We start from the raw sequence: 122,544 nt of genomic DNA, 5'->3' as shown, positions 1-122,544 counted from the left end.
ATAGGATAATCAATTATCTCATGTTGTGTTTTAGTTGTAGTTGCTGTTCAGTTAGCTCATCTGAGAGTCTCATAAATTCTCAGTCATTTCATTTCCTTTGCCTGCAACAAAAACATGATCCTTATCAAGTGTCAGAAGCTAATTTTAGGGGATTCGTCACAAAGTCTCACTATAGATCAGTGTTCTCTCTGTTCTTTGCTTGTGTAAGTGATTTAAAACAAAAAGACTTCATTATTCTCAGCTCCTGCCAGGGTCCACCATCACAGTTTCCAAGTTCACCATTGTGGCAAATCCAAGGCATTATCATAACTGCTCTTCATGTTGCACGCACATCTCATGCCTGCCGTTGGCCTGCTGCAGAGCTTGGCAGTATTTCTGATAAATGATCTGCCCTGCCCTCTGCTCGAGTTTTCCCAACAACGCCTTGTGCTTACGTCCGTCTTTCCTGTATCCGAGCCAGGAAAAGCCAGATAAGTGATGAATTAGAGGAGGAAGTGCCGGAAGTTGAGGGAGATTATGGAGAAAAGCCTATTCTCTTTAGTTATGGGGTGCCTCCAAAATGACAGTGATGAAACAATAGCCGAGATAACAGGGCTTTTGTGTGTTGTGCTGCTTTTAATGTCAAAGGCAGGTCACAGGGGTCTCTATTTTGTTTGGGAATTTCCAGAAGATATTTACAAGAAGAGCATGTCCCAAGTGATCCCAAAACTCCCATGATCCTCTGTGAATTGCAGAGGGAAGATCCCGGACAGTAACGAGGAGAAGAGGGAGTTGGCTGTAATGTGTTTTGAAATACTTGTAGAACTACACTTTGCTTCCAAATCAACTATCGTCTTCATTTTTGTTGCACTTGTCGTTGCTTTGTTGATATTTGATGTAGGCCAACACTGTTTTAGCACTTTCCATCATTTGCCAAGGTGACCCATGCAATTGAACCTCGCAGAGTGTGTTTTGTGCATTACCTCTGCACTTCATATGGGAAATGATTTCAAAGTTGTTGTAAATTGTGCATGACTCAAAACGTTCAGTGCGATTTGCTACTCAAGCAGTCATTCGTTGATTTAAACCGGAGCTTTCTCTTGAAGCTCTATGTATTCAGGGACAAAAGTCAAGAAGAAGCACATTTTGAAAAATAGACTTATCTTACAACAGCATCTGGCAAGTGGAGACAGGTGAATTGGTAAGACTAAGGGTAAGTTGTCCGTTCAGTCCAATTAGCTTTGATTCTATTAAATTCTACAAGATGAAAAGTGAATGCAGAGAATTGAAGTACCTTCAAAACATGGCTGCACAAATTAACAGTGAGCTTTATCTTACAGTTTCCAAAACTGTGTGCCCAAAGTAGGGGGCAGCAGAGAGGGGAAATGGGAGGATTCAGCGTCCTGACAGCCTGGTGGATGAAGCTGTCCTTCAGTCAGTTTGACTTGGCACAAGGTGAGACTTTGTGGGTGTTTGGGCACTCTCTCCGGTTGCTCTCTGAGATAACCCTAGTCCTCTCAGCTGCAGGGAAGTCAGTAGAACAGGCACTGTCCAGATCTCCAACCAGTTTGCCTGGCCTGCCAGACACCCCACCTTTCTGTTCAAAAGAAGAACTGTCTGGGCTGGTCCTTGCGGCCAATCATTTCACAATTTTACCTACATCGGTCCAATCACGCACCAAGAGACGGAAACCGTCACCTGTCACCACCACACACTCTTCCAAAACATTAAAAATGGCGACCGATACATTGTTTTCTTCTGGTCTTTTGTCTATTTTAAATCATTTGGAAAATATTAAATCCCTAAAACCAGAGCAAGAAACAGCATTCGAAGCGTTCCTCGTAAAAAAGGACGTTTTTGAAAAGACTTCCTGCTGCTTGTTACTGCGACGTATGTAGCGTTGCTCTAATTGGTTGATGCCGTCTGTCAATCACGCCCACCGGGATATCGTTGAAATCATGCTTGCTCCCAGACTAAATGTCTTTGAAATATCTATGAAAAAGCATGTAGTTTGGTAGACCAGGCAACCAACCAGTAGCTCTCCAGCCATTTATTGGCAGCTCGCCAAAGACTGTCTTCATTTTCTGCATGCGCTTGATGGGTCACATTTTAGAGGAATTTTCTTGTTTCTGAACATGTTGAACAGAATCTGCAAACATTTAGGTAAATAAAGTCAAGTATAAGGACAGCATTCAATTAACTTTCTTCCACCATGTTTGAATACAGTATCATCTTGACTTCTACCTCTCCAGGGTGAACTAATCCTACATTGCCAGTATTAAAAAAAGACACCTGGTCCAGATTTTTGTTGTTGTTTGTCCATAAATAAACACAACAACAAACCCACTCCACCTGTAGTCTTTGTCAATAAAGTATACAGGCTACAACAATATTAGTGTGTGTCTAATATTGTCTGTTTTATCTCTGCAATTTTCTCTCCTGTGTTTCCTGTTTGCGGATCACAATCCCTCAGAGGTATATAACATCTAACTACACAATAGGCCACATAACACACACGCTTTCTCTTATTAGTTCCGAAACACTTGCTCATACGTTCAAAGACTCCTCCACGGTCACATTTCTTATCTCCTTTGTTTCCCAGATGAACATCTCCCTCATAGCTTGAACAGATTACCACCTGACACGCATTATTATGAATCATCATGTGTTAATACCCACAAAACCAAAACAAATAGTGCTTTTATAGAGAACAGCTTTAAGAGGTTACAAATATAACTTAATTTATGTGAATATCTGCAAAGAACTTTAGCAACCGGCTATGCTTCAAGACAGGATTCTGAAACACAATATCTGTTGCTGTTTATAACAAAGGCCAAATGAAAAGGATTAAGCCATCAGAGAGAAGAAACCTGACTGGACTGGGTTGAAAAAAGACTTGACAACCAATCCCATTCACTTTTGCAGGAAAGTATGTGGAGCCTTTTGCATTTATAACATGTAGCTTGATCCTACAGACTGAAAAAAGAAAATGTGCTTCCATTACGAGATATATTCCCTGTTAACCTCTGCAGTGCAGCTGTCTCCACAAATGGCTTTGCGCTAATCCCAGGATCTCTGCGTCTTCCTCTGAAGGTTTCGACTCTATAACAACAATTACCGGTAAAAAGGAAGTGTTACATGTTCGGATCAAATAGTGCTATAAATGCAAATAATTCACCGGAAAAACTGGTCTATGAAGAAGTGCCCAATGTGCCCGGATAATTTGTATTTCTGTTTTGGAAATTGTTGAGTAAGACGATGAGCAAAACAATGAAGAACTAATGAAACTGTTTTGGCGTCGTTAACTAGGTCTGATGCTGCCAGGTCGATTTCTGGGAAACGCTTTTCTGATGAGAAGTAAATGTCTAGACAAACGGCATCAGTGTTGGGAGGTGTCTACAGTTGTGCAAACATGTTTTCCACTGATGTTTTCTGGAAGTCACGTCCGTGTCTCCAGACGTCTGTCCAAGAAGGAGTGAAAAATACTCAAAATACAGTCCCTTCGTTCAGTGCAGCAGAAAGCTGGAGGGTCTAAGTCTCTGCCTTAAAGTCATATGGCAAAAATATTTCACCCAAACAATAGAATAAAACTCCTTAGATCTGCAGTTCGTCTCCATTGGGTTATCGGTTTGCCTATATGACATAGAGGTTTTGCTAATCGAAAACCACACAAAAAATGTGCTTAGTCTTTCAAATCTTTTCGATAACCGATTGCAAAAATAGGATTGTCAGCATCTGGCTTAAAACAGTTCAGTTGATCTGGTCATGCAGCAACATATGACTGGAATGCAATGTGGCCTATGACCATTTGTCACATTAGAAAGAAGGCACATTAATGAAGCACTGTTCTCATGCCGGCCCCAGAGCCAAACAAATGAAGTGAAATGCATATGAAATAGCATAAGGTTGAAGGGATATTTCAGGATTTTTGACATAAGGCCTCATTTCCTTGCTATCCAGAGTGTGCTTGATTTCTAGAGATTTCTTTTTTGCAGTCCTTATATTTGAAGAGTTTAGTGGTGCTAGGCTAGTGCTAGGCTAGTGCATGTCTATGGTAACTAGTAGCCTGCATTAAAAACAGTCTGACCCTAGCACAGTGCACCTGAGGCAAATCACTCATAACATCAGCTTCACAAACATTATAAACAATTTTGGACCCAAAATAGAGCCTTGTGGGACCCCATGTGCGATTTCCCCCCCCCCCCCCAGAATTGACATTGTGTATATATGTTTTTTTGTTTTAATATGACCATTTTGCATTAAAATAACTTATATTTGAGCAGCATCAGCTTCCTGGTTTAAGCTATGCAGCGGTGGAGTGATCTGTTAGGTTACCGGATCTACAGTAGTTTCTTTACCTGCGGCCGGCATTACTACAAGTGGAATTCACAAAGGAGCTTTCTATCAAATTTGAAGAAGTTTTTAATGCAGGCTACTAGTTACCATAGACATGTGCTAGCCTAGCACTAGCCTAGCACCACTAAACTCTTCAAATAATGACTGCATGAATTAAAAAAGATAAGACTCTCCATAAATCAACAACACTCTGGATAACTAGGAAATGAAGCCCTATGTCAAAAATCCTGAAATAACAATTTTCTGTAATATTTTTGAACGATTAGAGTGATCTCCCACAGTCTAGACATACAGTAATTCTCCTTAAAAGTGTTTATTTTCTAGACATTCAATAGACGGTATGCTGCAAACAGGAAGGGCAGAACGTTTCAGACAAAGTTACAGAAGCCTCCAGACAGAGCAAACCTATTACCAAACATTTCTCGGAACAGTGACCAACAATGACCTGAATTTGAACTTGGGAACTTAAGTTCATGTGACAAACAATTCTTTGAAAGGTAGGTCACAAAGGTCATTGCTTTTGGAGAAATTAAGATTGATCAAAGGATAAAGTATTTTCCACCATCTAGTATGATGTCTCTCTGATAGCATAGACTTTTTCTTGTCCTTTGTGACTTCCGACCATCTATCATCCATACCCGGTGACGGCGACGCTGCAGCGCCACATACCGCTCTATGTCTGGGGAGTCTTCACTCTTCCCTGCCTCCCTCCTTTTGGAAGTCCATGTGAGGATGTCAGGAGGCCCACTGTCTGTCTGATAAGTTATGTGCACAGATGAGGCAACAGAAGCAAAGCCACAGAAAACAGACAATGTCAAGTCTTTGATCTGGTTTATCTGAAGAGAAAGATAAAGCTATTTGCGATGTTTTTTCTTCTTAAAAAGGGTTGGAAAATACTAGCTTTTTTGAACTCTTTAATGACAGTGTGTTGTTTCAAATATGTGGATTTGTTGAATAGGTTTTAAATTATATGCCTCAAAGTCAAAGTACAAGCCTTGCTTCTGTAAAAACTAAACTAAGTTGGTATAGTATCAGCTTGTACAATTCTTAAAGGTCACTTTCTCACTGTAATAATATCTTTTTACATCAGAAGCATTTTGGTTTGCCATGAATCCCTGCCGCAGTTCTTAGTATGGCAGCAGTAAACACAATTGAAGTAGAAAATAACTTTTGTCTCCAGTTTGACTATACCCAAATGCCTCATTTGAAAGAAAACTGATTGTAACTGTCATGTTGTTAGCACGGTTTTGTTACATTTTTGAAGCGTTTTTGTCGCTTTTTCATTGTGTTTTTGTAGTTTTTTTGTTCCTTTTATCTCATGTTTTTGCCACTTTTTTGTAAATTTTTCTCTTCGCTCTTTTGCTGCTTTTTTGTTTTCATTACCTGTTTTTGGCGGACTTTTTTCATTGCATTGTATTCATGCTTTCATGGCTATTTTGACGCTTGTCCTAGCAGCTTTTAGAATAGGGTAGTGCCAAATTTTACTTTGACCAACCTCAATAACCATCTTTCCAAGAAATTCATGCTCATCTCTGCAGACCCAAACCCTCATAAGACCCACAGATCAATCAGTTCTGAGTTCTAGAAAATGAATGACTTGCTTTATAGTTGTCAGATTATGTCATCCTTATCACAAATTGATTAAGTCCCATAACATACTTTGACTTGACAACGCTTCTTTAGACGAGGTCCTGCTCACAGTATCAGCCGAGCAACAATGCTTGCTCCAGAGCTGGGTGGAGGACAGCAGATCTGGGCGGGGGGGATGGACAGGGGTGTGGGGTACTTCCCGGAGCATTAAGAAGTGCTGAGTGAGGGCATGATGAAATAGGCCTATGTGCAGTGAATGGACTCACTATTCACACAGAGAACAGCGGCCCTCTGGACACAAGCTTCTTCTTCAACAACAGACACACATTTCACACACAAGTCGCAGCACAATAGAGCGAGGACGGACCGATGGTAAATGTCAGCTGACAGAAATGAATGTCTGCTTTAAGAGGCTGTAATGGCCATTTATTGTCAAAATGTCAGAGTGTTTATCAATTTGCATTCTTTCCATTGCAGGGATGGGAGACTGGTTTTCAGTGCTGTCTTACAAGTTCGTAAATGAATCAAGAACTATGGCTTAGACGGCGCTAAGTTGGAAGTACTACCTAAAATGTGTAAATTAGTGTTGCTCCTGATTTATCATTTAACGATATTTATGTTATTAGTGGCCCAAATCTGACGAGTTTAAAAGAGACTGCTGCTTTTTGCACCACTTTAGCATGCAATATCTATTTCCACATGTGCAAATGCTCAGCAAATCAGGCCCTATGTGTACTACTACTGAACTGAGTTTGTTTAAAATCACAACTTAAGGAAAAGCAAAACCCAATTTTTGCAATTTTCAAGTTTTGAGCGAAATTGGTCTCTTAAAGGAATAGGCCACCGTTTTTACATACTGAGATATGTTCTTACCTTAGCTTTGACAAGTTCTTTAGGACCTGTCTGATCTTCACCCGTGCCTTCAGTCACGTAAATACAGCGCAGACGGCGTTAGCATTTAGCCTCTCCTCCTCTCCTCTATAACTCCAAAACGAGATAGAAGCTCTTCCACGTTTTCCCTATTTAAATATGGTTACGTGAAGTGTTACACTCCAAAGTATAATACACAAAATTAAACAATGTGGATTTTCTAAGCGGATAAAAGGGGGAACTATATTGTAAGCCGTAATAATACCAGGAGTAGTTCAAAATATGAGCAGTAATATCTTCACTTTACTGTGCGGATGCCAAAGACCAGACAGGTCCTGAAGAACTCATCAAAGCTAAGGTAAGAACATATCTCAGTATGTAAAAACGGCAGCCTGTTCCTTTAACATGTAAACTTTCATCTGGAAACAACAATAAAACATAATCTTCACAATAACATGTTTAATTAATTCACTGATTCAATCTTTCTTCATAGATTTATTTGGGAAATTGTAATTTCAAGGACCATTTTGTCTCATTGGTGCAACGACATCTCCACATCAGTAGCTTTCCAGTCTTAGACCTTTTTTTTCAGAGGGATTTTTCATTTCTAATTCCAAGCCTGATTGAAAACAAACCTATTTTAGAACAAAATCCCCTCTGACAAGTCTTTGTAACAAGTGTGTCAACAACATGACTCAATCCAGCATTTACATTTTGTAATAGGACATTTTGGGCATTTTTAGGCATAAAACACCTTACTTTTATATGGAAACTTATGGAAGCTTGCCATGCATTTTTTCCTCATATTCATGCCAGTAATCTCCAGCAGAAGTTTCAAATAGATTTATCTAAATTTAAAAAGTTTCTCTATTCACCTGTAATGTCTCACCTTAAGCTAGGAAATATTTTGTGTTTTTTTGGGGAATTGAAACAAAAAATTTTGAGCTGATGACTTGTGCAAAGATTGTAGCAAGCTTTCTGATTGGTTGAGGACATACAGTACAAATATCCAGCTGTATTTAAAGAGTAGCATGATTACATTGCCTGGATGTTGCTACAAGGACATTTAGATATTTGGCTGATATTACATTTGTAGATTTGTTTTTTTTTCAATATTGGTGTACAGACCAAAATGTCATTTCAAGATGCTTTAATAAGGTGTTAAGGTGTCAAAGCAGGTGTGTGAGGACATGTGCTATAGTCAGTTATGAGTCCTTATCATATCTAAATTATATACTCGGATAACATACTTATTATAAAACCATTGCTTTGCCGGTCATCTGTCGGCAGCTACTCATTAATCTATTCTTCACAAAAACACAAGCCTCCATCTTTCCCTCCGTGAATCCTTTGTAATTGCAGATTTCAGCTCAGAGCCACAGTGCTCCATTATCTCCCACTCACTCCTCGACACAACAGGTGGATGAACTGCTCACGTATTTCAACACCGAGCCAGCAGCAGCTTTCAATTAGCCCTGTGAAAATGAGTGTGCGTGTGGGGGGTTGAGGGGGGGACACACCACCCGCCCACATCACCCTAATCCTGAGTGTCCCGGGACTAATGTCATCAGGATGTGTCCATAACAGACAGTCACGCTTATGTTTGCGTGGGCTTGGGATGTTTAACCTAAGAGCTTGAAAGTTTGACGTCATATACCACAACAAATTCTCACTTTGTAACGGCACGCCAATGGAGATTATGTGACACACAAACGCATACTGACACTGCAGACATATTCACTAATAATGGATTCTCTATCTTGTTTTTTGGAGAAATGGATTTATGGATCATTCGGCCAGAAACATGGTCCATTATATGATGTATGTTCACAATTCTCCCTGGGCAAGCCACCTCTCTTAAACTGTAGCCCACCACCACCAAGTGAGACTGAGGAACAAACAATGAGCTAATGTTTCAGTCCCGCACAGACCCCACAGCTTTTCGACTCCTCTCCAAACAGGAACCGACGGCTTTGCCCCCGGAAAACTCGGAGCATGTTTGGACACGTCCCCGAAAAGACAAAAGAGCAGCTCCAGGAGCCAACTTGAGTCCAGAGGCTGTATGGTAAAGTCACGGTTATATGATTATAAGAGAACTGTTTGCGGCGGTTTTGGAAATGACCAAGAAAAACATCTTACATTGAGAATATCCTTGAATATTACAACACGTCATACACCAAGATTTTGCCCATTTCAAGACTTGTTTTTCCCTTCCAAAGTGCACACCTTTATTTATGACTGTGTATTAAATTGTCACTTATATGAGCTGTTATGTACAGATGCCTGCTTGTCTTCAGGGTAAATATTTGTCATTGCAGTCTCATATCAAATTCAGAGTGATGCAACACCAGGCTTTAAAACCAAGGGAGTCGTTTATCACGACAGGTGTTAAATAGCGAGTGCAGGCTGTAAAACAGCATATTGCCGACTCCAAATCTGATATGTAAATGAGAGAACCATGCTCATTCAAACGTTTAGTGAAAGACCCTGTCTCCAGGTTTAAATGTGTTACCATCCCATCCAACCTTCTTTCTTTGATTTGTTTACTTGATTGGGGCTTGAAAATATTAGACAAGCCTGGAACCAAGGAGGGAAGTGTCTTGCCAAAGGACACAACAGCAGCATTGACTGAATCAGTAGAACAGAAGTGGGCAAATACTCTACACTGGATGTGCCGTTGCCCCCGATATACTTTAGATTTTTGTGTTCGATCTTTTGAAATTCCCCGATTGGAATTGCTTCAACCCTATTGAATTTTGCAAGTTGTTCTTTTCTTTGGCAGACACTATTTGAAATTCCAGCATTTATGAGCAGTGCAGTTTTCTAATTACCAAATTCCAGTGCTTATCACTTTCAAAATCACATTCCACCAGAATATTCATCTTTCCAGAACCTGCCACTTGACGCAAAGACAGATCGGTTGTCTGCACATTAATACAGTTTCGTTGAGCAGCTCTTAGACAGTTGCATGTTGCAGCATCCTTGCTGTTCAACTTCCGTTTTAATTACAGCATACATTGTATCTGACACGCTTAATCATAACGTATTCCTCACTTCAAACCACAATCAATCAAACCATTTTGGAACGTACATTGTTTAGTCTACAAAGCACAGTATTGGCTTCGTGAGCTTCACATCTGCACTTGCTATTTCCATTGGACATGAGATGGTGCTCACTTTTGTTTTCACATATTACTTTAGAAAGCGACAGTATTTATATGATAAGATTGTCTCATGTTATGCTTTCGAAGTGGTGCATATTTCAGCTGGTATTTTAATTGCATAACTTAAATTGTGTCTACTCACAACAGATAGGAAAGGGACAGCCTGAAATTGATATACTAGGACGAATGAGAGTAAGATTAACAGCACAATTGCTAGTACACTAAAAGTAAAGAATTTTGATCTGTTTAGAAGTAAAACGTTTCACAACACAAACCAGCCGCCCGATTTCCCCATCACAACTTGTTCACCGCTTTCAGAGCAGGTTAATGTTATTGTTTCTGAGGACAGCCTCCTCGTGTGAACAGGCCAGACCTTCCCTGGCTTTTCCGTGCGTATCGGAGAGCGTGGATCTGCTCTGGGCTTAAGTTTCTGTGTGAATTCCTTCAGTCATGTCCACAGCTGTTCTCTACATTCCTCTCTGGAGTCTGCTGGACCTCAGGACTCACACAACGCACGGCTGAAGCCACTTCTACACATTCACAGACACCCGACTATATTTTACCTATACAGCCCTCAAGAGGTGCAGCTACTGTTGAAGCAATTGAAGATCGTTTTAACTTTCAGTTCAATACTGAGCTGGATTCAAAAGCAAGAAAATGGTTGCATGCGCCTTTTTTGGAACCTGGAATGAAGATTAAGGTCTGTTAAATGTGCAGTTTGTGAAGTGTAGTTTAGCCACTGCACTCATTAACAGCCATGGAGTTCCTCAGGGATCTGTATTTGGACGACTTTTATATTATTCAGCAATATAATCTAACTCACATCCTTCTTTAACAAAGAAAAGAGGAAATTGCCCACTTAAAAAACACACCTTTCATATCTACAATCATCCACAAAACTATTTCCAAATTATTTCAAACTGCCAGTAAACAAAAAAGACATTTCAGGGTTTCTGTTCCCCTTTCTTGTCAATAGAATTCATCATTTATTTTACAGTAAATGGCAATGCAAGCACTGCACAACAGCTCTATCCATGTATTATTCATTTATGTATTTATAATTTTTAATAGTTAGAGAAACTGATTGTAATTTTGGTAATGCTTCATATTAAGGTGTGCTCATTAAGTATTAATAAGGTATTAGTAAGAATTAGTAATTAATAAAGGTATTATTAAGATATGATCTATTAACATGCTAGAAGGCTATTAATAATATGCTTTTAGAGATATCAATAAGTTCATCATTATACTATTATCAACTACCATGCTAATAGGCCATACATATTATGCTTATTGATAGCCTACCCTACCCTTACCCCGCCAGACATAGTGGCTAGTGCAAGGCTAGCGCATTTCTACGATATCAGATAGCCTGCATTAAAAAACAGTCTGACCCGCTCCACAGAGCACCTGAGGCAAATCAACTCCAGACTAACCATATAAATGTCTGTGTCCATATAGTAATTTTAACCATTTTGCATTTAAAATACCTTATATTTGAGCAGCATCAGCTTCGTGGTTGTATAAGCTACAGAGCGGCAGAGTGATCTGCTAGAAAATAGTCGCTCAAAATGCGATCATTCATGTGATGCAAGGTCAGTTATATTCCAAAAGTTATTCTATCGACACAGACATTTATATGGTTAGTCTGGCGTTATAAGTGATTTGCCTCAGGTGCTCTGTGGAGCGGGTCAGACTGTTTTTAATGCAGGCTCGCTGATATCGTAGAAATGCGCTAGTCTTGCACATCTCCAAATATAAGAACTGCATAAATTACAAACAAAAATATCTTCAGAAATCAGCAACACTCTAGATAACTAGGAAATGAGGCCCTATGTCAAAAATCCTGAAATACGAAATAAAGCACGACTTAATATGAAGCAATACGATCTTTTCTTTATCCAAATAATGAGATTAGAAAACATTCACATACAGCACTATGTCACCCAAATATGAAAATATAATTCTTAATCCTACTTTTACTGCAACGTTAAACATAGTTATAATCCTTATTTTTCTGAAGTTGGGTAAAACACAGTCCAAGCCAAATACTTTCAATTTCTTGTATAAACTGCCAACTGTGGTTAATTTATTTTGTGGCATTTTTGCAATTCTTTCCCTTCTCCTCATCATTAAAACGCCGCTTTACCACAACCGTGCCCCTCTCTCAACTTCCCTGCAGAAACTCAACAGTCACTTAACCGTCCACTGGGGCCTGCGGTAATCAAACGCTGAATGATAACTGATAAAATGAGTGGTTGAGTCTTAATTGTCCGATTAGAGGGAGGTTCTGAGCCCGGCTATTATCTCGCCTCAGTCGCCTGCACTGGGAAACCCCTTTGGCCGCAGCGACTCGGTCTCATTCAGCAGCTGAGCAAACAGCATCCTGCTATGATGTCATCCATGAGGAACTTCAACGGGAAAAAAAACAACAAAAACTAGTTGTGGACAGTAACTTTTCATGCAGCATTTAAATCACTAAAGGAGGGAAACTTAACGAAAATCTCAAATGTCCAGATGATGTGTTGCCAGTATTTTAGAGATAGGTTGATCGGTGGTATAGTGTTAGTAGTACTTACTTACCATTAGTTAACAACAGTAAATGTAGTCACACAATTGTTTTTTGGGTTGCACCATATTTCGCCATTGCAGGCCACTTTACTTAAAATGGGTACTCAAGTAAGAATAAGTTGCAGTGGTGGTATTATAGGAAGCTTATTTCATAAACTTTGTATGTCTACCAGATACAGTACTACGTTTGACCTCTAACTGTACTCCTGTAGTTCTTATAATTGCAGTGTTTTTATTTGCCCTTTATCTAACTGGGAAAGAAGTGAGGATTGTAGGTGAGTCCCGGGCCCAAAGGGAAACTATTGAACATGTTTTTAGCAGGTTCAACCGGTAAACTCGGAAGGATCGGAGCCTTGCCGCTGCGCCACCGTGCCGTCCAACCTCTTCTGCTTCTGATGAAAGGTGGGTTTGAGAACTGTTGACATTTGGCCCGAATTGATACACACTCCCACCGTTTTTTGAGGCTACTCCCATGTTGCATAATCAGATGACTTTAGAGGGAGTCAGTCACTTTTACAAGAATTACTTTAATGTCGAAAATCCTCCCTGGGTAATAGTATGTGTTGAAATAAGTTGAAATATGTGGATCGGAAAGAGATTTTGTTTGGAAATACACACATCTGTAACACAGGCTTAGTTAAATAACACAAAGTGTTTTGGAGTCAAACAAAGAAAACAAAATGAAGATTAAAGAGAGAAGATTGATCTGGAAAGACATTGCAGTTCATTTGGACCAAATGTGGCCCTCAATGTGACATTTATTAGCTTAGATTAGGAAGAGAAACCACAGCAAAAAGCAGAGAAACCAAGAACAAACAATCAAAGTTATATGGGGTTATTCTATGAGGTCACATCCTCCTTGGCAGTCGGAATGAGTTATTGCAAAAAACGGAAAGCTCTAGCAAAGGAAAGACTGAATGTTGTTTGATGAAACATGGTGTTTGCTACAAACTGTCCTTTGAGTAGCAGTCGCCATGAGCATTCAAAGCACAAGGAGGTCGATACTATCCCTCCACTCCTTTCTCCCCAAAATCACGAAGACCCGTACAAATCAAGGAAGTTTATTAGCCCAGGAGAAACAAAACAACAATTATCTCACGATAAAATGCATAGTCCACAGTGATCCCACAAGAAAACACATGACATGCAGAATGATTGATAAACAGGAAGTGAACTATGTGGTGATAATAAAACACATCCATGTCCTGAGGCAGAGTAACAAACATGAACCAATCACGGCCCGTCATTCTGCTCCTCCGTTCACAGCTAAATCAACTCTTTCTTATTGAGAAATACTCTGGCAAAGACTCTCGCACAATCAACCGCAGAACCTTGTGTGTGTTAACCTTGTCACAAGAACAAATCATGAAAATCCGGATCTCTAATCCAAGTCAAACAACCGTTTGGCCACCGGGTCATGAACCAGATTTTGTACATTTTTACAAAAAAAAAGTTATACAAGTTTTTAGACGTAGAAAAAGCTTTCCAATTGTTGCATACACTTTCAAAACAAACAGATGGGATACTTGAAAAAGTCTAAATCATCTCTACTGCAGATAACCCACAATAAAATAGCCTAATGCAAATAAAATATTATATACAAGCAGCTGCAGTTGTCACCATACTGGGCTTATCATACGATTTATCATATCTCCCAAGACTCTAAAATGTGACCATTTTAAATCAAATCGTATGCCTTGAATCTTGGCATGCAACAGATTGGAGATATTGTTTCAGTTATCATGGCGTCCGTTTGTTTAAACACACATTTAAGAAACCCTCATGTTTTTATTGAAAACAAGGAATGAAAAATATCAAATCTAAACCAGAGAAATATTCAAGCATTTTAAGGCAAATGAATCAATACACAAACAATAGTCATCACCATCATTACAACATGCTCGCATCTTCATTCTCACGTCATCTTAATGATCTTTCTGATTGCTGAGTCGCACAAAGGGAAACTAATATGTTATTTTGATCCCACAATGGGCCTTTAATCCTTGAAATGCTCTGTGCTTAAAAAGGGTCTCGCTGTTTGAACACGGTGCCAAGTTGAGTTTATTTGTAGTTGTCGTCAGTTACGCCGAACACAGCAATGTGACCAGAAACATAAAAGGGTTTCAGGTTATTGAAAATAGCAGGTCATAACTACCATGGTCAAGACAATGTCCCCTCTATCCCATGACCTGTTTGGACCTGTTTGATCATGTGACTCCCAAACTTCGCTCACTCACTCTCCAACTCTGTCACTCACCGCTCACCCCTCGGAAGTGATACAAGCTGAAACAAGAGTCAGGGAACCAGTGTGTCACCTCTGCACTGACAAAGAGCGGATTAAATATGGTATAGCCAAGGCCGTGGAAACCCAGGGTGCTGAGGGGCTGCAGCACCCCTTGGTAGATACAGTTAGTTAATTGGAGGCAATATTAATGAATAGGAAATAAATAAACCCAGCAATTTTGTCCTTGAGCACCAATTAACTAAAATATGTTCCCATAGCTCTCGGTATAGCACAGAAAACAAAACAAAAGACGATAGAAATGTCAAACACAAAACTGTTTGGAGTATGGTGGAGCAGTAAACAAACAGAAGAAACTATCATTTTCTAGTCAACTGCCACAGTGTCACAATTCATTTATAAAGGAATTACTGTGGATGCAGCAAAATTCTCAAACAAACAAAAACTTCCAAATCATGTACAACACGAGTAACTTTGGTGTCTGTAGGTGCTACTTTAAGTGCCAATGTCATTGACACGATGTGAGAAAAATGCATTTTGAGGAAACTGTATCACGGAGCAATAATTACACGCATTATTGTGAACTTTAGGCAATTATTTATTTCTGAGTGAAAGGATGTTAAAGGTACACCGCGTAGTATTTTGGACAATGCTGTTGCTATCAGTGCAAAACCTTCTCCCAATGACCAGCTCCACACAGAAAATGCTATTACTGCAGTGGGTAATCAAAGAATGGATTTTGGATAAGAACTCAACTTGTTCTGCTGACTTTACTCGACATCTCCATAGCAACGAGCTGGAGACGTACCCACTCCCGGTAAAGTTATAGTCACGTCGTAGGACTGCTGAGCTGCTTACAGCAAAAGCACATGTTTGTTTGTACATTTGTGAGGCCTTTTTTCATTGATGAAAATATCTGTCATAAAACAAATGCTTGTATTTCAATTTTATTTTTTGGGTAAAATTCTACACGGTGTGTCTTTAAGGGAGCCCCGGATCTGAGTTTCGTCTGCAGGGTCTCCCCTTAATCTACTACCTCTGCACCGGTGTTGTTGCACAAACCTTCAAATCAACCTTTGCGCTGATCCTGTGGGTCATTACACCACATGACTGTGAAAGGAGGCATGTTGGCCGGCTCCATCACACTGGCTGTTTGTCCGTTTATCCAAGTCTCCTCTTTATGAAAGTGTAAAAGCATCGCTGCAGCCCAGATCTGGCAGCGGCAGCAGCCTTGATGTTTGCGCAAGCACTGAGCTGTTTACTGTGGAGAATTACTGTATTTGGAGAAGTAATTGCTCACACACGGCCATGTCTCTGCATATTTCGGATTTGCATTTGGGGGTGGCAATAATAGGAGTAAGGGTGCTAGTCCCTGTTATCTGGCAGTGATTAGTTTATATGGCATGAAGGCTGTAGCACGTTTTTCCCAGACCTTTGGGCAATAGATTCCCAACTCGAATCTCTTCTGGCTCTCACCTCCTTTCACACTGCAATGTCCATAATAAAAGAATAGTAATGGTGTTAGACAGAGTTGTATAGGCTAGCAGAGATGGTAGAGCAGAGATGATCCAGCATTTCTTTTTCTATTACATCTTTAAGCATGTGTCTCCTGTCTGTCAAAATAAAAGGTTTTAAGGCAATTCCTGAAAAAAATCTACTTTCGAAATGACCTTATTTCTGTGGTGAAATACTATTTTGTTCTTACAGCTTTTCAAAGAACCTACAAGCTGGTGGTGTTTCCATGCTTTAAGGGAACCTCTCATTGACTAACACAAATTTCCTGGAGGCTAACCCAAAACCACAACATAATGCTGCAGACCAACTCCACTCAGGACTCTGACTCCACTTAAGACACAGAGAGGCGGTTGTAGCTCCAGTTATTCAAGCGCATTACACTTTGTGCCATTGCATTACCGTTTGTTTTCTTGTAGAGATGTCCATTTATCCTAATCTTTTTTGGTTGTGTGTTTTACCACTTATCACAAGCAGGGATTATGAAATGCATTAAGTGTTTTTGCAATGGGACACAATGGGGTGACAGTGGCGCCGTTGGTAGAGCGGGTCGTCTCATGATCAGAATGTCAGGGGTTGAATCCCGCCTCCTGAAGATGCACGCTGTCGTTGTGTCCTTGGGCAGGACGCTTCACCCGCCTTGCCTACAAGGTACATTGATGTGTGGATGAGAGTGTGAATGTGGATCCTTGCTGTGAAGCGCTTTGAGTGCCTAATGTAGGTGGAAAAACGCAAATAAGTTGAGAACATTTTACCATTTACAATGCATTTGTGACCTTTTTGCTAATTTTAATACAATCAAATCTTTTCGATGGCTAAAAGTAGATTATATCACACAACATAGGTTATATAAACGCAGCATATGTAGACCTGTTAAAGGTGTAAAGGTGGAGCATGTCAATTTCTTTCAATCAAGTACAAACTCAACTGGTCAAAGTTAGAGAGAATAAAAGACTTACAAGCCAAACATCGTGGCCACACCGCCTTTGCTTTGCCCAATCCCGTTAGACCTGGGAAGTTAAGCAGGAAGGGCCTGGATGGGAGACCGTTTGGTAACACCAGGAAGCCTAGCGAATGTAGTGAATGAGTGAGTGGTTGGTGGTGGTCGGAGGGGCCGATGGCGCAGACTGGTTGCCTCGCTTTCGTCAGTCTACCCCAGGACAGCTGTGGCTACAGTAGTAGCTTACCACCACCGAGTATGGAGTGTACGAACAGTGCAATGTAAAGCGTCTTTGAGCGTCCAGAAAAGAGAAAAGATAAAACCAATGCATTATGATTATTATTATTATTAAATAGAATTTCACCAGTGTTGAGCTGTGATTGGCTATTATGTCATGTACTGAATGTAGTAAGTATTAAAGGGACTATACAGAGTTTTAAAAAAATGGTAAAATTATCTCATTTCCTCCCCCAAAATGTTCCAACAATGTCCTAAGGTGTAGAATGAGCCCAGACCTGTTCACCACAACTTGCATCTAGCCCCTTTAATAACATGATACTGCCCTGTTTTGCCTGATAGTGTTGTGAGCTGCATACCACTTAATGTGCTGGATAAAAAAGGCCCAAACCATAGTCCTTAATCAATGTTTTCCAATGTTGTGGTGCATACAAACAAACAAAAACAAAAAACTTATCTAGGCTTTACGTTACACCAGCACATGCCATAAGGATTCTGCCAGCTGGTGCCATGTTATTAGTTTTATTTTTCTGACAAATGACATTAATGACAATATCATATTCCACTTAATGGATATTTGAACAATACCCTAATAGCCTGCCACTAGGCCTATTTTGTATTAGATTTTACTTTTTCTTGTACAATTCCACCACAACAAAGTGATAGAACTTTACCGCATTTGACATCTTAAATATTAACTTTCAGACTCTGTCCTTCTCCCACACGAGAGCTGCCAAGTCTCTTGAAGTTGGTGCGTAAAAACACACGCCCCCACAGCGTCACGAAGACACACACACACCAAACCAGCCCACTGAGAGCGCGCGAGCTCCCGGGTCCTCCTCCCTCCTCCGGTTTCCTGTCACTGTATATACAACGGTCTGTGTCTATGGATGTCTCCGCAGTGCCTGTCCAGCTGCTGAGCGGTGTGGAGCGGAGACCGGAGCGCACGCCAGGGGACAACAACAACAACAACAACAACAACAACAACAACACATCTTCCCTTTGGACTTTACGAGCTGAGAAAACTTCACCAACACAGCAGCTGAATGCGAAGATTTGTGCGAAGGATTGAGAAATATGGAGCCACAGCGCTGTTCGCTCTCCGTGCGAGGAGCTATGTCTTTCCTCTTGCTGACCTCGCTGCTGGAGCATGGGAGCGCCGGTAAGACCTCCGAAACTTTAGCAGACCTTCATCTTCGCCGAGTCACACTTCTTGCTACCTTCGCGCGGCGCTAGCTTGATTGAGAATCAAAGGCGACGTCCGCCGTGCGTAAAAAATGCGTTGGAAACTTTGCCCTCGCAGCGTTACGCACGGATCTGTGGAGCAGCAAGGCGCAACAGGTGACTCACTCAGGCGCTGATGCAGAGTTCAAGTATGTGCGCGCCTCCGAGAGTACACACACTGTAGTGGTCTGTCGGAAGTCTGTGCAGCACAGGTGAATGGCCAGGGGATAGCAGAGGGTTTTCTAGGTCTTACTGCGTGTCACAACAACACCTGGAAACGTGCTCCAGACCAAAAGTGTCAGCCTTTGGAGTCCTTCTTTAGTGGCTGTACCGTATGGTCATTTGTTGTATGGTCTTCTTTCTGAGTGATGGTCTGTCCAATAGGCTAACTGTTTGGATTTTGCACAAGCATAAATAGTTTATGTTGCCTCGATTACTTCAAGAGCTTTATTAGGCTGTACTGCACCACTATAATGATACTGAGATACACAATGATACTGAGGGATGATAATATTAAGAATTTATTTATGTTCAAATCACAGCTCTAATGCTTTCAACCCATTTATCACGGATCTAATTGACATTCCATCGTGAAGCACTTGGATGTTTCATGGTGTTGCACATTTTCAATATTGAATAGTAATAATCCATCCATCCCCTCCTCTTAAAAATGATCGTATATGTATAACAAACTATTATGAACATCTAATTACTTCATTAGCTTTATTGGCTAATCCTCCGCACACTGCACTCTTTAGGCGTAACTTTACACCTCCCTTGTTTTAGCTCATGCCGATACCCAGCCTCCCCCCCCCCCCCCCTCCTCTTGCCCTCTTGCCCCTGTGCCGGCGGCCTGTTCCTGCCCTGCCAGCTCCCACTACTCGGCAAAAGCTATTTTCAACCTGGAAACCCCACATACCAGCAGGACTGTGTGGTCCCACTACATTGTACCAATCACAAATAGACATCGGACAGCACATGCACGGACATGCTCTTGACTTCACATACGAACCTCCACCCACTGGCCCACATGCCCCCCCTGCCGCCGCCCTCAAAAACCCAAGCTCTCCACTCTCTCCTCACACTTGTTTCAAAAGTGCTGATAGTAAACAAGTGCTGACTTTTTGGTTTCAGTACTTCTACTTAAGCGCGCTGTTTTTTATTCCGACTGTTATGATAGCACTGGCTCGCTTGCTTCTCACATGCAGCCCCCGGAGCAGCTTGACATCAGGCTTATCCAAACAGCACGTCTTTTCTCTCTTTGTTTGCTTTGAATTGAAGTCGATAACCATCCGCTCGGTGGGACGTCCCAGGAAGGCTCCCTCTTCCTTCCTCTTCTAGGGAATCTCGTTGTGGAGAGGGGTGCTGAAGTGACTGAGCGTATCTCAAGTCGGGTGGACCGTGTGTGTCGGGGGGGGTTTGATGACTGCTCGAAAGTTAAAATCCACACAATATTGCTCTGCATTTTGAACGGTTCTTTTACTTCTCTTACAATGCATCCATAAATCTCCTGTCCTCCTATCCTTGATTTCCTTTAAGCATAACTTCTACAATTATTCTCCTATCTTCTCTAAAAATGATCTTCATCTCTCTAAATCTGTAACAAAATTCCTTACTCATCAATAACATCTTCAGCTTCCTCCAGAGTGATCTCATAACTTTCCCCACATTTTAGATTATTATATAAAAATTTTACATCAATAACTTATTTGCAATGTTGATGAAAGTGAGCTTGAAATGTGTTTACTAAATTTAGCAGATTCACTGGTACAATGACATTTATGGTAAACTTGTAGAACACTATTGCCACTGTTGGTTTTCTTTCCACAGTGCAACTCCCAATGTTCATTATGTATTTTTGGAATCTTTTTCCAAACACTGGTTCTGATCTAAATACTGTCATCATGTGGGTAAATGAACAGGAAGTGGTTTACAGAACGTGCGTACATTTACACTGTTCGATCACTGATCATTTTTTGTGTGACACCAAACCTTTTACGTTGAAGACCCTCCCTGGCAAAACTCCCTTAAATGTTTCAGCACAAAAATGCCGCGCTTCAGGGTTCTTGGCGGTTGTTCATTTGCAACGATTTGGCCTTCTAGCGGTTCTGTAGCTTATGTTGTGGAGTAAATAAATTGGATACATCGATTTCAATGACGAATGCAAGCCTGTATTTTGAAATTGTCCTTGATAGTCGACTGTTTAGTTTTCAGAATCGCAGTTCTCTAAAGCGAACCACTTAGTACTTCTCTAAGTGCCTATATTACCATGACTGGATTCTTGACCATATTAGTCCTTTTCTCTTGGCCTGACTCCATCTCCTCTCGTTTGCTTTGAATTGCTCACTTGAAGCGTTCAGGAGGCGGGATGAAGGCGGAGGTGCCGGAGGGAACTTGAGAAAGCTAGTGGGAATGTAGCAAGAGACGCAGATAAACACAGAGGAATGAAGGGATTATGTCCAAGTCGAATTAGGACGGAGTTTGGGAAGAGACTGGAGGTGCAGGATAACTTTCAGGAGCAGAGGGGAGAGGCCAGTGTCCTGCTGGGCCAGTTATGTGCTGCTGAACTGTCTTTTGCCAGTTGTCTTCCCTCATTAGGGTGATGTGTTTGTGCTATGGGTATGGTGGGGTAGGTGGGCGAGTTAAAAAAAACATAAGAACTTTCATTATTCTAACTGTATAGCCTACCTGAAGAGAAAACTGCGATGGTGCACTGAGAAAGAGGATGAAAAGCTTCAAATGGTCAGAGTAGAGTATGTCAGCATCATGGCATCAGAGCAACATGATCTATACGCCTTTAAATTTTTCGACATGTGTGGCTAGAAAAGAATCATAACAAGTCCAGTTTGCTGTTTGCCAGAAGCCACATGGGGGATTCAGCAAACATGTGCAAACAGGACTTCTTATGGTTTACTTTTAAAAATGGCTAATAGTTGTCCTGTGTACAGTTTCCCCCGCCTGAGCTGTAGCTCTCTGCAGTTCATCCAGGGTCATCATAGGCTTCGTCTTCTCTTCAGATTTTACTCATAAAAAAAGTTCAAAATCATTTTCACTTTCACTCCCTTTCACGTAAAATTTCCACTAAAAATATTTATGTGTGGACCAAAATGTCAAAGTTAAAAGGGTACGGATACTATTTCCACCCACTTTACCTCTATTACTAATAGCAATAATAGCTTGAGTGAGTCTTATTCTCTGCCCATATTTGACAATTAGAAAAAACAATGTAGAAATTTCTTTGTTGTGTTAGCAAAAGTAAAAGTACTTTGAAAACCCATCCACGATCCTGTCAAAAGCCTCATGAACCAAGTTTGACAAAATATTGAAAGAATGAGGTGTGTCATGTTTTCAAAGTCACACATCGCATGCACGGTGTTATGGCCTGGAAACGTAAAACCTCTGTACCCCCTGGGAGGCACAGGAAATGTCGAAATGTAGCAGCGGTTCTCAGCGAAACTTGTGTTGAAACTCATTTTCCCATGATGCTCGGCACACCTGAAACTACACCATGAAACCCTAGCTACTGTTTCGCTGACCCTGACCCCAGCCTCACTCTGCGTGGCGCACATATTTGCAGTTCTTTTTTGAGACATTTGAACACCTCAGAGCTGTCTTTCCAGTGTAGCCGTGATAAATGGTCTCGAAGTTCCTGTGTGAGTTTTTCATAGATGAGAAAAAGTGGTGAGAAGGTATTTCAGAAGATGGGTTGTCAGCAGCTTTCAAGACGGTATGCATCAGTCTTCTTGACAAGAGCCCCACGATGTATTTGCATTGGAGCTAAATAAACAGGCAGAGTGCGCTTTAGATTTCTGTCTCTGCTAATGATCACCTAAGCATCATCGAACGCATAGGTTTGTACTTTTATGTTGATCATTAGTGATTTTGATATTGAAGAAAATGAAAGTTTTTTTTTTGGGTAGACTGTGCAGAGTATTCGAAATAATAAGCAACATCTATCATCAATTCAAAATGTTTCTTCAGCATGTTGTATGTAAATTTGTTTCCGTTTGTCCAAAAAGGGGGAATTATTGGTAACACAAGGCTGAGGAACAATAAACAGGTTTTGTTTTTTTATGTGAGGTTGGTTGGGTTTGCCAAAATCAATCATGGGGTCAGTAAAGGAAAAGAGTTTGGATGATTCGGGCTCTTTCTTGAAACAGATGGACCTGAATCTGAAGCTAGTCTAAGGGGGAATACTGCATTTTCTCTTCATCGTAAGGAAAATGTGTCCCGTCAGTGGGAGCAGCCTGTTCTGTTGTACTTGCACTATGGTGTTCATCCAATCTTGAACCTGCCGTCTTTACCATTTGCATTTGTAAATAGTTGGAAAATGAGCTTTTTGTAGGAATGACGCATCGGATTTACCTTTTTGAAATTGCATGTACTACAGTGTTAGGGCCCCCAAACTGATAGATCAATGAGAGAATGCTGTGTGGGGGGAAAAAAATGCCTAAACGAGTCTGCTTCTGACTTCCATGCTTGTTTTGCATTGGAGCAAACGCTTTGTAAACTTAGAGTTTTATCATGCCATATCTTGTTCAGTTTTATTGTCTTAGTTAATTCTTTATTTAGCTAGATTACTAATATTAATCTGAGGAGCATAGTACCTACCTGGAGGATTAGCTTATTGCACATGTTTAAAAGTTGACTAGAGAAATCTGGAGAGAAACCTGGAAAAAAGACTGAAGTAGAACTTGCAAAATCCACACACCTTCTTCTTGTGAGGCCACTGTGCAAACCACTGTCACCCTGGTTACAGTTACAGTTTATGTCTTTGATTTTTTTTTTTTTCCTCCAGACCTGAATGTATAGGAAACCCTCTGCCTCCTGCTGCCCCACTCACACATGCACGATTGTGGTAGAATTTCTGACTCTGTCCAGACACTCAACACTTGCCGTGGAGCTAAAAGGTTAAAACTCAGATATTTATCAAGCGTCTTTATGAGCCGCCGCACCAGATGGGAGATGGCCAGTCACGGTAGCAGCACGTTTTCCTCAACAAGAGCAGCACACAGCTCTCAGCTTACGTTATGGCCCCTTCAGGAATCATCCCAAGCCTGGTTAATGACACTTCCCTCCTCCGCGCTTTCTGTGACGTACTTGGACCTCTCGTGTTTTGGTTTGTCTGTGGCTCCTACACATGAAATAACATTACAAAATGGCCCAAATGAAACATTTTAGCAGCTGTTCCAGATGTAGAAAAACACTTTTAACATTTAGTTTGTTTTAGTGTGGATGTAAATAAGGTGTTCCTAAACAGCGAGGCATGAAGTATTTGTGATAATGGGTAAAAAGAGCTTAAAGATAAAAAAAATAATAATAATATTAATTTCAGCACACAACCTTTTGACTCAAGTAAGTGCAAAAGTTGCTGCAAAAAATATAGAAGTCCACTTTAGCTCATTACTACTCCGAATAACCTTCAAACATACAGTAGTCAGCTTTTAACTCAGCACATTTTGCCCTTAACAGCGAACCGAGAAAGTTAATGTTTAAAACGGCTCTTTTCATTCAATCAAAAGGCTTCAGAAAATTGACGAGTGCCCTCTCTTCTTATCTAGGAAGACCGTTGCGTTTTTATCTGCAACAGGATTGATTTTATGGATGCTCTAGCCTCAGTCTGCTGTCAATACAATCTTTGTTAGTTAATGAGAACATGTAGGGCCAGTTAAAAAACAAGATAAAGCTGCCACAGGGTAGTACCTTCAGCAAATAGATTGTGGTTTTGGCCAGAGAACTACAGTCTTTCTGTGAAGAACCTAAATGCTCAATAGCCATGATTGGACACGCATCAGAATGAATGCTGTTTGTGAAGGATGCATCTTTCTGTATACCACAGTCGCCACTCAACATTAAGGATTTGAAGGGTTCATTCTGTCATTTGTACGGAGTTGTCTTAGCCCATCATTGATTGGCATATTCAGCTTCTAAAAAAATAATCCCCATCCTTAATGCCAAAACAAACCAGTACAGATTACGGATAACCTTTTTTTCCCTACAATGAAAACTCCAGTACGACTGAGAGCTTAAGCAAAACATGTCGCCACATTTGGTTATTCAAAAACCAAGACAACGACAACCCTCAAAACGGAAGAGTGACTAACATTTTGTTACTACTAGGCTGATAATTTACAGCGCCATGTGCACATTCTTTTCCTGTGTAGTAAGGTCAAAGCTTACAAATTACCTAACCTGGTCTTAATTTAAACACACTGGCTCAGACCCAGGTCAAAAGGTTGTGTTGTGCTCCATTACTGATGAATCACTTCTTTTAAAGACTTATCAGCGTCGCACTATTAGCGCAATAAAGATGAATTGGGCTTCTTAGCCTGGGTAACCTTATAGCCCTGTTAGTCTCGTAGATTTATCCCGTTTGTGGCTCTGCTGCCCTAAAACAGCACGGTTTACGAGGCCGTGTGGGTGTAAACGCTCGAGCTAGTTCATGCTAAACTCAACTAGACTCTGACGGTATAGAACATGTCTATGGACCGTATTTCCTGCTTCTGAGATGGAACGTAATGGGAACTTTTGCTCAAGTGCATTTTGATAATGATTTCTTTCTTAATGTGTTGGATGAAGAACTATTGTTTGTGAACTTTGCAGCTAAATGGGCATCGGTACATGTAGCAGCAGCACAATACATAAACACAGTAATAGTTCTAGTAATACAGGTAGGAGGTAGTAGTTAACAATGCTAATGGTTGTCTATGTAGGCTCTCGGTTGTACAGGAGTTGTCCATCTTCAATGAAGGTTCTTGAGTCATCTTCTGTACTCTAGTTGAAGTGTAGAACGTTTCGCCTCTCATCCAGACGGCTTCGTCAGCGGCACTAACGTTAAGCTCAGCCCGCAGACCAGATATAGACCACTGGGAGGAGTTTAGCTTTGCTAAGTACCTCCTCTCTATTAACGGCTACTCTCACTTGTGGGTAAACAACTTTGCAGTTCTCAGTCTTTAATTAGCAGTGATCAGCTGAGAGTAGGGCCATTCAGACTGAAACTCAGGTGTGAGTTAGGTCGTTAGGACTTAGAATTACCAACTCCTCCCAGTGGTCTATATCTAACTTTAGTGCCACTGATGAAGCCTTTTGGATGAGGCGACACACTTCAACCACAGAGTACAGAAGACGATTCAAGAGCCTTCATTGAAAATACTAATGGTTATAACTGTCACCGACCTACACCTGTGGCCACAGCTGCCCAAGGGGCTGGATGATGAAAAACATGCTACTAATCTGTGCCAACTGCCTGTCCCAGCACCACCAATCACTCACTCATTTAAGCAGCTCAAGGCGGGAGAAGTGTCTTGCAAGAACCGAAAGAGAGTCACTGGTCAGAGCAGGAATAGAAAAAACAACCTTACTTCTGTTAATAATTTTACCTCATATTTCAATCTCCCACCTCTGGCCCATTAAATGTCCAACTGACTTTACCAGACTATGATAGGGTTTCACATTAGCACACTGTTAAGCTCTAGTTTCTCAAAACAGAAATGGCTGGTCGTGAAAACTAATCTCCTTAGCAAAGTTTTGCAGACATGAAGCGGTGCCCATTGGCTTTTTACAAGCTCAGACGTCTGTTGTTTTGTCTATGCTGTTGGATTGGAGACTTTTTCGGAGTGTTTTCAAAGTTAGAGGGCTGCTTTCTTTATCACTGCAAATCGTTGTATCAGAGCATCTTAAAGTCCTGCGAAAGGAGTCTCTCAGTCGTCAGAGAGACATACTTAACCTTCAGTCTGTGATTTTATCTGAAAGTGGGGCGCTGATGATAGTGCAGGCTTATGGAATTAACAGGTACGGTACAGTTTGGTTTGGACCGTTGAAACAGCCTCAAGAAGGATGATGTTTATTATTAACACTCTGATGCAGTTTCCAAACAAGACTACATTATTAAAAATCACTCTTTCATTGATTCTCCTATAGTGTGTTTGTATCGTGGAAGAGATAGGGCCAAAGAACCCCCAAATGTACCTTTTCTACATCCTTGGGTGGTCAGTGAGAACCCACAGCATAACCTACTACTGTATGCCTGTCCTCCTGGGAAGTCAGTGGTTAAAAGATTCAATTTCTTATAAAGTCTCTAATTGTTGTTCTTGGACTCCCAATGCAACGAGCCCCATGTTTTCTGGAAGATGGAGTCGGTCATTATGCGCCTTAAATTGTTATCCTAGTTAGCTTATATTATGCTCTGCCCTGGTGTTACTCCATGGCTTGTACATATATCTCAAGACTTTTACAAATGTTGCTTTTTGTAAGACTTCTTCGAAAGATCACAGCGTTCATGGTAATTGTGTGATTTTTTTTGGTGTGTTTTCTCGTCAGATGTTTTGGTGAGTGGGCCCATGTTTGTCTGTGTTGCGCAGCACAAGGGGGGCCCACACACAGGGATCTGACTGCAAGCAAAAGACATTTCATTTGACATCGCCAACCAAAACACGAGCGCAAAAAAACGCTCTGAACAGAAGAAATCTATAGACGGTAAGATGGTTGTGATATGGCCTCCCCAGTCATTCGTATTGAAGTGTGTAGGAGCATTGAAACAGGACGCAGTTCAGCTCAGTCATTCAGGCTGAACCAGGGCAGCAGCTACATGACATGAAGACCTCCCACTGTCGGCTTGAACCCACATTGAGTTGATTTCACAAGCCCAGTTGACGAGGAGCATAATTTTCATGAGTCCCTCGACTTATTGTGGGTTCAAATAGGCCCATTTTGCTTTGTACATTCTATTTTAGGGCAAATGCATGTACTTTTGGGGATGATTTAACATCACACTATTCTTCCACATGCTTATTATGATATCTGAGCTGGGTAGTGGTGGTTCATTGGTAAACATGATTTTGATGTGGGAGGCAGTGTTTGCATACAGCACATAGTTTACATGGTGAAGTTAGCAGTTTTAGTCAGGCAGAAGAAAAGGAAGTGGTTTTGTTTGAGAAAGACTGAGCACGTTCTGGTTAACATGAGTCAGCGTTATAACACATAACACATTTCATACAAATATCCTACAATATTTTAAGAACTAACCTTGTCTCTAGGATTTGTCTGATTGAAAATGGGTATGGTGTGGCTTTTGAATAGAAAACAGTGGTTCTAAACTGGTGAAAAAACTTGCAGAGTTGCAGGCCTTTGCAAAAATGAATTATTGTTTAGATTTAGCCTTAGGATCAATACATCAACAGTTCTCTGCAAAGAAATACCGATATTGTGGTATGTCATGCTAAAACAGGGTCTCTGGCCAGAAAACTACCCTTGCAACTTCCCTGCCGGGTTGGAGGTGCAATACACACTAATGGAATCATAAAGAAGAAGCTAACAAGCTAACGGGCAAAGCTAGCTGCGGGCTAGCGCTACTTTAGCTGTATTTACAGCCAAGTTTGAGTGAAAAAAATCATCTCCATTGTGTCAGAGTTGTGGCAAAATGTACAATATCCCTCTCTCCCTTTGTCTTTTCTGTCAGCGTAGTATTTACTCTCATGGACAATTAATGAGAAGAAAAAAAACGCAACATGCTACGACAACTGCTGTGCCGCTTATGGCCTCTAGGGGCATGAGTTATTAGATTAATAGTATTTTTACCAACACATTTAGTGATCAATATGTGTTTGAAATGATTACACACCACTGTAAATCATTACTTTTAATTTTAATTTTTTGTGTCAATTTTCATAGTGCCGATTAGACGCATAACCCTGTAGGCCGGTGCAGTATCCACCGAAGTGTTTGAAGGGGACTGGGTTCAGAGGGACGTGTCTGGACTGGTCGGACAGCGCAGATCTGAGGACACAGATCTGAGTACGACTCCAGGAGGAGATTTTGCAGATTAAGTGTGGCTGCACGCGACACATTCAAACACATGCAATAGCTGCAAGCCATTAGTGTAACCAGATAGTATGACACTGGCGACATTTCATTCAATAACATGCACTCCAAACTGGATTGTTGTTGATTTTATTGATTTTCTTATCAAACTGTTACTGTTTATTAGAAATGCAGCAAAAATCCAAATGAACTGAATACTGATTTTCAAACATAAAGTGCAAATCTATTTCATACATCGTTGCTTTGTGAAATTGCAATCCTCCTTTTTAGGTTTGCACCATTGGTATCCAGATCTGAACCAGCGATGGCAGTATTTGTGAGCATATTTTTTAAATACAAATCTTGAAACACTAATTGATGGCAATAAACACAAGATGCTTTTTGTACATATTTATGAAAACTACCAAAAAGATGCATTATTACAAAAAAATAGAAGTCTGTGCCTGCTTAAAATATGTCACTAGCTACTCGCCAATCTGTAGATGTTGACTCACTCTCAAATGCTTTTCGTTTTTCAGTTTATAATTTTGCTTGCCATAAAATCCCAAATAAGAAATCCCTTTTTTTTTCTCTTTCTCTCTGTGATGCATGGTCCATTTTTAAAAAGAATATTTCAGGAATTTCCTTGGGAGCACTTAGCTTGAGTGGGTTTCAAAGTGTTTCAAAGTGTTTTGAAGTACAATTTTGCCGCACGCTGGCACTCTCTCCGTATTGATTTAGCTGTGGTTGTCTGGATCCGCTGTGGTTTGCGGCCTATTTTTGTGCAGCCCTCGAATTGCCTTAAGGCTCCTCTAAAGCCCATATGAGGTGGTTCGTCATACGCCCGAGCTTGAAAAAGTGTGGTGGTAGTGCTGACAGCTGTTTACTGTCGAGAGATAGCTAACGTTTTCTCAGATTCCCAACATAGTTCTCTACTCTTTGCTTTTGTCAACAGCTTCACAATAACATAGTAATGAATTGAGATGGTTTCTTTGCTATGTTTTTGCAACAAAGGGTTATTGCTCATCTAATTTCATTCATTTTCTGCAATTGTTTTCGTGTCTTCTCTTAAATTTTCCTTTCTACACCGTGCCAACCACTTGTAGCACTTTTCGTTGGTCTATACTCTTAAGAAATTCAAGTTAAATCCTAAAGAACATTCAGGGAATATACTGTATTAAGACATAGATTTACCTCGCTATTTTCAAGTTAGCATCTATTAACATATTTGTATTTTGGGCCCCAAATGTAGGTAGGAAGGCGAAGCATTTCTAAAAATCTTTTTTTTCCTTTTCTCGTAGGGATCCCACAGCTGTACCCCCTCAATGCCCTGTGTAAGTTCTGCGACACCGAGCTGTCATCGTGCAGTGGGACTGGCACATGCATGACCAACTGCTCCATCACCTCCATCTGTTCGCTCAACTCGGAGGTCTGCGTCTCTATATGGTACGTGTATAAATGATATGACTTTGATTTATTTGATATATTTTGGGGTATAAAAGATATAATTAATTTATCTCAATTCAAGAAGGCAGAATCTGAAATTGCAGAGAGACCTATAAAGTCGCATTAAAGTGAATGGGACAATTCCTTCAAGAAAACTGTTGGAGCAGAATTGAGAACTGGATGGAGGGGCTTCTATTGTTATCTTACATGTTGTCACAATCATTTGGCAGGAGGAAGAATGAGACGGGTTACTCCATCGAGACCTTGTGCCATGACCCGGCCAGGCCTCTCTATGGCGTGATGCTGGACGACTACAACAGCTCCACGTGTGTGATGAAGGAGAAAAACAGCACCAGCGGACTGGCGTATTTCTGCTCCTGCTCTGAGGATGAGGAGTGCAACGACGAGCTCCAGTTCCCGCCTGGTAAGGACAGAATCCATTTCAATTGTCAGATTTTCTTTACTGTTCAGCTGGTTTGACTGATCCGTTCAATTTGACAGAAATGAGAACTGGATGAGTTTAGAGTTATGACAAATACAGAGGGGGCAATGGTTATGGCGCCGACCAGCTCACTTAGACACTCCAGGCACAACAAGTTACAAATACTGTTGATCCACAAGAGAAATTGTGCTTTGATTATTTGTATTTGACTCTGGGTCCAAAGATGAACGTATATGCAATGTTTTAAAGTATTGCCCAATTTCTTTTCTTGAGGTAGAGTACATTTATTTGGCCACTTTAGGCATACTGTGTATTGTACACGCAAAATAAATAAATGATAACAATCTGCATCTAAATTAGAGATGCACTGATCCAACTTTTTTGCTTCCTTATAGCGATGCCGATACTGGAGGTTTGAGTATCTGCCGATATCCGATATTAACCAATACTAAGAGACTTTTGTAAAAGTAGTTACTTTGAATGAAAAAAAAAGTCATCTTTTCTCCATTGTGAGATCAATAAAGTCTCATTTTCTCTTGCAAACAAGATGTTATCAATTATAGACCCCACTATTAATTAACTGTAATGTAAAAACAATTACCATAACTGGACTTTCTACATTAAAGCTATGAGTGGCTATATAGATTACATAATATGAACAACTCACATAAATTGATCTGATCATTACAACTTGTGCATAACAAATATGTTCGAGCAGTTATTCCTTAAGAGCATTTCAGAAACTAAAATACAAACACTGATTTGATTTTATTAGGTTACTTTAGGTGATCAAGTCATAGTTTCTGTCCCAGTCTTCATTAGTTGACGTTAGCATTAGCATGTTGCCGCTAGCTTTAGCATGCTGTTGCCAGTCATGGCATTTTGCACAGCAATCGAAATTGCGTCTGCGGAGAATAAAGCTAACACAGTGATTGGATTCTCCACATCCTGCCCTTCAGAATGATATACAGCATGTATGTTTATAAAGCAGTACTAAGTAACTTGTTTACTTTAATAAATCCTTTCCGTAGTCCCTCTGGGGGTAATACAAGTGTTAATGGGATGATTGGGGGTCTTTCATCTCCCCCGGCCAGAAAACCACAATTGCAACTTCGCTGCCACCGGGAAGGAGGCACCAATACACACTAATGGAATCACAAAGAAGAAGCTAAACGGGCAGAGGTAGCTGTGGGCTAGCGCCACTTAAACATTATTTACAGCCAAGTTTGAGTGAAAAAGATGATCTCCATTGTGTAATTGGATGTACAATATCCCTCTCTCCCTTTGTTTTTTCTGTCAGCGTAGTATTTACTCTCACGGACAATTAATGAATAAAAAATTGCAACATGCTACGACACCTGCAGTGGCGCTTATGGCCTCTAGGGGCACGAGTTACTTGGTACTGTTTTAAAGTGGTTAGAGCCATAACTATTGGTTCATTATCGGATATTTTTAGCCTGATATCATATTTTTTCTGGTATCGGCCGCGATATCCTGTACCAGTATCGGATCGGTGCATTCCTGATCTAAATATAGCAGATTTTTATTGAATGCTCACATTGAAATAAGAGTGTATATCAACTAATTTCAATAGTGGTCTGCCCTGCTGCACATCCTCTGACGAAGCCGATTTGTCTGATTAATTTACATGAACATTTGGGTTGTGAGGAAGTTATTACTAAGAAAGCTAGAAACAAGTTGGTGTTCATACACACCGACTTCATCAGGTACCTCAGCTTTAAGCCATTATTCCTACTCAAGCTCTCTATCAATCATCCACCCACTTAGAGCACGTTTGGAAAGAACTGAGATGCTAGACATAAGGACGGATATTATAGAATGGTCTAATGGCACCGATATGTAACAAATGACAATGAGAGCAAGTGAAAGTGTTTCTTGTAAATGAGACGTGGCGATAAAGACGGGTTTTCCGAAGCTAATGCCGCTGAACTTTGTGTGACATCCGATCAGTTAGAGACACTATGTTGATGAACTGGTATTGTATGTGCAACTGTAATTCCCTGCTTTCCGCATGTCATTCAAGAATTACATTTCATCGAATTCCATCAGTGACAGACTAATAAGTTCCGTCTCATCCGCCCTTCAATACATTCACAGCATTTAGAAACCATGCTGTGGTTCAATACGGAAGAAAACATTTTACCATATCTCAAAGCTGACGGTTGGATTCTCGAGTATGGACAGTATTTAGCTCGTGTTTATTGTAAAATTCTAACCACATCCTTCCGCTGCACTCTTCATTGTGTTACTTTCCCCTTTTGCTCCAACCACGCAATAGAAAACTACTGTGTGCATATTTTTGGGGTCGTCAGAGGTGGAGTGGTTTTCCTTTTTAATCTAATGCTAAACGCTGTGAGTGCATTAACGTGATCGAAAACCTGTTGCATTGTCATTGAGGGGCGCCTTTTTGTGCTTACTGTCAAAGTCTTTCACTTCACAGAGAAAAGCTATTGTAATAGTGATTGTAGTAACGCCACTTCCATTCTATGCTTTAAAAGTTGCACATTTAACTTGATAGAAAGCGCTGCAACTGTAATAATCAGTATTTTTCACACAATTTTACTTTAGGACTTCTTCCACCTCTGTGCGCCTTTTCGGGTCATTTCCAAAGTTGTGGGGATTTCTGTCTGGCCACGTTTCTGTCAAAGCGGTTTTGCCGAATGCTGTCATCAAAACAGGAAGTGCATGCATCACTTAAAAAGCTCGTCAGTCCGGGGAATCCTCAGCAGGGTCACGTTCAAGCAGCTGGTTTTGAATAACTGTAGAGTAAAAGAGAGAGAGAGGAAAAAAAAAAAAGCTCTCTCTGTCTGGTGTGTAGGCCTTATTGCAGTGTTCAGACATATGGTTTCCTGTCTGTGTTTAGCTCGAATCAGAAACATCTCCAGCACGTGGTGGTGAGGCCTCAGGACACAGGGGAGAGTCTGCTGCTGCTGCTGCTGCTGCTGCTGCTATAACATTAGCCTTTCCAATGGTACAATGATTACAGTGAACACCGTCTTATTTGACCAATGCAGCCGCTGTGTATTTTAGGCGACATCCACACTAATGGGGTTTTAATGTTATGACAACAATTCTAACCCAAAGTGGTGGAAACAGACATTGTTAAAAAGTGTAATGCACAATGTATAGCAGTTCACTTGGTCCTCATTGCCTCATTTGAAAGCTAAGACATACAAAACTGATCTAAACGGGTTTTTCTTGTGTTGTTGTCACTTTTGAGTTTTTTTTATCATGCTTTTTTTCCACTTCATCACATTTTCGTCACTTTTTCATCACATTTTTGTCCCTTTTCCATCACATTTTCGTCACTTTTTCATCACATTTTTGTCCCTTTTCCATCACATTTTTGTGACTTTTTCATCACATTTTCGTCCCTTTTTCATCACATTTTTGTCACTTTTCCATCACATTTTTGTCCCTTTTCCATCACATTTTTGTCACTTTTCCATCACATTTTTGTCCCTTTTCCATCACATTTTTTTCCCTTTTCCATCACATTTTTGTGACTTTTTCATCACATTTTCGTCCCTTTTTCATCACATTTTTGTCACTTTTCCATCACATTTTTGTCCCTTTTCCATCACATTTTTGTGACTTTTTCATCACATTTTTGTCCCTTTTCCATCACATTTTTGTCCCTTTTCCATCACATTTTTGTCACTTTTCCATCACATTTTTGTCCCTTTTCCATCACATTTTTATCACTTTTCCATCACATTTTTGTCCCTTTTCCATCACATTTTTGTCCCTTTTCCATCACATTTTTGTAACTTTTCCATCACATTTTTGTCCCTTTTCCATCACATTTTTGTCACTTTTCCATCACATTTTTGTCACTTTTTCGTCACATTTTTGTCACTTTTTTCATCACATTTTTGTCACTTTTCTATCACATTTTTGTCACTTTTTTCATCACTTTTTATCTTTTTTTTAATCACATTTTTGTCACTTTTCCATCACATTTTTGTCACTTTTTCATCACATTTTTGTCACTTTTTTCATCACATTTTTGTCACTTTTTTCATCACATTTTTGTCACTTTTTTCATCACATTTTTGTCACTTTTCTATCACATTTTCGTCACTTTTTCATCACTTTTTATCCTTTTTTTAATCACATTTCTGTCACTTTTTTGTTGCTTTTTTGTCACTTTGTCAACGCATTGACTTTTTTCCCCGTGCTTTTATATTTCGGTAACGCCAAACAGGAGAAAATGTGCTCAGTTAAGGCGGGGGTTAAGAGGTTAAATGACGTTGCAGAGTTTGTATTGTAAGAAACATGAGCACGGGTTTGATTCATGCATGTCACTTTTCTAAACGCACAAAGCTCTTGATAATTCCATTATTAAAATGACAGTACGGTAAAACAGTAGTAGGAACAGAGAAGTGGTAGCCGATCTGCAGCTCTGACTTACCCCAATCCTCAAACTCGCATTATACGACCAGCGTCAGGAGAACTTGAGGTCAATGGATGAGCGAAATATAAACTGTAATAGTCTTATTTTAGTAGAAGTTGTTGTGGCTTCAGTCGTATATAATCATTTTGGTTTAAGATCATATTGTTAGAAATAAAAGTCTCTGGTCTGACGGTGTTTAAGGCCGTTTCCCTGTGGCGAGATTGATTCAACCCGAATTCTCCCATTACACCACTCCACAAGTATCTTATCTGCGCTCAATAATGTGTGTGCTGCAAATTAGACAAACCTCCAGCGGTGGCTTGGCTGCGCCGGCAATCATTTGTGGTCTGTGCAAATTAGCTGCAATTCCAGAAATATGGATAACTGCAACCAGAATTTGGGAAGCAAGTTTTTCCATCTCCACTCACAATTTGTAAACAGAAGTCATTGCATCGTGATGGACTGTAGCCCCTGATGTGTCTGTGTGGCTGTAAGCTCATCAGTCACAATATGTTTTACAGTCAAAAGTCAGTGAGTAGTGATTATCTGGGGAAAAGGTTTTTGACAGTAAATTTGCGTGCTGTCAAAGTGTGGATGTAGAGCAGTTCTTTTCCTCCTCTTATCAGCGCTGTTTGAAGTTACAAATTATGCACATGCAAAGCGATACAGTAAATCATAGTATATAGCCTTGTCTCAGTAAAGCTTATTGACAGGCCGAGGAACGGGCTGCGGTTCCTTCCTCCCATTGAAGACACATGAGCAGGATGTCGATGTTTACTGGCCCGCTGCCACTACATTTCTCTCTCCACAAACGCTTGGCATTGTTTCACCCACTGCATGACATTCTGATGACGTGCCGCTAATAGTGTTTGGGAGTGCGCTTTATTGCTTCTCGTGTGTGCGGCTGTTTGACAAGTGCGGCCAGCGTGGAGCGAATGCAGTTGATCGGAAATGCACGCGTGCCTCGTTTGCTTTTGCCGAAACAAAGATTGAGGAAACAAAACTTGGACTCTCGAGTAAAACTGTTGACTGCTACTGAAATACAGAGACATTCAGAGACTACACCGTTTCATGTGAGGTTTTTAAAGAACCAGGTACAATAAAAGAGAGAACAAGTGAGGTGTAAACTGTTGTTGTCCTGACTCATTCCTAACTTTCCTAGCATATTTCTAGCACCTCAAATCATCACAGGGATGAGTTCGTAAGAATGTCTCTCAGCTTTCAAGAGGCAAAACTAACTGTCACTGTAATGACAACTAGACGGCTATAGTTTGTATTAGGGCTGCGCGATTATGGAAAAAAAAAATAATCGCAATTATTTCCCCCATATTGATCGATCTCGCTTTTCGATTCCATTTTTTTGTTCAAAAGAAAAAAACAATAAATGTGGTCTTTCCTGGACGAGCATATAAACAGATGCTGCGGCCAAACTGAAAGCTAACTCAGCAGCAAAAACAAACTCCACACTATCCACACAGCATCACAATATGTAGCACAACACGCAAAAATCTCCAAAGATTCAAAAAAACTAAACAAAATCAATATATAAACAATGTAGATTTCCATGAATAAAAACTGCACTCTTTATTATGATGGGGTTTTTTATCGGAAAAATGCTTGGTTTTCACCTCACCCATAGTTACATCGTATCGGTGTCGAGATATCTGGCATAAATATGAAGATATGAGATTATGTCCATATCGTTCAGCCCTTGTTTGTATGTATTGAGAATGCACATTTTGAGTGTATTCCGTTAATTTTTTATTTGAGTGTATTTAGTTACTTTCCTAAATCGAAGGAATGCATCTTACTCAACCATTTAGTTTTGGCTTCATATTGTACAACATTAAAAGGAAAGGAAGGAAAGGTCACATTTTTATCACAACCACTTCATTATGTTATACAAGACAATTCCACTGAAATGGAAATCGCTTTGCTCATGTGCCCCCGTGTTCTGAGAAGTTTGGCCTTTGTGCACCACTGCATTTGTTTCTAATTAAAACGCCGTAAGGATATGATGCAGAGCAGATTTGCGGCCGTGTTCGCTCCTTGAAAAGATGTTCCTGATGTTGTCGACTCATTTCAGTGGGAGGTTGAGGCATCCATGGTAAAGAAGCGGCTTGTCATTGTAACATGCTATTTGCTTTAGTGTTGCTTTTATGGCCGTGCTGGTGTGAAGTCACGCTATGTAAGGAATGAGGAGAGGGTTGACGGAGAAACTGCCTCCGAGTCGTTTTCAAGGATTTACTTGTCAAGTGAGAGCCGTCTGCCAATAGCTTTGACTTGTTTGAGTTCGAAGATGAGGTTTTAGGACGTAGAAAGCCTTCAGCGTTTTATATCACAGACTATTTGGCATGACTGAACCTACAACCATCACAATATTACAATTCATCATCAATAAGTTGTCATAATAAACACAAGCACATTTGGGCAAATAAACAGCATTTCACAATTCATAGTCGCTGTTTTTGTAATTTACAATTGGCATCATCACTGTGACCGGACAGATAATGTCATAAAGTGGACATATCATGCATAATCTAATAATTTAACCATGTGATCGAGCTGTTCCCTCATCAAAACTACACCTGGAGTAATATTTTTCTTCATGTATTGTCTGTTTTTTGTTCAATTCTCGCTTATAAACTGTCTCATCCACACTTAGACATTGTTATAGGGTATAAAACCTAAAATATCATCACTGTTTATGATACGATAAAGTAGGCTGGTCTTCCCTGTCAAATTGGAGAGAGCAATACGTATCTCACAACTAAACTACAGCTCAAGTAGCTACAACACCAGGTCACATGACTGTTTAGTTTTGAAAAATGGACTCGTAAAGAGTGACACAGGAAAAAGAGGCTTTTCGTATTACGCCGTCTGCAAATGGAGCAAACTACAGAGACTTTTTAGTACCTTTTACTAAAACGAAAAGAAAATTGTACTTCTTTTAATTGATAATTGTAAAATGTTCTTATTAAATATTATAAATGTATAGTTATATTGTTATTGTTACTATGAAACAGGGCGTTCATGAAAAGGAGAGTCTTGTCCTCTCATTGGGGCTTCTCTGTATAAATAAAGATAAAAATAAATGAAATAAATGTTGAAAGGAGCCAGCTGAGGTGGCTCGGGCATCTGTTCCGGATGCCTCCTGGTCGCCTCCCGCGGGAGGTGTTCCAGGCATGTCCTAGTGGGACAAGGCCTCGTGGAAGGCCCAGGACACGGTGGTGGGACTATGTCTCCGAGCTGGCCTGGTGTCGCCTCGGGGTCCCCCCAGAACAGCTGGAGGAGGTGTGTGTGGATCGGGAAGTTTGGGCATCTCTGCTGGGACTGCTGCCCCCGTGACCCGGCCCCAGATAAAGCGGAAGAAAATGGATGGATGGATGGAAATAAATGTTGATGTGCCACTTTTTTTTTATTACCTTATATTTGTATTACCTTGGTGCATTTGCACACCTGTAAAGGCAAAGATCACACAGTGAAAACAGGTGCCTGCAGCAATCTGAAGGGACAAAGATAAGATCCTCTGCCCTGCGGTTTGGAGGTGATGGAAAGAGGAGAGTGGCACAGTGGGAGATATGAGCCTTGTGTATAAAGTGTGGTAAAGTCCCTGTTTCCACAACAAGTAAATAAAGACCGAGCCACTCTGCTCATGCACCGCCATAATGAGGCCACTGTACGCATGCTATTTTTGTACTTAACAGGGAAAAGTGCAATAGAGAAACTTGTGTTAAACTGACTTAAATGCTGGGTTGCTGCAGTAAAACACATTCAATGTGGACGGAGACATGGTGCAACTGCATTACAAAGCTATTTGTTTATTCAATTTGCTATTTTCTGTTTTGCTCATTTATAGGGAACAATTGAGCCGAAATCCAGTCTACAATAGAATTATGTTTTAAGTGGGTATAAAACCATATGTAAACCAGATAGACCCTGAACGTGAATGCATACCTAAGGTATAAATTAAATAAAGTCTAAATCTACTGACTTAAAAAAATCCATAAGGCCAAACCTTTAAGTCACAAATGTATTATGCACTGGTAAAATAAGACTTCTGATATCAAACCTCTTATATCTAAGAAATAAATGTCTGTAAATTACCAACTTCCAAGCCCCCCAGAACGTTCTCTCTCCTGTGTGTTGTTGCAGCACGCAAAGTGCCTTGAGGTCAGTGTGGCTAATACAAACCATTTTATCAGTAAAGTCTGCTATTTATAGTTTATCATAAAGTTATCTGTGTGTGTAGACATGACATCAGCCTGCACCTTTTGGCAGAGATTATCGGCCACATTTTCCATAGACCCCTAGCAAGATCCAGGTGTGGAGCACATCTGGGCAAGGATCGGAGCTACATTCTCGAAGATGTCAGAAAATTTACAGCCCCCAGACTTGGCAAAATACATTTATGAAGGATGATATAATATAGTGTGGTAATGAAGACCACACCAGACCGAGGGTGAATACAGGGAAAGATAAAGGGGGCCTTTTGTGTGCGCTCTCAGGTCGGTGAGTTTACCTTTGTAGAAAAGGTTTTCAAGTGCGGGAACTGTACTGGGATGATTTCTTTTTACATTGTGTACGGAAATGTGTCAATTCCAGTCTTTGTAATGGGGTGTCAGGACTAGACTGATCAAAAATGATTAAGCAAGTCTTACCAGGTATAAGTTTTGGGGCCAATCTCTGGCTGTGACCAAAGCGCGCTGAATCATACTAACGTGATGTGAACTGCTGGCAGCTGATAGGAAAACGAGAGCCCTCACTGAAACACGCAGGTCATACGGATTTAATATTTCACAACATCATACCTCTGCTCTAAAAGGGGATTTTGCCGATATTAGCATTTAACTGCTGTTAGCGCAACTTTAGCTGGTGTTAGCATGTTTCTTACCTTCATAGTTCATGTTTTAGCTGCTGCATTTCTGTTTTATTAGCCTTGGCACCTCTGAATGATTCCATAACTCCCACCAGATGGCAGCATTTGTCCACATTTGTTCTCATCACTGCTTATAAACTTTTATTGACGATCTGTACAGCGTGATCCTCTGTGGGGGCGCACCCACAACAAATGTGGGTGTGTTGTCTTGTGGAAACAGAAGTGTGTGCTGGGTAGAGTCGGTACGTGCACGTAGCTCGTGCCGTGCGATCTATATGGAACAACGTCTATTGTTTGTCAGGTCTTGTACTCCTATTGTAATAATAAAATAGTGGATGCATTAGTAAAGAAGTCAGTGGAGGGAAGTTTTCATGGATGGCACAAGACCAGTTGAGAACCGCGTTTTGAAGTAAAAAGAAACATTCATGATTCCCGAATATTGCAAAATGAGTTTTGTTGAGGTTGGCAGAGGTTAAAGGAATATTTTATGAATGGCTACAAATTTCATCCAATCACATTGATGAAAAAGCCCTTGCTTGTCTCAAATTCTGCAAACTATGAGGCTGGAACGAGACATTTGTGCGAAAACTGTTCCACTATAAAAACAAACCCACCAGCTGTAAGTTTGTTGCATATTTTCCATTATGAGATATTAACCTGAACCAGATTGTATCACTTGGCCTCGATGAAGACATTTCTTATTAATTGCTTGCACTGAAACCACATTGTGATCCGTATCCACACAGACAAACTGGCGTGTAACACGCCTGTTGGAAGCGTGTGTATTTATAATGGCCTCCTCCTCCTCGGTCACCTGCCTCAAACGTGATCTCACGTCTGGAGCTGTCATTTTCCAAGTAGTGCAGTTCCTCTTAAACATCCCCCGAAACATCCAACAGGCAACTTCTTTATTTACCAAACACAGCGAGGATCCAAGTAATTAGCGCGAGGCTGGAGTAGTGGGGCAGTGAGTCAGACAGAGTCGGTGTTTAAATAAGCAGAGACACGAGCTGTAATAATGTGGGTAATTAGAACACCCTATTAGCCTCAATGAAGTGTCAAACCATATGGAAAAGTCCACACATGTATAACGGCATTCAAGTGTTTCTATCTCTATGGGAACATGTGAGGTTTTATCAGTAATGAAATTAACCTCTTATCCCCCGGTGTAGGTCTCCAGTTCAGCTTTACCCAAATCCAAAGCCTATAGTCTAGTGTCACTTCTCATTTGAATGCTAAGACCTACAAAACTTATCTGGACTTTTTTGTCGCATTGTCGCCGAAAGTGTTTTTGTAGGTTATTTTGTCGTGTTTTTTTACTTTTTATTTTTTTGCGTTTTTTGTTGGGTTTTTGTCGTGTTTTTATTCTTTTTGTCAGGTTTTCCTCACGTGTTTTCTGCTCTTTCATCACTTTTTAGTCAGGTTTTTGTTCCTTTTTTGAGTTTTTTTTGTTGTGTTTTTGTATTTTATTATTTCGTGTTTTTGTATTATTTTTAGCATGTTTTCGTAGTTTGTTTTTCATGTTTTCGTAGTTTTTTTGTCATGCTTTTGCCATATTTTTTTTGCTTTTTTCCTTTTTTTTGTCATGTTTTCGTCTCTTTTCGTTTTCACTCTTTCATCACTTTTTAGCCATGTTTTTGTTGCTTGTTTATTGATTGTGTTAATGCTGCTAGTCCCGCAGATTTTTGTCGCTTTTTTGTCACTTCACTTTTTTTCAGGTGGGGGTTGAGTTCAAAATAGTCTATTCAGAAAAGTGTGGGTGAATCGTTGCATAATTGTTTCAACTATTCTCTACTTTCACCCAAGAATGTAACTTCGCTCCTCTCACTAGAGCCACACAAGTGCATTAATAGGAGTTTGCCCCGGCAGCTTCAGATTGGTTGCAGCTCTGCGCTCGCTGTAATCACGTTTTGTAAGACAGTCGGGGAAATAAAGAGAAAACCTCAGCAACCTCAGCGCAATCAAAAAGGTCTAAATCAGCCGCGCTTGTGCAGACTGGGGCACTGCAGTCTGGGAGCCGCTGTGCCAGACCATTCAAACCGTCTACCGGCTAAATACGGCCTGTCTCCGTGAGCTTTGATTCATGGCATCCACACTTTTGGCCCTAAGCGATTTTTTTAAGAGCACTAAAGTCACACACAAACACAAAATGGAGATGTTTTAGGAGAGACCGTAAAGTTGTGCTGTTTATGCGTGACCAAACCTCGCCAACGTTTGGTTGTAATGTATGATGTTAAAGTGAGGTAAATACAAAAATAAATCCCAATTATTGCTCCAGGTGAAAGGTGCTCTACAACTTTTTAAATTCTTTTTACCCGTGAATGCTTTTTACTAAAGTAGCCGCTCGCTATTGTCCACAACATCACTTAATTTTTAAGCAGTTCACTACGCTTTTCATTCCTTTGCTTCTCTGCAAACCCACAGTGATTTTTTTTTTTATTACATATCTCCAGTCTCGCGGCCAGTGCTGGGTCTGGCCCTGTTGGCACTGTCCTACGGCGAGAGGGTATACTGTTCCCCCGGAGTCACAGTATGAGACAGTCTTTGAAATGCTGCCCATTGGAGAAGCACAAGCCCTCGCCTGTTTGCTCCGCGCCTCTGGATTTCTCATGTTGGCTGCTGGTCAGTTCATCTGGCACTGCAATCACAGACCATGTCTAATGCTGCAGCTCAATAACACTGAGGGCTACTCATAACATTGGCCCTGGCCATTCGAGGCATTAAGACGGCACTCAACAGCTAACGTAGTGATGGAAAAGCTACAGATACTTTCACTTTAGTAGTTACACTTTTTGAAGGGAACAGAACTTAAATGAGTTAATTTCTTTCAACTTTTAAGCTGTAGAATTCGTGTGAGTGATATGTTGTAGTAGCAGCAGTGTCAGCGGTCGTGGATGCAGTTATTGTAACTTAGTACAAGCAGAAGTTGTAGTACTAATAATGATCAAGAACCGACTGATGACCTGCTTGTGGAAAACTTGGCAGCTTCTCACATCTATGACTAACACAAAGTAAGAGTACTTTGCCCTTCAGCACCCACTCCAAGTACTTCTTCCACCTCAGCAAACGTGAAAACAGTCTGTACTTTAAAAATACAACGTCATGGCTCAGGGATCTAGATATACGAGAGCGGACAGAGGCGTGTTTTCACAGACTTAGAAGGATGAATATTCTGTAGTGGACTTTGCTTGTGTTGGACGTTGGCTCCGTGGAGGAAATTGCAGAGGTTTCTAAGGACTGGACTCAGAAGAGAAATTACCCAGCAGCCTTTGCGTCAGACTGCAGACCAAACTATAGACTGAGCGCTGCAAGTGAGAGCTGAGGCGTGTGGGACGATGGCTGGGTCAGACGTAGGGGTGTGGATCAGACAGTTTTATGTGCCCTGGACCAGACAAGACAAAATGAAACACAGACTCACTTTTCTATAAAAGAATGGCAGTAAAAGTGAATTTGACGTTTGCTTAACTGTTACTTTTGCCTGATAAATGAATCATGTGTGGGTGTAATCCAGCCTGCTTTAATCTGAGCCCTTTACTTATAGTTACATCTGGACTTAATACTGTGATATCTACCTGTTCAGGACCAGGCGCTTTCAGTCGATTTGTTATTTATACAGTAGTAGGTTGGAAAAATATTTGGATAAGACAGAAATTACTCCTTTTTTTTTGTGTGAGCCACCTTACTCCATCCTTCTCTGGGAAATCCAAATCCTCTTTGAACTGTCCTGGATGAGATGCCATGACACCTAACAATCCTGACTCATGTTTGCAGAGTAAAACCGCAATCATCGGCAAATTACGATCTGACTTTCATGTGCGAGATCAAAGTTTGCCTTAATGTCAAACCTCAAGCACTTTCTAATCTCATAAATGTGGGGAATTTACGAGCAAAATACTACTTACACCTTCAATGCAGTCGACTGTATGAAAACACAACTGTAATCACAATAAAAATCAGACATTGTGGGTCAATTCCTCCTGTTTCTTTGCATGGTTTGCGTTTAGCACCAAATCAACTTTGGTTGCTTTTGTCGGCAACTTTCAACCAAGAAACATCCACAGAGTTGCTTAATAAAACCATTTACATTTTTTAAAATCCCTCTCTCTATCTTTCTATCTCTCTGCAGTCAAGGACTCGCCAGATGAAAACTCGGCAGATGATGCCCAGTTCCTGCCTGTGATCCTGGTCAGCCTGCTGCCCCTGCTCCTCGTGGGCTTGGTGGTGCTGGGCATGTTCTACTGGTACAGAGTGTCCTGCCAGCGCCTGAGTCCGGACTGGGACAGCGGGGTGAAGAAGAGGAAGGTGGGGGGCGGCCTGGACTGTAGCGAGAGCTGCGCCATCATGATGGACAACGGGTCAGACAGCAGCTCCACCCACGCCAACAACCTCAACCACAACACCGAGCCCCTGCCCATAGAGCTGGACCTGCTGGTAAATGAGCTACTGCAGTTGAACTTACAGCTGCTGCTTTACTGTGAAAATCTGAGTGGGTAATTTCTACGAGAAGCGGTATTAACGGTGTTGGAAATACTACTGCAACTTTACTGTGGAAAATGTGGGTGGAGAATATTTATATAGGATTTCCACAGCCCCTAAATGTCAATTAAGTGGACTCAATGATGGGGGAAATGAAGCGCCTTCGTTGTCCCTTATGTTATTTTTACTGTAAGTTCACAGCAGCCTATGAAATGATATCATCTCAGGACAATTGTATTTGTATGCATACACTTCTACACTTTCCTTGATGCTCAACATTATATGCGTTATGCAATATGCACAGCTACTTAGTGGAGAATATCTGGCTGGGACAGTATGCATTGTTTACAAAGGTGTCAAACTTCTAGCACACATAACAACTATCAGTCTATAAATAGTATAACTTAAGCTACCAGTTATCTTTTTTCATTACTTCATGTAGATACTGTATATTCAGTGATATAATGCTCTAAAGCAGTGATTCAACTGGGTGTTCGGGACCCAAAAGTGGGTCACGGAACCAATTTCAGTGGGTCACAAGCCTTTTCCAAAATGTTTTTTCAATATTTCCCATCAGAAACTGCATGGAAACACTACAGGAGTCTGTTAAAATTAACGCTATTGGGCTGTTTTGGTCATAATTTCAGTCTTAAAGGCACATCAACTGCTTGTTCAATAAAAACTTGTGTGGAAAATGCAATTTTTTATGACAAGCCATGCCACTCGAGAACCACTGCTCTAAAGTAAGTCAAATAGTTGTGCTCCAAATGGAAAACATGTTCGACTCAAAGCCCGTGTTATCTTCAGAAGAACCGCGTCTAACTCTGTCTAACCATGTCCTGCAGGTAGGAAAGGGTCGTTTCGCTCAGGTCTACAAGGCCAAACTAAAGCAGAGCACGTCGGATCAGTTTGAGACGGTGGCGGTGAAGATCTTCCCCGACGAGGAATACGCCTCCTGGAAAACTGAGAAGGACATTTTCTCAGACACGGACCTCCGGCACGAACACGTCCTGCACTTCCTGACAGCAGAGGAGAGGAAGGTGGAACGGCAGTACTGGCTCATCACCGCCTTCCACCCCAGAGGGAACCTACAGGTGACAGAGCGCCGGTCCATCTTTCTCTTTTGCCCTTACTGCTATATGATATTAAAGTGTGAATATCAACTTATTCGCCTGTCCATAGGAGTACCTGACGCGTCATGTGATCAGCTGGGAGGACCTGCAGGTTCTGGGCAGCTCTTTGGCCGTAGCAGTGGCTCATCTCCACAGTGACCGCCTGCCTTGTGGGCGACCAAAGGTGGGTCTCTTTCAAGTCAAGCTTCATAATCATAAAGTAAACATATATTTGCCTTTGATTTGGCTCAGATGCTTAACATTCATTCTATCAGAGGTCAAAAAAGCCACTTCAGATGCTTTTCTATAACGTTTTAGCATATAGCATGTTTATATTTGTATTTTTTTTTCCTATTTTTACACTCCAAATAAAGATGAATGTGTAGCCTGTATCCACCCCTGTATCTGAAATGTCTCTGTGTGTAGGTGCCGATCGTACACAGGGACCTGAAGAGCTCGAACATCCTGGTGAAGAACGACCTCTCGTGTTGTCTGTGTGACTTCGGTCTGGCTCTGAGGCTGGACAGCTGTCTGTCAGTGGACGACCTCGCCAACAGTGGACAGGTCAGACACATCTCTTTACGCAAAAACAAAAAAAACAACTCACCTTTGATGAGACACATCTTTAACAAAGTAAAGGGATGTCTACTTTTAGCTTTGCCTTTCTGCCTTACTAGCTTTAGACCAATGAGCATCTGTGTACTTTCAAACAATAAAACGTTAATATGCAGAGCTTTATCTAAAGAAATGTGTACACTATAGTGCATTAGTGGGGCCAGAGCTCAATGTTCTTCAGTGGGTTCGAGTGGAAGGGAGAGAGTTCAGCCTCAGCCACAACATTCCAGTTTCCTGGGACATCAATTTTCACTTAACACTAATCCCTGAAACTCTGTGGTTATGATGTTTCTTTTTTTACAAGGTTCAAGTGTTGCATAAACGGCTGCTGTTATGGAAACTGACAGAATGAAACCCAAGCCCTGTATTGGGAGGAGTTGAGTTTATTTTTCCCTTGTTCCTGGTGTGTCCTGATTGTGTTCTGAGGGGATACACCATGTTTGCTGACACAGATCTGACATAGACAGGCAGCAGTGCGGTGATAAGAAGGACTTTGTTGTGACACGTACCGACCTTCAAGGCACTGCGTCTTTAAAGCTCTTACTGTCAGTCACTGCCACGGTATGAGTAATGGGCCAACCCGATGCCAGAGAGTACAGTAAATACAGGTACCAGCGCAAATACAAAGGTGTCTTTATGTTAAACAAAACGGCGGTCTTCAAAATTTAACAAAATACTAAGATTAGAGCATTAGGATTGGAAATGTTGACTTTACTTTGATGACAGTTGCCAATCTTCAACTTCTGCTACTTCAAAATCCTCCCTTGTATTTTTTACTATCTTCTCGGTGTCGATTGAGTTTTAGACAAGCAGTGGCATGACATTACACCTTTTTTACATGCATGCTTTCGTTTTGCCATATTTAAACACAGCGTAGTCATCGTCACACTGAGTTAAATCTGCAGCATTCGTTCCACTCTTGGTTGGAAGGTGGAAATCCCCACAATGCACTTTGCAATTATAATGTGTCTGTGTGGTCGCTATGCATCAGAAATACACTCCAATAAATCTGCTCTAACCCACATAGTCTTTTTTTGTTTTTTCCTTTTTACACACAAACAGAATACATAGTAATGAAAGCGACTAAGGTGAGATGTTATTGACATTTTTCCTATCCTGTCATTTGGAGAGCTACAGTATAGAACGCTTGAGTAGCACAGAGGAAGTTAACTCTCACCAACCTACAGTATTTGATATGTTTTAGACAAAGGTAATTTAACCCATGCACAAACGCCTTTATTTTTGCTTAACAACGCACTGGGGAATAATGAAACATCCGGCAACATGTGTGGTAACTATTTTAGTGTGAATCTGCGACTCATATTCCAGTGTAATCCCAAAGCTCGCTGTACTGTTTGATGTGTGTAATGTAAGTCCTTGTTAAACAGCTGAAGGACTTCAAAGACGCTGTGTGGCGTACAGTGTAATGTATCACAACACATGATTTATGAATATGCCCGATCCAGATGGCAAAATTACAACTAACTTCCCACGTGGTTGAGTGTTTTGATAAATGCCTCTCAGTGGACAGTGTGGTTCTGCCACAGGACTTGAATAATGTGCTTCAATGGACTCGTGGTGTTTTATAGGGTTGTCTTATAATAAGATACATTTGGAGGCATTTACAGCGTTGAAATCCCAAAAATCAAGTGTGTAAAACAAAATTGAAGAGGCTCTACGCATTATGCTCTATGAGTGTCCGAGTGCAATCTTTAGAGGTCACGGTCCTTCTTCTCTCGCTATTTTCCTAATATGGTTGGGAGATGTCTTGCACAAATCAACAAATAGTTCAAGAAAACATCACAGACAGTGAGATACTGAGGTGAAGTCATTGGCTACGTGTTAAAAAAACATTATTTTGGATGTAAATACTTGACGGGGTTCATTGAAATAAGACTTGTTATCTTAGAGCTAACGGCTAGTATCAAAAAACAACATCACAAAAATTAAACAACAATTTATACTAATTTTATTTTTTATTTTGTGTTTTATTAACAAAAACACTGGAAATTTCCTGCAGTGGATTGTTTGCTCCTGATGGTATGTTTTCAACATGATGCTAGCGACTCTCTGTCTGCTCTTGAGCGGTTTAATTTTTTGGACAATACACCACTACTAACTCATAGGGAAATAACAGAACTGGAAGAACAGCGCCTCCTGAGGATCCACTCGGAAGTCACGTGACGCTCGTGTGCATAGCCCATGCTTTATTTTGATCACTTTTTTCCCCTTGTTCCCAGCGGTGGGCGCCCCAACTGACCTATGAGACACAAAAAGCACAGCCCTGAAATCCTGTTTAGAAGCCACAATTATGCAAATGTCCACTTAAAGAAGAACTAAGTAAATTGTTTATCTTAATAAATCCTTTTCGTTGTCCCTCTGGAGGTAATACAAGTGTTGATGGGATGATTGGGGGGAATTTCATCTCCACCCGGTGTCTCTGGCCAGAAAACCACCCTTGCAGATTTCATGCACCGGGTCAGAGGCCCCAATACACACTAATAGAATCACGAAGAAGACGCTAACGGGCTAACGGGCAAAGCTAACTGCGGGTTAGTGCCACTTAAACAGTATTTACAGCCAAGTTTTGAGTTAAAGAAATTATCTCCATTGTATGATTGGATGTACAATATCCCTCTCTCCATTTGTCTTTTCTGACAGTGTAGTGTTTACTCTCACATACAATTAATAAGTAAAAAGCGCCACATGCTACGATACCTGCAGTGGCGCTTATGGCCTCTAGGGGCATGAGTTACTTAGTGCTGCTTTAAATGGTTGGAGCAGAAATGACAAACCAAGAGCAAACAGTCATAGGAGCATATCGCTAACCCTCTCTCTTTTGTTCATGCAGGTGGGCACAGCACGGTACATGGCTCCGGAAGTTTTGGAAGCGCGCTTGAACCTGGAGAACATCGAGTCCTTCAAACAGACGGACATTTACTCCCTGGCTCTGGTTCTGTGGGAGATGACGTCCCGCTGCGAGGCCGTAGGAGGTCAGTGCAGGGTCCCACCACTTCACCCAAAACTACACAAACAAACAAACCCGGTCATTAGTGTGAGATTAGCTGCCGTGGGCTGGTATGATGTCATGTGACCATGGGGTAAACAGGAAGTGACACGGGGGCCGGCCTAACACGAGCGAGGGAAGGCCACTGGGATGAGTCATGGCACATTTGTGGAGCTGGAACAACAAACAGCAGCGGCCTACTGACAGGAAGTGAGGTCATTATTAGGAGACCTTCAGAGAGATGTGAATAGCATCAAGAAAATGTAACCTCCAACCACATTAACCCCACTGTAATGACACTCCCTTTAAACACATGAGTCCCTAACCTCATGCCCTGTGAGCGACTTTGTGTAGCTGTGTCATATTGAAGCACAAAAAGAAATTACCAAAATGTCGATACACATTGAGTTGTTACATCAGACCGTAATCTAATCGGATTTGACTCAAATGACAGAAATGCTGAACGCTCTTGTAGACATAATAGAAAATGTCTTAAAACGCTACAAGTTCAAGACTCCTGCATAAACCAATTGAATTCTTATTACCATAATGTATGTAAATATGGATGTCTGTGTTGGTGGGTGCAGATAATGTTACCTAGAGATAAAATAACTGATGATTCACTATTTACCATTTATATTAATATTCATTGTCAAAATGTGTGCGATATTATTAGGCTTTGGTTGGTATTGTCTTGCCAAAAAATGATATTCACTCAATGTGCGTTAAAGGGACTATACTGAGTTTAAAAATTATTAAAGCAGATTAAAGTATTTTCATCCCCCACATGTTCCAGCCATGTCCTAATGTGTAGAATGAGCTCAGACGTATTCACCACAACTGCCTCTAAAAAGTTGTTACTTCGGGTCCGCACAAGCTTAATATAGAGACTGCAGTTACGCGTAAGACCTGAGGTGGCAGTAGTGAGTATAAAAATGACCAACTTGCATCTAGTCTCTTTAAAGACATTTATTTATTTATTTATCTATCCTAAATCTTGCACATAGGAAAACCAAAACTGCATTGCATAAATGATGAAACGTATTGAATAATCCAGTCTGGCTTGATGGGCATTCGCCTCACATTGTGTTTTATGTACACAATAGCAAACCATATAGCACATTTACTATAAGTTACATGTGCGTGTGTGACTTACATACCGCAGACAGGACCGTAGCTGTTTCCTGTTTGGAGGCGACAGGGGGTTTGTGTGTCAACAGCCCCAAAACGAAGGCTTCTCTCCTCAGCTCCAGGTTTGTCGGGGGGGAATCTGGGGAATGTCTGAAATGCACGGGACACCGCTCCAATGGCCTTGTTTGGGCAGGAGAGAGTGCGGAGGATACTGTACCTGGGCCCATAGAGAGGGTTCAGCAGCAGAGGAGATCAAATACTTCAAAGTCTGCTGTGCGAGACGACTGTGGTCACATTGAACATTGCAGAGACATCGTCACTGAGACTTTCTATATCAGGTGGATTTGTTGCAGTGGCACTCGTTATTTTAAGTGCCACTTCATTGAATGTGGTCGGCGCCGTGGAGAGATAATCTAACCTTGCATTCTCATAGCCAAAAGCTAAAATGTGGCTCAAGGCTTTGACACTGACAAACAATAGCGACATTTTTAGAAACTACACTGCGGCCACTTTTTGGCATCAGCTCATGTCCAAAAACAACTTTACAACAATTCTTGACTTCTTTTGGCCTTGTGGTTTTGACCAACAGTATGCCGAAATCCACTAAAACTCGCCCTATAGTAAAACACAATTTCCTCGAAACATCCCCAGGCCTTTAAGTAAATACAAATGTAGACACGCTCCTGTCTGACCGCTGCTCCCTCACTTCTAGTCAGGACATTTCAGCGGCCGGGACAGACGCATTCCAGCCTCCACATTTCTCTGAATGTATGTCCAATTTTCTAAACAACAAATATGTCCAATTTTGCAGACTCAAAGCCGTTGTTGCTTATCGTTTTTTATAGCGGTGTCTCGGTAGCATTTAAAGTGACACATTAGACACAATTCTTGCTAAAGCATAGTTAACACAAGTATATTTAGATTAGATTTTGCGAAAGCTTGTACCCAGCTTTTTTTAGTTTGACCATTTTTGTGATGTTTATAGTTTCACTTCCTTATTGGACACCGACAGGAAGTGACGTCGATGAAGGCAAACAATTTTAAACTGTTGCCGTGCCGACCATGTTAAGACAATGGGAAATGAGTCGAACTGCTGTGGAACTTTACTTTCATCCATGTCACTTCCTGCCCGCAGCTTAAAAATTCAAATAGCTTTAGCTGCCCAACATTTCTTCATTAAAATTGCCGCTTCACTGAAGTGAAATGATAATTATGCAACTGATGTTGTCCAAATAAGTCATATTTTCAAAAGCAAAGTCATATGCACTTTTAATGGTTTACAATGTGGTGTGTCGTTATTGACGGCATTTGAAATCCAGGTATTACGTTTTTTTTTTGTGTGTTATTACTTGACTATGTAGGGCCTATCTTTGTTGTGCATGACTGGGATTCTGTACGTGCTGTGCTTTCCTCCAAAAGACGAAAATATGCCATCCTCCAGGAAGGTATTGCCCAAATTGATGAGTTGAGATAAAAAAAAAAAACATTTCACGCAGGGGGTTTTCAAGCATCATTGTGAACCAAATATGGTTTCTTATTTAGTAACCCAGCATCATTGCAACAGGAAGGTAATTTGTTTAAATTAAAGGTTTAATTTCCAAGGACGGCAGCAACCAATTGGGCATAATACTCTGTGTCCAGTTTTGGCCCTATGAGCTAAATGTCAGTCATGTAGTTAAAAAAACGTGTCCTTTTTTTAAAGTTTTGGACAACATCACCACCCAATTAGCAACTTCACTGGTGCATATATATAAAAAAATGGGATAAAAAAAAGCCTTCCTTGCTGTTTGGCTTTGTTGTTATGGTCAGCTCTTGTGCCCTTTTTATTTAGGTAGCCTGATTTAGCCTGAAGGGTGTGGCTCGAGCTTAGGGTTACTTTGGGTAATGCCGCAACGTTAAGTGCCAAACTTTCACAGTATTTGAACTGAGACAGACTTTGGCAACTGCAAAGACTGCATGGGCGCTGTATTGTAGCTTTGAATGATTCATTTTGTGACATGAAATTGTATTAACAAGAGCAGCTCGGTGACAGTACTTAGCTTATCTTTGCTGCAAACATGTGATTATTGAAAAAAAAAAAAAAAAAGTTCTTATTGTAACAGGTGTCAAAACCACAGAGGCTGAGAAAACATGCTCAGACAAACAGGAAACCAAGCTTTATCTTAATCATGATCGCATCAGTGAAAACAGATGTGTAGGATTAACGGAGTTAGTCATGCAAAAAATTAGCCACACTTTTTTCTCTTTTTTTTTTTTTCACAAGAGGTGCACTGCTTATTTGCAGGCCCAGACAGGACTTTAAGGCGTGTCCTCCATGTTTCTCTGTCATTTGAAAACACACTGGCAGCTGTGACATTTAGCTTTCACAGATCACTAATGTGTTAGCCACAAAACCATCGCCACAGGAATCTAACCACAGATATCTCCAGGGTTCAGGGCAGCACAATGACTCTCAGGGCTGTTCTGGTTCTAGATGTAGAATTTCTATTTATTTTTCCCACAGAGTTTTTTGAAAAAATCTAATGTTAATAGTCAGGTAAGGTATACTTTATCGTCCTCTGCATTGGACCAGCCTTTGATGCCGCTGGGGCACCTGGCTGAAGGATTCACCTATTGTACATGTTTTCAGTGGTAGGGGAAACCTTCGCAGACACATGGAGAACATGCCAACTCCGCACAGAAAGAATGGGTGGGAATTGAACCCGGGACCTTTTTGCTGTGAAGTGCTAACTGCGGTGCTACTGTGCCAGCACTGTAGTTTAAAGGCCTGTTTGTGGCAGGTTCATTACCTTTGTGGCAGCACTATTAAGGAAAATGGTTAAAACAAACTGCTTTTATTCTGTAACTTTTCGATTCATGAGGTGGAAGACTGAGACTGTTGAGCATCACAGCCGTCTAAAGATCACTGATGGTAGTTGAAGAGACCATTAACGCAGGATGTTTTTCATCTCCAAGTGTGACTACTGAGTGTGTTATTATAATGACCCCATGGCCTGCCCATAAACAAAGTGGTGTAAAGGCACTTTCCAACCACCTGTGCTTCAAAGCCGTGTTTAATTCAGACATTGGCCTGGTTTGACAACAGCATAAACTCCACTTGGCCTCTGTAAAGCTATGTGCACATGTCCCCGGAGATATTTCTGTGCATATAGTGCACAGATGTGGGCCTGTCGTTTCATCCATACATGAGGCGTGGTCCATGGGCAGCTGGTTTGAAGCTTTATGCTACACTGCACCCAGCGTCTAGGTCAGCGTCCCGTTTCCCCATTGGTAAAATGTATCTTAAACTCTGGTCTATCCGGTGAAAGGGCAGAATGTAGTTTAGGAGTGTTTCCTTTTGAGATTAAGTGTCTGAGACCGCTGTGGCCTGGGGTGTGTGGCTGGATTACTGTCTGGATCTAAGAGAAAAACATCAGGCTTCAGACTGTCAACAGGTGGACAAGACTGTTGATATACCAATATACGAGGCTGGGAGCATGGTGCAGTACACCAACAGCTACTGGTATGCCTTGTGAAATACCAAAGTAATGTTCTTTCATTCACAATTCTGTATTTTTATCATCATTACACTTTCTTGAAGTTAAGTCGTAATAAATTATATGTGACTTAAATGAACTTTACAGCATTAAATAATGAGTAGTTATTAGAACATGGCAATATACATATTACAGAGTTGCCAAAATATTATTAATTTCGACTCTGAGTGCTCAATGGGGGTGGAAAAACATAATAAACATACATAACTTATGATCATTTACCTTTTAACTGATCTTTCAGACCGGACCCCTGACTCAAAGCAACCTTTCAGGAGCTGTTGGCGTCTCAGTCTCAGGGACCATCTCCAGATCTCGAGTCAGGATTTTGGCCTATGTTTTTGGTTGGGGGGAAATTTGAGTGCTGTGAGGAAACCCACCCATGTAGACTATCCAAGCTATCCAAGCAGCTGTTGTGATGCTGTATATTACTGTATTTGCTCTATATCTCTCTCTCTTTTTTTTTGTCCGAAAGTTATGGAATTCTATGCTACCTCTTGAATTTGAATTCTGAATTTCCTAGTTCTAATATAAAGGGGTTTTCAAACACTCCCCACCTGGAGACTCGGCCTGCTTCAAACAGTGAACAGTCCCAGGCCTGCCTCAGATCAGCTTCTGGGTAAAAGTGGGTCGTGGTTTCACATTTTTAAAAGCCAAAGGAAGTCCCTCATGCACGTCAACAACAGGAAGAACAGAGCTGTAGAGTCAGCTCCTCTGTGAATGCTCCAATCCCTGCCTTCAGCTTCCTGCTCCAGCCACCCCACTTCCCGAGCCCAGACCACACACTTTTATATGAAACTGCTGCAAAGTTACACCGTAGTGCCCATACTTGGAATCATTTTGCACAATGCATCTCTTTTACACTCACTCCCCTTCAGGATAAAAGTGTGTTATTTGTCTTAAGTTATTGACCTTTTTTCTTCACCCAAAATACATGCAAATGGTGCTGCCCTCTATGAAATGTAATTTGTCAGGTGCCTTGCCATATCTTGGCTATTTTTGTTTGTTTGTATTATTGGTTTAACCTAGCAACAAGGACTCCAAATAAGGTGCACAGGGAAGAACTTACTAAAACATTCGCTCTCATGATAATAACAACAACAATATTTTCATGTCAGACCTATTGTTAGGGTTGAACAAGTCTTAAGCAAACTTTACACAGAGTCTCAAAGATGACTGGATTTCAGCATATTCACTGCCAAATGTAATGTCACATGAAATTTCTTTGAATTGTGGAAGAAAATGTAAATGAATCCATATTATTGGCTCTTGTGTGCCCAACCTCCCTGCGCACTGTACCTCTGATGGCTTTACGTGTCACATAGTTGCATCTCATCACTTTGGGGCCAGACTCTGCAGAGACAAGTGGCTCATTTTACACCAACTGTGAGCGTCTTGTGTTGGAGACGGGCCGCAGCTGCTGAGTCCAGTTTCATGAGGTCTGGACCCCTTCCCAGAAAACGTTGTTGTTCATATTTCACGGTCGCAAAATTATGCCCCAACTCCCCCGCGCTAATTTTTCACCAAAGACAAGAACACAAAGTAGACAGCGTAGTGCTTGGATGGGGAGGTTTCCGATGCTCGTTTTTTGGGGGTGTTTTAAAAACTCTGCTCCATCATGTGTTTTCCCAGTGTGCCATCGAGACTCCCTGCTGCGTGTGTTAGGCTTAATGGTCAGTGGTTGTGGCTACATTGAGATGGTGGTTTACATGTGGAAGGATGAGCTCATAGTAGAAAGCTTTTACCCTTTCTGAAACTAACACGTGGTTCAGCACCTGTTCAGTTATCCAATCCTCTTCTGGATGTGGAAAAATGTAATGACAACAATAAAGCACTTTCCGAAAATGAAATACAGTAGCAGTCCAAGAAGACAGAATATTTTATAAAGCCCATCTTTTTAGGGAAAAAGGATTAATAGAAAGAGAGGTAAAAGAACACTTCCGTGATACCAGATATAATAATGAGTGAAGGTGTAACAGTGTTTTGTGTTGTGTGTTGCAGAGGTGAAGGATTATGAGCCAGCGTATGGCTCTAAGGTCCGGGAGCACCCCTGTGTGGAGAGCATGAAGGACAATGTGCTGAGGGACAGAGGACGCCCCGAGATCCCAGACTCATGGTTCAGGCATCAGGTGAGACATTTCAAACGCACTCCATGACTATTGCTAAGAATCAGACAAAGCGGATGATCAACTTCCCAAATAGAGTGTCGGTTTAGGGTTTGGATGTAGGAAGAACGAATCAACCAACTTTTTACCTCACCTGGTAGATGGGGATGCACCAATCCTATGCTGGTATCGGATATCGGAGCCAATACTGGAAAAAAATACGATATTGGGTGTCGGCTACAAAGATCCAACACTCAACCGATACTAGTCTTGGCTCTCGCCTTAAAAACACAACTTAAAAACACCACCTAAATCTAAGTGAAGATGGGCAGGCTGTATATCATTGTAAAGCTAAGATCCAGGAGAATTCAATCGCTGAGTTTTAACACAAATGTATTTTTGATCGCCGCGCAAAACTCTGCGGTTAGCAATAGCATTCTAAAGCTAGCTAATGAAGACTAATCAAGGCTGGGTCAGAAACTATGATAGAAATAGCCAAATAAAATAGAATAACCACTGCTGAAGCCAAGTGTTCGTATTTTAGTTTAAGAAATAACTGATCTAACATATTTGTAATGATCAGATCACTTAATGTGAGTGGTTTATATCAATTTAGCCTAAGGATATTTAGTGTAGAAAAGTCATCCATCAAGTGTAAAATTGATAATTGATCTGTAACATGACAATAAAATATGACTATTGATCTTACAAAGGAGAAGAGTCAATTCAATTGTTCACTCAGAGAAGCCACTTTTAAGAAAGTCTCTTGGTAGCGGTAAATATCGGGTATCGGCAGATACTCAAACCCCAGTATCGGTATTGGTAGCAAAAAAGCTGGATCGGTGCATCTCTATTGGTGGATTGTATAAAACATCTCAAAATGTGTCAAATCTCGCTGAGGTCAATGTTTTCTTCCAAAAATGGAAATCGCCAAATGTTTCTTGTTGTGCCCACAGGGTGTATCAGTGATTTGCACCACCATAAAGGAGTGCTGGGACCACGACCCTGAAGCGCGCCTCACCGCTCACTGTGTGGCCGAGCGCCTTTGCGAGCTGGAGGAGCAACTGGATAAGATCTCCTCTCGCAGCTCCTCCAACGAGAAGATCCCGGAGCAGGAGTTCAAACTGCCCATAGAGGTGGACATCCCGAGAGAGACCAAGATCATAGAGCTCCAGGACATCATCGCCGTGGACTGCTCTGTCTCGGATGAGAAGCAATAAGCGGCAACGCAAACAAAGACAATGCAAAAAGGGAAGGTCTACATGAGTTTAAATGACTTGAATTCTCAATACAGTTATTTACGTTCAGTCATTTAAACAAATACTATTCCCTTATATCCCCTATGTGCAATAGGGCACTTATGGATGGACTTGTGATAACGAGGAGTTGATCTCCCGGCACTATGAATGAGCCACCATGTGATTTTTATTACTTTATGGAATGAACTGCTTTATTCTGAAGCAAAAACCTCGAAAAGCTAACAAGCCAAAGTAAACTGGAAACCTCTAAAGACACAGTATTTCTAATAGGTCAATGATAAAGCTCATGTTTTGCTTTTTTAAGGTTTTATTATGAAACTACAGTACATATCAAGTTCACTGGTTCTTTTCAGATGATGTCACACTCAGATAATGGTATCTGGCAATATCTATCAAACAGCACAGGATAACAGTGACTTCTAAAGCAGGACAAGTGTTGAACCAAAGACAGTTGTGTGCACTTTATGGATGCCTTACACGTGTTATTTAAATGTGCTTGTGCTGTCATCAAACCAAAGTGCTTTGCTTTTTGTGCCTAATTTTGAGCCAAAATGTCCGCTGTCTGTTGCAGTATCACCACGTGGCCTGATCGTGTGAATGTTTTGAATGTTGAGTGTTTTTAATCGGTTGTTTGCCAGACAAACAAACCTACTGTACAGAGCTGTACATAGAGACAAATCAAAAGGGAATATTAATCCTTCCACTTATTGAATGAATGCAAATATTAAAGGCTTTATAAAATGTATTTTTGAAGAGTGTTTTGGTCTATAATTAAAAAATAGGAGTGTGCCAAAGTTGTGCCTTATAACGTGCCTTATGTGTCATATGTAAAATACTGTAAATTGTTTATTAAATAAAACTATTTCTGTATACAATATTGTGTGTCAGACATTGTAGTGCTTTATTTAACAAAGAGACACTTTTGTTTTGATGTAAAATATTATATTACAACAGGGGATCTAAAAAGCACAATACTTCTTATACACCCTGTAGTAATTTACGAATCTTTATTTTCAGTATATGGCTCTTCAACTGAGTCAATCAATCAAAAATAAATTAAACATCATTGTGTTATTTAATCTTATTTTTATCAAGGGTTCATTTTGACCTGTTGCGGGGTCGAGCTTAAGTTATATCAGAGTTGGTAAAAATCAGTAGCAATACACATGATGAAAAACGGCCAAATTTAAATGATGTAAACACACAACTTCATTAAAAATAAAAATAAAAGCATATACTGTAAATAAACCATAAACTTGTTACATTTCATTCACAATATGAATCTTGAAAGGCTCTGTTTAAATTGTTTGGGAAGAAGACTTTTGGGGGATATTTGCTGCTGGTTGGATCAAAAACACCTTGTTTTAGCCAATCACAGGCTCAAAACAACAACAAACAAAACGTTATTTGCGTGTCCAAGTTTGTTGCTGTGTTAAAAGTTGTGGTCGGCTTACTAAGACTTTCCCACTCATGGCAATACTGTCACACAATTGGGCCAAATCACTAAGGCTGATGGTTCAGTTTTTCATGAGACTGAAAATGATTTCAGATCTTGTGACAAGCTTGCAGCTCAAGATTAGTTACCTAGGTACCACATGTTACATTCAGTCAGTATTGCGAAAACAGATCTCCGTAATGAATATTAAAAGAAAGGGAATACCTCTGGCAGTTAAAAACCATTGCTACACAATGAGACAATTACAAGCATACAGTACATAGATTTTTTTCCAATGTCACAGAACCCTGACATACAACTTCCAAGACACTAATAGTCTATATTGTATCTCATTGCCTCATTCCTGGTCAGCCTCCTTTTATTGCCCTGTCTATTCTCTCCTCTCTGTTTCCTGCTGGCCTCTGTAGGAATGCCAGAGGAAGTGCACCGCCCCAGTCCGTGTCCACATGATGCGACTACTGCCAAAAACTCACTGCGGTGAAGGAATAAAACTTTATTTAAAACGCAGGCGACGGGGGTGAGATCTGGGTGAGCTGAGATGGAGAAACCCAAACAACTCCATACAAATGTTTTGAACTCTGCAGGTGGCCAGTGCTGTGTCTCCATGAGATCACGTTACACACCATTCAGACAATAGGTTAGAAATACAGAGCTATGTTTAAAGGTGCATTATGCAACTTTTTATGTGGGGACAAAAAGTTGATATTTGTGCGTATTTGACCTTGTATTGACCCAGCGGCTGCATGAGTTGGCGCCTTTACTTCCAATCACAGTGGTTTTACAAAGCTCCTGGATCGATTGTTTTGTTGGTTTTCCAGTGAGAGGCTCCGTCTCCAGGGAAAAACTTCCAAACAACTGATCCCGGAGCGTCCTAGAGACCACTGTGATGGAAAGTAAAGGCACCATGCGGACCTCTCGTACAGCCGCCGGGTCTCTACAAGGCCAAATACGCACAAATATCAACTTGTTTTTCCACATAAAAAGTTGCATAACGCGCCTTTAAGAAGCATGTGGTATAAAAAATAATCAAAGCGTTGAGAGGGTTTACTCGTCATTATCCTTTTATTTCCAGATTCCAGAGAGTCAGACTACATCATTAGTACAAATCGGTACGAAGGCATCATTGGCCCAGTCATATATCAAGGTAAATGGAAAAGATTTTGTCTGGACGGGCACATTGTGTATAGAGAAAAGGATATATTTTTGACTGTAACAGCGGTAAACTATAATGCTTATTTGCAGTAGGGCTTAGTAAAGGTCTGCTCTCTCAACACATTCCTACTTTACCTACTTTACCTGAGTTTGATTTCTAAGGTCTAAACAATGTATTTACCCTTGTGGGATAAAGCATTACCATTACATTATGTCATTATACTTTAGACAGTTACGCCACATAAGTACTACTACAAAATTAGTCTCTCTAAGTAGAAAGTGCAGCACTAAAACAGCTGGAGTGGACTCTTTATATGTGGCCTGGACTCAAAGCTCAAAGTGACTCAGACAGATTGTGGTGTAGACATTCTTTTAAACCAGCGTTTGGACCATACGACTATAATGACAAGCTTCAGTGTCCCATAGACCAACCAGTGGACCGATGCATACATTGTCCCCTTCTTAGCATTGGCTTCTGCACTTTCCATATTAAAGTGGCAGCTTTCCTCATCTGCCTTGACCTTTGTTGGTGTATTACTGGCATCATGGAGTTTCCTTGGGCCAACCAAGATAGCCTCGAGACTACATTTCCAATCTTTTATGGGAGTGGAAGTTTATTTTCCTATAGTTAAATTGTGGCTACAGGAGCAGGTTCAGTCCAGATGTGATGCACCTGTTGGCTCTGTCAGGTTTGTGTTTCATCTGTTGTTTACTGGAGTCACTATGGAGACTAGAATGGCCTGATGTTTAGAAAAGCTGGCTTTCAAAATATAGCTTTTACAAAAAAAATATACAGTAGTTTTGAGTGGGTTTGCAGAATTCAGAAATAGTGAGGACATAAATAATAATAGTTAATGAGGACGTAAACCAGAACAACCCCAGAACTTAACTAAATGCATTTACATCTCTCAGGTACAGCAGCAACTTATTTTTGTATGAAACTCCTACTTCTGGCTTCATAAGAGAAATGTAAATATTTCCTTTTTTTTTTTTTTTTAGATGGACGGAGATATCATAACATTTACAAATGAAACATAAATCATACCATTTCTATTTCCCCAGATATAAAAGCAGCAGAACTGCAAATTTTATTGTAGAACAAACAGCCATATACAAAAATAATTGGATTTGGAAACATCTGATATGTAAATTAAAACTATTGTTTCAAGTGTTCACTGTTTTGGGCTCCAATATCACTCATATTAATTGCAAAGAAATGGTGTGTTACTTAAAACATGAATCCAATATGCAAAGCCAGTTTTCGGTTCTCAGTGACGGAGTCCGAATCCTTTTTGCAAATATAAACTGGGAATTGAATCATTAAAATGCACAGGTAATGAACCACATGCAGGTTAGATCAAGTGAAGGGGAGCGTGTCATATCTCACCTTGCCACACCTGACAATTCCTGAGTTATTGTTGTAAAACAAACAATGAGGAGAAAAAGCAGATATGGTAAGCCTGCTGCCATATACTCACAAAATAAGCAGGTCACTCTAAAAAAAAAAGTTTGGTTGCGTATGTTCTAAACATTGAACAGTATCATAGAAATCCACTGTTTTTGGAGGTACTGGGCAAACACAGACTATCATGAAGAAAAATCAACATAAAATGTGAGAAAAGAGCAGTGCAATGTCCAAATGCTTTTATGTGAACAATGTGAACTTACATTTGTTTATTGTACCGCTATTAACCACTTGGAGGGCAAAGTTCAGGAGTTTTACTTTTTAAATTATTATGCAAATTAATGCCGTTGTCATAGTAACTTTTTATGGCTGCAGCCGGTAGAACTAACTGACACCAACTGCTGAAAGATAAGAGCTGCATTAAGTGAGGGCTGAAGACTCACCTGAATCTTCACTCATCGTTATTTCCTGAAAATGTTTGGATTATGTCTGTTCTTTGGAGGGTCGCCGAGGACCGAGCTCAATGGGTTTTGTCCCAGAAATCCGAAGAAGCAGGGGCAGGTGGGAGATTCTGTCCTGAGCTCTCCTGTGGGTAACACAGAGGCAGCTGAGAGCTTTGTACAGAGAGGAATGAAGCTGATAATGGAGGATGTAGTGAAGAAAGCTACAGACCCCAACCAGAAGGTCAGTTGACACTCATAAAGAAACCGAGAGCAAACATAGCTAACTTAACTTGTTTGATGCACATTGTGTACTTTTCTTTTTGTTGAGCAGGGTCACCAACCTTATTTATTTCACATGTTAGTTTATTGAACATTTTAAACAATTATTCTGATGTATCTTGGCTAATAGTTTATTCAAGTTAAACATAAACGTAGGTACACATGAGAAAGACCAACACATTTTGGCCTCATCTCCTCACTAGATACTACAACATACATAGCTTTTGTCCTCCATTTAACATGGCAGAGAGTGAACAATGTTGCACCTGTGCTCAGGTGTGTGAGTTTGTGCCCCCGGAGCAGCTGCAGCAGCTGTTGGACCTGGATCTGCGAGACACAGGAGAGTCTGAGGAGGCGCTGCTGCGGCGGTGCAGAGACGTCATCAAGTACAGCGTTAAAACTGGTATGACATTACCTACAAAGAGCAAATGTATTGCACAAACTGAGCACATCCACATCTGTTAATGTTATTCCTTTAGGCCATCCGCGATTCTTCAACCAGCTGTATGCTGGGATGGAGCCGTACTCGACAGTGGGCAGCTTCATCACTGAAGCCATCAAAACCAGTTTGTGAGTCAAGTAGTTGTTTTTGTGCATGCCAAGTGTTGCAATACACAATAAATATCTGTCTCAGCATCAGGGCCATTGACTGACTTTCATATACATAAAATAATATAATAATATTTAGTGTTTGGAACATACATTGCTATATTGCCTAGTTATGTTTTGTTCAGATACACATATGAAGTGGCTCCAGTGTTCACTCTGGTAGAGCGGGCTGTGCTGAAAAAGATGATAGAAGTGATTGGGTGGGAAGATGGAGATGGAATCTTCAGCCCAGGTAAAAACCTTTTTAAGCATTATTGTTGGACAATTTGGACAACTGGGTGAAGTGGACAGTGTGATTGTTGCAGGTGGCTCCATGTCCAACATGTACGCTCTCAACTTGGCCAGATACCGTCACTGTCCTGACATTAAAGAAAATGGTTTATTTGGAGCAAAGCGTCAGGTCATCTTCACTTCACAGGACGTGTGTTCCATAAAATTATAATAAACACATTCTCATCATTTTAGATTCAGTGGACTCGCATGAATTTAAATGTCTATCCTCTCTTGTCTCCTCCAGGCTCACTACTCCCTCTCAAAAGGAGCAGCTTTTCTGGGCATTGGAACCAAAAACATTTACACTGTCCCAACTGATGAGAGGCAATACTGACACAGACAGACAGTTTCGTTTGTTGCGTTGGAAACAATGCCGTACAATTCATTCAGAAACCTTTTGTGTGTGTGTGTGTGTTTCTAGGGGTAGAATGGTCCCCAGTGCCTTAGAAGAGCTCATTTTGAAAGCTAAAAGTGAGGTAAGACAAGACACCTTTAACAAATTCCACAAAACGTGTCGTTTCTCTTAACCCTTATCATTATCACCCCTGTGTTCAGAGTGCGGAGCCCATAATGGTGAGCGCTACAGCCGGCACCACCGTCATGGGAGCATTCGACCCCATTGACCAGATCGCAGATGTTTGTGAGAAGTACGGGCTGTGGCTGCATGTCGATGTGAGGGGGAATCTTCAAATAGGCAGATCAGTAATACCACACACATGATACAAATGATGGGAAACCTAAGCCCTCTGTTCCCTCCTGTTCAGGCATGTTGGGGAGGAGCGGTTCTTTTGTCCGAGAGTCACAAACACTTGGTAAAAGGCATCGACAGGTAAAAAAAATAATAATCAAAAAACACCATTTATTCGGAATTGTACAGTTTTCAGTGTTTGTTTTGTCATTTGTTATGTATTTTTAAGGGCGGATTCAGTGGCCTGGAACCCCCATAAGATGCTAATGGTCGGTCTGCAGTGTTCAGCTTTCCTCCTACGAGACAAAACTGTGAGATATGAAGTGCAGAGACCATTGCCAAATAACACTGAAAAATTGTTTAATCATTTGAAGTTGTGCATAACTTCAAATCATAACAACGCCGCCCGATAAGTCACTTCCTGTTTCAATCCAGCACACCAAAGTAAAAGCACCATCTTATTCATTAGTTAAACTTTCTTTTTGCCTAACTATTAACAGACAAAACATGTAAAATGTGTGAATTTATGTGTGAATTTATATTATTTAATATTCTTGTAATGTGGCAAGTACCTGCTGAACTAATCAATGAGATGAGCCGTGTGCTTTTATTTTGGTGTTGCTGGATCAATACAGGAAGTCACTTCTTGGGCGGCGTTGTCATGGTTTTCGAAAATGTATAAAACTGTCTCTGCTCAGCATCTCCTGGAGCGCTGCCACTCTGCGAAGGCGTCCTACCTCTTCCAACAGGACAAATTTTACGACGTTAGCTTTGACTGTGGAGACAAGTCCATCCAGTGCAGCAGGAAGCCAGACGCCTTCAAGATATGGCTCCTGTGGAAAGCTCTGGGCACCAGTCGACTGGAGCAGAGAGTGGACCGGGTGCTCGCGATGGCTCAGTCAGTGACAGCCCAACACAAATTTAAAAGCTATAGAAAAACAGTTTTTAAAGTGCTCATCTGTTCCCCCCACCCCAGATATTTCGCAGACCAAGTAAAGAAAACAGAGGGATTTCGTCTTGTGATAGAGGTTAGACTCTCATGCAGATTCTTCAAGACTCATGCGGCACATTGTATTGTTGAGCCATCTTTTTTCTTCTTTTTTTCAGCCTGAATATGCAAACATTTGCTTCTGGTACATCCCTCCAAGTTTGAGAAGCTTTCCAGATGGTCCTGAACTCTGGGCAAAGATCCATAAGGTGCTGTGCATTTTATACATTGTGTGTACGGCTTAAGGTGTGTGTGTGAACACGAATGCGGAACAATGGATTCCAGACGATAAGAAAACAAACTATGTTTAATGCCAACCATGACTTTGATACGGACAAAAATTAAATAAGTAGAATAAAACTAAAGTGCAAAGTTATGAATGAATAAGCAGGTGGATGGGGGAAAGAAAAATGATACACTAGAAACATAACAGCAAAACTTCGAGGTTCAGGTGCTTCCTTTGTCAGTTGCAGCATTTAAACCAACACAAACTATACCAAAGGAAATGTAGAATATCTGACATCCTGACGTTTTATCTTGAACTGACTGGTTCAGTTGTCAGTCAGTCTAAAGTGGCCTCATGGGAGAAACTAGTCCTCAGCTGAGAGAGAAAAAGGCCTTACAGTGGAGTTACATTGTCAATGCATTGCATCATTTCTCTTCTGTAGGTGGCACCAGTGATAAAGGAGCGCATGGTGAAGAAGGGCAGTATGATGCTGGGCTACCAAATACATCAGGACAAAGCCAACTTCTTCAGGATGGTCATAATCAACCCTCATGTCAGCACAGAGGACCTGCATTTTGTCTTGGAAGAGATACACAGGCAGGGCAAGGACTTGTAGAAGACGACGTGTTTTACAAGGTCGGCAGAATGTATGGTTTGGCATAGTTGTGCATCATTCAACCCAATAAAGTGTCATTTACATACATGAGTGCACCAAACATTTGCTGTTCTGTTTGATAATATTACTTTACATTTAAATAGAAATGACTTTTAAAGGTGCTAGTTTATAGTGTGTAAAAGATGCACTTGATTGAATAATATATAAGTACTAATTGGTGTATTTGTCTGGTTTAGAAATCTGTGTCATTATTTTTTATATTCTGCTATGATTGTGTAATTTATTTATAATAAGGAAATATTATGCGTCATCACAAACTTGCTCATTACTATCGGGAACTTGACGTATTACAGTATGTAGATGCAGTACCTTCATATAGAAAACTCATTTTGAGTAACTGTATTCAGGAACAGTTACTTACTTTCCAAAAATCAAAGGAATACATTGCATGTTTGCTCATGTTGATGATAGAGAAAACATCCAAATGATAAGGGAAACGTTTAGCTTTGTAGCGCCTTACTTTTAATAAGCACTGATTTTTTTTCTGCTCCTAAAATAGAAATAAAGATTTAGAACCATGTGCCCCGTGCTTCATATGTGATCTGCTGCACTCCTCCATTAATGGTAAATATGTTCACAACAGGCATTCCAACAAGTGTAGCCTGCATGTTTTTACATAGAATACTTTCACATTGATATGTATTATATTTATAAGTATTTAGAATACAGCAGGTCTGACTGGGCAAGTAACGGTATACGTTACATCTTAAGGCAAGTATTCAGTAATTAAACACAATGTCAAAGTATTCTCCTCAACACTGTCTGCTACATACCATAAAATAAAATGCAAACAAAAAAAAGTCAAATTTAAGACTATATTTTTTTTAAACACTGATATAGAAGTACACAGAAGCACATACATTACACAATATGATACAAGAATCTTTATTTAGTAACAATAACAATAAATACTGTTGACAACACTAAAATAAAAACACTAACTTCATGACGGAGAGAAGTAATAAAAAATAAATAAGTGTTCTCCTATCCAACCAGTGGCAGCGACAGCAGCAGTAGTAAGTAGTAGTAGGCAGTAGTAGTTGTTCTTATCGCAGTGGTGTAGGTTCTAGTTCACAGGTCTTGTCCCAAACTCTGGATTTCGTCCAGCACAAAGTCCATATCTGCAGTGCTGACCTGAGGACTGATAATGATCATTCTGAAGAAGTTTGCCCTGTCCCCATGAGGCTGGTACCCGACCATCAGACTGCCCTTCTTCATCATTCGCTCCTTAATCACTGGCGCCACCTACAGGACACACAGCCCAACACAAAGATTCACAAACACCAAACTATGTGATTATAAATATGTATCTACCTAGTGGGTGTCTGACGTACCTTGTGTAATTTGTCCCATAGTTCAGGACAGTCAGGAAGTTGTCTCAGACTTGGAGGGATGTACCAGAAGCACACGTTGGTATACTCAGGCTGGGATTGAAAGAGTTTACTGTGAATATTTTGTATGTTGTGGTATATAGTCAAACATCTTTCATATTGTTAACAATACCTCCATGAGCAGCCGAAACCCTTCTCGAGCTTTGATCTGCTGTGTTAGATATCTGCAACAGAACATTTAAGTTAAGAGAAAGTTTACACTGTCTCTCAAATTGCAATATTTAGTTGCAGCTAAGCACAAGCAAAAGATAAACAATGGTAAACTAAGGTCACATTTTTAATTGCCCGTCGATCTGTTGTTAGCTTTACCAAGATAATCAAATGTATTGTGCTATATAATTAGTCCAATTCATTTATGGTGGGTGCTGGTGTCAATGAGTAGGGGAAAGCTGCAGACTCGGAGCCAAGATAGATCTACCAATCCACCATGATAGTGCGCCCTCTGCTGGATAAGATGGAACTAGACCGATCAACTTATACGTGAGGAGTCAGTAGCTGAGTTATTTCAATTTTATCATGAAAACAAAACAAAAAAATAGTCTTATGAACACATTTAGGAAGTGTAACTAGATGCCTCTGTTGATTGATAAAGATAACATAACTTCTAACAGCATAGGAATTGCTTGTTCTTTTTGTTCCTAAATGACCCTAATCCTAATCCTAACCACCATAACCTAACCCTAGCTAGTGAATCCGCCTCACCGTTGAGGATCTGCCCCGGCTCCAGGTCTGCAGCTTTCTATTATTGGTCTCAATGCTCAAAAGAAATTGTATTATTTCAGCAATTGTAAGTCAATATTTATAAACTTATCTTTTGGAATTTTCACCCACTTCACAGACAGACATAGACTTCACAACACAGATTTGCCTCAGACCAGACACTTCACCATATCCACCAAGGAATCGAGCCGAGAGACACAGTCCTTCCAAAGAGACCAAAATCTGCACTAGGGTCCCATCAAGGCACCAAATGATCAGCTCTCCCACCATCCTCCCACTATGTGGTGGAGCAGCAGTTCTACTCTGAGCTCTATATGGCGTAGCACTTTTTGATATGACTAATGATACAAGTAAATGTAACTGCCTCTATGTTGCTAGGTTACAATGTGTAACTCACTGTGCCATGGCGAGTGCCCGGTCCACTCTCTGCTCCAGTCGGCTGGTGCCCAGAGCTTTCCACAGGAGCCAGACCTTGAAGGCGTCTGGTTTCCTGCTGCACTGGATTGACTTGTCTCCACAGTCAAAGCTAACGTCGTAAAATTTGTCCACTTGGAAGAGGTAGGACGCCTTCGCAGAGTAACAGCGTTGCAGGAGATGCTGAGAGATAAGCAGGGAATAGAAAGTTGTGAATTAGCTGTCAAAGCACACTAGGCATCCAGGGCAAATAAATGTAATTCTAAAGGGTGTGTGACATCACCAGTGTTACTGAACATGCCCTTCGATTAGCACCTATAAAGTAGCTCCGTGTGAATGTGATTACCGTTTGGTCTCGAACCATAAAGGCACAGCACTGCAGGCACGCCATCATCATCTTGTGAGGGTTCCACGCCACGGAGTTCGCTCTGAACAGAAACAGTAGGTCAAATATGATGTTTTTGTGTAAAAATTCTCAAGAAAATAACATTTTGTAGATACAACTTTAACTATTAACTTTCACTTCAAAAAACAATGTAATGTTTCCTGTATTATGGATTTACCTGTGGATGCCTTTCAGCAAGTGTCTGTGTTTCTTCGATAAGAGAGCAGCTCCTCCCCAACACGCCTGACATAAAGAGAAAGGTAAAATTATTATTTTTAAAAATATATATATATATGCAAAATCATATACATACTGTATAACCTTTTTACTCACATCGATATGCAGCCACAGGCCGTACTTCTCACAAATATCTGCAATCTGATGGATGGGGTCGAACGCTCCCAGGACAGTGGTTCCTGCAGTTGCATTCACCATAAAAGGTTGAGCTCCCTGGAAATTCAAAAATAGTTTTATGTCTAGTTATTTTGCAAGAATGCCAAACCACTGAAACAGAGTATATCAATCAAACATGTAATTTATTTATTTGAAAGATATAACTGACCTCATGTGTAGCCTTCACTATCAGTTCTTCCAAAGCACCAGGAATCATCTTGCCTCTGAAAATCAAAGCAATATGTAAATAAATCGAAGAGATTGCAGATAAAAAATAAAAAAAAGCCAGAATATGATTTCATACCTTTCATCAGACGGGACCACATAAACATTCTTGGTGCCAATGCCCAAAAATGCTGCTGCTTTGGCGATCGAGTAATGACACTAAGAAGACAAGATTTATGATCACTTTGACCAAATCACCACGTGGAACGTGTTAACTTTTACATAGGAAGCCGTTACTCCTCCTCCCTTACCTCCTGTGAAGTGAAGAGGACCAGTCGAGGAGAAGCCGACATGCCGCACTCCTTGATGTCAGGACAGTGGTGAAATCTGGCTAAGTTTACAGCGTACATATTGGACAGAGACCCACCTAGGAGAGCAAAGTAAATTCACAAGATGTACAATAATGTAAGAAAATGTCCTTTACAAGAATAAATCATAATGAACTATCAGTCAGTAAACTTGTCACAGCTTGCTACTATTGCATGACACTAAGCCTGGGTGCAAAGGCTGCAGTACTGTACTGTACCTGCATTGAAAATGCCATCTCCATCTTCCCATCCAATCACCTCCATCATCTTCTTCAGTACAGCCTTCTCCATCACGGTGAATACTGGTGCCACTTCATATGTGTATCTGGGCATAAAACAGACACTTTAGATGTATAGAATATGAAAATAATGTAAAATGACCTTGCACTTTCTCACATGCTGGGTTTGAGGGCCTCGATAATAAAGCTGGCCGTCATCGAGTAAGGCTCCATCCCGCCGTAGAGTTGGTTGAAGAAGCGAGGGTGGGCTGCAGAGTAAAAACACAGTCAAATAAAGAGAACATCTGTTTGTTTGATTATAATGAGCCATGCATGAATCCCAAACACACTCCCAGTGCAGTAAGATAGCTACAGGTTTGTGTGTGTGTTTATGCTCAAGTCATAACAAGAAAGTGTCTAAACCAAGAGCTATGTTGCTGCAACAGTTTTGCTATACTATTACTACCTTTCAAAGTAATTCACTGCAAACTTGGACCAAAAACAGGGGAAAGTACATTTTATCAAAAGCCTGTAGTACCAGTTTTGACGCTGTACTTGATGACGTCTCTGCACCTCCGCAGCAGCGCCTCCTCAGACTCTCCTGTGTCTCGCAGATCCAGGTCCAACAGCTGCTGCAGCTGCTCCGGGGGCACCCACTCACACACCTGAGCACAGATTGACATGTTCTTTACTTAACAGACCTCAACGTCAGGGCCAGAAAGGCCTTCTCTGCTAGTCCTGGCCAAATCAAGAAAAAAATCGTAAAACATCTTAAAAGGAGCCTATGTTTAGTTTGATATCTATTTTCATAATGAACAGTTGGGTTGCTTAGATCGGTATTGTCGAAGTTTTACTGTAATTTCCTTCTTAAAAAGTGCCTTAAGCCAAATAAAAATTAATAATAAATAGAATCATAATAGCCTGGCCAAGCTCATTCTTAAAAATTGGTTAAACTAGTGTCTAAACAAACAATACTGTCAGACTGCAGTGCAGATTTTTTACCATTTTTTTTACTGTAAAACCTCATGAATACTAGCCATAGCATTATTGAAAAAGAGGAAAATTAAAACAAAGTCCCAAAACCTGCCTTTTGTGAGCGGTCGGTGGCTTTCATCACTGCGTCCTCCAGGATGAGATCCATGGACTGCTGCAGGAAGCTCTCGGCTGAGCTCACGTCCAGTGTTGGTTGGTCCAAAACCAAATCTAAAGGCAGAATCAGAATCGGTTTGTTGTCAGTGAACAGGTTCACACACTCGGAATTTTCTCAGTGCAATCGTGCAACATGAAACATAAAACTTGGTAAAAATAAATAATAAACTATAAAAACTGTCAAACTATAAAACAGGGCATGTATAAAACATATTGAAATAAAATATGACTAAAAAAACAGTTTCAGAAGAGCAGCGTGAATGGATCTACAGATGCATTAAGCATTAGCAGCAGATATGTGGACATACCACATAATGCAATAGAGCAGTGCAAATGGCGAGAACAGTTCATGAGTCTGATGGATTCAGTGTCTCAGAAAACAAATAGGAAAAGCTCTATAAAATCAATTCAAAATATTTCAAAAACATCTTTTTAAAGTGAACAACAAAAATGAAGCAAAGATCAAACTCAGTAACACCAACTCAATGAAACAGAATGCATACAGAATGAGAATGAGAATATTTTACACTTTTGAACTCATTTGCCCATAAGTATCAAATAGTATATTTTAAAACAGCTATACATAAGCATAAAAAAAGGAAAAAAAAGAAAAAAGATTTTTTACAAAACTTAGTTAGAGGACTGATATTTCCCTACCTTGTGTTGGGGGAGTAAGTTCCATTGTTCCTTCTCTTGAATACAAATGAATAAATGAGCTGTTCGGTCCTCCTATATATCTTCTTTGCAACACCCTGTTGGGTAATCACTGTCAGTAACTTTCCTATTGTGGCATATAGGAATGTTACCTGAGTGTCACAGTAAAAACATTGAAATCAGTTAATAGGTTAATTCATTTGTTTAGAAACTCATTTGTAATTATTGTGAATTTATGAGACTCAGATCAGAGAGAATGTCTTATTATAGAAGATCTTTAAAAAATTCACACACATTTACTTCCTTTAAAAAAGGTTAATAATAGCATTATATTTTAAAATGTACATAAGGGTAATATATTAGGTTGAATGTTCAACAGGTTTTCAATTAAAACAACCCTTACATAAATCAAATGTACATATGTCTTGTTTCTTCGTTGTGACTTAGACAGTAAAGGATTTGATCAATTCTCAGTATTATAAAGTAGTAAAGGTTACTTGGTCGCATTTTGACACTTTGACCACCATTAAGTTTGCATCAAAAAAATGTCGCCATACTTAAAGAAGAGGTGTGACCTTTGGTGGCCATTAAAAACCCTGGATCAGCCCATGGGTTAAAAACATTTTTAGTTTAAATACATGTTTTAAGACATGAAGACATTTGTAAAATCTTCAGTGTAAAATACCTACCAGTTAAAACGAAAAGCCTACATAATTCATAGTTTCATACATACATACATACATACATACATACATACATACATACATACATACATACATACATACATACATACATACATACATACATACATACATACATACATACATACATACATACATACATACATACATACATACCGGGGGAAGGTTCTATTTGCAGGGAGAAGATAAAGGAGGGTGACGCAATCTTGCCAGTAAAATTCCAGACTCATCACTGCACCCGCAACTTCATTTCCCTGTACAAAATACTGAAGGTCATACTGGCCTTGCCAGGCAAAATGCAGTCAGTCTGGGAGAAACCAGCTGCACATGTTTTTTGTTGTTATTTCTTTTTACTTTTGATTCTGTTAAGCCTTTATTATTATTTCATTACCACAGTTAAACTTTTGACTACATTTTCTTATCTGATTTTTCAGTCTGCCTCGACCTAAACTTCCCCACACCACTACTCGCCTAGAAAAACTTTCCACAGCTTAAGTGGTTTAAGAAATGGAAAAAAGTGGATTGGCTTTGACTCTAACTAGAGTTTGTAACAAAGTAAATTCAAGTTACTTTGTCCCATTATTTTATTTTGTCACTTTAGTCTGTAACGTTCATGTATTCATTGTTTCATGTTCATATTTTTGCAATATCCAACTAAACGGCTCAGCATAACTATCCCGGGTTTGTTTTGTTACTTGTTTGGTTACATTCCCATTTCAGTTAACACATGTACATCTAAACTAAAATGTTAATTTAGTTTAGTTTTGCTAATGTTACCTATAAACACATCACAGCAGTTTATTGAGTATTTTTGTGTTTTGTGCTCACTGTTAAAGGACGCATGATGAGCCTGTAAAAATGTAAGGCTTAAATACCTGCTAAGTCTAAAATCTACTCACCCGGGGGAGGGTCTACCAGCTGGAGAGCGGAGAAAAGAGTCTGGGAGAACCAGTGTAGCTGGGTATGAGACTTTTTTCCTAAATTGAGTTCATTTCTGTTTTTTAATTCTGTTAAGCATTTAAACTATTATTTGTGTATATATGTACATTTTCATTTTGCCACATTTACAAAAGTGAACGTTTTAAAATAAAATTTGGTCTAAATGGGATTTTTTTGAGTCTGCCTCCTTTGTGCCCCTGGACACAAAAACTGTCTGACACAATCAGACATTTATGTTCACATAACAAAATTAAACGTTTGCAATGATAGTGATTAAATTAGGTCAGTCAGATTAAACGCAATCAAAACAGATACGCAGAGTCTGGAATTATGCAATAACCCGATACTGAGTATTAGTATTATAACCAGGAAGCCTTGTTGTAAAGGCTCTGCATACTGTATATGATGCAAGATACACATTAGTAATCCCAAATATTCGGGCGTTGCAAAGGGAAAAACTACTGAGTCTTATTAAGCAAGAGCGGAAATGTTTCAGCACAGACAACAACTGTCTCCAAGTGTTGACATGTTTTCCGATTCGTTACTATGCGACTGTGGTTTTTTATTAATACTGAAAATAAATAAATAATATAAATAAATAAAAAATAACAATGTGTATGTTCTAAAACATCTAAAACATGGAAAAGAAAGATCATTGAACTCTAGGCTCATGACCCTTTGGTACAGTCTGGTTGCAAGACATCAATTACCCTCTTGCAAGTCACACCCAGAAGGTAGAATATTGATCACAACAAAAGTTTGATGTTTCATGTAATACGTTTTGATCAGATCTGTTGGTGTTCCTGAAATCGCCCAGTAATTAAGAGTCCAGGATCAATATGAAGTTGTTTGCTCAGGACCAATGTTAGGTTTAGGGTTAGGCTGATTGGCTGACTGTAACGTTTGTCCTGGGCACACAACTTTACATTGATCCTGGACTCTTAATTACTTGATGACATCAGATGGACCATGTAAAGACACTGGTCTGGATGTTGTTATTGGAATGAGCTGCTGTCCCAACAATAAAGGTTTTCAACACCATCGCCAATCATCTGCGCTCTTTAGCAACAATTGAGAACATGTAGACTTTCCATCCATCCATCCATCCATTTTCTTCCGCTTTATCCGGGGCCGGGTCGCGGGGGCAGCAGTCTCAGCAGAGATGCCCAAACTTCCCGATCCACACACACCTCCTCCAGCTGTTCTGGGGGGACCCCGAGGCGACACCAGGCCAGCTCGGAGACATAGTCCCACCACCGTGTCCTGGGCCTTCCACGAGGCCTTGTCCCACTAGGACATGCCTGGAACACCTCCCGCGGGAGGCGACCAGGAGGCATCCGAAACAGATGCCCGAGCCACCTCAGCTGCTCCTTTCGACGTGAAGGAGCAGCGACTCTACTCCGAGCTCCTCCCGGGTAACTGAGCTCCTCACCCGATCTCGGAGGGTGCGCCCAGCCACCCTGCGAAGGAAACTCATTTTGGCCGCTTGTATTCGCGATCTTGTCCTTTCGGTCATGACCCAAATCTCATGACCATAGGTGAGGGTGGGAACGTAGATCGATCGGTAAATCGAGAGCTTTGCCCTCCGACTCAGCTCCCTCTTCACCACGACAGACCGATACAGACTTTCAAAAGCGTTATTTTTTTATTGATTTGTTCAATCAAGCAGTTGAGTTTTGAATAGTTTGTAGTGAAAACATTCTCATCCATCGACGCAGAGTCCATGTTTCCAGTGTTCCCGTTCTTAAGTACGTGCATTAGCATACTGTACTCTCCTGGAAATCAAACTGACAATATCATCATATATTAGCTTTGGCTATCAGATAAAAATAATTCAGGAAAAACATTACTCTTTCTCTTAACACATTAGAAAAGACACAAGGTGAACCTCAGCCTGCACAAAGGCCTTACACACAGGAAACCATCAACTTCAAGTTTTATTCTCCGGCCACATAAAGGGTTTGTGCTGCCCCTTCACACTGTTACTCTATAGATATATGCATAAGATCAACAACAGCCAACACATTTTAGTCCATTGTGGCCGCACTCAGTATAATCATTTAACTGGTGATGCAGCACCAAACAACGAGTCTTTACTCCAGAAGCTGATCGGAAGATTGGACATTAGGACAGAGTGTGATAACAGATTGGTGACATGAAATTTCAGGACAGGTTAGTGCATCGTCTTACTCTTCATGTGGCATGTGTCTCTCTGTGAGATCCATTTGTACACAGCATGTTGATAAAAAGGTCAAATTGTTTCAGTAGTTCATCTTTAAAAGGTTTGTTACATAGATATATAGATATTATAGATAAACTTAAAGATTGTATATATCGACTACTTTCTGAATTGGACTGCTGAAATAAAGTGCCTTTTGACAACGCTCTCCTTTATTGTCATGCCACATCAATGTCTTACTCATTCTTCTTTCTAAAAAAAGGCTTCCCGTCAGAAACTCGGTCTTTGGTTTCCTGGATTTTCTCAGAGAGCTTGTCCTTGGTTTCCTCCATCCTTTCGCTGAAGCGTTCTTTCGTTTCCTCCATTTTCTCAGAGAATCGCTCTTTAGTCTCCTCCATCTTCTCCGACAGTCGCTCCTTGGTCTCCTCCATTTTGTCCTGGATGTACTCTTTGACCGGAGGAGGAGTGGACATGTAGCCGTGCTTTCTGAGATACTGCACGGAGAGGGACGTCCCACCCAGGGTCACTGTGTACCGGGCAGGAGTGGCAATCTAAAAGACAAGTCAGAGGGTATTAGACTAAGGTCATTTTAGTGAGGATTTATTTTTCTATTTTCTTTTTACTTTCCATACACAAACTTTACTAATTTTGTATTGTGAACAACTTGTGGCAAATACAAACACAACTGTAAAAGCTATTTATTTATTCTTTTTCCCAGATTCATTTTTACTTTACAGTGACCAATGTAGCTGTACATACATGTTCAATTGCAGAACATACAACATGGAGTTATGCAAAGTATTCCACTTAAATATGTTCTGGTCTGTTATATCAATGAGTGGGTATTGTGATTACCTTGTACATGGCGTATGCCGTTAAAGCATAGCCACTAGTGGAGTCTCTCAAAAGGCAGACGAGTGACTCTGGCAGTCCAATCATCTCCAAGAACGGCACAACATTCACACCTCTGAGAAGGAAAATAATACAATTATATTGACTGTAAACGTACAGATGAAAGAGCAGTGGTGTAATGTTTATTTACTAGTGTATGTATTTGGTGTGTTTTTTTTACAATTTCGTCTGATATTATCACCCAGAAATGTATCATCAGGCATTCATTTACTTGTACACACATGTCTAGCAGGTCACCAGAAGTATTGTTTGAATTGTTACTCACTTCATTGCAGCATAATAGAAAGTCCCAAACCAGACGGAGGATGTGACGAGATGAACTGGGATCATCACCTTCCCGTATTGCTTGAAAGTCCTCTTAAATCTCTGAAACAGTCCTATAGAGTTGTCCTGAAGAGGGTCTAGTTCTGCCTGTTCCGAGGTATGAGTGGGGGGATCGTACTTGTCTTCAGGAGGTTTCGGTGGAAGAGCTGCTCTGGAGGCGGCAGAGGTGAGTAGCCAGCGCTGGTTTGTGATGCCACGGGACGAGGGTGGAGCGCAGCAGCAGAGGAACACAGGAGGCTCGATGACTGGGCCCATCAGCACTGACCGTAGCCCTGTGGCCCTGCCCAGGGTCCTCACAGATAGGAAGCGCTGCAGCATCTTCTCCAGTGTGCTGTGATCTCACATCTACAGACTAAACAGAAAATGTGACAGAAATGGTGTAAATGCAAGCACAATAGAGGGTATGGGATAACAATTAAATGTGATATTATTCAAATTCAATCTTTCATCACGCCCTTGTTTAAAGATAGTTTTCTATTTGTGGATGCTTTACACTCTCAAGCTGAAGCACATTTTAATTGCCTTGTTTGTCTTTGTTAGACATTTTTCCTTCATTTATTCATATCATTTTCATTTGTATTTCCACAGCAACTGGATAACACCTGCTTCTACATGCCTTCACGTATCAGAGAAAAGTACTATCTAAGATCATGTTGACAGACACGCCTTCATTTTACCTCAGACTGTAGGTCATGATCTCACCTTGTGTTATGAGTCGAACAGCATAAGTGACGCACCTGTAGAAGGGGAAAAGAAACAGAAAAAAAGCGAAAATTAATGTAAAAGATTATTGTACATAGATGTAAACCCACAAGATTTACTGGACAGCAGGACTACAGCTGCCAAGTCTTCTACCACCTACTCATGTTGTTTATATAAGTAAACAAAGTTGCATTCGTCCACGATGCCAATGCACGCGGACGGATGTGATGCTGTCATAACACGAGACTATTTTGGGACTGACATTGGTCAGTTTGGTATGGAGGGCAGTCAGAAGCAGACCCTGCAAATGCTAAAAACCAACGTTAGTAGAAACCAGAAAGCGTAAATAAGAGGCTTTCCTCCACAAGCAGGGCGTTTGTCTCCAGGACTGAGTCGGACTGCTCATTAAGGCTAAACCCTGAACCCCTGCCAACTTTGGGCAATGACTGCTGAGGCTAGCTTGTTAGCATTTAAGCTAGAAATGCTAACGGGCCCCAGTTTCTGAATGGAGTAGTCATTCCGGCTAAATTTGCAAGTTTAAAGAAAGCAAAAACGACAGGGAACTTACCGGGGGTGTTCAAAGTCTGGCCAAAATCACTAGCCTGAATCCAGAGGGCCATGTAAACCCGCTTGGTTCTGTGTCGTTCAAGGACCACATTAAACTGACCGGACTGCATGGAACACCCGCATGTACACACTTCGCGCTAAGGACTCTGGGTAACTGAGTTCTCGTAACAGGAGCACTCACGGTCTACACCAGAGCAAAAGACTCACTGCCCATAAAGCTAAGCGCGGAGTCAACTTTATACAGAGATTTGGCAATGTTGTAACCAGTTGAAACCTGATACAACCTTGTAAAGTTGACCCAGGTGTATTATGTGTTTACACAATACACAATTCTGTGAAAAGATGAGAATGAATAAAGGCACAGTCGATGTGTCTTATCGAGGGATAACACCATTTAATTATTTTTGCCTACAATCACTTTTTTGTTATTGTTGCGATCTTTGGATCCGGAAAGGGGACCACGACCTGCTAGTAAAAACAACAACCCTGCTGAAATACTACACACAAGATAGATAACCATAACACACTTGCAGAACATACACTTCACCAGCAGATGGCAGAAATGTATAGAGTATTTTGCTTTCAGACAGATTAAAAACAGTAAAAACATAACCAAACACAAATTAGCCTATATTTTAACCTCTTAACCCCCTCCTGAACAGTTTGGCTTTACCCATATCTAAAACCTTCAAGAAAAAGTGACCAAAAAAGCAACAATAACACAATAAACAAACGACAAAAACAAGACTAAAAAGTGATGGAAAAGTAACAAATAAGCGTCAAAAAGCAAGGAAAATGTGCTTGGTTCAGGAGGGGTTTAAGAGGTTAAATCCACATAACTCAAGTAAATTCTCTATATTGTCATGATGTGCAGATTATATCTTAGTTGCATTTTTAAAAAGACAAAAAAGAGATAGAAAAACAGAAACAAGTCCTCACACCATCAGGACGTGAACACATACAACAGTTGTATCAACAGTTATCTCTAGCTCCACACAAAGCATTGTTGTAAAGCCCATCTGCTCCACTGTTCTATTGGAAAGAGATTATTACATGCTCCTATCCATCGGAAACACCGAAACTAAACAATACTAATGATGGAATTGCAGACTTTTTGCATCCAAACTGTAATGTCATTCTGGCTCTTGGTTAGTGATTAAAAAATAATAATATTGCAAACACTCCAAGAAATATAAACATTTCCTGAGACTGTGCAAAAGAGAGCTGCAACATTTACCATTCACACATCACGTAGTCTTTGAGAAAGTTCAGTTTAATTTCCAATTTGATGCAGTTTCAATGAACCCTTATAGCAACCAATAATGTAATAACACTGTTGAGCCAATAACGTAATAATGATGATGAATGACAGCCAAGTTATTATGTTATGGATGGTTTGTACATTAGATGAAGCTTTAAAGTGATTTTTTTTTTTTTTAATCCATCAACTACAAAAATAGAGTTAATAAAACACACACATATATGCCAATATGCCAGCTAACATTTTAGAGAGAGACTGTAAAAAACAATGTTTAATGTATTAGTTTATGACAGAATTTATTACATTTGTGAACAATTTTCATCTTTTCAAGCCAATCACATAATGCCGGGAAATCATTGCTACGTTATCGCTCGTTATTACATTATCGGTTTCTACAAACTTGAATGAGAAAGTGCTGGATTTCCCACTTGGTCCTGATGTCCTGGTGTACATGTGACCTTTTCAAATCAATAAAATGTCTGCATTCACAGTTTGTGTTCACATATTGATGACTCGCTCTCTCACCTCCCAACATGAACCGATCGATGTTGTTTAGTCAGACTCGTGTGTTCAGACTCATGTCGGGGCTCTGGTTCCAGTGCATATTCCACTCATGTCCATCACGGCACGCATCCTGTCACCGTTATTGCAATGTTTTTCCACCTGGCCGGACATAGAAAAGGTGTTCAAGGAGTTCAAAATGAAACCCAGTGAGGCTGATGAGGGCTGATGCTCCTCTGACCTATCGATTGGAGACAGGAAGTCAGCGCCACATCTTAACAGTGAGAAGTGAAAGGCACTAACTTATTTTGAAAACACGAATAAACTCAAAACATCTACTTAAGTTTACGACAGAAGGGAAATTGACTCATACATCAGTGTAAGAAAATAAGGCTTTTGTTTTTCTATAAATCATTGAGCCAATTGGCCTTTAGGCCGGTGGTTCCCTAACTTTTCAGCTTGCAACTCAAAGAATGATTGTGAACAACTGTTGCAAAAGAAACTAATTCACTAATTAATCTCAATCTCATGACCCCCATTTGAAATAGATTGACTTTTGGGTGTCTTGCAACATGGATCCCCAAAGCCCCATAGCTCCAAACTGGGGTGAAGTTAGAAGCTACTAAGCTGTTCCACATTTTCTCTATTTAAATAGCGTTACATGAAAAGTTTGGAGCTATACCTTTGCTGGGAGCGGCTAAATGCTAACAACATTTTGACTGAGCGCACGCACAAAGACCAGACAGATAAGCATCAACTCGTCTCAGCTCAGGTAAGAACATATCTCAATATGTAAAAACGGTGGCCTGTTCCTTTAACATCTTCTCATTTTATACAAAGATGATTTCATCTAAATGAGCGTGATTGACAAGGAGACTGTTTGTAAATCAGCAATACAGTCCCGTGAGGCAATGCCTGTTGTGATATTGGGCTATACCACAACTGTTTGATTTTATGCTGTTAAAAGTGTCAAAACATAGTCTCTGTATGACATAAAAGGATGGCACTATAGGACTGAGGAACAGCACCGATATCAGACAAATCATATAGTGTATAGTTGGAGAGTAGCAAAGTTAGTAATAGATTGCTCCTCTGAATAGGATATACTTTCACATTTGTTTTGTACCTTCTTACCTTTTTAAGTAAATGTTGCATGAGTGATTGTGAGTCTCCTAAAAATATACAATCATTTTCCTTGTGTCTTTTGAAAGTGATAAAAAAGCTTTGTAGTATGCGTCAAAATCAAGCCTTATTGTGAAACTTCAGCGCTGTGGCAATCTGACAAAAAAATGTGAAAATGGAGTAAGCATGAAACTCATGCAGAAAATGTTTTCTTAAAAGCTATTTCTCCCTCTTGAAATTTGCTTTTGGAAAAGTGGAGCGATGACTCAAACTGGGCTTCCAATTCGAGGAAGAGCAACATTTGCACAAAAGAACACTACACTTCGTGTGCGTCCAATACCGTGGCGAACAAATAAAGACAACGCCTTAAACGATTGTGTGAAGTTTCTGCTTTGTTCGCTCTCTCTGAGGAGCTGCTGGAACCTAACCATGTAGCAAACAAACAAGCATGAAGGTAACTTTCATGTTTTGGAAAATAGAAATTTGAAGGACACAATGGCATGAATTCATCATCCACTCTTTACGGAGGCTCTAATGTTCAGTGTGAAACACAGTTACACTGGATGGCTGCAACGTAATAGCTGTAAAACCTACACACCATGTGGAAGAATTTCAAGGCACTTCAGTTCATGCCAAGTTAGAAAAGCTCCAGAAGAGTTTGCTCTTTTGCCTTTTCAGCTGTTGTTCCTTAGCCGGGTAATCCAGACCTGACAGGTCAGTAAGACTCTTCTCGGGGTTGCTGAAAGACTGTGCCCCATGTGCATAAGCAGTTGCAAAGCTGTTTCAAGTCTGTTCTTTGTAAAGTGCTTCGTTTTCGAATCTCAATCTTTTCTTTCATCCAGAATTTATATCTGTTCTGTTCTGTTGATGATGTGTATGGTTGTTGCGCATATATGGTGCTTCAGATAAAAACAGCAGCAGTCAGCCGTCTAAACATCAAAATGCATGAATCAGTAACTTATAGAAGACATAATGAACACAGCTAATATGAGCAGCACTTACAGTACATCCTGTAACTCTCTGCATCCCTTCCTTTTTATTGACCAGGGCATTGATGAAATAAAAAACATCACTGTTGACCTCAGGGCGCTTTTAAAGAAAATGGAATTACTTTGTGCTGTGAAACCAAAACATTAGCGTGGAGCCTTGACTCCTGCCTTCTAGCTTTCCACCACCGAGTATGGAGTGAATGTACAATTGTCTCATGTAAAGCGCTTTGTGACTATGTCTGTGAAAGGCACTACATAAATAAAAGATCTTCTTCTTCTTCTTCTTCTTCTTCTTCTTCTTCTCCTCCCAACAATGCAGATATATGATTCATTACAATGTGTATTTATTATTTGTTGCTTTTCCATCACTTTTTTGTCGCCCGTTTTGTTGCCTTTTCATCACTTTTTATTGCCGGTTTTGCTGCATTTTTGTTGCATTTTTGTTGCATTTTTTGTTGCATTTTTGATGCTATTTTTGCTGTGTTTTCATCTTAATCAACGTCTCATTTTTGTTGCTATTTTGACACTTTTTTCAAGAAGCTTTTGGATTTGAGTAAAGTCGAACTAGAAAAATGTGCTCTAAGAGGTTAATCAATGAAAGTAAAAATAGGACAACATTGCTGTGAAGGCGTAACAGTGTCTCAGAACGCAGGAAGCTTTCAGACCATTCTTTCTTCTAAATGTGTTCTTTCCTTCACTTTCCTTCACAATTCAATCCTTCTGTGACTCATACAGTTACAGTATGCATGGGAACTGGGGATCAGAAAGAAACAGAGAGTCAGCTACAGCTGCATTCATTAATTTACTCATCTTTCGCATTGTGTAATTTTCCTTTTACTCCCCTTTTTTTCATTTCCATTTAATCTTTTTTGCTTTCTCTCTCCTTGTCATGCTGGTGTTGTTTTCTGCTGTTTGAACTTGACCAGTGAGTCTTGATGGTTTCAAACCTTGATTGACTTCAAAGTCTAATATATACATGAACCACAATACAGACTCCTTTTAAGCTTAGATCTAGCTATTTATTCTGTTTACCCACTTCACTATCTTAATTCTGTCAATAGTCTCCACTCAGAGCCTCTCTCCCCCTCCTGTTTATCCTCTGGCTTGTGGCTCTAAATAAACATAGTTACATCAAAGTAAACTAAATGTGAAATGTGTGGGAGCTCAGTGTAGCACCTAAGTCTACTACTATCAAATGACTTTAAGTTGATTCAGTCAAAGGACTGGGCAAAAGTGAATTACTTACAAAAGATGCAACCGCAGACCCTCAGCTCGGTCCAGCCACTCAAATGTTGCAAAGTTCCCCAATGGATTTTTGGAAAATAAACAATGAAAATACATTATGTGTTTGCCCGGGACACACAATCTCACACAGATTTCTTTTGAGATTATGGAACAAAAAATCCTTGTTAGAAAAAGATTGAAAAGATCAAATGCAATTTTGGAGTGAAATGCCAAATATTTCCACCGAGCTACTTTTTATTTATACTTTACCCATCTAATTAATGAAGCAAAAAAGTAAATTGTCACTCGAGAGAGACTGGGGGTCCAGAGTCTCTTCTAATCAGAAACGGTGAAACAGGGGATATATTATATTTGTTGTATTTTTTTAAATTACAAATACAAAATGTATTTTTTTCATCTGAAGATGACAGTTTAAACATGTAGCCTATGTTGTTCCAGTTAATTGTTTTAATTTCAACAGATCGAATGCTAAGGCTTCTCTTAGCTCTGTATCCCAAAAATTAAATAAATCTGCATTTAGTTGCCAGCCAATGAGAGGGGCTTGTCCAAGCAACATGTTCTATCTGTCTGTGCTTAAGTCAGAATATTTTAAATATTTAGTTAGGTAGAGTTTATGCAGTCTCCAATCAATCCTTCTCTTCAGGGGCATGTCCAGAAACTTCAACCTTTTTATATAGACGTGTGCTTTTACTTTATATTGCCATTTTCACATGTAGTTTGATCAAATTATGGGTAAAATTGAACTTTGAATTAAATCAATTGAAAAATAAATAAATCAATGCAAAAATAATATATTTTTCGTAGGTATGATGAAGTAGAATTAACTATAATATATATGTGGGTATTGGGAAATATGTTTTAAGTTATTTTGTTTTCGTGAAAAGCCATGCATCTGGTTATGAGCAACGATGAAGACAATTAATGTAATTGTGAAAGTACACATGCGTATCGATAACATGTGACCTGTGCTACCCTTGGCCACCCCCTCGACACTCCCATGCTTCGCTTGAGGAATTCATCTTCTGGATCCCCTGTGGTCTGTGAGGTGAGATTGCTTCCCATTTTTGCACACTCTGGTAACTGAGTTCTTCCTATGGCTTATAGTGACTGAGAAATAGCATAATTGTGTCTTCAGCCACTTACCACTTAAGTGCATGCGTGTGACATTTACATAGCGCATTGCTTGTACATGGTAAGTGTAGTGTACATTGTGAACTTGTCTTTGAAGAACTGTAAAGAGCCTCATGAATCAAGAGCGCAGCAGGAGCCGGCAGCGCCTCGTGATGTGAGAATGACTCTGCTATCATGAGAGCATACTTTCCACTTCATGTTCATTAGCTCCACAGTGGCGGACACAGCCAGTCCACAGTGTGACATCCTGAGGGGAGCGCCTTCAAAGACTCCTTGTCCAACTCAGGCACATTGACTTGGTGAATCATCCCCTGTGATTTGGACGGCCACAGGTGAGGGGTGAGTAGGTCGAGCACAACTCTAGAGACGAACACACTCTAATAGAGAAGAAAATGAGAAGTCCCATGAATAGCAACAGAGAAAAATTGAACATTGAAATTACCTACATCAGAGCATCAAAATGAACTCTCGGACCCCAGTGACTCGTTAATATTGTTTCTCTCTTAGCAAAACAAATAGCCCTGGAGAAAAAACAAAACAAACACTATCTAAGCAAGCTGGTTTAACTGTGATGACAGAGACACTGGGACCTATCTTGTGTTCGTGAATGCAGGCTGTAGAGTAGACTTTGACGGTGATGGGTGTCCCAGCAGCAGTCATAAACTGGCTCCAAGGGCGCGTGATGTAGGAGGTGATTGTTCAGGTGAGGGACGAACACTGCAAGACCGGGCGAAGTTGTGCAACATTTTCCATTACCTGTGTACTGTTGGCCTACTATGTAAAATGTAGGACACAGGCTCAAAGACAGACTGTCAGCAGCTCATTCTAATTTGTCTACCAGCTGATGAACACGACACAGCACAGTCTTTGCCTCCCTACAGGCATAAACAGGAAACTGAAGTATACTAGTTTTAATGTTTCTATTTCAATGAGTACCCGATAGTTTAGTTTAGTATATCTTAGCTGTCTACAGTCATTTTCTGAACATAGGGTGAAGCAAGGGAGCTTATCTGCGCCTATATTCAATACTTTCAATACTTCACATATGTATTCTCATTGGGAGCACAACTAATAACAACTGCATCTCATAATTACTTTGACATAGATTATTCCTGATCTTACCAGTTAGTTACCATAAAAATATGCAAAGTTCAAGTATACCGTTTTCATATCCAAGCCAGGCACACACAACCTTGAGCTTGTACCTGAGTTACCTTTTCCTATTAGAATCACGTTTTCAACCATATAATCAGTAACATAAACCTTACAATTTGCAGCATTTGACATGGGAAGTGCTTGTAGCTAAAGTCCACAACAAACATATACTGTCACAAGCTTTTAAAGATTACTGTTCATTGCTATTAAGTACAGTAATTGTTATGCATGTATACATTGTTATGCATCTATTGTACAAACAACATGACTGATTATAGATTGCTCTAGGCGCCCCGATATATTCCAAGAGTTTATATAGGTGCTCTTGGGAAATACTGTATATCCTATTAAGCCCTGATGAGGAAGACCCGGAGGTCGAAATATGTTGGCTTGGCAAATAAAGTAAAGTGGTAAGTTGATAGTTTAGTAAGCTTGCCCCTGATGTCAGCAAATATCAATGATAACTGACATGACCATCACCATCTTTTTTATTACAATTATTATTAATATCGCTTCTGGAGCCCGAAATTGCCAGCATTCAAGTAGCAAACGTAGTACACAAGTAACTGGGATCAGAAATTAGTACTCCTCGAGCTCTAATTTTGGGTAGGGTCCGTGAGGAAAAAAAAAAAAAAACTGTGGAAATGATTCACCAAAACACAGCTTCAAAGCTAAAATATCACAACCAGTCGCCATCAATATAAACCATGAGGAAAACATTATGTTGATTAACGCACGCACTGCCCTGTTTGTATAAAACGCAGACATGAGGAGAGTTTTGTAGCAATCGAGTTGTTTATAAAACATGTAAGGTGGTGTCACAGTCAGGCTTAGCTTATTTATATTATGAGAAGTTATTGGAGCTTCCAGCCTCTACAGTGGGGGGAAAAAAAGTATTTGGTCAGTTTCCCATAGACTTTCTATTGGATTTTGGCCAAATATTTTTTTTCCCCACTGTAAATGCATATTACATTACCCGAATGTAGGGGCTCTGGGCTCTGGGGGAGCAGCAGCATTTGTATCATGGGACTGCATCAGGTTTGACACAAACTGCGTATTTCCAGAGCACAGAATACACAAAGGCAGGGCAGAGCAGAATTCCTCAGGCATGTGTGAATCGCTCATAAAACCACTCCGAGTACATTATCTTAACCACCATAACCAGCTGAAGTCGACTGTTCATAATATGTCACCTTGAAAGACTAGTCTAGTCTAGTCTGTATGGCTTGTGGTATGCAATTATATGAACTCGTTATTCATCCCATACAATTTTTATGTATTTTAAGTCTGAATATTGATGTGCCTGTGTCTGAAAGGATTTAAATGTTTCAGATTTGTCTGGAATGGAAGTTTATTTGAATACACAAGTCACTCAAACCACTTCACATAGTGTCGGAGATTTGTTCTTCATTCACTCCACACGCCGTGGCGGTGAGCTACCATGTTAATGCATGATTGAACGTTAAAAGCCTGGGACTGGGAAGGTTTCCCAGTTATATATATTTTTTGTTTCATAGCAAGAAGATTCCAGGTTCGATTCCCATGTCAGTTTTGGTCTTTCTGTGTGGAGTTTGTCTGTTTCCCCTGTGTCTGCATAGATTTCCTCCAGGTGCCCTGTTTACACCTTATTATTCTTTATTTATGCAGGTGGTCTCTTGAGACTCAATGTCTCATTTGCAAGAGAGACCTGTTAAAACATACAAGGTAAATAACAGTTAACAACAGTGGAACGATTAGACTATAACACAATACTAAGAAAATGTGTAAAACTTAAAAACAAGAGCAGACACAAGGAGGATACTCCTTTACAAGGGATTTAAACTGATGGAAGGTCATGAGATTATCCACATAAAAGGTTTTCTGTGCCTCATTCCAGACATTTGGTGCAAAGTAGCAAAAGGCCTTCTTTCCCCATTTTGTCTTTACACGGTGAGACTCGAGAGTCAAAATGTCCTGAGACCTCAGCTGGTAAGCATTTGACCTGACATTTATAAGATTAGACAAATAATCAGGTAGGACACCAAGAAGAGCTTTATAAATAAACAGCAGACAGTGCTGCTCCCTCCACCTACCACAAAGTATACAGTGTGATAGGGTCTCTGGGGCCAGGACTCTCTGGGTAAAGAGATTCTGAATCACAGTGGGATTTGATTTGATAAAAGGTCAAATCAAGACTTTAGACACATAATAATGCATGATTTCCTTCTTTTATATGGCAGTTTATGAAATCTTAACGTCTTTTTTCCCAGCGTGGGTGGTCTTGGGCTTTTGGGAAAGACTCTGTTATTCAAAGCAGTTCAAATCAATGCTTGTTGCTTGCAGCTATGTTAAATCCACTGTGTCCATGAACCAAAGCCGTCAAACAAAGAGCCTCTGCATGCACTGAAAACACTAGATTTAGAAGCTTGTGTTCAGCTTGTTAAGACGGGTCAGCTGCAGATGCCACTTGTCTGATAATATTTATAGGCACAATGGTCAGTTAGATAACCAAGGCCAAATGAGTACAAGAAAGGTATCTTAAGTCATTAAGAAGTTTCTTATACTGGGAAATGTGCCCTTGCATTTATTGGGAGAGTTAATACTGGGAAGGCAAATGTGCGTACATGACCTGGAGATATTCTTCCAACACTTCATAACAGTGTGCAACCATAACAACACTAGGCCGTCTAGACAATGTTGTCAAATGTTTAGCAAGGTTTTATGTATGGAGACATGATTTGTATAAGGCAAAAGTCCATGATGTCTGAAATATATACTTGTATGGACATGGGCAATATGTTTAACATTTCAATATGGGTTATTTGTGAATTGTTAAAAGTGCAACCCACAGCTATGTGCCAAAAACAGTACTTATGTTGATGTTGTGGCTAACAAAAATGCTAAGAAAAATGCTAAAAGCAAAGCAGTTCTTAGAGCCTTTATTAGCACAAGATGACAACGTGAAGACAGTCGCAGAGAGTCTGTAAGTTTAACAAAGCAGCTAGCTTATATACCGCAGAAGCTGCCTTATTTGCTCTAAAACGGAACATTCTTTACCAGGACACCAAAATAGATGTCCTTAAACAGATGCCATGCACACAACAAGTGGACAACTGCAATCTAACTTTATTTCATGGTCACTCAGGTCAGCAGGAGAAGGCCAAATTAGGTCAACAAGAGGTCAAAGGAGATAGCAAAGAAACAACTGTTATTTCCCTTTAAGCTATGAACATATTATATTTAGAAAACTGCAAACAAGAAGACATATACTGTATTTCCACACTTACTTACATTGACGTTGAAGTGACTGGCTGCACTGACAGGAGATAATGTCTAGTGCCTGTCCTCCCCTGAAATGTAATCATTTCCTGATCACCACTGATTATAGATGAATAAATCTTCCAATCTACATGGGATGGAACTGCACAACCTTGACATGTGTAACAGTATTCCAGTAATTACCTGTGGGATACACAATATGTGTGTATCTTACCTTGGAGAAAAACCCCTAATGATCCAGTTGATTGTTGCATAAATGCGCGTTTGCTCTGTGGCTTTTGTGGTTGATTAGTGTTTCTTTGAAATGTGATTTAGAACTGCATGCACATGTAATAAGCTACGCAGGTTTGTGTCTTTCTGTGAGAGATATTTAGAGGCGCATGCGGTCAGGTTATGGTGTAATTTTTGTTCTTTTACATTCATTATTTGGCCAATTACATTTGCGTAATAGTTTAAATGAAACAGTCACAACATAAACCTCTTAACGCCCACCTGAACTGAACACATTTTCTCCAGTTTGGCATTCCCCAAGTCGAAAAGCTTCTTGAGAAAAAAGCGTAAAAATAGCAACGAAAACAAGGATGAAAAGGCAACAAATAACTGGCAAAAGAAGCAACAAAAGAGCGACAAAAACATGACAGAAAAGTATTAATAATACAGCAAAAAAGTGTCAATGAAAAACCAACCGAAAAAATATGAAAAAGCATTAACACTACAAAAATGCTTAAAAAATATGATATAAATGCAGCAACAACGCAACAAAAAAGTGAGGATCAGTCTTGTTGGTCTTAGCTTTCAAATGAGGCATTACACTTGCTCTCAAGTTGAGAAAACTTTAGATTTGGGTAAAGAGTTAGGCCGAACTGGAGAAAATGTGCTCAGTTCAGGCGGGAGGTAAGGGGTTAAACCAGTGTGAAATCATGATCAGAGTTAAATGACAAATATTTCACTCTTGCATAGGTACAAAAGAAAACCTTCTTTTGTCTTAAAATAAGAATCTTGCCACATTCATTTGAAATGAGGATCTTACGGAGGCGCGGTGGTTAGCACTGATGCCCACATGGACGGGTTATTTCTGCATAGGATTCCTCCGGTACTCCGGTTTCCTCTACCACTAAAAACATGTACAATAGGCCAGGATGAATGACAGTGTGTTTGAGAATGCACATGGGGACAACAGATGGAAATTAGCCCATTGCTACAATATGGTGGTGCTTGTTTACATACATGACACCCATGTGTGTATGTTCATTAACATACAAATGAAAAAAAAATATATATAGGGTTGGGGGGGGCAGTATTACTTATTTAATATTGCTAAAGAAAGAAATGTTTTTTATCCCCAAGCATCATTCTCAACGCAGAATATTATTCAGGCCTGCCTCAGTATGAGCTGACCTTCAGTTATCCTCAGTCTTGCCTAACACTCTCTACAAGAGTGTAGTACAAGGTGGGACGGGACGGAGCTTTGTAAATCCAAGGTCATTACAATAGTTGGGGTTTGAAAAAGACCTGTGGATTCCAGGACGATCCATGATGTTGTGTCACCATCACTCAAACTGTTTTAAAACACCAGGCACAGTAATGGCGGAAGTGAGTTCGCCTTAAGACATCTAGGGCCCAAAATTGTGTCTCAAAACGCAGACGATAGCTACGCAGCGGCGGAGTGATCTGCTAGGTTACCAGATCTACAGTAGTTTGTTTACCTGCGGCCGGCATTACTACACGTGGAATTCACAAAGGAGCTTTCCACAAATCAGATACGGCAACGTTTGGAGGACTGCCTGATGATTTTGAAGAGGTTTTTAATGCAGGCTACTAGTTACCATAGACATGCGCCAGCCTAGCACTAGCCTAGCATCACTAAACTGTTCAAATATAGGACTGCATTAGGTAAAGAAAAAGAAAATCTCCAGAAATCAACAACACACTGAATAACTAGGCCCTATGTCAAAAATCCTGAAATATCCCTTTAAGCCAAACAAATCAAAAATCAAAAAAGTTTCAATATAGTGTCACATGAAGTCACATTAATTAACCACCAATTAATCATTAAATTGGTGTTGTAGCTGATGATTCTGGCTGGCTCACTTTCTCATTGCTTTTTACCAAAGAAGTCAGATATTGCTTCATTCATGTGTGATATAAAGGCAGAGCGAAAATTGGATAATCTTGTAAAACCTTTAACCCAACTCAATTCATTCATCATTACTATACAACGTGATTCACTTGAACCCATTGAACCCTTCACAGCCCTTTGGAGTTTCCTATAGTATTTGAGTGCAGTGGCAGACATTAAATACCAATTAGTGAGAGTCATAGGCTGTAGAATAACAAAGTCCAAACAGCTCGGGGCTGCAGACCACGACTAACCCGGCTCAGGAGCGCAGGATCACAAGCTTTCCCAGCTTTTTATGGCAAACTCAAATGTCTCTCTTGGCCGTTAATCTATGAGAGGATTTAGCCAACATATGTGTCCAGTCTGCACCCATATGTTAAGTGTTAGAGGATAACATTAAATCGCTATTTATCATACTGGGTCAGGCTGTACAGTCGTACTATCTCTGTTATAGCCTTGACTGTGGGGCTCAGGGGCCCACTCTCAGCCACTGAATGCTTGGGTATCAGTATGAGAGGGTATTTATCCATTTCCTGTGGAAGCATGGACAGACTTGAATGGAAGGACTAGCGCAATGTCTCGAGTTCATGTCTCCGGGTCCTGCACTGATGGTAAATAAACTTCTCCTGTATAAAACATCCAGACTGCTGCCTGTTTTTCATCTATCCTCTCGAACACCGCTGTTAATTCTCTAACACTAAGCGTGGCAAAAAATACACAGGAGTTTATTCATTTATTAGCACTGTATATTTGATTACCCTCCAGCCTGGTATTACACCAAAATCTATCACTTAGCCTGTTCTATAGCATATGATTAAAACTGCTCCCCTTTTAAAAGGATACCCTGTGGCATTAAAGTGGCACTGTCTGAATCAAACTGTGAAAATCGGTGGTAGTTGTGTCGTCTAAATGTGTTTCTTGTTCTCACAAACCTCTCAGTCACAGTTCATAGCGAGACAGTGGAGATGTTGTCAGAGTGGACTGCCAAGGGGAACGCTGTGTTAAGTTATACTCTGACTTCCTGGTTTGCGCTGTGGGGAAATGCACAATATTTTGACGCACATGGTCTGATTTTCTGTCTGTCCTGTAGAGAAAAGCTTGTTCAGTGAAGAAAAATAAATAATATTGGACCTGGGCAAAACACTTGCCTCATTAAAAGGGTCGGCATGACAATATCGCTGCCACTTCTTTTTTGTACTACTTTATTTAAAGTTATTTAAAATGGATTATATTTGAAGTAAAGAAAATGTAATGGATATTTTGTCATGATGAATTTTTCACCACTGTTGGGATTTAGTTGAAGAGCAGTCGCTGATTTGAATGCAGGTGGCTTGCTCTGGAGGTGAACAACTGAAGCACCCACGGCCCCAGATACAGCAAAAGTCACTTCAAAGGCATCAGTGGAATAAAAATGTTAATCATTTCCATGCACTGCAAACTCGGCAGCTTTATAAAGAAAGAGCTCAACAGGGAATATAAGACGATAATGACAAGGCATTCACTTTACTTAAATATTGTGAACTGGACCTGGATTGTTTGAGCTGAGGACGTCTTACTTTTATCCTCCATTAGCATCGATAACCTTTGTGACTATTTTTGGTTCCATAGACTGTGAATATCAATGATAGAGAGAGGCATGGCTTCCCTCAAGCGTTCAGTGCAGGCTAATGGAAACTCATTCATGTTGCCGTTTTGCTGTGTTTTTAGACCCAGCTCCTATAGTTAGAAGGGAGGGGAAAAAAAGTGTAAGGAAAAAATAGGACAACGTATCGAGACAAACACGTGGAGGTAAGAATGACAAGCCTATGTAGGGGCAAAAAGGTTTCAATGGAAAGCCCATTTCCTTTAACCTGGCGAACGCCATGCTGCTGTGTGCGCTCGAATTATTTCGAACTGCACAACAGCCTGGGGACCATGGCCCAAATTTTCCGGTGGATTTGGGAACCAATCACAGAGCGAGGAGGGACGGCAAGACGATGACGCACTATTCGATATACGGAAGCTTGTAGTTTATTTACGGATTAAAAAAAAAACGTTTATTTACGGATCCAACATGACAGCAGCAGACACGATGGTATTTTTCGATCAAGCTTTAGACCTTGTTCTAAATAATTTAGCTCAAAAGTTTACAGCGGGTACGTTATACGTCATGTCATACGATGATACGATTGGCTGTGGCTACGTGCAGACGCATGACAGACTTTTTTTTTTTTTTCATATCGCCCAATAAACGAGTATGGACGATCGTGAACCACACCTCTCCTACGAGAAAATGAATTGGTGGTCCCCAGACTAAATATCACTTGTGATTTTAGTCTGGTGTTAGCCAGGCTACATTTCCTTAGGGCTTCCGGACGAAGTAGGCTACAATAAAGCCTTACCAACCATAGACTGGACTCTACAGCAGGGGTCTCCAACCATAGGACCGTGGGATGTCCTGTACCGGTCCACCGAGCCACCCGAGCCTGTTCACGCTATGTCCAAACCATAACCAAGATGCATGAGCCCGGCCCAAAATAATGGTATTGTTCCAGTCCCTAGCAGGAAAACGGCTGGGGATCAGTGCGCTGCAGACAGTATATGGCTGGTTGATTTCTTTGCAAAAATAGTGTAGAGATAAAATACTGTCCCTGGTTGGGCCTTTCTACACTAAACTAAATACAATACAATAATGTGTTACAAAATACATCCATTGACACACAACTCAGTGCTATGCTCTAATATGCCTTGATTCCCTTTGATACCAACACTCATAGGCTACTTCATAAATTCATGTGCAGAGAGCAATATATTTCTGAGAGGGGCTTTTCTCCTGACTTCATGTACTGTACAATGTTTAAAGTACTGTGCTGCACAAATGAATAAATATGATGAAAAAGGAAATGATGCAGTAGTTTAACATCATGTTATAACTTATAGCCCAAGGCCTCTATGTCTGCTAAGAAAGTGTGCACAAATAGACTAAGGAAGAACATTACATTCACTGTTGCTCACTCTGCAGTTTATACATCAACTCTGTATTCATGTTATGCAAATGTGGTTATTTATTATTTATCACTGTACTGCACGCACAATACAAAACATTCATACACACGCAGACTAAATGCTATTTACGATTGGATACAGTGTTGGTTCATTTCCAGCCAAGACTAAACCCCAAAGGTGAACTTTTGTAGCACCACAGCATATTCTATGTTATAGCTATGGAAAAATGCTATGGCTCGTTTGAAAGGTGAGACTAAAAGCTCTCCGTAGGTGAAAACAGTTTAATTCTATGTGCCTCGGTTCCTGAAGAATCTAAGCTAAACAGAGGCTAATTTTGATCAAAATCACTGATTTTTTTCTAGATAACGGGTATTTTATGCAACACTCTCCTTTCTCATTAACTCCTCTCTCCTCCTCTCTCCTCCTCTATCCTCCTCTCTCCTCCTCTCTCCTCCTCTCTCCTCTCTGGATGGACACTAACATTAAGTGAAGAGGCAAATACCTAAATACCTCTGTTTCAAGTAAATTTTCAAGGACAACATTGTTGACACGATTCTCAGTCGTCCTTGGACCGACTTTGACTCGACTCAGAGAAATGTTCAAATCTGACCTGTTTCGATCAGGTGTCGTCAGAGAAGTGTCGGCTTTACAGCTGTTCGCTACGCAACACCACGGCCCCTCAGACTAAAAAAAAAGAAGAAGAAAACAAATTTATAGATGTTTTTATTCATTTTTTGTATATTGCTGTTTTTATTCTATTGTAATTGACACATTTCAGGTTAAACATATTGTTCTTTCCTGCTATGTCAAATTTAATAAACCTAAACCTAAAGAAACGCAGTTATATAGCGTATATAAAATGTCACTTCTGTTCATCACAGATCTACCAAAATCACACATTAGGTGTATTAGAGTGTCTAGTTTCATAATAAAAACGCAAAAACATTTTTTTTCCGTTTTTGGCACTCAATGTATTTAAAAAGTAAGCTCTTTAAAAAAAGGTTCACACACAACATATTTCTGCAGCACCAAACCTATTCCAGCATAGCATGGGTATTATGATGCAGGTATTGGTAATAATTGTAAACACTTGTCTATCTCATCCTACACTTTATAGGTTTGAAAATTGTACACTAAGAGAAAAAAGATTATTCGTTTCCTATCATTCTGTTTCAGTGTTTGTTATGTCCCCAACCTCTTCTTCCTCTCGCTCCCCTTCAAAACGAACCTCTGGCTCCATGGATGTAGCTACTGTCGGACCTTAATACTATTTATATCAAATCAGGCCCAAGTATGTTTTTGATGTGGGAAACAACATTGTAACAGCTTTAATGGTGCCTACACACCTAACCGCACGGATCGCGCTGTTGCTTCTATTTGGACGCTTGAACGGCTTGTATAATCAGACGCGTGCATGTGTTCACCTCAGGCGGAGCCACTGCTGCGCGATTCTGGAGACAAAAAAACCTGCACTGTTGCTGCTGAGCACTAAGATATGAATGACAATGTTTTACTGATTATTTGTTTGTACGTTGGTGACAGTGGAATAGTTTTACCAGCCTACATTTCTCTGACACTTTCCTCTCTCCCTCTCCCGGATATTATTTCAATACGTGTGGGTTTGGAGTAGCTCACCAGTCTGTCGTTTCATGATAAAATCCTCTTTAAAGGAATAGTTCACTGTTTTTCCATACTGAGATACGTTCTTAGCTGCGCTTAGACGAGTTGATACGTGTCTGGTCTTTGTGCGTGTCCATGGAAGAGCGTGGTAGCATCCAACTTCACCCCGTTTGGAGCTATAGGAATACATTGGGAGACGCCAAATGCTAACAATATCTTTGGTCTTTTTGCGTGACTGAGGGCACGCACAAAGACCAGACAGCTACGCACCAACTTGTATAAGCTCAGGTAAGAACTTATCTCAGTATGGAAAAACGGTGAACTATTCCTTTAAAACATGTTTGTAATCCAGTGCCTTGTTTATTGCACCCATGTTCTTGAAGCATCCTCTGATCCAAATGCCTGGGTATGGGAAAGGCATTTCAAACCACAGCTGCTGTGGCTTTTCCGCCTCTTTCAGACGGCGTTTTCGTTTCACTTCTTCTTTATGATGTAGTAGAGGTGGTTTTGTTGCTCCAAATTCAGATGAATGAATTATTTGTTCCTGTGTGTGTTTGCCTCCTCACGCGTTCACTCCACTCTGAAATTACATTGACAACAGGAATATAATCCAACCTTAAAATATTTCTAACTTTGACCTGATTTATGCTTCGTCACAAGGTGTAATAGTTATACTTTTCTAAAAGTGTTACCAAACAGTCTGCCAACAGGTTTATTTTTTGTGATTTCTCTGCATCAACATATCGTTAGCCACATAGCATAATTGCTCATTTTTTTTATAGGAAACACATCGTTTTTCTCTTATTGCCATTTTAGCAATACAAAATGACTTAAGCAGTTATGCTATGTGGCTAGCAATATCCATTTTCCTTTTCAAACTCAAAAATGGTTTAAACTGTTAAACTGTTTAGCAGTTGCTAAAATCACAAATATCCAGTTAATGTTCATTTCCATTTTCAAGGTTAAAATAAACCACTTCAGGAACTTGTATATCCATTATTTTTTCCACTTGTATTTTCAGTCATTCCAGAGGGCACAACAATACAGTATAAAGAGTCTGGTACATGCACACTGTAAGAAATTGCTGTAAATTTACAGCCAATTTTCAACACTAAAATACCGTTTTCATGTTTAACGGGGTAGTACTGTAGTTTGCAATGCATTGTGGGTTGCTTAACTTGAAGCAACAGGACAGATGCCATAAACAGTATGATGATGTTTAAATTACAGGACACTACAGTATTTTTTTGAAAAAATGCGTGCTTACGCGGGGATTTGGAGCATGGTCAGAACAGAAGCCAGACGTCGTCCAAACTGAGGCTAGCCTTCTCTTTTTGGTCAAAAATATACAGAAAATACAGAAATAATTTGCCATCAACTCCTGGAGGGACTTCATGAATCATCATTTGGATACCAGAATTTCCAGGAGACATTTGATGACATCGGATCTTGCATCTACAAATTAAACGGTAATTAAACTCTTACTGATATTAATGTTTGATATCAAACTGGTGGTCAGGAGATTGCTTTTTAGTGATTTAAATATGCTATTTCAGTGAGGCTTGGATTTGAATTCGGATTGGATTTAGATGTTTTTTGTTTAATTCCGCTAATATTAGCCTGTACATAGGAGGAACAGCGCTTGTTAACGAGGCTTCTACTCAGCGCACACCGCTTTTTTCTCTCTCTCTCTCCACGAAGCTGAAGCTCACGGCTCGGGTGTCGCCGTTTCTTTAGGTTTCATTTCAGCCGATGGTCTCACGCGCTCACCGGGACCACCACCGAAACAGACACTGAGATCGGTGCACTGCGCGGAGGAGCAAGGCGAAGGCCAAGCGGTGGCGAGAGGGGAGAGGGGAGACGGACAAGCGTGCACGTCCACGTGTTCCTGTAGTGCTGTAGTTCCTGCGTGGCGCAGGTAAACACATGAACATTGCATCGATACTTTGACGAATATATTATTAGTGACACTGCTAAATGTTCTTATTTCTGATGTTTTAAAAAGCCATAGGCTCCTCCATCAAACATTAGAGCATAACTGATGCCCTCCTTCCTTTATCGACACAAACTGCAGCCCTTCAGTCACTGAACTAAGCCCTCCTGTTAATTGACAATAAAAAAAAACATTTTATCTTTATCGAAAATCAATTAAAGTGGCATTAATTGTAATTGATTAAATACTAAACCAATATTTAATTGAATTTTTGAATCAAGATCCATCATTGACTGTTACTGTCTACTTCTTTGGTTAAGTTAATTTATGACAAAGTACCTTTACACTTTTACTTAAGTTAAGTTGTTGCATCAATACTTTTAACAGGGTATTTTGTCTACCCAAGTATTAGTACTTAAATACTTAAGTCAAGTCCAAATTTGACATCTCTGGATGAAATGGACCTACCATCAGGCAGTAACAACATGTTCCCGTGTCAAATCTGTTATCATAACTGTGCAACAACAGTGGCATACATTAGGCACATGAGAATTCATAAAAATATACCTAACTTGACTTTAAAGTGTGTTTTACCAGATTGCAGTCAGATTTTTCAAAACTTTTCAACGTTTAAGTGTCACACTCACAGACATAACAAACGTTTAGTTAGCCCTACTTTGCCTGGAGTTGAACTAGCATGTCATGTTGATTTCTGCAGTGTAAGGTGTGAGACTTGGACTGCATTTTACTCTCATTTGAAAACACACATCAGAGAAGGGAAAACGGTCACTTGTCCATATCGACATTGTAGCAAAAGCTTTGCTGTTTTATCAACATTCACATCACACATGAGTCGGAAACATAAAAATGGTGCTGAGGGAATTTTGACTGAATCCATTGTGAATCGTGCAGTTTCCCCCGACCATGAACACGATCACCCTGCTATGCAGATTGATCCCCTTAGTGATGCTGGTGATGAACTAGAGGTCTACCCAGAAATTGCGGATGAATCACAATTCTTTAAAAATGTAGCACTTTTTTATCTGAAATTGCAAGCAAAGTGTTTGCTTCCATCTTCTGTCATTCAGACAATTATCGAAGATTTTCAGGACCTACATGATATAAGCCAGTCACATTTGCTTTTCAAACTAAAAGAGAAGTTGATTACACTAGGGATTTCTGAAGCTGACACAAACAATGTGATTGATGCAATGAAAAATGATGATCTCTTTAGAACTTGCAACACTCAGCCACTGAAAACTGACCAGAAAAGAAAAACAGTTTTCAAGAACAGCTTCAACTATGTTGAGCCAGTTCAGATCTGTCTAGGTCAGAATGAGGCAGGCAAAGAGTGTTTTGCCCAGTATGTTCCTATTAAAAAGACAATTGATTCTCTATTCCATTGTCAATCAGTGCAGGAACAATATAAGCAAGTACACTCCTGCATTGGTTCCAAGAATATTCTTAGGGACGTTTGGGATGGCAAAAATCTGTCTGAAAATGTTCTCTTCCAGACGGAGAGCTCATCACTGAGCTTGATCCTTTACCAGGATGCATTTGAAGTCGTAAACCCACTGGGGTCTGGAAAGAAAAAACATAAGATACTTGCAGTGTATCTAACTCTTGCAGATTTAATGCCACACAACAGATCAAGCACTGATCAAATGCAACTTGTTCTTCTCTGTAAAGAACACGATTTCAAGTATTTTGGTCAAGACTTAGTTATGAGCACCCTTGTCAGTGACCTTAAAGATCTTGAGCTCAATGGTGTTACCCTGTCAGATGGAAAAGTCTACAAGGGAACTTTGTGCGCCATTGCAGGTGACAACCTGGGCTCGCATACCATAGGAGGCTTTGTGGAGAACTTCAGCAGGAGTATATACTTCTGCAGATACTGTGACATTAGCAGGGAAGCATTCCATGCAGATCCTCTTATCCAGGGCGCAAAACGCACAGTGCAGTCATACAGTAGTCATTTTCAGATCGCTGAAGGACAGTCTACACATAGTGGAGGTGTTAAATTTGACTCAGTGTTTAATACACTCAAATACTTCCATGTATGTCAGCCAGGGTTGCCTCCATGTCTTGGCCACGATCTTTTTGAAGGAATTGTGTCCTCTGATCTGGCAATGTACATTAACCATCTTGTTAAGGTGGATAAAATGTTTAGCTATCTTGAGTTGAATCGACGAATAAGTCAGTTCAAGTATCTTGGTAGGGATGCTAATGACAAACCATGTGAGGTTAATCCAGAAGGTGGAAAACTTGGGGGACATGCTGTGCAAAACTGGTGTTTCCTGAGAATGTTGCCTGCTTTGATTGGAGACAAAATAAAAAATCCAGGTGACAATGAAGTTTGGCAGTTGGTTTTGCAACTTAGAGAAGTTGTGGACCTAAGTTGTGCACCTGCAATTTCAAATGGTCAGATAGCCTACCTACGAGTTCTGATTGATGAATATTTGCAGTGCCGAAAACAAACTTTTCCTGGCCACCTACTGAAGCCTAAACATCATTATGTCAGTCATTATCCTGAGCTTATTACCCAGTTTGGGCCACTTATTCGCCTATGGACTTTAAGATTCGAGAGCAAGCACACATATTTTAAGCAGTGTTTGAGAAAATTGCGCAACTTCAAGAACCCATGTTCTACTCTTGCAGAGAGACATCAACTGTTGCAGGCCTTTCTGAGTGCTGGTACCTTCTTTCCTCCAGATGTTTCTGTGGAGAAGGGCACACCGTTTTTCTCAGATGAATACAATGATTTAATCAGAGAGGCAGTTGCACGTCACAATTTTGAGCCCACAAACACTCTGATGACCAATGAGGTGACTGTGAAGGGCACAAAATACAGAAAGAACATGATCATTGTGATTGATGATGATGATGACAAGGGGCTTGTTACTGGGAAAATCAAAGTGGTTCTCGTTCACAAGGGTTCAGCAGTAAACTTTATTGTTGAAAAGTATCATGCCCTGCGTTTTCCTGAAATGGGTGTTTACAACCTTACTCTGATGCAGAGAAGCTACTGTTGTATTAATCAGGAGAATCTGCTAGATTACTATCCCTTGCCTGAGTACACTGTCCATGGCACACCACTGATAATTCTTCACCATTCTTTCCCTCTAGTCCAAAATGATGACAGACATGATTGAAGAAATCAAACACATCATCTGCAAGACCCTACCAAATCTCTCTGAAGAGACCCAGAGTCAAATAACATTGAAACTTCAGAGCTCCGGCTTGGAGTCAAAAGAAGACTTAAAATATGTACAACCAGAAGACATAGCTGATCTGTTACCTGTTATCCAGTGCCGAAAACTCCTGAATGCATTCAAATTAGGTAATGTATGGTTAATTTAGTGCAGCATTCTCTTGATTCTCTTGAGTTAGGTATATGATATACCTAACTAGTTGTGTGTCCTAAATATTTTTTTTCTTTGTTTGTTTGTATTTTTAGAAACCACGTCAGTTACACTGGATTTTCAAGTCATTCCAACTTCTTCACCACTGAGTAGTGATTGTTCGGTGTCTGAGCCTTCATCACCATTTTCATCTCAGCTATCACCCATTTCATCATGTTCAACCCAGGCAAGAAACAACGAGCCAAGTGACGGACCTTCTACATCTCAGATACAGAAAACATGGCCAGAAACATTCCAGGTCCCTTGGGAACAAATGCCACAGGGAATTCGTTCTGCAATTGCAGATGGCAAGAGGCCTACACCAGTGGAGCGACGTCAGATGGTACGAGTACTTGTGGATGAAATGAGAAGGTATGAAGATAACCCAACTCGCACACAGTGCCGAACTGTGGTTCGAAATATCATCAGGCAGTACCCAAAGAGTTTTGCTGATATGGCACCAGATGGATCACTTATGTGTGGAGGTTATGAATCCCTTTTGATTCAACTGAAAAACCGCGTTGAGAATATGAACCGTGATGTAAGCTTCTCACACCACCGAACCTCTACAGGCAAGAGGGGTCCAACTGACACATATGGCTGTATACAATTTCAGCCAAAGCCACCCCCAGAAGAAACAAGTGACACTCTGGAGCAGCACCGCCTGAAACTGGAGGAGATTTACAGACAGGAGGGTGCCGGTGGAGCAGAAAGAGCAGAAGTTAAAAATCTAATGGAGGTCACATTCTCTCTACAACGTCACCATATAAATACGCTTCCACCACCTGAGATTGAACATTTGAAAAGCAGATGGCCTTTTCTTTTCACGCCAAGATATCTATACACACATTTTGAGTTGCTCACAAACATCAATGTGCTTCGAAGTGTGGAACTTAGTATCGAGGAATGTGGCAGAGCCATCATAGAATACTTCAAAGGGAAACCTACCAACAAAGATGTCAAGGATATCCTCTCTAATGGTGAAGACAATGAGATGGCACTTCGTGTTGTTCAGCTGCTCATGGCACACTTCGGAGAGGACCTGAACGGGCTGATTCTTCTTACAGATGTAAGTTGTTGTTGTTTTTTTCTATCTAACCCTGTGTTTTAAATGGTGACTCCATCAGCTTTAAGTGTCCAGACTCCTTGTGTGTACTAGCTGTTTTTACATATGTGAAAACAGCAGTATGAATTAGTTTGTGACCAAAGGGTAAGCTGATTACCTCCATGTTGTCACACAGCTGGGTGAAGTACATGGTTTTATAAAGTATTTCCCTTTTACTCATTGCCCTTAAGACACTGATCAATGTTTTAAAAGCAAAAGTGATCAAGTAAACACAGCAGAAGTAGAATAAATCCCTTATTCCACATATTTTTCTTCCTTTTCCAAACCTTGTGCCTCTTTTGTCCACTATGCAACTTGACCAAAGAGTGACATCACTGGAAGCACTTAATGAGATTATGTGCAGTTTCCTCTTAAGTCACAATAGGGTTCATACTACTTTTTAAAAATTAGCTGTAGTACTCCCCAAGACCGGTAAAAATAGACTGGTTACACTTTCAATTTTGCATGCCAAGTTTAGCAGGTTGACTCATTTGCATCTACCTTATGCTACCGTTAACTCATTTTGACCTTTTTATATTTTCTTCTTCTTAAAAATGCTAAAAATGTAACGTATTTGTACTCTACAGGTGTCCGCCACTGCATTTGATGTTGAGACAACTCTCAGTCTTCCTGCAAGTCCTCGTCTGATACTGCCAGGTATATGTTTAATTTAGATTACCAGTAATTGATAGACATATTGGCCATTCATTCTCAGGTAAGATGCATTACCATGTTGCTATGACTTGAAGTTTCAGGTGCAACAGGACAAGTTACATTTAGAGGTTGGATGATCACCATGGAGGCCCGCGTAATCTGTGAGGGCATCACACCAACATTTGCAACAGGACTTGCTGCTGTGTTCGCAATCTACTACATATTCAACCTGCAGTATCAAGAAGAGGCAGCCTGCACGCTGGAATTCATTCAGAGGTAAAACACCTTTGGATATACAATTAAATTAATGTTTTTATATTTTGCATAAAATGGTATTTGGTACACTGTACATTTCAAGCCACACACATACACACACGCACACACAAACTGGGTATTTTGTCCGCCGTAGGTTATAAATCTAATTTTTACACTTTTTGTGTAGTGAAGAAAAACAAAAAAAATAGCCATTGCATTTAACTGAATACACAAAAAGGATATTGTTGTAACTCCAGTCTGATCTGAGATTATTTTGATTTCAGGCGCTTCATTGGTATAAATCCAGAGAGAGGAACAAAGGCCAAAAGGGGCAAGGTGTTATCCAAGAAGAAAGGTGTGATCGTCCAGAAGAAGTCTTCTGCAGTCAACACGTCGCCATGCTACTGAAGAATCTCCTTGACTTTGAATGGAACTTTATATAGATCGGTAAGCCACAAAATTACTGCCATTACTACATTTATAACCATTAGTTAGGAGTGTTGATTGACCTGATTGTAATAGTTTATTCATTGTAATGACAATGATTGTTGTTATTTGACAGTGGAAACACTGGAAGAACGCTGCAGAGAGGACCAGCGGCTACCAAAGCGAGTTAACAAGAAGACATGAAAGTACAAGTCTACCTCACAGGACATTTTAAGAGGTAACCTGCAAGTCTAGCTCGCAGTGGCATACCTTACAGTTTCATCCTTAAATGTTCTCAAAATGTTCTACTCTACTACCATAGTTTCACAGAGGTCTTAATGCACATGTTCAACGTTTTGTGCTGTTAGCTGTTTTAAGGCGAGACACAGCAGGTATTGATTTTTCATGCATTTGTTAATGTGGAAATGTTTTATTGTTTTGTCCCTTAACATCTTCATGTCCGTATAAAAAATACACAATTTTTAGTATATAAATCCCAGGCTTATTTATTGAGTTTTGAACCCAAAAAACAGAAAAAAAAAAATGTTATTACAGATATTTCTCTTATGTTTGGCTTATTCAAAAACTAAATAAGATCCAAAATACCAAAAAAATACAAAAATATTTGTTACTAATATGTCAATAAAACCATGAATTTGAATCAAGATCTGTCCATTATTTAGATTTTGTCGCAGAAAATATAAACAATTTTGGCCATTTTATGAATAAGATGTCTTTATTTAATTTGAAAATATAAAATGACAGAAAACTTCCAAAACATTTTTTTCCTCATATTTATGTTAGTAATGTTCACCAAAACTTTCAAATAGATATTTGTATTTCTTTCCCCTATTCACCTGCAGCGTCTCGCCTTAAGTTTGTCTTTGAAAAAATTTGACAATATTTTGCATATGTTCAAAATGTAATAATGAATGCGTAGCTACAGGTACAGCAGAGAATACCATTATATAAATCTTTAATGTAAATCTTTTAAGTTGACTCTTTTAATAGGAAATTTTAATTAGAGTGTTCTAAGACAAAACCCCCCGAGCCTGTGGGCATTTTTCTATCATTTCATCAGTTTATTGCCATGGTCTAAAGCAGTGGTTCTCAACTGGGATGCTGTCAGGACCCACCATAATCCAGGTGACCCAAATAACAATTTAAATTTTTAAACATAGAATGATTGGTGAATAACCGTTAAATAAATCAATAAAGCTGAAATTATGACCAAGACAACAGTATTTTTTACAGATTCAGATGTTTCTACACTCACTGATAATGTTATTTGGGTCCCGACCCACCAAGTGAGAACCACTGGTCTAAAGTAGACATTAGAAGGCTGTTTCTGTGCTACTAGAAAATGAGTCTAATCAGTGTCACCCAACAGGGTTTCTCTCTGTTTTATTTCTTAGTAGCAGTATTGTTAAACATTTACATTGTTCTTTGAAATAAAGGTTTCTATTTTTTAATAATGTTTTTATTGCTTATTTTGCACAATATTCACCATTCATCATAAGACATTTTGTATTGCTTTGAGAATAATGAAGTTCTTTGCAATGAAGACTAATGTGTTAGGAAATTGCAAAGTTGGTCTACAGTAAACTATGAGCAGATGGTAACATATATAGAATGTCTTTGTAATATCCAAATAATCACTGAAATATTCAGCATTCATTTATTATTTTTTCTACTGTATTAGACTGTGATTTACAGAATACTACTGTAAAGTAATTTTACCTATGAATACCGTAAAATAACGGTATATTGCTGGCGTCCTAGCTGCCAGCTCTTTACTGTAAATTGTTGTAATACAGAAATATACCGTTTTTCTTGTTTACAGACTATTACCGTAAAGTCACTATACGTTTCAATACCGTAAAAATAACAATAAAGAGCTGGCAACCCTGCTGCCAGCTCTTTACTGTTATTTTACAGGAAAATTATTTACAGTGCAGTTAATGAGTGTTACCTAACAACTGTGTCTTTTCTGTTGAAGCTAATTAACCTTAACCACCTCTCATGTGCGTGATGTACAGTCCCTTTCATACTACCTGTGTTCTGTCTTCCTGTACTGCACTATACAATACGCCACTCACTTTCTCTCTCACCCGACACCAACACGCTGCCCTTTGGCTGAGATCAGGAGCAAGTTATGTAGCACTGCATGTCTCACTATTTTAAAAGTTATTGGGCCTCATTCACTACACGTTCTTACGCACAAATTTGTTCTTAACGCCTTCTTAGGAACGTTTTTTGGCATTCACAAAACTTGTTCTCAGCTGAAAATGTTCCTCTAATAACAAATCCTGAGAACTGTCACTGTTTTGTCAAGCTTCCAGCTGCCCTCTCCTCCCCTCACCCACTCCCTGCTTGCCCCTTCCTTCCGGCAAGGGAACAGGCAGCACAGGTGGAACTAATTGGTAGTTGATTGCTCTCACCTGGTGCCTTCATAACCAAGCCCACAGCATTCATTCTGGAGCACAGTCGCACAGTGAAAGGACACAACGTGCAAAGGAAAATGCCCACATGAACTAAACCCCTGTGTAGCCACAAACTCCTCGGCTAAAACCCTCAAGGACAGCTGGTAAGGGTTTGTGTATGAACTGGTGTTGGAGGCCTGTGATTTGCAACTGAAAAATGTTACATTTTACAGTTGCTAAATGTTGGGTAAAACTTGGCTTTTATAGTTAAAAGAGATTCATCTTCATTACGTTACATTAATGTTTTGTAATTAAAGAGTGTCTTGAGATCATTATATTGAGGTTAAAACTTTTTAATTCAGGATTATTAAAACCATGTGCAAGTAAAAAACACTAAAAATGATGAATGATGAAACAAAGACCTTAAAATGTGTATATAGTTTTGTATCTAACTTATATTATACGTTGTGTTGTCCTAAAGGTTTTTCACCTGTACCTGTACGTGGCTGACTACAACAAAAAATGACAGAAATAAAAATAAGTTGTCCTGCCAAATGAGTGAAGTCCAGTCTATATTTGGGGAATAGGAGTTTGTCCTGTTCAAGTGGGGGCTACATCCATACCATTACAGCGCCAGGGTCTGACTTGACACTCACGCACAAAAAAGTCTCCAGTTCTGTTCACAATTATGCTTCTGATGGAACCCAACATTCTGAGTCATATATTTATATATTTGTACATATTAAATAATGTATTAATTATATTCAGAAAACATGTAAATATAATTATAATTAATTATAGATCCCCTGTTTATTAAGAAATAAGTTGGTAATAACACTCGTACTTTTATAAATGGCCAGTAAAGTACCAATGAATTACTGCTAAAACTTTTGAATGCCGGCGTTCAGAAAAAGCACTAAATGCGCACTGTATTAACGTTCGATAAAGACGAGCATCAGCCTTGATCTCGTAACCTTGTGTTAACAAAGCAGACACACTCCTCGTTGAGCTACGCAGGTGGAACGCCTATTTAATGGACTGAGCTGTGGGAAGAGAAGGATAACCCTTGTACAGATGTACAGGCAATAACTATTTAAACATTTTGTAATGCGAGCAAAGTCACGTGGGTTCGTATTTTGCCGTTCGTATCGTCTGGCTGCCTGTTGAGCATGGCCCTTGTCCTTATATGGTGAATGATAGACATGTGCTAATTGGTTGGATTTCACCAACTTCAGAAAACCGGTGTGAAGTATTTTCCCTCATCAATAACGTGTCATGAATCTGCCGCAGTTTCCTGACAGTCCTTACTGTGCAGTTAATGTAGCTGTCGCTCCTGAACTAGACTTTTGTTCACCTCGCCCCTCTGCACATTGGCAGTGCTGGTCATGTTGGTTAGTTTCTCTCTGCACAGTGCAGTCAGGCTGACACTCATAGGCCGTTTCCCAATTGCCAGGATCCTTCCTCCGTTTGTCCACATTGTGACGTCCTCAGAGCTGAGCTCCTCCCAAACGGGAGTGTACTGAAGGTGTCTCAGACATATACTGCCAAAGAGTGTTGGGTGTAGCGAGTTACAAAGAAACGTGTTAGCTACTGACAATTTAGTAACACAATGACATTTATTTTTCGATCCGCTGCAACATCCCTGAGTCTTCGTGTTTTTTTGTGTCTCGATGTCTCTAAAAATCGGTCTGATTTCTTTGGTTGTGGGGGATCATTCTCATGGAGCGAGACGACCGGGGAAACTGGTTTGACCGATGTGGTTTAACCTAATGCTTTGTCCGTGAGGGTGAAATCGGTTGCCGCTGTTGGCTTCCCATCCTCTGTCCCCTAAGCCGTTCCTGGAAAGATAAAAGAAAAGCTATAATTGACCATTTTATTATATGTGATGCAATGTTTGTTCTGCTGATTGAATGTTTTAATTGGCTTCTAATCCATTTAGTGGTGTCATTTTTGTCAAAGTTGTACCATTTCTATGTTACTAACTTGTCACGATTTGGCATTTTGTTTCCTTGTTTTGGTTTGTTTTGTGTTCGTATCTGTCCTTGGTGTTTTATTTTGACATGTCTTTTTGGTCATCCCTCATTACTTTCCTGCATCGCCCTATGCCCCTTTTCCTCATGTATTTATACCCCTGTGACTCGCAGTTCCATGACTGCTGTTTACCTGTAACAACCTTGGTGGTGGAGTCCCTGAACCCTGTGAAGGCCTCGGAGCTGCTCCTCAGCCTTATGAAGTCCTCAGTTTGCGACCTGCTCCCTGCAGCAAGAGACAATAGTTAATTTATGTACAGCCTCTTTAACTGCAGTGGTACGCCCATTTATGTGCTAATTTGTATATTCTCATATCTATTTCACAATCTAATATTTGCCTCGTGAGTGTGCCGTATTGATATGGATCATTGTGGATTTGAAGTTTGGATGTTTAGACCCATGATCTCTGATTTGTCACATCACTTTCTGCAGTTTGGTGAATGCATGTGAACTGTAACTGTGCTGATGGTTGAATGTTGAATTGTTTTGAAGGTGTTGTGATTAATAGTAGAAGTGATCCCCTTGAAAAAGAGATGGTTCATCTCAACGGGGCTATCCTTGAAATAAGTAGTGATCAGCAGAGTTAATTTCGTTGATTTAAAGTATTTTGAAGTAATGATTTTATAGAGTTCTGTCTAATACTAAATTAGTAGTTAAAACTATGACTTAAATGCTTGTGTGGACCAAACGGGACTAAATTAAATGAATGAAAGGAAGGGGCTAAATACATGTGAGCTTTCGATGTTAAATGTCTGTGTAGGCTCTGGGTCGTACAGGAGTTGTCCATCTTCAATGAAGGTTCTCGAGTCATCTTCTGTGCTCTGTAGATGAAGTCTCGAAAGTTTCGCCTCTCATCCAAAAGGCGCTGACGAAACGTTCGAGACTTCAACTACAGAGTACTGAAGATGATTCAAGAACCTTCATTGAAACTTTCATTGTTAAAGTTTGAAAGAGCCTCATAATAGTTATATTCACTGCCTAAGGAACAGCTGTGGACCCTTGTGGGACTGAACTTTATTAAAATATGATGCCAAAATTGACTAGTGATTTACACAGAAATCGCGCACACCTGATTGTTACAGCAGTTCCATACTCACATTTGAATGGGCACTTTGTGCTCCTCGGCTCCCTTTCTGTGTGTTGTCATGTTTGTGTTTTTTATTTTTTGGTGGGTGTGATTGCGGTGCATTGTGGGAGCTTTTTATGCTCCCGAGGCAGCAGAGAAGCCACAAGTGCATCCTTTGTAAATGAGCCAAACGGAGGAGTCGAGTTGCGAGTGGGCGAGTGGGCCCCCACTTGGCAGCCCTGTGATGACGTGGACTCCGTCTGAAGTGGTTGAGACACTGAGGATCCTGGCAATCGGGAAACAGCCATAGACCTCATCGAAGTGCGGCAGGGGTGGAGCTGAGAGGGGAATCAAGGGACTGGGGCCCCTGAAAGAAAAAAAGGTGTCCCACTCCCAGCAGCTCATAATTTTGTCAAGCCATAGAGGTTAATGTTGCTGCGTGACACTCAACTTGCCAAGAGTGCAAGGTGTGCAGAGTAAATAACAATGTACTGTATGAAGGGGAGAGACATTTAGCAAAAGGGATTCACAACACTAATGGCCCTTTCACACCAACGTGATAATCTCCAGTCAGGAGGGGTCAAGCAGGTTTTGGCAGACGGCGGGACACGTGTATTGGTGTGAATAGCACCATCGGTGGAGGTGAAATCAGAAAACCCAGTAATCAGATCGGATGCTTACATTATCTTCAGAAATCGGAGAAATTAAAACCCCAGGTTTTACATGAGCCAGTGCAGATTTGGATTGTTAGAGCAACTGTCTCCACCCTTCTCTTCAGTCAGGCCCAGCTGAATTATTGCTATTTGAACTTGGAGTCAAGTCTGTCCAGTATCCTGTGGTAACAGCGTCTTGTGCTTGGATACAGCACAGGTTCAGAAACTCAAGGAGGTAGTAATGTTCTGCATATATGCAGCAGCCTTAAGGTGCATTCACATCTAACGTGGATCGCACGGCAGGTGCAATTGATTCCTGTGTATTGTCAGTGTAAATGCGATCATGTGCGGGTGGTGAGTGTGCATGGCGGCAGGTAGAGCGGCAGGAATCAACGACAACTGTTCAGAGCGGCATGAACGCGGCGGGAGGAGGCAAATATACATTCAGGAAGTATTTATTGATCATCTGAATTTGGAGCAACATAACCATCCCTACTACTTCATAAAGACACAAGTGAAATGAAAATGCCACCTGAAAGCTGAGGAAAAGCCACAGCAGCTGTGGTTTGAAATGCCTTTCCCGAGCCCATTCGGATCAGAGGAATTTAATGCTTCAATAAACTTAGGAATACACCGGATAACAAGGAAAAGAGGCGAGATTTGCCTCTTTATTAGAAGTGTCATAGAGATGTAGGCTGGTAAAACTATTCCACTGTCACCAAAGCACAAAGAATCAGGAAACCTTAGCAGCAACTGCGTTCAAAGTCTATTTTTAAAAAGTAACAGTGCAAGAAAATTCACCACATGCACAGTGTTTGATGTTGGGATCTGAAACAGGTCAACAAACGATAAATTCATTTCTCGTATTGAATGCACAGTCAAAATATACAGCCTCCTCTGAGGTTGATGATTAAATTGCTGGAGGTTGTAAGGATTAGACTGCTTTAGCTGAGTCTTCTTTTGGATACAACTGCTGCTTATATACGTACATTCCTCTGTCTAAATCTTAAACATACCCACTGCTGTGAGTGTATTAGGTGCAATTTACTCATTATTCATTCAAATACTGTAGCATTGATGTGATTTCACAAGTTCTTTCTTGATAAAGGTTGCTTATTTTAAAAAACGAATTGACTGAATACTCCTGGAGATGAAATACATGGAGAGTAATTATGGTAAGTATTTTATGTTGAGTTAAAACTTGTTTTCTATAGTGTAAATTTCTTACCCTTTTCCACCAATGTCATGTACGTGTTATTGGATGACTTTTTGAAGCAACTGTACTTCTATATGTATCACACAGTATGTTTTACTTTTACTTGAGTGATATATTTTAGGTATCAGTAATCTTTCTTGAGTAAAGCATTTGGTTACTCTGTGTTTGTAATTTTTTGCCCACAATTTTCACATTATTTGTGCTATTACAAATCAGACTTCTATGCTCAAACAATTACTTTGTCCACAAGTAGTATTTTCATAACTACTTTTTAACTCTTGCTTGAGCAATCTTTGAATCACTACTGTATTAATCTGAGTAAAAAATATTTAGAGAAGAACTAAGTAACTTGTTTACCCTAATAAATCCTTGTGTTAATGGGACAATTGGGGGGGTCTCCCCTGGTGTGTCTGTCCAGAAAACCACACTTGCAACTTCCCTGCCTCCGGGTCGGAGGCACAATACACACTAATAGAATCACAAAGAAGTAGTGATGGGCAGATGATACCTCGACGTGTGTGTTACACTTTCCCCTTACTGTGTCGACACTGTATCACACAGTGTTGGTGTGTGTATTGGCTTTATCTAATGGTGCAAAAAATGTACTACAGCCAAACTATAAAAGAAAAACAAATTCTATTGTTTAACCAGCTGAGAGTGATAATTTAGAAAGAGGTCAACAGCTCCGGATAATGAGAACACGAACAAATAAATTAGAATTAATGAGAAGTATCAGTGATACAACCTTCTAAAAATGAAGTCACTGACCAAGATTTAATAAAGGATAGTGCCTGTGACAATAATATGACACCAGAAGTATTTCTGCTTTTGTTTACCAGTAAAGTCAAAAGACTGTACCATCATAGTCTATCATCTAATTCGATCCCACGACCCTACGACTCCTAACCGGACGAAATACTCAGAGTTACATGAACAGTGTATCAAAGGTTTCATGTAGGCTACTAGGCAATCGTGTTTGCGTTGCACTTCAATATGGACGTGAAAGAGAAGGCTCTTGTGCTTTATTCAACAGATAGCGTGTAAAGCACAAGAGAAGGCTCTTGTGCTTTACACTCTATCTGTTGAATAATTTTGTTATCAGAGCAGAACTGCCTCGTGCCCAAAGATTTGGGCAGCCCAGGCCTGGCGTTCGAGGCCGGGAGCACCCGCGGGATCGGCGTGTGGTGCATGAATCCCAAAAGACAACATGAGCCAGGCGATGCTCTCGTTCAACTGGCGCCCCTGCTGCTCGCTGCTGCTCGCTGCTGCTCGCTGCTGCTCGCTGCTGCTCGCTGCTGCTCGCTGCTGCTCGCTGCTGCTCGCTGCTGCTCGCTGCTGCTCGCTGCTGCTCGCTGCTGCTCGCTGCGTATAACCCTCCATGATACAAAATGACAGTGACTGTGTCGGTCATGTGACTTTTCTCAAAGTGATGCGCTCGGTGATACGCTCGGCTGAGGCATTGGTTTAGCGCATGATATGTGTATCGGTGCCTCAGTGCCTCGGCTCGTTTAGCCCATCACTAAGAAGAAGCTAACAGGCAAACGGGCAAAGCAAACTGCGGGCTACCGCTACTTTAGCAGTATTTACAGCCAAGATTGAGTGAAAAAAATGATCTCCATTGTGTAATTGGATGTACAATATCCCTCTCTTCCTTTGTCTTTAATGAGTAAAAAACGCAATGCTACGACATCTGCAGTGGCGCGTGAGTTCTGCTTTAAAGTAACATTGCTATTACTTCATTATTTTGACAGCTCCATCTACCACCCTCTGACTGTTTTGAATAGATCCGAAGTGTTTATTTTTAAAATCAGTTTTAGCACATCTTGACCAAGACACTCGGAAAGACATAATGGCTTCTGCTGCACTGTGGGTACCAGATAGCAAGCAGACGGGGACAATGCCAAAACGACTATCTCAGCTTGAACCTTGCAAAAAGAGGAGTAATCTTGTCCAAATTTCCTGTTTCCCTGTTGACCTCCTACCAGAGGGCCATAATAAGTCTAAGAAATGATCAATCTGACGTCTTTGTTTGCTCAAAGTTGTTGTTGTGGTTTAAAATGTTGCTGTTCCCATCTAAAGCTAGAGCACACAGTTTTTTTTGTGGTGTTTGCTTTGATTTTCGGTTGCACATTGTTGTCACCTCTTGCTGAAGTCAATCAACTTGCATCCACATCGCAAAGTGTTTGGCGGGGCAGGGTAGTGGCGGGCTGTAAGAACTTAGCGGTCCTGTCAGTCAAACATGTTTAAAGTTTTAAAGCTCAAATGTCCACATACAGTACACTTGAAAAAGAAAAAAAGTCTATTCTGATCATAACAGCGCTTCACAAACAAAACTTCATTACATTATTACTTACTTCTTCTGAGCCCTGTAGTGTGCGCTCTCCCGTGGTTGTCGCATGTTATGTGAACCCCCATTCGTGTAGTATGGAAGCCCCAGTCTTTACCAAAACAAAGACCGTAAAATCAGGTACTGGTAAAGACTAAATGCAGTATTTGCATTACATTTTTGCTACATTTAGTGACTGACCTTGCAATGGGAAAAATGCTGGAGTTTGTCAGCTATGCTGTCTCTGAATCTGGGCAATTTGGAGAAAGTCAATCTAAACTAAATGACAGTCTAAATTGATTTAAAATGTTCTGTGTCAGAGAGCAGATCTCATTTTGAGTCAGACACGACTTCAATGAAACCATACGCTCATTGCCAGACCCCCTGTTGTGTTTATATATTTGAGTTTCTTGTAACTTGCCCATCGAAGCACTGCATTTACTATGTGTTTGGATCAGTGCTTAATTTGTAAATTAGAATTTTCAGGAACACTTTTGGTCTGATGTGATGGATTGGGGGAACAGGCCAAAACATTTGCCGGAACACTCTCATTAGACACTATTATATCAGATACATTTTTGCCGGATCCTCCAAAATATTTCCCGGATCCTTTACCCTGGAAAAAAAAATGAATTGGGGGAATGCGTTCCCCCAAACATGGGATCAAATTAAGCACTGGTTTGGATCCAAAGAGATTGAAGGACGCTTTCAGGTGAACGTCCTTTTTCCTTGCTTTAGACTTTTGCAGTACTTAGGGGGTGAAGTCAGTTTGCAACCAGTCCTTGTCATGTTTATTGTGCACACACAGTTGTCACCTGACTGCAAAGAGAATTTAGCAAGAAGCAACCATGCTTGTATTGCAACAATACAGCACAATGTACTGATAACAATGAAACAGGCCATACATACTATACTGATGAAACCTGAGCCCATTTCCAGTTTCAACACTGTAGAATGTGTATTAGACTCAACCTGCTACTTACTCTTGCAAACAAAGTGTTGATCTTACTTTGAGCTGCCCCTTTTAAGGTTTAGCCAGTAGGCCATTTCCCAGCATGCTGCCACAAACTGGGAACCTTCGTCCAAAATGTTGCAACTAGGCAACCTCTTTGAGTGGAGCATGTATGTCCTGTGTTCTTGAAGCTTTCAACCATGGATTAGGAAAATTGGTCAATCTCAAATTGCTGGATAAAATGGGTGCCTAATGTCAGGCTTAAAGGTCCCTCGAAATTACCTGTATTGAATGAACTTCAGAGTGGACTGTATCTGCCAGCCTCATAAGTGCATGGCTGCTGTCAGGGCACTTAAGGCCCATAGTTTTGTATTCTGTCTTGGGCAACAGAGCCTGGTCAATCAAATGTATATATGTTTGACAGCGCTCATTTCAATGTAAGTGCTTCTCGAGGACTGGAGTCCACTCGCTGCTTTCACCATAACATTTGCCTGGCTCAGAGCTCTTGTTGGTCTATGGCCGATACAGCGGCAAGTGTCAGTCCTTGGAGCAACAGACATGATGATAGTCACGTTGTATAGACAATCTTTTTTTTCTCAAACAATCTCCATTGGCCATGTAAGTCTGGGCATATCTGCTCTGCTGCCAACGAAGCAGAAGAAAATGGGTGGATGGGATGCAATTTCCATTATAAAGCCACCAACAACACCTTTGATGACCTTGATGTGGCAGTAGGCCCTCACATCCACCGGCAGCCTATTACGCACCACCTGAACCTTTAAGAGGAGGTATCCTCACCTGCCGGCCCCCTTGGTCGCCTCTGACGTCACCCGCCGTTTGGGAGCTGAGCACGGAGCACGAGGAGTGGAGCCTTGTCCTACGAGATTGATCCTTTTAATGTTAAAACGTGTTACAACTAAAATCCTTCTTGGGCACTGGGATCCAGAGTGCGTGCTGACTAAATCTGCGTTGCTGTGGCGCATCGCACGCGCACAAGGCTCCTCTCCACCTTTACGGCCCGTGTTACATGCTCGGCATAGTCGAAAGCTTCGGTAAGCCACCTCGTTTCCAAATAAACATTGGTTTTAGGTCAACATCTTCTAACCTCCCGGTGTCTTTAGTGGTGGCGTCAAGCAGCTTTTACGCAAGTCGAAGCAGGGTAATTCCCCTCTTGTGCGGTGCCTCGTTCGAAAGAAACCTCTGGTAGCCTAAGCATCCTAATCCTCAAACGAAACGAAATATATATATTACATTAGCTCATTTTTTGTATTTTTTTGTAGTGTGGCACATTGGATACGGCCACCTTTCTGATTGCCATCTATAGGCACGCTGCGTACGCTTTGGTAGGTATTTTTGGTGTTTTGCCTCTCGTGCTATGTATGGTTATGGACATTCTTACAGGATATTAATTCCCCAAATTTCATCTCTAGGATTGGGAAACTCAACGCACCACAACAACCATAACAAAAACTGTCGCTGGACCCTCGGGTCTTGTTCACCGACGCCGCCGTCGGGCCGGACCGCGGCCGTAAAAGGCTGTGCTGGAACTGCGCCCGTGGATTCACGCGCAACACGGGTAGGGCCTTCGGGCACATGAACACTTTGGGGCTGCTGTGTTGAGGGCATCTGTGCAATAACTTGTGTTCACTTGGTAATTTTAATTGAAAACGAGAAAGTAGCCTGTTTGTATTATTTTGGTTTGTCTCCCTTTTTACATTTATAAAATAAACGCTGTATATTTTCTATATTTTTGGTCTACTGGTCCACTCTATCTCTTATCTGCGCGAGCCTTATTTGTCTAAGTGTCCCTGGCACTAGTCTACTCCAGGGTGGCGTTGTTCGGAAGTGACTTGATTGGACCAATAAGTAAAACTGCCCCACCGGCCATTACATTGAGCTAAGCCAAGATGAAGAAATGGTTTGAAAGAGCAGTGAAGGAGATCATATTTGTGAAGTGAAAAAGAGAGATCTATCAATGAAAAGACATAAGGCCTAAATGTGGATACACACCTAGCTGGAATCGTGTTACCGCTTCTATTTGGTCACTTCAGTGTGTTCACTTCAGGAGCCACTGCTGCTGTGTGATTCTGAAAAAAGCCTCTGGGTTTGCACACGCTGTTGCCAACTAAGTTGGGAATGAAAATTGTCTCCTGATTCTTTGCTTGTGCTTTGGTGACAGTGGAATAGTTTACTACCTTTCACAGACACTTGACACAAACCTCGCCTCGCTTTCAGTCGTCCTGCCTCTCACAGATACTATTTCAATATGGCGTGGTTTGAAGTGCTCAGTAACTGTCCAGCGATCATGTCATAATCTAATCCCGTTGAAAACATGTTTGTACTCCAGAGTGTTCTTTATTGCACCTGCGTCCGTGTTTTTAGAAGTTTATTGAAGCATATAATTCCTCTGATATGAATACCTGGATTTGGGAAAGGCATTGCCATAAAGTTCATAAACTCCTCTTTTCAAACATTGTTTCCGTTTCACTTGTGTCTTTATGATGTAGAGGTGAGGTTATGTTGCTCCAAATTCAAAGAGATGAACTCCTATGTCCCTTTACCCGAATGTTCGGTGTTGAACTCCACTTCCTTCTTACATCGTGTTCATCCACTCTAAACAGTTGACACATGCAGTGCACTGTCCACGCCCCTGCCACATCACCTGCACATGCCGCGGGAACCGTGTTAAGTCTGAATGCACATTTTAGACTGGATCTTTGCTCTGTCAATGGTTGACTTCTCATGCCCAAATTTAGAACATTAACATAGTGGTGGTCTAGGTAAACAGTTCACTACAGTCATATACATGCTCTCAGCCAATACAAATAATTCCACTAATTATTATTTCTTATTCTGAGCACAGTGATCAATGTACATGTGACTGTGTTACTGTGACTGGCTTAATTAAGGAAAGAGTTACCTCTTGTTAAAGAGAGAGACACCAACATTATGGTGCCTGAACAAAATAGTTAAACAATATCCTGACTGTTACAGTGGGCATAGTGAGACAGAGACACACCCCAGACAAGGATGAGCCAATTAACAAGCAGATCCCGATTCAGTGTAAACAAGTGTAGCCGATACCCATCCCAGACAGAAAAAATAGGCAATTTCATAAAATGGGAGGAGATTATTTAACAAACCTGTGTCTGCCTTGTGCAGGGTCCTAGGCCTACCCTATAGTTGGTGTTGTTCACAACTGTAACTAGCTACAAAACTTGCAGTTCGCCCTTCATGATGCACACATAGTTGAATAAGGAAGCTTTATTGGCTGAGACAAGACGCCATAATTTAATTAAGAAGGCCTGCAGATGATGACTGAAATGCTTTTCTATGATGGAAACACCAATGCGACTGAGAGCTCACACAGAATTCTCCAGAATAAAATTGTATATATAATATGATAATATTCACAAACGCGTTGAACAATGAACAGTGGACTAATTTATCATTTACAAAATTTACATTTAGAATATTTTTAAAAGATGACCAAGTAGGAAAAATTTATGGCAAATAAACACCAAGATGATGTTTTGAGGTGCGATGTACAAACAGAATAGAAAATGGGGTTTGGTGGGTCGTGTAACAAACTTCCTTGCTTCTTTGAGCTCAATTCTCTGTGAGGGTGTGATAAAATAAAAATAAGCCAGGGTTTCAGCGGATGAGGAGGAAAAGCCAATCACCAAAAGCTCTGATGCGTTTTCCGCTACAGCAAGCTAATTTAAACTACACTGAAATGTCTCCGAATAGGCCTACAATGTTTTTCAGTCTGACCTTGAACAATTTCTCTCTAAAGTTATTAAAGTAGTGTTGTGACATAGCATTGTGTTAGGTGTCTGAGACTAAATCGATAAATTAATAATAGCAGTGTGGTAAAGAGTAAATGAGACCATTTAGCAGCAGTGTCAAAACTCTGCTGCATAATAAACTGCGCCTGTTTGATGTGTTGTTGACCAGAGGGCTGTGCGGCACGAGCCGGGGTGAAACGGTGCGGTGCGAGGACCGGTGTGGAGCAGCGCGTGACGTTCAGAGTCCAGGTTTACAAACGCAGACCCTGAGGTGGTGGAGAAGCCCTGCCTGTGCGTAAGTGCTGCTACGGCCCCCATACATTCAGTGCCATTTTCGTTCCCCTGTGCTGGCTGTTCTGCTCTGTGTCCGGGTCCATGGATCCAGCTCGGATGGGACGCTCCGGGACTCATATCTTTAACTTTTAATTAGTGTCTGCCCACTAGTTTATTTTTAGTTTATTTTTTCCAGTCCATATTTAAAGTCTTTGTTCCAATCCATTTACACATTCCATAATGCATTCCATTATTGCCATCCCTTTGTTATTTGGATTTTGGTTTGGCAGGAAAAATATGATGTGAGACCAAACGGACAAAGCTGCAGAGTGTTTGATGGTGCCAACTGTTGTTTGTGCCCACCGAGCTGGGGCTAGTGCCTTCTGTATAAATAAGTACAATCGGTTTATATCCGAGCAGTGCATCAGGCAGGGGGCAGGGCTTTACATGTCGTTCCAAAACAATGAGAGTGTGGCTGTTTCGAATGTATACTTCTCCACAATGCTTATGTGACTACTAACTTCCAGTTATCCATCCATCCATCCATCCATTTTCTTCCGCTTTATCTGGGGCCGGGTCGCGGGGGCAGCAGTCTCAGCAGAAATGCCCAGACTTCCCGATCCACACACACCTCCTCCAGCTGATCTGGGGGGACCCCGAGGCGACACCAGGCCAGCTCGGAGACATAGTCCCACCACCGTGTCCAGGGCCTTCCACGAGGCCTTGTCCCACTAGGACATGCCTGGAACACCTCCCGCGGGAGGCGACCAGGAGGCATCCGGAACAGATGCCCGAGCCACCTCAGCTGGCTCCTTTCGACGTGAAGGAGCAGCGACTCTACTCCGAGCTCCTCCCGGGTAACTGAGCTCCTCACCCGATCTCGAAGGGTGCGCCTAGCCACCCTGCGAAGGAACTCATTTCGGCCGCTTGTATTCGCGATCTTGTCCTTTCGGTCATTATCCAAATCTCATGACCATAGGTGAGAGTGGGAACGTAAATCGAGAGCTTTGCCCCCGACTCAGCTCCCTCTTCACCACGACAGACCGATACAGCGACCGCATCACTGCTGACGCCGCACCGATCCGTCTGTCGATCTCACACTCCATCCGTCTCTCACTCGAGACTCCATTATAAGTCCAGTAAATTACAAAATCCCTAACATTTTAAAACCCAGTGTTTGAATGAATTTAGATACATTTTACAATAGGCCTATTGCCAAAGGCGAGACCTAACTAATAATGCTTTTAGATGCATTGTTTTGCCCTTCATTCTGTGAGTGTCTTAAATCTTTAGGTGTTACAATAAACTCGGTGCACAGAGGGAGCTCATCTGCCTCAAGGACATCATGTAGTTTTTGCCCTTTTCTTTACTTCACTGAACATTTATTCTGAGTGCACTGTCTGTCAAATCTATTCAGTGAGTCTCAAAATTACTCATAATGAATAGACAGAAGTGAAAGAAGAAGGCTGTTTTCAGCCCTAAAAGGAACAAACCATTGCCAACCGGGTCAAGAGCTTATTCTGATGGTGCTGAAAAATCAACACCCTACGGCGACAGTGGAAATGTAGGACTGTATAATTGTGCATCTCATTGGTGAATATAATTAAACCTTTCAGAGGCAAGTGCACTCACCTCATGGAAGATGCTGCTAATCTCCACCACCAGAAACCTCCAGAGATACAAGATGGTGGAAGATGAATACATTTACAACGTTTAACTATGACGGTATACATTTCAGTGGATACCGTTTTACACACTCTCGCCCTTTGGCAATCATATTGTATGGATTGTAAAAGATCCAGGTTGGGGTTCTTTGGGAAATAAAGTATGTACATTCAGAAAACGGTATTGATCCTAAAAGGCAATCATTTAGCAAACCCCTTAACATTTCAAAAACAGTCACTACGTGTGTCAGTACCAACAGTTCAGTTCGGTTCAGATAAAAAATGTACATACATGTTGTAAATAAATACATCAATAAATTCTGTACAATGTTTTGACCAGTTTGCTCTCTTAACATAATCTGGAAACAAATAAATGGCCTACTCTTCACAATAACCCTAACCCTAAAGTTTCTCTACAGATTTGAATGGGGAATCGTAAATTTCTCCATATTCTCAAATTGCATATTTTAAAAAGCAAAAATTCACCGGTCTTGTGTTTAATTATATTTGTTTTAAATATCTAATCCCTTGTGGAGAAAAAACAGTTTTGAATTGCTATCTCTTTCTTTTTTCTTCAATAAGATTCATGTATGCAACCTCATCATCCCTGTTCCCACCCCGGGTCCCTCCACTCTGCCCCACTGGTCGTAGCAAGAGCTCCGAGAGGCACAAGAGTGGGCCTCTCTCTACCCCTTCTCATCTTGAGCTAAATTTGTGATTAGTCTACTTTGTGCATTTCAGGTTGGTGGGAGAACAGCGGGAATGAAACCCATCCAAATCCAGGCAGGCGAACATAGCCTTGATGGAAGTAGAAACCTAAACACTCTGTCAACAATGACTCAGTGTCCCAGACCCACAGCGGGATTACGGATGAAGACTGCTGCATGCTGTGGTTCAACTGATTCCAGGGATATACTAATATATATTGATAAAAGCACTAAATAAATAATAAATATGGTACTTTTACTTTACAGTAGTAACATTTGACCTTTACGTTCAGTTTACATTTTAGAGCCTGTGTCTGTGCTTTCTACTACACTTTTGAACTGGAATAAAAGTAGTAATTTTGAATTGTGCTCCGAATATCTTATACTCTTCCATCCATCCATCCATCCATTTTCTTCCGCTTTATCCGGGGCCGGGTCGCGGGGGCAGCAGTCTCAGCAGAGATGCCCAAACTTCCCGGTCCACACACACTTCCTCCAGCTGTTCTGGGGGGACCCCGAGGCGACACCAGGCCAGCTCGGAGACATAGTCCCACCACCGTGTCCAGGGCCTTCCACGAGGCCTTGTCCCACTAGGACATGCCTGGAACACCTCCCGCGGGAGGCGACCAGGAGGCATCCGGAACAGATGCCCGAGCCACCTCAGCTGGCTCCTTTCGACGTGAAGGAGCAGCGACTCTACTCCGAGCTCCTCCCGGGTAACTTATACTCTTCATTGCTTTCAATTCTTTCACTTCCATAGAATTCCTTCTGATTCTTTTGCTGTGCTATTATTTATAGGTATAGAATAGGAGTATTTCTTCCACCACTGATGACTAATATTACACCATCACTAACCTACCAGGTGTTTGTGAATGGATTTCCTGCACTAGCACATCCCACACTCTTCATTGTTAAAAATAGCAACATATAATGAATTGAACTTTTTCTGATTATTTTTCTTTGTTTGTTTTATTATTATTCCTTCCTGTTGTACATTCAGAGATGAGTTTACTTGTTCTCTTCATTTTCCCTACCACTAAAATAAACATGTACATTACAGTTTGTTGCCTTCTCCAACAGGGACTCCAGTGAAAAGCAGATTCTGAGATCTCTGAGATCTCAGCCGAACTTTCCTGCTTGTATAATAAGGCTTTGAGTATCTATATTTTACTTGAGTATTTTTTTTGATGAGAACTCACTGCTTTTTACCCAAGATTTACAGATGAAGATAAATATAAGACTGTGTTTTTATTCCAGAGGCTCCAATGTAAAAAAAATAAAAAAAAATAAAAAAAAGTAGTCGAAGGTATAAATAACAACTCTTATCTGGAAGGATTTTTATTTTCTGCTTCATCATCTAGTCGAAACGTGTTGGCGTGATCCATGTTAATCCACTTGTTGTACCTCAGATCTCCTGCTTTCCTGCCGTCTACTGTCATGGTATGGGTTTAACAAACTTTTTTTCAGTTTTAGTATTATTATTGTGTGTTTTTTTTAAAAAGAAAGAACTGCACTTCTTTACCAAGACAGTTACAGTTGCCTCAGCGCACTGATTTCTGTGTAAAGCTGAGCACATTGTATAGAAAGCATTGTTTCAGATACAGTTATGGTTGATTTAATAGAATCCTTGCTCTGATCACTTTAAAATTCTTTTATATTGGAATGGAAGCCATCCCATGTACAGTATATCATCTTAGAATCCTTCACAAAGTTCTGCTGATAAATGGACTGATTCATAGGATAAGTGTCAAAAAAACACTGAAAATGACCCGGCTTTGGGCCCGTCCTGTTGCTGGAAGGCTGGGGGTATTTAGATCTCTATTTGAAGTGTGTCCCATTTCCATGGAAAACAAAGATACCCCTCCAGGGCTACCATAAAGCTCACATGATCTTGTGATAAAAGAGTTGGAGGTGCACGAGGGCTATCAATAGCAACACAGTTTCTATAGCCTACCAGGTCTATACTGTTTACTGTATCAAGCTACTGTGTTTGATTTCAGAGCGTTATCAATGTCCTATTTAAACAACCTCACAGAAAAAATATAGCAGCCGTCAAAAGAGAACACAGCAGCGAGAACTTGCCTTTGGTTTTCGTCCCATCCATGCAGGTTCAGATTTTTTGGAATATGTGTTATACCGTTGGGTCACTTTATAATTCTAGAGCTTGTACACCTTGCACAATTCTTCAGTATGTTTTTTGTTTTGTTTTGTAGTTCTCAATGCGAAAGATCGTGGTGTGGGAGGATTCATATAGTCAAGTGTCCATTTGTGCTGAAACAATGGATAACGCATTAGAGTATCCACCATTAGCATTTGACAAAGAATGCCCCATCCATGCCATGTAAACATATTGGACTGGTACTATTTGCTGCTAATCTGAATTATTATGATTTTTTTTTTAAATCTAAGCACAAGTTAAGAAGCGAAAAAGACAAATGCTGATTTTTAACCAGTTTAAATGAAATGTGTTCGCAGCCACTTTTCTATGTCAGTCGTGTGCCTCTAATCTAAAGTACCCTCCGACTATTTCTACATTCATGAGATTCCGCCTATATTGACTGAAGAGAAAGATGGAACTCTAAAGCCGGCCATGCCAAGAGATATTGAACATTAAAAGGGATTTTCTGTTTCAAGTATATTCCCTTCTTAGTCTTTGAGCAGCAGCAGCCAAAATGAATTCCTATAACTTTGTCGAATTGGACTGACCTCTTCTTGTCTAATGAAGGAAGAATATAATAAGAAATGAACAATCTTTGTGGAAAGATTTTTTTTGCAAACTAAAGCAACATTCATTTATGAACCAGGTTGTTTGGACAATCAGAGATACATGTAGACATTGCATTATAGTATTTCACATTTTCAATATGTATGAAGGTGGGGCTTCCTCCTCCCTCTCTCACTTCTTGGCTCTCTCTCCCTATCTGTCTCTCTCCCTCCCTTCCTCTCTCTCTTCTCTCTCACTTTCCCTTTCTCTCTCTGTGTCTTCTCTCTCTATCCCTCTGTCT

The 122,544-nt window shown here is 40.5% G+C and overlaps 4 protein-coding genes across 4 annotated transcripts; 2 read left to right on the top strand and 2 right to left on the bottom strand.

Moving 5' to 3' along the window:
• The first annotated feature begins 18,295 nt into the window (after window positions 1–18,295).
• On the top strand, window positions 18,296–57,714 carry LOC306966605 (TGF-beta receptor type-2-like). The gene is made up of 10 exons (XM_079561404.1): window positions 18,296–18,623; window positions 29,785–29,929; window positions 30,160–30,353; window positions 43,794–44,098; window positions 44,989–45,237; window positions 45,326–45,439; window positions 45,682–45,819; window positions 48,722–48,863; window positions 55,543–55,670; window positions 56,603–57,714. The coding sequence occupies exons 1-10, from the start codon at window positions 18,539–18,541 to the stop codon at window positions 56,864–56,866; spliced, it is 1,764 nt and encodes a 587-aa protein (XP_079417530.1). The 5' UTR covers window positions 18,296–18,538; the 3' UTR covers window positions 56,867–57,714.
• A 1,551-nt stretch (window positions 57,715–59,265) lies between these two features.
• LOC306966051 (acidic amino acid decarboxylase GADL1-like) lies at window positions 59,266–65,040 on the top strand (the record flags this gene model as incomplete). Its single annotated transcript, XM_079560685.1, has 16 exons — window positions 59,266–59,278; window positions 59,434–59,505; window positions 61,421–61,602; window positions 61,917–62,043; window positions 62,120–62,210; window positions 62,375–62,481; window positions 62,555–62,670; window positions 62,767–62,846; window positions 62,944–62,998; window positions 63,078–63,194; window positions 63,287–63,351; window positions 63,440–63,521; window positions 63,909–64,108; window positions 64,187–64,202; window positions 64,318–64,407; window positions 64,867–65,040. 16 exons carry the CDS (start codon window positions 59,266–59,268, stop codon window positions 65,038–65,040), a joined length of 1,587 nt encoding a protein of 528 aa, XP_079416811.1.
• Window positions 65,041–66,031: 991 nt separating this feature from the next.
• LOC306966616 (acidic amino acid decarboxylase GADL1-like) lies at window positions 66,032–70,990 on the bottom strand. Its single transcript, XM_079561421.1, has 15 exons — window positions 70,961–70,990; window positions 70,242–70,357; window positions 69,693–69,819; window positions 69,333–69,423; window positions 69,155–69,261; window positions 68,880–68,995; window positions 68,708–68,787; window positions 68,573–68,627; window positions 68,344–68,460; window positions 68,189–68,253; window positions 67,972–68,053; window positions 67,609–67,808; window positions 66,604–66,655; window positions 66,435–66,524; window positions 66,032–66,345 (listed from the first exon to the last, which is right to left on the bottom strand). Exons 1-15 carry the CDS (start codon window positions 70,983–70,985, stop codon window positions 66,172–66,174), a joined length of 1,497 nt encoding a protein of 498 aa, XP_079417547.1. The 5' UTR covers window positions 70,986–70,990; the 3' UTR covers window positions 66,032–66,171.
• A 3,239-nt stretch (window positions 70,991–74,229) lies between these two features.
• Window positions 74,230–77,427, bottom strand: fam210ab (family with sequence similarity 210 member Ab). Its single transcript, XM_079561837.1, has 5 exons — window positions 77,283–77,427; window positions 76,715–76,749; window positions 75,954–76,364; window positions 75,632–75,743; window positions 74,230–75,327 (listed from the first exon to the last, which is right to left on the bottom strand). Exons 3-5 carry the CDS (start codon window positions 76,328–76,330, stop codon window positions 75,013–75,015), a joined length of 804 nt encoding a protein of 267 aa, XP_079417963.1. The 5' UTR covers window positions 76,331–76,364; window positions 76,715–76,749; window positions 77,283–77,427; the 3' UTR covers window positions 74,230–75,012.
• Window positions 77,428–122,544: the final 45,117 nt, after the last annotated feature.

Source organism: Gobius niger (genome assembly GCF_951799975.1).
Source record: "Gobius niger genome assembly, chromosome: 8".
NCBI lineage: Eukaryota > Metazoa > Chordata > Actinopteri > Gobiiformes > Gobiidae > Gobius > Gobius niger.
This window is presented reverse-complemented; position numbering and strand designations above follow the sequence as displayed.

Bases quoted from the DNA above. Each gene is read 5' to 3' on its own strand.
- LOC306966605 (XM_079561404.1), top strand. From the start codon at position 18,539: ATGGAGCCACAGCGCTGTTCGCTCTCCGTGCGAGGAGCTATGTCTTTC. The intron at 45,238-45,325 runs GTGACAGAGCGC...GCCTGTCCATAG, and splicing joins ACCCCAGAGGGAACCTACAG to GAGTACCTGACGCGTCATGT. The intron at 45,820-48,721 runs GTCAGACACATC...TTGTTCATGCAG, and splicing joins ACCTCGCCAACAGTGGACAG to GTGGGCACAGCACGGTACAT.
- LOC306966616 (XM_079561421.1), bottom strand. From the start codon at position 70,985: ATGGAACTTACTCCCCCAACACAAG. The intron at 70,358-70,960 runs GTAGGGAAATAT...TTCTGCCTTTAG, and splicing joins ACTTACTCCCCCAACACAAG to ATTTGGTTTTGGACCAACCA. The intron at 68,628-68,707 runs GTATGAAATCAT...TTTGATTTTCAG, and splicing joins GTGGTCCCGTCTGATGAAAG to AGGCAAGATGATTCCTGGTG.
- fam210ab (XM_079561837.1), bottom strand. From the start codon at position 76,330: ATGCTGCAGCGCTTCCTATCTGTGAGGACCCTGGGCAGGGCCACAGGG. The intron at 75,744-75,953 runs GTGAGTAACAAT...TTTCCTTCTCAG, and splicing joins TTCTATTATGCTGCAATGAA to AGGTGTGAATGTTGTGCCGT. The intron at 75,328-75,631 runs GTAATCACAATA...CTTGTCTTTTAG, and splicing joins CGGCATACGCCATGTACAAG to ATTGCCACTCCTGCCCGGTA.